At 38.4% G+C, this 144,179-nt stretch overlaps 2 protein-coding genes and 1 long non-coding RNA gene across 10 annotated transcripts; 2 read left to right on the top strand and 1 right to left on the bottom strand.

Moving 5' to 3' along the window:
- Positions 1–58,165: 58,165 nt before the first annotated feature.
- Positions 58,166–90,849, top strand: Pnpt1 (polyribonucleotide nucleotidyltransferase 1). Of its 3 annotated transcripts, none has more exons than XM_034508724.2 (29): positions 58,166–58,364; positions 61,278–61,338; positions 62,058–62,132; positions 62,782–62,887; positions 63,773–63,822; positions 65,300–65,363; positions 65,462–65,509; positions 66,331–66,444; positions 66,593–66,779; positions 67,431–67,482; positions 68,136–68,193; positions 69,407–69,503; positions 69,853–69,955; positions 73,625–73,695; positions 74,443–74,479; positions 74,998–75,064; positions 75,144–75,233; positions 76,566–76,619; positions 81,201–81,307; positions 82,102–82,173; positions 82,260–82,323; positions 82,771–82,854; positions 83,653–83,736; positions 85,037–85,143; positions 85,225–85,280; positions 87,205–87,283; positions 88,043–88,090; positions 89,252–89,425; positions 90,540–90,849. In XM_034508724.2, exons 1-28 carry the CDS (start codon positions 58,195–58,197, stop codon positions 89,408–89,410), a joined length of 2,364 nt encoding a protein of 787 aa, XP_034364615.1. In that variant the 5' UTR covers positions 58,166–58,194; the 3' UTR covers positions 89,411–89,425; positions 90,540–90,849. The 3 variants fall into 3 exon arrangements, with proteins under 3 accessions (XP_034364615.1, XP_076794098.1, XP_034364614.1); XM_076937983.1 differs by lacking the exon at positions 90,540–90,849 and adding an exon at positions 90,022–90,106; XM_034508723.2 differs by lacking the exon at positions 90,540–90,849 and having other exon boundaries at positions 89,252–89,611.
- Positions 82,698–97,709, bottom strand: LOC143443025 (uncharacterized). 2 transcript variants are annotated; one of them, XR_013111699.1, is made up of 3 exons: positions 97,565–97,709; positions 96,993–97,116; positions 82,698–82,827 (listed from the first exon to the last, which is right to left on the bottom strand). It is a non-coding gene; the product is annotated as an uncharacterized LOC143443025 (long non-coding RNA). The 2 variants fall into 2 exon arrangements; XR_013111700.1 differs by lacking the exon at positions 82,698–82,827 and adding an exon at positions 83,893–84,031.
- Ppp4r3b (protein phosphatase 4 regulatory subunit 3B) lies at positions 96,529–141,839 on the top strand. Of its 5 annotated transcripts, none has more exons than XM_034508719.2 (16): positions 96,529–97,613; positions 98,798–98,853; positions 106,902–107,000; positions 111,923–112,546; positions 118,649–118,726; positions 120,039–120,155; positions 120,988–121,104; positions 123,015–123,146; positions 124,239–124,341; positions 125,916–125,957; positions 127,420–127,578; positions 131,275–131,444; positions 133,086–133,225; positions 133,588–133,772; positions 135,749–135,948; positions 141,553–141,839. In XM_034508719.2, exons 1-16 carry the CDS (start codon positions 97,472–97,474, stop codon positions 141,646–141,648), a joined length of 2,460 nt encoding a protein of 819 aa, XP_034364610.1. In that variant the 5' UTR covers positions 96,529–97,471; the 3' UTR covers positions 141,649–141,839. The 5 variants fall into 5 exon arrangements, with proteins under 5 accessions (XP_034364610.1, XP_034364612.1, XP_034364611.1 ...); XM_034508721.2 differs by having other exon boundaries at positions 96,941–97,613; positions 133,609–133,772; XM_034508720.2 differs by having other exon boundaries at positions 97,330–97,613; positions 118,628–118,726; positions 133,609–133,772.
- Positions 141,840–144,179: the final 2,340 nt, after the last annotated feature.

Below are 144,179 nucleotides of genomic sequence, written 5' to 3'. Positions count from 1 at the left end.
AAGAGCACTGAGCAGATCTTGGGTGGCAGCTCTGCCCCCAACCTCCAAGAACCCAGAGGAAGCAGGGATCCCAGGCGCTCTAATTCAGGCAGTATCTTAGGTAAGCAGACAGCAGGGCCCGCCCTAAACAGGGAGTAACTGGGAACCAAAAGGACCCAGGAAGTCACTCCTGGCCCAGAACACTGATCCCTTCCGGTCTGGGCCAGAGCACTGAGCAGATCTTGGGTGGCAGCTCTGCCCCCAACCTCCAAGAACTCAGAGGAAGCAGGGATCCCAGGCGCTCAAACTTGGACAGTGTCTTAGAAACTAGTTCTCAGATCTGAGGCCTGGATCAGACCTCTGCCAGGTCTGCTGTTGTGTGGACCCCGGATTCCACCTGAGACATACTGGAAGGTCCACTCAATCCAGAGCCACAGAAGAACAACTGAACTCAGAGCGTCAGACAACATATCCTGAGATATTCTAGAGGAGACACTGCACCCAGAACAGCAGACACCTAGCTGGACTACTACCTTGGAGGCACCATATCCTGAGGCATCCTAGAGGTACCACTGTAATCAGTGCAGCTGGAAAAGATCACAGAGACATCTGGATCCCTAGGAGATCAGACACAAGCTAGATAACTGGAAAGACAGGCTTCAGTCAGAGACAGCAAGTACAGGCAGCACTAGAGTTAACCAGATGGCAAAAGGCAAGAGCAAGAACATAAGCAACAGAAACCAAAGTTACATGGCATCATCAGAACCCAGCTCCCCCATCAGAGCAAGCCCTGAACACCCCATCACACCAAAAAAGCAGGAATCAGAATTAAAATCACTTCTCATGATGATGATAGAGGGCTTTAAGAAAGACATAAATAACACTCTCAAAGAACTTAAGGAGAGCACTGGTAGACAGATAGAAACCCTTAAAGAGGAAACACAAAAATCCCTTAAGGAATTGCAAGAAAATGCAACCAAATGGGAAAAGGAATTAAACAGAACCATGCAGGATCTAAAAATGGAAGTAGAAACAATAAAGAAATCACAAAGGGACAATACCCTGGAGATAGAAAACCTAAAAAAAAGATCAGGAGTCATAGACACAAGTATCACCAACAGAATACAAGAGATGGAAGAGAGAATCTCATGTGCAGAAGATACCATGGAAAACATTGACACAACTGTCAAAGAAAATGCAAAATACAAAAAGCTACTAACCCAAAATATACAAGAAATCCAAGAAACAATGAGAAGGCCAAACCTAAGGATAATAGGTATAGACGAGGGGGAAAACACCCAACTTAAAGGACCAGTAAATATCCTCAACAAAATTATAGAGGAAAACTTCCCTAACCTAAAGAAAGAGATGTCCTTAAATATACAAGAAGCCTACAGAACTCCAAATAGTTTAGACCAGAAAAGAAATACTTCCTGCCATATAATAGTCAAAACATCAAATGTACAAAACAAAGAAAAAATACTAAAAGCAGTAAGGGAAAAAGGCAAAGTAACATACAAAGGCAGACCTATAAGAATTACACCAGACTTCTCACCAGAGACCATAAAAGCCAGAAGATCCTGGACCGATATCATACAGACCCTAAGAGAACACAAATGCCAGCCCAGACTACTATACCCAGCAAAACTCTCAATCATTATTGATGGAGAAACCAAAATATTCCATGACAAATCCAAATTTACACAGTATCTCATACACAAATCCAGCACTTCAAAGAATAATTGGTGGAAAACTCCAACACAAGGAGGGAAACTACAACCTAGAAAAAGCAAGAAAGTAATCTTCCAAAAACCCCAAAAGAAGATAGTTACACAAACATATCTCCACGGATGTTAGCCCAAAAGCTTGGATTAGCGAAGACTCAACCCGCAGACCACATGAAGCTCATGAAGAAGGAAGACCAAGAGGGGTTGCCTCAGTTCTACTTAGAACAAGAAACAAAAATGCTCAAGGGAGCAAATAGGGAAACAAAACATGGAACAGAAACTGAAGGAGGGAGCATCAGGAGACCATTCCACCTGGGTATTCACCCCATGTACAGCCACCTAAGCTAAACACTGTTGTGGATGGCTGGAAGTGCATAATGTGAGGAACATGATATAGCTGTCTCCTTAGAGGTCTGCCAAAGACTAACACACTCAGAGGACGATGCTCACAGTTAACCACTGATATGATCAGGGTTTTCCCCATGGAGAACTTAGTGAGAGGACTGAAGGAGCAGAAAGGGTTATTGACCCCAGGTGAAAAGCAACAATACCAAACAATCAGAGCCCCCCAGGGTCTAAACCACCAGCCTGGGAACACATAGGGAGGGACCCAAGACTCCAGAGGTATATGTAGGGGAGGATGGCCTTGTCGGACATAGGTGGGAGAGGAGTTTCTTGGTCCCATTAAAAAAAAAATGAACACACAGTGGGGGGGGGGGGAATGTGAGGGCGGGAAGGGGATAGTGAGGGGGGGTAGGTGCGGTCACTGACTCATAGAAGCATGAGGAGGGGGATGGGATAGGAGGTTTCTGGGTGGTGGGAGGAAGTAGGGTAAAGGGATAAAATCTGAAACGTAAATACTACAACCAATTTTAACAAGCGAAAAAAAAAGTAATCAGAACCAACATCTTTAAAAAAAAAAAAAGTCAGCCCCCTGGGGGTGAGAAATTTTTTTTTCTTGATACTAAAACTTGTTCTGAGAATTGTATATTGCAGAATACACAGTCTTGCTGTATCTACTCATCAAGCATACTGAGCAGACCTGCCCAAACCTCCGATGTCCTGGAATTCCATCTGAATTCAGTGAAGACACAGCATCAGAGGCTTATCAACTTACTCTTCCCCCCACCCCTCTTCTAAACTCTCAACGCCCTTAATCAGCTTGAAGAAGTTAAAGAAGAGTCAGCGCCCCTATTCCCTGAGCTTGGGGACTAATGTGGTTAATAATGGTCTGTCTTTCTAGGGAAAAGTAGTGGTTTTGTTGGAACAGGGGGGATTAGCTAGGACTTATTGCATAGCCATAACCTATTGGTAGAAATCTGTATAATTATTATCAAGATGAAGTTATAACTTCTTAAATGGTACAAAATTTACTTTGATTTCAAATTTAAGGTTTTCATTGGTATGAGCCTCTTATTAATATAAAAATGAGATGAATATTGATACTCTCATGGGCATTGTGCCTGTATAACACATTTAGGAATACAATGCCTAGACCCAGCCCTTTTTTAACTTTTTTAACTGATTTGGGACGGTTAACCTATGAGTTGAGGGACTATAGCAAATTCATGGTTTTGAGTTTATTGTTAGGGTGTTTTCCATATTTTATTTAGAAATAGCTGAGAGGAGTGAACAGACAACAGTCCAGGTTACCTTACATGGATAGTTGGTTTTCAAAACATCAGAAGTCCATAGAACTGACACCACAAATATTTATATATTAATGTTCATTTTGATTAGAAACCTGTCTGCTCCTGACAGCTTCCTGTCTTGGATTCTAAGAAGAAATTGAGCATCCTTGGAGATACTCCAGTTGTGCGGTGACAGCCACTAGGCAAGAATTGCCTCTCTCCATCTACAGACAAATTACTGTCCAGAAAAGGACACACATGCAGAATAGTCGACTGATTATATCTGCCTAGACAGAGTAATCAGCCCTTAATAATCCTGCATCACTAAGGTCTGTCAGATGATTCTGGGCCAAAAGGCTGAAGCTTTGATGCTTCAACGTTCAGTAGTATAGGGGCTTTTCAGGTGTTCAGTGGTCTCTATAAATTGGCTAAGTTTTAGAAGCTATGCTTAGAGCTTCCCATAACTTCAGTTAACTCAGTCATTCTGGATTTCTGATGGGGCTGAAGATCTATAGTCTCATAACCAATCCTGGCTATTTACTTTGAGAGAAAATATCTGAGTAGATGGTTTTCAGCTGACATTCATTCTAAAGCCAAAAAGCCAGGATCAAAAGTAAGTGTTTTAGTTAGAAGAGATGGCAGAGGTTCTGGTTAGTCAACAGAATGATGGGCTGGGTATTAGGACTATCTTGTACCTCACTGGTACAATTAGGAATAAGTATGCTCTAATTGTATTTTGAGAGAAAAGTTCTACTTTAACAGGAAGAGTGATATGTAGGAGGAGCTAAGTGGGAAGGAGTACTGAGAGGAAGAGATGGAACAAGGAGAGAAGATGAAGAAGAGGAGAAGCTAGGTGATTCCTCCTTTCCTGTCTCCAAGAGGATGTCCCCACCGTCCCCCAACCTACCAGACCTCCCCACTCCCTGCAGCCTCAAGTCTTACCAAGATTAGGTACATCTTCTCTCAGTGAGGCCAGACCAGGCAGTCCTTTGCTGTATATGTGTCAGGGGCTTCTGTTAGCTAGTCCATGCTGTCTGGTTAGTGGCTTAGTGTCTGAGAGATCTCAAGAGTCCAGATTGGTTGAGACTGATGGTCTCTCTCCTCCTCAGCTTCTTCCAGCCTTTCCCTACTTTGACCACAGGGGTCCCCAGCTTCTATCCATTGGTTGGGTGTAAGTATCTGCATCTGACTTGTTCAGCTGCATGTTGGGCCTCTCATGGGCAGTCATGCTAGGCTCCTGTCTATAAGCACACCATAGATAGCATCAGTAACAACGTCAGGCCTTGGAGCCTCTTCTTGAGCTGGATCCCAATTTGGGCTGGACACTGGACCTCCTTTCCCACAGTCTTCTCCATTATTGTTTCTGCAGTTCTTTTGGACAGGAACAATTCTGGATCAGAGTTTTTGACTGTGGGATGGCAAACCCATCCCTCCACTTGATGCTCTGTCTTTCTACAGGAAGTAGACTCTACAAGTTCCCCCTCCCCACTGTTGGGCATTTCATCTAAGGTCCCTCTCTAAGTCCTGAGTGTCTCTCACCTCCCAGGTCTCTGGTACATTCTAGAGGATCCCACCACCTCCTACCTCCTGAGGTTGCCTGTTTTCATATTTTCTGCTGGGCCTCAGCGCATCACTCTTTCTCCCCACCCCCCAGAAACTGGATCATGTTTCCCGGTTCCCTTCACTGTTCCCCGTTCCACCCAGATCCCTTCCTCCCTGTGCCCCCTGTGATTGCTTTCTTCTCCCTCCAAAGTGGGATTGAGGCATCCTCCTGTGGGCCCTTTGGCTTGTTAACCTTCTTGAGTTCTGTGGATTGTATCTTGTACTTTTTTGGTCAAAATTCACTTATTAGTGAGTATATACCATGCATGTCCTTTTGCATCTGAGTTACCTCACTCAGGATGATATTTTCTAGTTCCATCCATTTGCCTGCAAACCTCATGATGTCCTGGTTCCTATTACCTGAATAGTATTCCATTGTGTAAATGAACCACATTTTCTGTATCCATTCTTCCATTGTGGGACATCTGGGTTGTTTCCAGTTTCTGGCTATCAGAAATAAGGTCGCTATGAACATAGTAGAGCACATGCCCCTGTGGCATGGGGTGGGGCATCTTTTGGGTATATGCCCAAGAGTGGTATAGTTGGGTCTTCAGATCTTCTGAACCTTCCATTCTATTCCATTGATCTACCTGACTGTCTCTGTACCAATACCATGAGGCTTTTATCACTATTGCTCTGTAGTACAATTTGAGGTCAGGGATTCACCCAGATGCTCTTTTATTGGTGAGAATACTTTCCGCTATCCTGGGTTTTTTGTTATGCCAAGATGAATTTGAGAATTGTTCTTTTTATCTCTGTTAAGAATTAAGTTAGAATTTTGTTGGGGACTGCATTGAATTTGTATGTTGCTTTAATAAAAGCAGTATACAGCAAACCAATAACCAACAACAAACTAAATGGAGAGAAACTTGAAGCAATCCCACTAAAATCAGGGACAAGACATGGCTGCCTACCCTCTCCCTATTCAATATAGTTCTTGAAGTTCTAGCCAGAGCAATTAGACAACAAAAGGAGATCAAAGGGATACAAATTGGGAAGGAGGAAATCAAGCTATCACTATTTGCTAATGATATGATAGTATACATAAGTGACCCCAAAACTTCTACCAAAGACCTCCTACAGCTGATAAACAACTTCAGTAAAGTGTCTGGACATAAAATTAACTCAAACAAATCAGTAGTCTTCCTCTACTCAAAAGATAAATGAACTGAGAAAAAAATTAGGGAAATAATACCCTTCATAATATTCACAAATAATATAAAATATCTTGGTGTGACTCTAACCAAGCAAGTGAAAGATCTGTATGACAAGAACGTCAGTCTCTGAAAAAAGAAATTGAAGACCTCAGAAAATGCAAAGATCTCCCATGCTCATGGATCAGCAGGATTAACATAGTAAAAATGGCCTTAAATCTTTTCTTTGATACTTTCCCTGAATCCTGTAAAGCATAATATACTCTGAATAATCTTCAGTGCCCAAATACATAATTTAAGCCTTGCTCAAACACCACATCATGGGTTTGTAATGTCATCTGCTATACTTTGTCATCATGAGTACACAGGAAGAGCAAATCTCAGCTCAATAAAAAGTGATATTTCTATGATGCAGACTCAAGAGGAAATGTGGTAGTCTAAATGAGAGACACCCACCATTGGTTCCTAGTTGGTAGTGCTATGCCAGGAAACATTTGTGAACCCCAAAAGACACCAAAGAGCCATTTTCAGTGTAATCACATTAGTGTCTCTTTACTACAAACTTGAGTTTGGGCTTACTCACTGCTGACCCACAGGACTGTTTGGTGAAGCAGCCCCAAACTCTTCTCAGGACAAGGTTTTATAGGAAATGGAAGTACGGGAGGGAGGTCCAGCCTGGCAAGCCTTTAATTGAATGACTATGTAAGTGGACAGGTGGGTGTTCTGAAATAATACCATACACAATCACGAACAGTCTGAAAATACATCTGAAACAATCAGAATAATCTTTAATTGACTGTTGATAGGAAGTAGCCAAGGACAAGACATGGGGTCCTTCCTGGTACATGGGTACAGCTTGGGTTCTGCTACAGGTCAAGTTCTCAGGCTTTTGCTTCCTTTAAGATGGAGGCCAGTCCCAAGATGGAGTAGGTTTGGCCTCTCAGTAGCACTGTTTCTAAATGCAATGGAACATTTAGAAGGCCTGGCTTCACTGGAGAAAGGGGTGGGCTTTGAAATTTTATAGCTTTACTCCAATTCCTGCCTTCCCTCTGTTTTTATATATTGATGAAAATGTAACCATCCAACTTCCTGATCCTGTTGTGCCAGGAAATGTTTGTGAACTCCCAAAAAGACCACCAAGGAGCTATTTAGATGCAATCACATTAGGGTCTCTATTCAGTCTTGACCTTGGGCCATACTACTGTCTTTCATGCAGGAGAACAGGAGTGGACCCCTAAGCCCAGTTTCAGGCAAATATATATAATGGCAAGAAGAGGGTATCTAGCCTGACGTACATCTGATTGGGGGGCCATTATGGCCTTTAATTGGCTGGTACTAAGAGCCAAACACAAACTTCAGTGTTTTTCTTAATTGGTGGTTGTTAGAAAGTAAAGTGTCAGGGACAGGCTTGTAACCTGAGGGTGTAGATTTGTTGGTGAATAATCTGGAAACTGGTGCTAGATTCAGGTCTTGTTGGGTGGTAACCTGAAAACTGCTGTTAGGTACCGGCCTGTTAGTTAACTCAAGTTCAACCTTAGGTCAGGTTCTCTAAGATGAAGTCTGAACCCAAAAAATATCTGGTCTCTCACTCCTACTATCATGTTGGCCAATATGGACTGTTCTTCTGGAACTGTATTCCAAACTAAACTTCTATGAGTTGCTTTTGGCCATGGTGTGTATTCACAAGAAGTGACCTGAACTACCTGATTAAACCAGGACAAATGAATAGTTGTTGATTGTTTCTTTGGTGGTTTTTTTTTTTTTTATTTTTATATTAGGAAAATTGATCCCAGACACAATTATTACCACACAAGGCATGGCTTAGATTCTGTAAACAGGGGACAATAACTCACTCATTTTCCCAGTTTATCCATAATAGTAGCATATTTTTAAAATAGATTAAATTTTTAAATAAAATTTATCCTGGGGCTGGAGCAAAGCCTCAGTGGTTAGGAGGATGCACTCTTCCAGAAGACCTAAGTTCAGTCCCTGTCACACATACTTTGTGGCTCACAATCACCAGGAACTTCAGTTCTAGAGATGTGACGTCATTCTTCTGGCCACCACTAACATCTCCACACAAACAGCACTTACACAGATACATAAATATACATAAATACAAATAACAAAAATATTTCAATAGAAACTGAAAGTGATTCTCACAAAACATTTTCTTAAAAGCCTTCCAACAGATCCTAATAAGCTAAATATGTAGCATACATCTTTAATTTCAATATTCAAAATACAAAGTCAGGAGGATCTCTATGAATTCGAGGCCAGCCTTGTCTACATAACAAGTTTCAGGACACCCAGGGCTACATAGTGAGACCTCCCCCCTCATCAAAAAGCACCAAAAACCAAAAATACAACAACAACAAAAATCTAATGGTTTGCAAAGGCCAGTACTAACTTTTTCTTAAATAGAGTTTTGAAAAACCCAAGATTGATTTTGTTTTAACTAGTACAGCCAAATGAAAACCCTACCGATCTTCCTTGATAGAAAGCTGCAGAGGAGCAACAGATCACGTGCTTGGCAAGGGTTTGGAAATGCTGATGGTTCAGATTCAAAGGAGCTCAGAGCTGAGTTTTATGCCTAAACAAAACCTCATTAAGCACACAGTGTACTAAGCACAGTGTACCGTACAGCGATAAAATCATCTCTCAGCATATGAGACGTTAGGGCTGGAATGACTCTCAATGTCTTTTATACAGGCATGCAAAGAAGCATGCCTCTGAACTTCCCCCTACTCACAAGGCTGCCATGACCTCCTGTTTGGGCAAGAAGCTGAAAAGACCTTGATCTTGGGGTGGCTATCTGTCCTCCTCATGTTATCTCTTCTATTCTGATGTTTAAAATTTGAAGATACAGCTTGAATAAATAGGATTAGATAGAGAATACTACACATCTAATTCCAAATTCACATGACAGTTATAATTACTAATATCGTTTCTCCAGCCCTGTCTAGCAAGAGAGACTCAGCAGGTACTTCAGACTCATTTGCCAAAGTTTTAGTTGCAAAAGTTTTTTGGATGGAAAGTCTGTATTTAAGTAATAAGTTATATAAGGCAGTGATTGTGTTGAAGAGATGCAATTAAAATTAAAAGTAAAAAAAAAAATCCATCTTTAAAAATTAAAGAAGAGGACAAGCAGAAAGGATGATAAAATCACATAATGAGGAAATCCACAAATCAGGGCCAGGGCATGTCCACAGGGGAATAGGGAGAAAGCAGAAAAGGGATGGGGAGGATATAAACAAAGAGAAATAAAAGACAGAGAGGCAGGAATGAAGGGGGTAATGCAGGACTAGAGTAAATGAGGGACACACACAGGGCAAGAAGAACATACTGATGTCTCTCAAGGTCCCTGTGTTTGGGACAAAATATTGATGGAAATATTAATTGCATAGGATGAAATATATTGAACTATCTTCATATGCTGGAAAAACATAAGTCAAACTTTTAAACTATCAACAATAATTATGCTTTATGAGCATATATGAAAATTTGACAAAGTTGATATAAATGTACTAACATAAAAAATATGTTAACTATTAAGAAGTCCAATAGAGGTAAATGCTCATGAAAAGACACAAGGGCACTGAAAATTCCTCTTAGAGAAAACAAGTACTTTCAAAAAGCCATCACCCTGTGTCAATCATAGTTCACATGTCTCAGCCTTGTGTGACAGGGTCAATATTCACAGGCTTCTAAGGAATATAATAAAATATAATAAGATAGAGTAACTAACACATCAATAGAACAAAACAAGTAAACAAAGGGAAAACGCCCAAGAAAAGATATAAGAAACAGTTATATCTAGAAACTCACTAGTATGAATATAAAGGATCCCATAAACCTCTAAACTGAAAGACATAATATATACACAAAGGACTTGAAACACAAGAAGATAAAAAAAATAAAGAAATAAAGAAATAACAAAACATATAAATAAAATAACAGTTCCATCCACTTTCCTGGGAAGTCCAGGATTTCAATGATTGAATGGGAAGCAATGGTGTGTAGAGAGAAAGGAAACCATACTCAGGATCTATTATATGATAAAAAAAAAAAAAAAAAAAAAAAAAAAGAAGAAGAAGAAACTATTTCCAATTAAAGGAAAAGTAATACTCCATTGTGTGTTACCATATTCTTTACTTATTAATCTGTTGAAGGACATCTAGGTTGTTTTCAATTTCTAGATATAATGAATAGAGCAGTAATGAACATGGCTGAGCGAGTGTCCCTGTGGTGGGATGAGCATCCTTTGGGTACATACCCAAGAGTGATAAAACTGGATCATGAGGTAGAGCAATTCCCAACTTTCTGAGGAACCATCATATTAATATCTATAGTGGCTGTACAAGTTTATGTTCCCACCAGCAATGGATGAATGTTCCCCTTACTCCACATTCTTGCCAGCATGAGCTGTCAATTGTTTTATTGATTTTAGCCATTATTATGAGTGTAAGACAAAATCTCAAAGTAGTTTTGAGTTGCATTACTTTAATTATTAAGGATGTAGGGCATTTCTTTTTAAGTGTTTCTTGGCCATTTGAGTTTCCACTATTAACAATTCTCTGTTTGCATCTGTATCCCATTTTTTAATATTGAATTATTTGTTTTCTGGGATTGAGTCTCTTGACATGTATACATACACACATATACACACACACATACACACACATATATATATTCAATATATATATATATATATATATATATATATATATATATTCAATATGTACTGAATATTATCCCTCTATCAGGTATGGACTTGCTAAAAACACTTTTCCCATTCTGTAGACAGAAGTTTTGTCCTATTAATGGTGTTCTTTGCCTTACAGAAACTTTTAAGTTTCATGAGGTCCATATTAATGTTGATCTTAGTGCCTGTGCTAAAGGTATTCTGGTCAGAAAGTCTTTTCCTGGGCCAGTGAGTTCAAAGCTATTCCTACTTTCTCTTTTATCAGGTTCAGTGTACCTGGTTTTATGTTGAGGTCTTTAGTCCATTTGGAGCTGAGGTTTGTGCAGGGTGGTAGATCTGGATCTGTTTGCATTCTCCCACATGCAGACATCCAGTATGACCAACATCATTTATTGAGGATGCTTGTCTTTTTTTTTTCCAGTGTGTATTTTATCCAGCTTCTTTATCAAAAATTGGGTATCCATAGGTGTGTGAATTTATATCTGGGTCTTCAACTCATTTCCATTAATAGGTGTGTCTGTTTCTATGCCAATGCCATTCCGTTTTTATTATTATAGTTCTGTAGTAAAACTTGAGATGAGGTAAGACAATACCTCCCACAAATTTTTTATCATTCAGGAATGCTTTATATACCCTGGTTTTTTTTTAACTTTTCCATATAAAGTTATGAATTTTCCTTTCAAGATCTGTGAAGAATTGTGTAGGAATTTTGATGGGGATAGCATTGAATCTGTAGATTGCTTTTTATAAGATGGCCATTTTTACTATGTTAATCCTACCAATCCATGAGCATGGGAGATCATTCCATATTCTGATATCTTCTAACTTCAAAGACTTGGAGTTTTTATCACACATGTCTTTCACTTGCTTGGTTATAGTTACCCAAGATATTTTATATTGTTTGAGACTATTGTGAAAGGTGCTGTGTCCCTTATTTATCTCTCAGCCCATTTGTCACTTGTACATAGGAGGGCTACTGTGGGGTTTGTGGGTTAATTTTGAATCTAGCTACTGTGCTGAAAGTTTTTATACCTATAGAGTTTTTAGTGTCCCTCGTGTACACTATCATGCCATGTACAGATAGACACCTGACTGCTTCCTTTCCAGGTGTATCCTCTTGATTATCTTCAGTTGCCTATTGTCCTCCCGGAAATTTAGGTATTGGATAGAATATGTGTGAGGGGAATGGACAGCCTTGTCTTGTTCCTGATTTTAGTGAAATTGTTTTGAGTGTCTCTCCATTTATTCTGACATTGGCTAAGGACTTGTTGCAAACTGATTTTATTACAGTTAGATGTGTTCCTTGTAGCCCTAACCTTTCTAGGACTTTTATCATGAAGGGTGTTGAATTTTTGTCAAAGGCCTCTTCTGCACTAATGAGATGATTTTTTTTTCTTTTTTATTATTATTTCTTTCTTTATTTTTACATTGTAGATTTTTTCCCCTCCTGGTCCATCCTATGACTGTTCCACATCCCATACCTCCTCCTCACCCCCTGTCTCCATGAGGATGTCCCCACCACCCCACCAGACCTCTAAACTCCTGGGGCCTCCAGTCTCTTGAGGATTAGGTGCATCTTCTCTGACTAAACCCAGACCCAGCAGTCCTCTGCTGTATATGTGCTAGGGCCTCAAATCAGCTGATGTATGCTGCCTGGTTGGTGATACAGTGTCTGAGAAATCTCAGGGGTCCAGGTTACTTGAGACTGCTGGTCTTCCTACAGGGTCACCTTCCTCCTCAGCTTCTTTCAGCTTTTCCCTAATTCAACTGCAAGGGCCAAAAGCTTCTGTCCATTGGTTGGTGCAAATATCTTCATCTGACTCTTTCAGCTGCTTGTTGGGTCTTACTGAGGGCAGTCATGAAAGGTCCCTTTTTATAAGAGCTCAATAGCCTCAGTAATAGTGTCCGGCCTTAGGGCCTCCTCTTGAGCTGGATCTGAAAGAGTTAAAAATTTTTAAACCTTCCACAGATGGAGTCAAGAGTGCAGATCAGCTTGTTCTGCGTTCTGGGTCCTAGGAAACTAGCTATCCACAAGACAAAATAGATGATAGATTGAATACAGTTCAGAGCTGGGAGTTCAAGACAGCGTGACCAAGCGCTATGGGTACCAGGAACTAATAAAATCTGACCATAAGATAGATTGAATAGGGTTTGAGCTGAGAGTTCAAGTTAGCGTTCCTGTGCACCCTGGATATCAGGAGAGTTTGAGTTGTGCACCCTGGATACCAGGAGAGTTTGAGTTGGGAGTTCTCAGCGTGCCTGTACATCCTGGATACCAGGAACTTGGCTGATTACGTATAGGCTCTTAGAGAATAGCCTGTTCCTTGTGCCCTGTCACAAACTGAATAATGGGCTGGGACTTTCCACCGGTGCTCTCCAATAGCCCTCCCTTACTCCCCCTGGGTTGTGGTTCCCCACCCCCTTGAGTTGTGGTTTTGGGCTTTAAATTCTCTCTGTCTCCAAAGCCCCCGGGATCAGACCCCATTGCCCCTGCATGGGCTACAGGTCTTGACCTCAGTATACTGATTAAAATATGCCTCTTGCTGATTACATCAAGTTTGGTGTCTTGCAGTTATTGGGGTGGCCGCGAATTCCCGAGGTGAGGTCCTCCATTCGTGGGGGCCTTACAGATCCCATGTTGTTTTCGTCGGCCTCTTCTCCATTTCCATCCCTGCAGTTCTTTCAGACAGGAACAATGATGGGTCAGAGTTTTGACTGTGGTATAGCAACCCCCTCCCTCACTTGATGCCCTGTCTTTCTGCTGGAGATGGGTTCTATAATTTTCCTCTCCCCACTGTAGGGCATTTCATCTAGAGTCTCTCCCTTTGAGTCCTGAAAGTATCTCACCTCCCAGGTCTCTGGTACATTCTGGAGGGTCCCCCCAAACTCCTACCTCCCAAGATTGCCTGTTTCTATTCTTTCTGCTGGCCCTCAAGGCTTCAGTCCTTTACCCCCACCCAATACCAGATCACGTTCCCCTCCCCCCTGACACCCGGTGGGTGCCCCATTCCCTTTCCCTCCCATGTTCCTCACTCCTTCCCCTCTTGTGGTTGCTTACTTCTCCCTCCCAAGTGGGACTGAGGCATCCTCACTTGGGCCTTTCAGCTTATTGACCTTTTTGAGTTCTGTGGTATTAGTGAGTACATGCCATGAATGTCCTTTGGGGTCTGAGTTACCTCACTCAGGATGATATTTTCTAGCTCCATCCATTTGCTTGCAAAACTCAGCATGTTCTCGTTCTTAATAGCTGAGTAGTATTCCGTTGTGTAAATGAACCACATTTTCTGTATCCATTCTTCTGTCGTGGGACATTTGGGTTGTTTCCAGCTTCTGGCTATCCCAAATAAGGCCACTGTGAACATAGTGGAACACGTGACCCTGTGGCACAGTGGGGCATATTTTGGGTATATTCCCAAGAGTGGTATTGCTGGGTCTTCAGGTAGATCTATTTCCAATTTTCTGAGAAAACTCCAGATTTATTTTCAGAGTGGTTGTAAGTTTGCAATCCCATCAGCAATGGAGGAGTGTTTTTCTTTCTCAACATCCTTGCCAGCATGTGCTGTCACCTGAGGTTTTGATCTTAGCCATTCTGATTGGTATAAGGTGGAATCTCGGAGTCATTTTGATTTGCATTTCCATGACCACTAAAAACTTTGAACATTTCTTTAGGTGCTTTTCAGCCATTCGAGATTCCTCTGTTGTAAATTCTCTGTTTAGTTTGTTGCTGACCTTGCCCAAGAAGTTTCAGTGGAGAAGAACTTCAGTGTGTGGCTTAGAGACTGCTTTTGTGGTATTTTGGTGAAGAATGTAGCTAATTTTTGCCCTTGTCTGAAGAGTCTGCCTGAGGCTAAGGTGAAGAGACTCAGATTAATTGCACTGACAAAGGAAGTCTCAGAAACACCCATCATAGACTTTGTTCTCTGGTAAAGTCTCAGGAAGAGCATTTTAAATAAGCATAACAAGCTGAGAAAGGGAAAATATAAAATATATGGCTCAAGTATTGAAGAGGCACCAGAAGTAAAATGGAGCTGAATCCTGTGTTCAAGAATATTAAATTGAATAAGGGGGTGGGACTTTAGGGTAAGATCCTACCCAGCTAAATTTAGAGCTAGGCCTGGTGGCGCACACCTTTAATCCCAGGAGATAAAGCCAAGCAGATCTCTTTGAGTTCATGGCCAGCTTTAGACAGAGCAAGTTATAGATGAAGAAAAGCTTAAATCCAGGTATGGTGGTATACACCATTAATCCCAGAAGACAGGCATACAAATCTCTGAGTTCAAAGTCAATCTACAAAGAAAGATCCAGGACAGCCAAGCTTAGGTAGTGAAGGAGTTGGAAAAGAGGAAGCTAGTGATAATGTCATAGAACAAGGGGGCTGTGTTCCAGCTCTTGCAAACAACAGAACTCAGCAGCTTCAGCCATGTGTCTCTGGCTTTATATTCAAGAGGAGAAGGAAACTAATGGAACAATTGATGCTGGCTAGTTAGAGCTAAGAAATTACCTGTGATTAAGAAGAGACCAGCATCACTGAGGTGAAATCTGGGAAGTGTTTTCTGAGATCACAAAGAGGCTATGTTCCAGAGACAGCCAAGGTTGTACTTTGTGCTGCAGCTATACTTGGTAATGTATAAGAATCACCCAGGTGGTCCTGGTTTTGAAGGCATGAAGTGGTCATGAAGATCACCTGAGGACTGGTGCTGTGAGAGGCCATGGAAGGCCATTGGTGAAGGTGCAGTTGCAGTTGATGTCCCAGAACTGAAGGAGTCATGCAAAGGAGTTGAAGCTTAGCCTAAAGAAAGCCTATGAGAGGCTATTGGTGAAGCTGTAAAGTCTTCATGAAAGGGAGGAACTTCCCCCACTCAAACCTAGGGAATTCACAGCCACTCAATAACTCACAAGACACCGAACTCGATGCAATCAGCAGAGGTATATTTTGATCAGCATGCTGAGGTCAAGACCTGTAACCCACACAGGGGCAGTGGGGTCTGACCCCCGGGCTTTGGAGACAGAGAGAATTTAAAGGCAAAAACCACAAGGAAAAAAACACAACCCAGGAGGAAAACCACAACCCAGGGGAAGTGAGGGGAGTCATTGGAAAGCACCTGTGGAAAGTACCAGTCCATTATTCAGTTTGTGACAGGGTTCAAGGAACAGTCAGGGAGAACATTTTGTATAGGCTATTGTCAAGAGCCTATTTGTAATCAACCATCTATCTTGTGGTCAGCCAAGTTCCTGAAACACAGAGATCATGACCAAGCTGACCTGCATTCTTGGTTCCGCTCAGCCTGCTAGGAGTTTTTGAAAGTTTTTAACCCTTTCAAGGCCTAGTTGCAGCAGAAGACCCTAGTGTATCGGAGATGCCAGTACCATGGGATTATTACCACAAACAGTAGTGGCAGTGAAGTAGATCAATCTGAGCTTAGAGTGCTACAAAGGGCATAGCTAGAGAAGTGATGCCAACCCTTTGGAGAAGCCCAGAAGATCATGTGTAGATCCAAGACATTGGGACAGAAACTGTAACATTGAAGTTGTCTTGGAGACTTTAAAATGTTCAAGATGCCAGAGCCGTGGGTTATCAAAAAAAAAAAAAAACCAAAAAACAAAACAAAACCAAACTGCTAACAGTGAGTGGAGCCAGCCCAGGGGAAAGTTTATTGTAGTCAACAAAGATGAAAAAGAAGTTGGAGATCTGAAGACTGCTTTGACATAAGCCTTGGAGATGCAGAGTTTGGGATTTGCCCAGCTGATTTCCTGTCTTGCTTTGGGAATATTACAGTTAAGTGATTGAATGAGTCTCAGAAGGCACTTTAAACTTTGGACTTTTAACATTGATGAGACTGCTGTAGACTATGGTGACTTTGGAAGCTGGACTAAACTTATTTTGTATTATGGTATGTTTAGGTATGGCCCCCATAGACTCATGTGAACAGGCCTATGGGGGCCAGGGATTAGAATGTGGTGGTATGTATATGCTCGGCCCAGGAGTGGCAGGATTAGAAGGTGTGGCCCTGTTGTTAGTAGGTGTGTCACTGTGGCTGTGGGTTATAAATTTTCCATTCTAGCTGTCTGGAAGTCAGCATTCTGCTAGCAGCCTCCAGAGGAAGATGTAGAATTCTCAGCTCCTCAAGGCAACCCTTATAAAGGACAACATTTAATCGGGGCTGGCTTACAGGTTCAGAGGTTCAGTCCATCAAGGCAGGAGCATGGCAGTGTCCAGGCAGGCATGGTTCAGGAGGAGCTGAGAATTCTACACCCTGATCTGAAGGCAAATAGGAGAAGCATATCTTCCAAGCAGCTAGGAGGAAGGTCTCAAAGCCCACACCCACAGAGACACACTTCCTCCAACAAGGCCACACACATCCCGACAGTGCCACTCCCTATGGGCCAAGCATATTCAAACCACCACAGCCTTGTGTTTTATTGATTTTTCTGTATTGTTTTTATTGTTGTTGTTTCTATTTTATTTATTTTAGCCCTCAGTTTCATTATTTCCTTCACTCGATACCTCTTGGGTGTGATTGCTTATTTTTGTTCTAGACAGTACACTGTTAAGTTGCTAAGTATGATCTCTCTCCAGTTTCTTTATTAAGGCACTCAGTGCTATAAACATTTTTTTTAGTGCTGCTTTCGTTGTGTCCCATAAGGTTACATATGTTGTGTATTTATCTTTATTGAATTCTAGGAAGTCTTTAATTGCTTTCTTATTTCTTTAATCCATGGAGATCTGATAAGATACAAGGGGTTATTTTACTTTTCTTGTAACTGTTGAGACCTGCTTTGTGACTAAGTACATGGTCAATTTTGGGAAAAAGTCCATGTGATACTGAGAAGAAGGCCTATTCTTTTGTGTTTGGGTGAAACATTCTGTAGATATCTGTTAGGTCCATCTGTTGTATAATATTGTTAACTCTAGCATTCTCTTTGTAGTTTTTGTCTAAGTGGCCTGTATATTGGTAAGAGTTGGGTACTGAAGTCTTCTACTATCAGAATATGAGGGTAAACATGTGATTTAAGTTGTATTAATATTTCTTTTACAAGTGTGGGTACCCTTGTATTGGGGGCATAGATGTTAAGAATTGAAATATCATCTTAGTGAATTTTTCTCTTGAGTGTGTAGTATTTTTCCCTATGTCTTCTGGCTAGTTTTGGTTTGAAGTCTATTTTATTAGATATAAAATGGTTACACCAGCTTGTTTCTTAAGAACATTTGTTTGGAATATCTTTTTCTAACCCCTTATTCTGAGGTAGTATCTATCTTTAAAGCTGAGTTGGGTTTCCTTCATGCAGCAGAAGCATGGATCCTGTTTTCTCATCTATTCTGTTAACTTTATCTTTTTCTTGTGGATTGAGGCCACTGACATTGGGCGATATCAATGACCAATGACTGTCCAAAATGCTGTGTGTGTGTGTGTGTGTGTGTGTGTGTGTGTTCCTTCTTTTAATTTGCTTGTTTGGAATTACCTATTCCTTGTGTTTTCTTTGTTATGGTTAACTTCCTTAGGCTGGAGTTGTTCTAGCACCTTCTGTAGGGCTAGATTTCTAGTTAGATATTGCTTCAGGTTTGTTTTATCATGGAATATCTTATATTCTCCATCTATTGTGATAGAAAGTTGCGCTCTATATAGTAGCCTGAGCTGTTATCTGTCGTCTCTTCGAGTCTATATCATGTCTGTTCAGGCCCTTCTGGCTTTTAGAGTCTCTATTGAGAAATTGACTATAATTCTAATAGGTCTGCCTTCATACGTTACTTGGTCTTCTTCCCTTGAAGCTTTTAATATTCTTTCTTTGTACTATACATTAGTGCTTTAATTATTATGTGCCAAGGGGACTTTGTTTTTTGTTCCAGTTCTGTATGTTTCTTGTACCTTTATAGGCATCTTTTTTAGGTCAGGGAAATTCGCTTGTATGTTTTTATTGAAAATATTTTCTAGGCCTTTGAGCTGATTTTTTTCCTTTCTCTATTCTTTCTCTGTTCTATTCATTATTCTTAGGGGTGATGTTGTTTTGTTTTGTTTTGTTTTTTGTTTTTAAGTCTCAGATTTCCCAGGTGTTTTGTGTCAGGAGTTATTTAGATTTAATGTTTTCTTTGACATAGGTAGCTACTTCTTTTTTCTTGCATTTAATGCTTAAGATCTCTTTCATCTCTTATATTCTGTTAGTGAGACTTGCCTCTGAGTTCCTATTTGAGTTCCTAAAAATTTTCTTTCCTGAATTCCCTCATTTTTGGTTTTCTCTATTGATTTTATTTCATGGCTTGAATGGTTTTATTCATTTCCATTTGCTGTTTATGTCGTTGTAGATTTATTATTAAAAGTTTATCCATTTCCTCCTTAAGGACCTCTATCATAGTAATAAAGTGTATTTTTAGGTCTTTGTCTTGTAGTTCAGTTATGTTGCAGTTCTCAGGGCCTACTCTAGTGGGGTTTGGGGGCTATAGTGAAGACATGTTGTCCTGGCTGTTATGAGATTGTATTTTTACCCTGGCATCTAGGCGTCTGAGTTGGAAATAGTTGTAATTTTAGGTGCTGATATGTGTCCGCGTTGGGTTAATATTTCATTCCTTGATTTGTGTTACCTTCTCTGGCTCTTAAGAGGGTGTGGTATTTGTGTTTTGCCTGATGGGGAATACTGGTATCCTGCTAGGTGTGACTACTGGGGTTTCTAAGTAAATAAAATGTGTTTCTTGGTAGCATTGGGAGCTAACACTTGAATGCTGATGAAGAGAAGATCCACAGGGGAGAAGAAGCAGGGTGTTACATTCCTACTAGGTGTTAGACCCCCTATGATTAGGGGCAAAGAGTGAGGAGAGGCCACAACAGGTGGATTCTTAAAGAACTAGAGATGAGACTTGGGATTGGATTTGGAGAAGAGAGAGTGAATATCTGAAGCCAGCCTACCTGCTTTGTTGGATCTCTTGTTTCTCTAGCAGGCATTGCTGGTGGGCTCCCAGGAAATTCCTTCTGGAGTTGGGAACTGGGAAAACAGGATGAGTCTGGAAGAAGGTTGAAGGAGAAGATCAGGTGATCTGTTGGAGATGGGAATGGAGAGGAAGAGGAGGCTGCAGATGATGGTTTGCTACAGAGCTGGATTGGAAACTGAGAAATTGGATGTGGAGGAGAGGAGAGAACAGAGAGCTGATGATCTGCAGTTAACTTACCTCTTCCCTGCCTAGATTACCAAAATGTGAAAATTTTCATGGAGAAGGATATGCTTAGGAAATCAGTTTGAGATGTCAAATTCAAATTCTTAAAATTTAAAGCATCTTAAGGCTGTGTGAGGTGTCCTAGATGCTGATGGCAGTAGCACATTCTATCTGTTCCCATGGGACAGTCAGCTAGGTAAGGCAATGGGCAGAACTAGCTCAATGCTTAACACACACACACACACACACACACACACACACACGTCAGTAAATTTTTGACATGTCATGACTAGCACAAAGGCTAGTCACTCCTAAACCTTCCCCCTGATAGCAAATGCTCCCCTCCAGGACTCCTGAGACTCCTAAACCTTCCCATGTACCCCAGGCCCAATTGGGGAAGTGGCCACTGGCCATTTGCTCAAATTCTTACATGGCTGGTTGGCTTTCTGTCCTGCAGCTCTTACATCCTTCTCTCCCAAGTCATGGTAGTTCTCTCCTTCCTCTCCTCTGGTTCCTAGACCATGAAAATCTCAAGGCCCTGCCCTGTCTTCCTCTACCCAGCCATTGGCTGTATGGCAATTCTTTATTACTAATCAAAGCCAGCTAGGGGCAAGCTTCTTCTAGCCTATATGCAGGACACTATCAACAGGCTTTGAGGGTAACACATCTAGCAAGAGTACACCAGCCACTACACTGGGCACTTAGAACACACTCACTCTGTGAGTTCAAAACCAGGCTGGTCTACATGGAGAGACTATCAGACAAGCCAGATCTACATAATGAGAGCCCTGTTTCAAAAGAAAATCTTTTTTATTTTAAGGTAAAAATTCTGAAAATAAATTTTTATTTAGTTTTTAGAGAATCTTAATAAGCATATTAGCAGCAGTCTGTTGAGAAACAGACCTGATTTATTAGATTTATTAGGACACATTATGATCTAGATAATCCAGCGATGGCTATAGTCACACTGAGAACCTCTGTCTCCTCAGTTCATGAGTCCTTAGTAGTCCTAATCCGATGCTGAAGGCCTAGAGGATTCTTGAAGAGGCATGTTTCATCGATAGTGGAAAGATTAAACTGAAGCTGGATCTCACGTTAGCAACGATCACAGCAGTGGCAGCAGCAACAATAACAACACAGTAGGTGAACATGCTGTCAAGATGTGAATAAGGAACTCAGAAGACAATGCACTCTTGCTTTTAGAGTGTTTTACTTTGTTTCTGTTATGGCTTGTGGTGTTGCTCTCGAAGTCATGTGCAGTTGGTGAGAGTGGAAGTAAAAAAAAAATAAGTAATCAAGGTGCTGTGGGTAATGATAGGGAAGTTGGTTGTGTATTTCATTCTAAATATCCCAAACAATCAGAAAGAATGAAAACAGAAATCCATTCAGATCATCTTATTGGCATGCTTTTTTTAAAAAGTGGAGTCCAGAAAAATAATTCAGAAAGCAAAGTTGGGATCACAGGGTGGACCTTCAGCTCACAGTCCAGCGTACTTCATAATATAGCATGTTGTCACAGAAAGTCAGAGTCCTGTCTGTGTGAGGTATTGCTTGCATGGAAATTAGAGCTCACAGAGTTTTAAATACTTGTTAGGCGCCTGTGATTCTTCCTCTGGTCTTAGCCAAACCTTATTGTAAGAAACAAAAGTAGACAGTACTCTTTTTTAACTATTAAGAGGAATTAGAAGTACCATAGGGATAAATTTAAAATAAAAAGTTACTACAGCAAAAATATCAGAGGATCAGCCTGGGTATTTGGGGAGACTCATGAATACAGCCCTTGATAGGCTGTTCGTGATTCCCCTGTACCCCTCCCTGCACATAGCAGCAGCACTAAGAGGAACCAACAGGCTTTAAAATGAGCACATGAAGTTGTGAGGGAAAAGTGGTGGAGGTATAGGAGGAGCTAGGAAGCAAGGAATGAGGGGTGAATTTGATCAAAATGTACCGTATGTATATATTGACATTGTAAACAATAAAATACAAAATAGCTTGCTCTCTTCCCCTCTTCCCCTTCCCCTTCTGCCCTTTCTCTCCCCATTCCCCTCCCCCTCCTCCACAAGTTCGTGGCCGGCCTCTACTCCTCTTCTCTCTCTCTCTCTCTCTCTCTCTCTCTCTCTCTCTTTCTCTCTCTCTCCTTTCTGTCTCTACCACCCCCTTAACTCCCCTCCCTATGCCCTAAATAAACTCTATTCCATACAAAGGAAAGAAAGAAAAGAAGAAAGAAAGAAAGAAAGAAAGAAAGAAAGAAAGAAAGAAAGAAAGAAAGAGAGAGAAAAATAAAATATAAAATAAATAATAAAAGAAAAAAATTAAAGGAACACAGAATTGTAAACACATGACAGTGCTTGCCTAGCTTGTGTAAGACTCCAGATTCAATCTCTAACATCACAAAACCTAAACATGAAAAAAAGTTGAGAGCAATATATTAAGCCTCCCAGTTATGCCAGGATCTGTTATCTTACACTCTGCCAAGAGCTTACCCATTGTATCTAAATGGTTAGTTAGTAAGGTAGCACTCCTGACTGGCTTTATTCCCTCTTAGTCAGCCTGCATCCCTGGCAGAGATGCTCCAGTCCTGATATCTGTGACATTGTATAGTCTTCTACTTCACATCTGATTGGGTTGTATGGCACAAAATTCATGAAAAGTGATAATGTGTCCATTCCAAGAGTAGATCAAAAAAGGACATTATCACTCCTGCTGTGAACAGCAGGGTGGCACACAGAGAAACCAGATGTTCTGCATAAGGCTACCAAAGCTGACCAATGGAGAGAGTCAAAGGTAAGGATGTGAAGTCCCACAACATCTACCACCAGCTCCTCCAAGGATCATGGGTTTCCCCTGCTACAGACTCACCTTCAAGTAACTGAAATCGTGAGCTATTTTGACTATAATCTCAGGAGGACTCTGACCCTTAACCACACAACTAAGCTGTTCCTGAACTCCCTACCCACAGCCTGTCTGAGATAATAAGTTGGTGTTGTTTAAACCCACCAACAAAAAATAAAAATAGTTATTCTACTTTACTTAAATACTAGCTTCTTAATTTTTAAACTTAATTGAGTTTGAGCAAAGTAAGTTCATTCTAAAATGTTTAAATTAATCTGTTTATTTTCTCACAAAAGTTACCAAAGTCTAGAAAATCTAAATCCCCTGCTAACAAGAAATCATTATTATTAAGCTGTTTTGGAAATGAAAAGTTTAAGTATAGCTTGAAGAGAAGATTAAAATTACAGAAAAAAAAATGTTCACTACTCTCCTACCACATTTTAATCAAATCAGAATACTGGAATTGGTCCTGTATGTTAAATAGCCAAATGAAGCAAACCAATGTATAATGAGGAAAGACATAGAAAACATCTTTCTATACAACTGTGGTACCATGTTTAAAATAACTATTTTCTGTTTTTATTGTCTTCTAACTTAACTGCCATCTGGAAACACACACGCATACACGCATGCATACATACATACATGTGTTTGTGTGTGACACAGAGTATGTATATGAGTCTGTGTGTGTCTGTGTGAAACAAAGTGTGTGTGTGTCTATGTGTGTCTGTGTCTGTGTGTGTCTGTGTATCTGTTTATCTGTGTGAAAGAGAGAAAGTGTGTGTGTGTGTGTGTGTGTGTGTAAGAGAAAGTGTATATGTGTGTGTATCTGTGTGTTTATATGAAAGAGAAAGTGTGTGTGTGTGTGTGTGTGTGTGTGTGTAGTATGTATGTGTGTCTGTGTCTGTGGTGTGTGTGTCTGTGTGTGTGTGTGTCTGTGTGTGTGTGTGTCTATGTGTGTGTGTGTGTGTGTGTGTAGTATGTATGTGTGTCTGTGTCTGTGGTGTGTGTGTCTGTGTGTGTGTGTGTGTGTGTGTGGTATGTATGTGTGTCTGTGGTGTGTGTGTGTGTGTGTGTGTGTGTGTCTGTGTGTGTGTGTCTGTGTGTGTGTGTCTGTGTGTGTGTGTGTGTCTGTAGTATGTATGTGTGTCTGTGTCTGTGGTGTGTGTGTCTGTGTGTGTGTGTGTGTGTGTGTGTGTCTGTGTGTGTGTGTGTGTGTGTCTGTGTGTGTGTGTCTGTTTTGAGTTCCTTCAGTCCCATTGTCTTTCTTTTCTCAGGGCTAGTGATGGAATCCAGGGTCTTGTTCATACTAGGCGGTACCCTGCTGCTGAGCTACATCCCCAGTGTGAGATCATGTCCACTTCGGAGTTGAAAGTGAAAGGTTGTCAGGACTACCATGAAAGCAGCTGTTTCCAATTACATTTATTTTGACAACTGAGAATGAGTAAACAAACCAAAAATGCTTTACCATGTTAACCAATATAGTTTATTAATACTAAATCGTGCAATTAAGATTTACATGAGTGTATAACTTAAGAAATAATTTCAATGGTAAAGAATAATTTTTAAGTTGATGGAAATTTGTTTTTACATGAATTTGGGTATATGATACACACTATTTAGTTTCTTAAACACAAAAATTCCAAAGAAGTGTGCCCAGTCTGTAAGTCAGATATCTACATCTACTCTACATACATCAAAAGAAGTCTCTGGTGTTGTTTGGTTGTTTGGTTGTTTTTACTTTCACTCAAACTCAAAGTATCTGCACCTAGTAGGTAACGTGATCTTGCTGAGACATCCACCATGTTAAGATTTAAGGATGAGTCCAAACACCATATAACTAAATAACAGCATAAAGATTGCCAAAACGTCCTAAATGTTCTCCAGTCTATCAAGGAGATTGCTACCATCAATTTGAAAAGTAAAAAAGAAAATATTAAACTATCAGAACTTCAAGTTTTACTATTTAGACAGAGTAGAAGAAAGGTAAGCAATATAGGTAATACGGGACAAGAACAGAGAGGCGCGGACAAGAGAATTCAAGTTCGAGGACCCAAAAGACCCAGAATACTGCAGCAGAAACAAGGGCCTTCCCCGTCGTACCATTATGAAATGGGCATATTGTTCAATCTTTGTGATTTTTATTTAAACATTTTTTCCAAATTTTCATCCTTTCTTCATAATGAATCTACAGTTGTCTCTGAAACTTTCATTTAGACCTTTTAATGATCACCTGAATTTTCTACTGACACTTCTTAATAAAAACGTAGCTAGAAGCCAAAGGCAATTTACATGTAACTTCCTCCAGAGCACCATAAGGCCTACTGCTCTACCATGGACTATAAGAGTGGGGGCTGTTGGGCTATACAAAGGAAAGGGCAGCTATAGGCATTGGGGAGGCTGAGGCAAGAGAATCAGGAGTTCAAGGCCAATTGCAGCTACACAGTGAGTTGAAGGCCGGCCTAGAATTCGTGAGGCAGAGATCACACAGAGAACAGTGAGTTCAAGGCCAGCCTAGAATGCAAGAGGAAGAGATCACACAGAGAATAAGAGGACAGGTTCAATAAGCCTTGGATCACCTAAAACACCCACAAATTTGTTATAGTCAAAATTTCCTTTGGGCTAAGTAATTAATTCTAATCTAAAAACCTTTCTGTTTCTAAAATATGAACATTATATTCATGCTAATTTTTCTGATTAGCTAACTGTATCAGTCTAACATCAGGTGTAAAGGCATAGCCCAAGGGCATTCATTTTTAGCATATACTGTCAGTTGAAGGAAAGATTCAGAATGTGGGCTACTGCCTAAAAGCAAATCTGTGGTTCAGATCCTTAAGGCTCTGTGGGGGAGACTGTGTCACATGAAACACTTCAGATAGTAGTGAATGCAAAACCACCATTTTCTGTCTTTACACATAGTATCCTAAACACTTTCCATTACCAAAGGGAAACTCACTAGCATATATTACTGTTGAATATTCCAGAAGATAGCAACACATACCACCCCATGTTTGAGAATTGGGGCTGCTTTAAATCTGTTCCCTGCTTTATGCCTTCAGATACTAATTCTGCATGTGCTTGACTTCTCACCTGTGCTGTACTGCAGCAGGCCAGGCAGGAGACATGTGCAGTTGAGACTCTTCATCTCTGAGTTGGGTAGCCAGACCAGAGGCAGGAGAACTGTGAGTAGCCATAATGAAAAGTCACAACGTTCTTTAGTCAAAGTGACAAATGGACTAACATTAGAATCAAAACCAGAGTGCTCACTTTGACAGCACATATACTAAAATAGAATCAAAACCAGATGGTCAGCCTTTTAAACAATTAACTTGCTTTTCCTAAGAATAACACCCTACACCCTGCTTAGCCTTAAATTCTAATACAATTTTTATTTTGAAAAACAAAAACACCCTTCAAGGCAAACATTTCACATGCATGTACACATGCACAAACTGACTTATTTATGAAAGGGAAGGAAGGGGAGGAATTGGGAAAAGAGAGAAATAATTGAGGTTTGTGTAGGCATACTAATTTGAATACACACAGAATTCATCTGTGCTACTCCAGAGAAAAGATGAGACAGGCCAGGCTTGAAAAAACTTCAGGATCGACTAGAGATCACAACTTAGAGTCAGAATCAAGACATCTCTGTCTCCTTCACCCTGCATCTTGAAACCGATAGATCAGAAGCTGGCAGCTGCAAATTAGACATCATAACAGCTGGATGAGGTGACACTTACAAAAGGGCCACCCCAATAGTCAGGAATAAAAAATGCCAGAGGAAAAAACACAAAGAAATCCCTCAGGACAGCATATCTAGTCAGTGGGCGGGCACCAGCCTTGTGTCATACTTGCTGCATACTAGAATTGTTTTTCTTTGAAATAAAAATTGTTTTTTCATCCTAGAAGCTATCTGTTTCTGAGTTTTGATCTATCTTTGATGGGCTATTTCTTAGGAGGTGGGGATGAGACTAATTTCCTGATTTAGAGTTAAAAATATTTCCTAGTAAGAGTCACTATGTCAACGGGAAAATGGCGAATAGTTTCTTCTCCTTACCAGGAACATTTTTTGTTATGTTTTGATTTTGTGTATTTATTTATTTATTTATTTATTTACTTATTTATGAATTTGCTTCTTTATTTATCTGCAGCATCAATTAACCTGAAGGGGCAATCACCCTTCAGTGAGTGTCTCTTGATGGGAGCACAGTGGCAGCCTGTCTTCATTCTGTCACTTTTCAACCCTTCAGTCTACTTAGATTTCTTCCTCCTGATGTTTCAGCAGCCAAAGTTCTGTCATCTTTCTCTTAGACAGCCAGGGGCGGGGCAGGGGGAGGGATAGAGGGAGGGGCAGTGCATGGGTGTGCTATGTGCACAATGTACACACACACACACACTATTTCTGCACAAGAGTGAAGAACTAAGTTTGGCCCTGTTTATATACTTGTACTCACAGAGATGTAATGACCTCCTTCCTGCTGTCACATGACCTGCTACAATTTTCATGTTATATGAAAACTGTGGGGATTTATAAACCACAGAAAAGTGGGAAGTTAGCCCAGAGGCAGGTGGTCAGAAGCCCTGGAAGGCAAGTCCTTGATCAAACAAGAACTAAAATCAGGAGCATAAAGAAGGTTCCTGCAGACAACAAACTGAACTTTTTAACCATAAAGAGAAGTCCAGAAAAGCAAAGTTTTCCTATGTGATTTCTTTCTTTCCCTGGAAAATCATGGTGGAATAAGAGGCAAAGTCAAGGGTAGAAAGGGGGTCCAAATACACTGTAAAAGTGGGGGTTCCTTATGTGAGATTTTTAACATTAAATATCCAGAAAAAAATAGCTTCCATATATAAATTGTGTTCTCCCTTCACTGAACAATGAGCTCACAAAATAAGTGTACAAGAAAATAATTGGAATGTTTTGACTTTAAGCTGCCCTTGTGAGTAGGCAAGTTTCTTCTCTAGACTAAGGAAAAAATGGCATTCAAATACAGTTGATGATACTTTTCTTTTTTTCAAAGTGACTTTGGAGGGATGTGGCTCTGAAAGATCCTTCTGGAAGCTGAATGATTTAAGCTGGCTATTTAAAAAGAATTCCTGGAAACACTAGGTGAGAACTCCCTAAAGCCAGGGTAAGGCTATGTAAGGTACAGGAATGCTGACTTGGCAACCAAGTGTGTCCTGGACATGACTGCTTCCACTGCTCAGTCCGGCAGTGACTGCAAGCAACTCCTCTATAGCCCCAGTGTGTTTCTCTGCTACCAAAATGGAGGTGGTATTAACCTCTTTGATGGGATGGCTATGACAATTAAATTAAGTTATTGTAATTTAACAGGAAATGATGATTGAAATAATAGTTAATAATCACTAAAGTCATTAGCAAGTGTCAGGAATAGTTCACATGTATTCTTAATTTAACATTTGAAGTGACAAGCAATTAGCTATATCTCAGATACCACTGAGTAGGAAAAAGACAGGGCGTGGGGCCACATACAAGTATTCTTACACACTACATGACTTTTTGTCACTCTAACTACTACCGTTCATTATTCAGGAAAACACTCCCTTACAAGCCTGATGGACTTCATTAAGTACTTCTTAACTCAAGAGTCCTTAATTCAATCTCTTAGCACCCCTTATAGCTTTGACAGACAAAACGGGTTTTTTTTTAAAAAGTCAACCAAGTGATTTACATTCATAATACCAAAAAGTCTGTTTGTCTTATTTTATTAAATTTGTTTTCATACATTTGAATAAACTGAGAGTATAGTAAAGTATACCATACTATTCATCATTATCACAAGAAAACTACAGACCAATATCACTTATGAACGCACATGAGAAAAAAAAAAACAAAATACTAGAAAAACAAATCCAGCAACACATAAAAGGAATTATGCACTGTGACCCAGTGGGGTTTACCCTAGGCTTGCAATGTTGTTTAACAGCTGAAAATCAGTGTAATAATCATGAGAGGCCTCCAAGACATGACATGCACCATTGTGTCATTCTAGGAAGAAGCAAATCTGGCAAGCACAATGGGAGGCTCGAGTGGATGTGAGAGCCCGTCATAAAGATGAGTTTGGCTTGTATGCCAGAGAAGGAGGGGGCATGTGTGTCCTTGCTGTAGATTACCGCCTCAGCGGCAAGTCCTGTGAAGTTACAAAGGGAAAGAAATGGCCAAAAGTTAGTCACTAGAACTACAGCAGTTGTCATGAACTTAGTCCGTTACAAAACGCCTAGGCACGAATTCTAGGCAGCCAGCAAGGATGTAGCACGTGAAGCATTGCTCTCTGAGAGGTTTGATTAAATTAGAAGTACTCAGAAGACAATAAAGGACAAAACCATCAGCAGACACTCAGTGCAATCGTTCAGATTCCAATCCAGCGTTATCTGTTATAGTTTTTCTAAGCTGTTGTATGTTAGTGATTTCTTATTTGTAGTCAATTTTAAGAATGGCAACATTTCTCACTTTCCAATATGTGCAAGCAGCTGAATGTCAAACCTACCATACTGAGAGGATTTGAAATGTGCATGCAAATATGAAAGCGTTTTTGCGTTGTGACATTAGCTTAACCGCAACATAGAGTAAATATTATGTTCTTTCCACATCATAAGAGTAAACTAATGGCTCAGAAACAACATGTGGGATCTGACTAAATTAGTGTTACTATGGAAACATGATTTTTTCAATTTCCTGATCCTTAAGGTTGACTTCAACACTGCAGTCAGTGTGCAGTGTTTCCCACTTTGTTGCTATTTTTGAGGACAATAGAAATGCATATTGCAAATCAGTCAGTAAAGGCTCTGTCTGAAACCAGGAAGAGTAGGGAAAACTATATTCTGTCTTTAAAAGTACAGCCATATGTTGTTTCTGGTTCATCCCATAACCCATGTCCTTATTTGGCTTGTCTTTATTTTTCCCAACAGTTTTCTGGCAGATTCACAAACTCCAAATAAATAGAATTTTTCCACTATCTAATTCAGCATTTGGCAGGAAAACTCAATGATGAATCTACTTTAAAAAAAAAAAAGTTTTCTTTTATACATTTCACTCACTCTATTGTCAAGCACATAGACTAAAGCAATAACAGAAATTTACTCTAACAGCTATCTCCACAGTATTTCTCAGGGGTAAGCAAAATGCAGATTAAATCTCAGTATCTGAAACGTCAAACAGGGATAATTAGCTTTCCCACCATGTTCTATGTTGAATACCTTCCACACCATCTGAGGGGAAGTAATGTAACTCTTCTCACTATGAAGATGATATTTCATTGTACTGTAAACCAAGAAAAAGCTCCTCACAATAGAAGATACTGCTAGATGCTCACAGGACCACTTACCCCACGACCTCATCTTTTTAAAACATATTTTCTACCTTTTAAAACAATTTCATATGTGAGTAGTGTATTTACATCATTTCCATCCCCAGAGCCTGTGCTCCCAACTTTCTCTCAAATTCATGAAATCTTTTTAATTATTACTATTATATATGTATATATACATTTATATCTATAAATACAAACTGCTGAGTCCATTAGAGTTGCTTATCTGCATATGTGTTTAGGGCTGACTGCTAGGAATTGGATAACCTATCAGAGGTCTCTATCTCTCTCTCAGCAGCCATTAATTTCCTGTAGCTCTTCATCCAGAAGTGGGAACTTGGGAATTCCCCTCATATATAATGGCATGTCAACTGGCATTGTCATTATGCCAAAACACACTACTAACATAGCACGTAGTCATGTGCTATGGAGGGGAATGGAGCTGGAACAACCTGGAAGCCTCCTCCTTGAGGACAAACCTTCATAGTGTCTACAGAGGCTATGCAAGCTGCCAATGGAGAAAAGCAACCAGTAGTCCAACTCAGCTGCAAAGCCTGTGAACCACAACAATGAATGTTACAAGACATCTCCAAGCATGCCACAGTGACTCTTATATCTTGGGGTTAACCAACATCTACGGAACTGAACTAAAGAACTCTTCAGTAGATGAGAATTCATTCCTATCACTGTATACTTACCTGTGGTTGGTGACCTCATAGAACCTAGAAGAGGATGCACTACTGCTAATTAAACCACTCTAATTTCTAACTGTATTCTAAATACTTGGCCTTATGCTTGTAGATAAATGTAGTTCTCAGCCCTCGTCAGAAAAGCTTCTTTCTGCAGCTGATGGAGACTGTCACAGAAATCCAGTCTTAGTTGGGTTTTATTGCTTTGAAGAGACACGATGTCTAAGGCAACTCTTATAAAGGAAACCATTTAACTGGGTTTGGCTTACAGTTTTATATAGTTAGTTCATTATGCTCATAGTGGGAGACATGAAGATATGCAAGGCAGACATGATTCTGGAGAAGGTGCTAAAAGTTCGACATCTTGACTCACAGGCAGCAGGAGGAAGCTGTGTGCCACACTGGGCGTGGCTTGAGAGTGGAGACCTCAGAGCTCACCCCCACAATGACACACTTCCTTTCCCCCAACAAGGTTACACCTACTCCAAGGCCGCACCTCCTAACAGTGCCACTCCCTGGGCCAAGCATATACAAACCATCACATCCACAATTGGTCAACATACACAGAACAGCTGATGATGGGACGCCCAGCACCAACTGCTACCCCTACAGCATAGCCCTTATATCTAAGGGTCAGGAAACCTCACATAAGGAGTAGAGAGACCATCAGTGTTCATGGATTCAATGCCTGCTGGGAAATCCTGTCTTTTGTATATAACAAGGAAGCTACACCCATGAAATCTACTAAATCTGATCCTCTTTTAAGACATGAATATATCACAAACCACACAAAGTTTTGACCAGTTAATGTGCAGGCTATATAGAATAAAACAAGCAATAATTGAATTATTTCTCCCACTATGTCCAAGAAGGAGTTATAGCTACCAAGAAAAAAAAATGTTTTCTCTGATCATTTTTTCTTCTACTTAAACATAGTCTGTCAGTCTCTACTTACCAACTCTGCTTTCTATTGCAGACCTTTTCAAAAAAAACACCCTAAAAGCTCACCCATCCTCCTTTAGAACAAATGCCAGGAAAGTGACTCACAATGAGCCACTGTTTGTCCCACATAGATGCCTAGAAACAACTTAAAATTCCTGCTTGGAAAGCGGCAAACCCATATTATACCCAGCCCTTCACTGTGGAGTCCGTTAGAATTTCTCTTTCAAGTATTACTTTCAGTTTCTTTGAGGAAACTTGCCCCCAGGGCATTTTTAAAAGAGAATAATGGATTTACACTACCTCTAAATTGAGTTTTTCAAAAAGAGTTTGATCATGTCACTCCCCTACACCAAAACCTCCAACCATCTTTCTCCACTAGCTGCAGGCTAATGCTCCAGAAGGCTCTCCACAGCCTGCTGTCAATTAATGGCTACAACCTCACTTTCTGTCCCTTCTACTCAGATTCTCTCTTCCAGACAAGACAAGGAGAACTTAAAATTCATGTCCAGAGGTATTAGATATAAGCTGTGAATGAGGGAAAAAGTACATTATATTCCAGTCCTTTTCCAATGGGAATTTAACTAGTTTTTGCTGCTGCTGCTGCTCACAATTCCTTACAAGCTGTGTTAAGAGTGGATTTCTTAAATCATTAGACTGGAAAAAAGAAGTTGTATCCTGAACAGATTATGGGGAAGTACAAGGCCTACAGACTCTGGATCTGAGTTTGAATTTGATTTTTGGATCGCCCCCCTTTATAAGGAGACTGTAAATGCATATGAAGTGTTTTGGTAGGACGAAGGCTATATATGCTTGGTGCTAAGTAACCCAATATGGACTTCAGAAGGCCCAACATAGAATCCACCCATTCTGTGGATCACAATGATGTTCAAGCATCAGTAATTCATGATCTATTTTTAGGAGTATTCTAAGTGGTCTGTGTCAGTCCTTGTTACCCTTTAAATACACATTGGCCCAGCAACTTCAGCCTCAGCCACTACTAGTATTTGCTATTTCTCCAGCCACTATGACTTAGACATGGCATACTCAGACAAAGTCTGAAGTACTTCACTCATTGGCTATTTGAAGCCACTATCTTTCTAGACAAAAGTAAGGAATTATATGAGCCAGAAATGCCATCTGGCCTCCAAAATGGTTTTCAAAGACTCCAGCTTTAGTTGCAGATAAATAGATAGATAGATAGATAGATAGATAGATAGATAGATAGATAGATAGACAGATAGACAGATAGACAGATAGATAGATATTGTTATGGTTTGTATATACTCAGCCCAGGGAGTGGCACTATTAGAAGGTGTAGTCCTGTTAGAGTAGGTGTGTCACTGTGGGTGTTGGCTTTAAGACCCTCATCCTAGTAGCCTTTAGATGAAGATGTAGAACTCTTAGCTCCTCCTGCACCATGCCTGCCTGGATGCTGCCAAGTTCCTGCCTTGATGATAATAGACTGAACCTCTGAACCTGTATGCCAGCACCAATTAAGCTTGACCAAAATAGAAATACTGACTTCAGGCCATGGGTAATTTTATCTGCAGTATCTACCGCATCAACACTCAGCAGAGCAGCATTCTTGAAATTCATACAAATATCGTTAAAACTTCCAGAAAGGTGTTAGAATTAGGAGCATGGTGGCCGCCAAAGTGATGGGTGAGACATGCTGATGCCAGGACAAAGAATGGTGCTTGTGGGGCTGTGGGCTGTGAGAAGCAGCTGGGTGCTTGGTCAGGCATGAGCTTGGAACCCCATAACCTTACTGGACAGCAGGAGTTCAGCTCTGCTCCCAGGCCCTGGTTCTTTTCATTTAGCTTCAGCCCTCCAACAACCCCTCCCACAGAGCCGTCTATGGCCAACAGTCATGAGGAACAGTGCCTCAGGCTCTCCCACATGGGGATGAGGTATCTCCAAGCTTTCAGACCAAGCCAATAGGTATTATCTGCTTCCAGACCCTAACCCACCCTGAAACTATATATAAGGGCTCTATTTAGGGGAAGTAAAGTGCTCAAGAATCATCCTGGTGTCTGAGAGTTTCTGTCACAAGAGCTGTAACACTTGGGGAGAGATCTGCTCTCCTGGAACCTGCCTGGGACACCAAGCTGCCTCCTTGCCAGCTAACCAGCTTCTTATTGTCCCAGTCCAGGCCTGGACTCGCTCAGTGCAAAGAGACAGGTGCAGCACCTGGGAGAGACCAGTCAGCCAGCAGCAGCAAGGGAGCAGAGGCAGCAGTGGGGGCAGGCAATCTCCCCTCTTGCTCGCACTCTGTGTTTTTTGGCCCAGACCTCCCGCATCAGGCAGTAGAGACGCAGGCCAGAGGCAGTGCAAAGACAGTAGTGAACCTTCCCTGTTCTCACCCTGTCCCCAGCCAGGAGATCGTCATGGGACACCCTCCAGAACAAGGGACCTACTGGTGCTGACCTGTGAGCTTGCTGAGTCCCCTGACAATGGTGACTGGGAAGCTGTATCAGACATAAGTCGCCGACCCCGCATTGCTTAAGTATACCCCTGATGGGACAAGCTGCCTTACCTCAAGTTTTTTGACCTTGTGGGACAGAGAATCAAAAGAGAAGTTATAATGCCTCTTGTATTGTTATTAAATGTGACCAGTTATTTGGACTCAATCATGGACTGGTGTAGAAATCAATCCAATATTGGAAATAACAGTTTTTATTTTGAAGTCTGGTTCTGGACATTTTCAGAGACATATATAGAAATTAGCTGCAATTCTCTGTGATGTTATGTTAGCAAGAGATAAAGTTGGTGCAGGATCTGGATTTCAAACAGGTGTTAGCACATGTGTTAAGGTTCTTTTAATTGTCAGGTTAAAAATACTTTTGTTTCTTCTACAGTATTTAATGTAAGTTGCATTGATTGTACACCTTCTAATTGTGTTTGTGTTTTGAAATCTGGCATGTCAGTTATGGAGGTCTATCAACCAACTTTTGTTTTAGTGCCTTGAGTATCACAGAACCTTGGTATTCTAAAAAATAGCTTGCAAGTACTGGAAAAAATGAGGCAGGCTTTAAGCAGAAGCAAGAGGATAGTGGGCTTGAGTATTGCTGGTATAACAGCTTTAATTACATTAATTGTTAGCACTACTGCTTCTGCAATTGTTGTGAAACAAAAAGTTAAGACAACTATTTTTGTTAATCATTTAGCAAAAAAATGTTACTAATGTGTTGAATATACAAGAGGATTTAGATAGGCATTTGGAAGAACGGATTGGTGCTCTTTACCCTATTCAAATTACTGGAAGGAGGTTCAGAATTTAAGAGTAAGGAGCCATCTCGAGTGTCGAGCCAAATACCATTGGATTCATGTTAATTCTAAAATTTACATTGGTAGTCATTATAATTAGGAAGAAGTTTAATGACACTTGCAGTGTATTTGGCATAATTCTAACGCCAGCCCCAATTAAATATTGCCCTTTTTAAGTCTTGGATTGGTCATAGTGTCTGTTCACAGCAGTAAAACCCTAACTAAGACAGATACTGACAAGATTAATCTTGACCAATAGAGTAGAAAATACAGTGGTAGCATACAGTCTATCTGTCATCTCTATCTCTCTCTCATCCTTGCTTTAGGAGAAGTCAGGGCTTTGCCGTAAGAAGCAGTATGGGGAGGCCTGTATGACGAAGAACTGAAAGTTTCACCAGAGACACTGAGTTAGTTTAGAAGTGGCTCCTCCAGACCTAGTAGCCATGGCTTGTCTGAGTCATTGAGTACAACCTCAGGAAGATGGGAAACAGAGCCATTTGGCCAAGCCATCCCTAAATAGAGAGTCAGGAAGGGCATATTGGAAGATTTGGAAGGAGGAAAGGGATTTAATAATATATACATTGAAATCTCTGTTGTCACAATATATTGCAAGTTTTTATTGCAATCTAAGTATAAAACTAAAACAAACTTAGGCCAGCAAGATGGCTTATGGTAAAAGTACTGACTCCAAGCCTAACAGCCCAAGTTCAGAGTCCAGGTCCTAGAAGGAGAGACTTTTGTAAGTTGTCTTCTGACCTCCACATATTTAATTTGGCATAAAAAAAAAAAAAAAAAAAAAAAACCCTCAGACAGACAGACACACACACACACACACACACACACACACACACACACACACATTTTTAAAAACCTGAAACCTTGTCTGCTCTACCAGAGGTCACACTGGCTACCTGAAGTCTAGGTAGGCCTCCTGCCTGTGAATTCCTCACTCTCTCTCACTCTCTCAGTGCCCTCTCACCTATCCCCAGGTCCCTTGCCCTGTAGTCACTGTGTCCTAGCCCTCAACTTGGGCAGAGACTCTCTGTGTGACAAGAGGCTATGCAGGCCTCCATAAATCCAGGCAGGCTACTGGCCCACAGTCCCTCACTCACTTGGTGCCCACCACCCTCACTCCCCACCCCAGCCACAGATCACCATGTTCCTGACCCTAACTCAGGTAGAGACATCCCAAATGCCCCATCCCCACCTCTGAATGACAAGAGCCCACACCAGCTCCAGAAGTCTAGCCCCCAACTCATGTGGAGACCCTTTGCCCAAACAACACAAAGACTCGACAACAAAAAGAGAGATTTACAGACTAATTTTCCTTATGAAAATATATGCAAAAACACTCACACATTTATTCCAGAATGCATAAGAAAGAGCAGCCAAGTGATATTAGGATGGTTCCACATATGAAAATCAGTCATTGTAACCCATCACATAAATACAGTGAAAGAAAAAATACATAATTATCTCCTTATATGCCAAAAAATGCCTTTGACAAAACCCAATACCCCTTCATGATAAAGTCATGGAGAGAGTAGGGATACAAAGAACACACCTAAACATAACAGAGACAATATACACCAAACTAGAGCCAACATCCAATGTAACAGAGATAAACTCAAAGTAATACCATTAAAATCAGGAACAAGACAAGGCTGTCCACTCTCCCCAAATTTAGTCAATATAGTACTTGAAGTTCTAGCTAGAACAGTAAGACAAATGAAGAAAATCAAAGGAATACAAATTTGAAAAGAAGAAGTCAAAGTATTGTTATTATTATTTGCAGATGGTATGATAGTATACATAAGTATTCTCTAAAAATTCTACCAAGGAACTCCTACAGCTGATAAACACCTTCAGTGAAGGGCAGAAAACAAGAATAAAAAAAAGCAGTAGCCCTCCTATATACAATGGCAAGTGGGTTATAAAATAAATCAGGGAAACAACACATTTTATAATAGCCACAAATAATATAAAATATCTACGGGTAACTCTAACCAAACAACTGAGAGAGCTGTATGACAAAAACTTCGTTTCTGAAGAAAGAAATTGAAGAAGATATTACAAGATGGAATGATCTCCCATGCTAATGTATTAGTAGAGTGATACTGTAAAAATGACCATCCTACTAAAAGCAATCTACAGACTCAATGCAATCCCCATCAAAAATCCAACACAATTCTTTATAGACCTTGAAAGAACTATACTCAGCTTGATATAGAAAACAATAGGATAGCTAAAACAATAAATGAAATTCTGGAACTATCACCACCCCTAATATCAAGGTATACTACAGAGCTGTAGTAATAAAAACCACATGCTGTTGCCATAAAAAAAAATAGAAACATTGATCAATAGAACTGAATCAAAGTCCCAGACATAAATCCACACATCTATGGGCACTTTTTTTTTTAATAAAGAAGTCAGAAATACACAATGCAAAAAAGAAAAGCATCTTCAACAAATGGTGCTGGTCTAACTGGACGTCTACATGTAGAAGAATGCAAATAAAACCATATTTATCACCCTAAACAAAATTCACAGAGCCTGCATGGGTCTGCACTAGGTCCTCTGCATATGTTATGCTTGTTAGCTTGGTGTTTTTGTGGGACTCCTAGCAGTGGGAGTAGGGGTGACTGACTCTTTTACCTGCTCTTGGGACCCTTTTCCTCTTACTGGGTTGCCTCACCCAGCCTTGATTTGAGGCTTTGTGTCTAGTTTTATTGCATTTTGTTACTCTGTGTTCAGCTAATATCCCCAGAAGGTATGGTCTTTTATGAAAAGAAGCAGGAGGAGTGAGTCTGGGGGAGAGAGTAAGGGGATAGGTATACTGAGAAGAGTGGAGGGAGGAAACTGCAGTTGGGATGTATTGAAAATAAATAAATAAATACATAAATAAATAAATAAATAACCAAAAAAAAAACCTCTAAAATGTCTGCCTGTAAGAAATAAAACGTATTTTCCTGCTTGAAATGTTTACACTCACAAATATTTGTGGTTATTATTCTTTGAAGTGGGAAATGATCTTAGGAACAGAATTTTCAAATGACTCATCAGTCAAGTAATATACGTTTGTAAAACTGTTTTCTGCATATTTATTTGGTCCTTTACTGCGTGAGAATTTTTCCATTCATCATGCTATCCGATGTGTGCAGTTCCCTGGGAGAAAATCACAATAGGTAAAAAAAAATAAAATAAAAATAAATAAAGAGGCTCCTGGAGGGTTAATGACTTGCTGAAGATCACAGAACTAAGTAGCAGAACCACAAAGGTAAAGTGAGCATCTGCTTCCCAGCCCAGCGCCCTCCCTCTCAACAGGTGGTTTCAGGGGAAACAAAACAAACAACAACAACAAAAAAAACCTCTCATCTATTTTCCTGCCACCAACCAGTGAAAATCAGGCATTTTAAATTATACTTTACTATCTGTATTTATTTATTCACTCACTGAAAGATTATGTGTTAATGGCGTACTATGTTTTCATTGTGTACACAGAATGTACATAAGCACATGAGTGAATACACACTACCACCAATAAGAATTCTGTGTAGGGCCTGGGTGTGGCAATATATGCCTTTAATTATAGCGTTCAGGAGGCAGAGGCAAGAGAATTTCTACGACTCTAATATCAACCTTGTCTATAATCAGTTCCAGGCAAGTCAGGATACATAGTGAGACCCTGTCTCATTTTTTTTTAATGCTGTCTAGAATGATTACAGTGGACTAATCATCATAAGACCTTTTCAGAAACATTGTGGATGGCTGGAGACCCTGCCAGACCAAAAGGCATCACACCTATAGAAGTTCCAAAGCAAAAAAGGAAAATTGAACATACTTTGTGATAGTGACTTTGATAAAAAAAAGAGAGAGAGAGAGAGAGAATCTAGCAAAAAATATATTAAAGTCTTACTGATGTTTTCTTCCTGAAAGAGACTGGGACTTTCCCATGTATTTCTTCCCCCAAACCCCAAACTTTCTACAATGAAACATATGAGCTTTGTCATGAGAAATAGTGTGAGACTAGAAAATGTGGCCCAAGACATGGAAGAGTGAGCAGAAAGATTTAAGAGCCAGAGGTTGGGCTATGGGGGAGGGGAGGACACTCAAGCAAACCAGCATCTTCTGGACCTGATAGGACCACTCCACTCACGACCTCACAGCAGCCGCAATGCTTACACAGGGTCAAGCCTGTCAAGATTATACCACGAATGGGGGAGGGGCTGTTCAGGGTTACGGGTGTGGCTCTTGGTAGGCCCATTATGCTCCAAGGGTGGTCCCACACCCATGAGTTCGTGGGCAAGCCAAATTGGACTTGATGGTTTAAAAATAAAAAGAAGGCACAAACTTCGGAAGGAATAAGAAATGGGAGCTGGATAAAGGAGTCAAGATGAGGGGCAGGAGGTGAAAATGTTCAAAATATGTGGTATGTATTGTGGTGGTTTGAATAACAATGGCCTCCACAGGTCCACGGGCAGTGGCACTATTAGGAGGTGTGGCCTCGTTGGAGAAAGTGTATCACTGAGGAGGCTGGCTTTGAGATCAAAAGCTCAAGCTAGGTCTAACATGACATTCACTTCCTGCTGCCTGCAGATCAAGACACAGAACTCTCAGCTCTTTCTCTAGCACCATGTCTGCCTGTGTGCTGCCATGTTTCCCAACATGATGATGAGGGACTCTGAACCTCTGAAACTGTAAGAACCACCAGTTAAATGTTTTCCTTTATAAAGGTTGCCATGGTCGTGGTATCTCTTCATAGCCATAGAAACACTAACTAAGACAGCAACATGAATTAATAAAAATATATCTTTAGAAAGAAAAATGTGATCTAAAAAAGTGCCCTGTATGAAAAAAGAAAGAAAACTAGAACCTTCCAAAAGAGACATCTGGGAGCAGACTATGGAGCGACACCAAACAGAAGAACTCAGTTCTGCTTGCTGATTTGGAAGGGCCCTGGGTTCTCAATGTACAAGCTGTGGGAAAAATAAAATAAAAAGGCTTACTGGAGCTTATTATATGGCAAGTGCTTTCCTCTAGTTTGCTTATAACTGTACTGTAACAGGCAGATTCTGTGACCTCATTTCCACAATTTACTCTCTGCTCCCTTCTCTCACATAGGTTCTATAAGATGGATGTTATAACCCCCACTTTACACATGAAACTTAAAGAGATGTTAAGGCGTTGATCGTGAGAGCCAACAAGTGGGTGACATGGAAGCTAAAGGCAGCTTGCAGGACGCTGTCACCCTAGAAATATAATGGGGACTGTTTATGTTAAAATTCTTCAATAAGGATTGGAAAATGGAAGAAACGTATTCAAGTCTTGGGTATGTGCTATAGTTTTTCTAAGCACTCAACCATGTAATGCCTATGCGTAAATCTTTATTAAAACTGTATTTTAGTAAACTCCAACTTTGCTTCAAAGAAAACAAAAACAATTTGGAAAAATGATTGTGTTTGCATTCTTGCTGCAAACGGGATAGTATTGTGCTGATGTTGTGCAAAGTACAATGTTGTTAAGCATGCGTATGGAGCCAGGAGTTGGGCTGTGTCTGTTAGCAGTCTTGTGTCATTTGAGGAATGGAGGGTATGGAGTGGTGACTGGCTTCAAACTTAGCAGAAGATGATCTTGACGGCATTGAGTTCCCGATCTTCTTGACTTTGTCTCCTAAGCACTGAGACTGTAAGCACCATCACCGTGCTTGGCTCTGATTTCTCTTCCTGAGAACTTTACAAGAAAGGCAGTATTACTATTATCCCCAGTTTGCAGATAAGAAAACTGAGTTTTGTTGGCCAGCAAGTTGGTTCAGTGGGTAAAGTGGCCTGTTGTCAAGCCTGACAGCATGAGTTCAATCCACATGGTGGAAGGAAGAGATCCAGCTCCTACAACTTGTCTTCTGGCGTCCACGCCCCCCACTGTGGCTGTCTTAGGATTTTATTGCTGTGAAGAGATCCATGACTATTATAAAAGAAAACACTTAATTGGGGCTGGCTTACAAGTTTTAGGAGTTTGGCCCATTGTTGTCATAATGGGAAGCAAGGCAGGGTGCAGGCAGACATGGAGCTGAAGGGCCAGAGTGCTTCATCTTGATCTGAAGGTACCCAGGAGGAGACTCTCATCTGTAGGAAGTCAGGAGGAGGGTCTGGATCGCACTGGCCAGAGTTGAGCATATATATGAAACCTCGAAGCCCTGCTTCCACAATGACATACTTCTTCTAACAAGGCTACACCTCCTTCTATAAGGCTACACCTCCTAATAGTGCTACTTCCCATAGGCCAAGCATATTCAAACCACCACAGTGGCATATACCCACACTCACACAAAATAAATAAATGTCTTTATTTTTTAGAAGAAAATTGAGCTACAGCAAGGGAGAGTAACTTGCCCAACACCACACAAGTCTGTTACTAGAAGCAGGTGAGCAGTTGGCACCAGACTCTGACTCCTACCCATCCAGCGGGACTTCACACCTACACTCTTTGACTGTCCTGGTATCTGCTGTCTATAAACTATGTATTTCCAAAGCTCCCTTTGGGTTGGCATCTCTTTTATAACTTATGGGAAATAAGTTTCTTTTGGAAGTTTATGGCAAATAGAAGTTGTACATGGAAATACCAAAACACAAACAGACCAAAAAACTTCTGCTGTTACTATAGTTTACAGTGAATTGTTACATATTTTATTGAAGTCATGAAAATTAGGGCTCAAGCATCCAAACACAAAGAAATGAAGAGAATGAAATGCGAATTACACAGATTTAGCCAGTACATGCCGCATTCATATGTTGGAATATCACACTGTGTCTCATTAATAAATACAGTCCATGTTAACCACAACACATGAAACCATTTAGATATTTTTATTACACACATTTTATGTTTTTTTCCATGAAGAACCCTATCCCTTGACTAGCGTTTGCCTAAGTGTATGAAACTTAGCCTGGAGAAAACCCTGCTTTTGACCAATAAATTAGTTATTAAATGATGAGGAATCAGGGCTAGGAAGATGGGTCCGTAGTTGAGGGCACTTGTTCCCTCTGCAGAGGACCTGACTTCAGTTCCCAGCATCTACATGTTGACTTTTAATCATCTCTGACTCCAGTTCCTAGGAGTCCACTGCCCTCTTCTGCCCTCCATGGGCATCAGGCCTGTATGGGGCACACATACATTTATGCACACAAAGCCATTATACATATAAAATAAAATAATTAATCTTTAACAATTTTATTGATAAACAAACATGGGCTCTCAGGGGCTAAGAGCATGTTCTGCTCTTGGGAAGGACTCGAGTTTGGCTCCTAGCATCCATATGCTGCTCACAACTGCCTGTTATCTCCAGCCCCAGGGAAGAGAAGTCCTCCTTACACTCCTCAAGCACCTTCACTCACTAGTGCACACACACACACACACACAAAATTTTATTTTTTAATTCTTAATAATAAATAAAGCCTTGATTCTGAATATCTTGTGAAAGCCAAGTGACTAGTTTGGTGATTCCCTAGTTGAAGTATAGCCAGAAACACTTAACAAAATTGTTAACATATGGATTTGTAGACCGTGTGCCCAGAACTTTTACTTCATCGGGTCTGGGGCAGAGCCCACACTTACATCTGACAAATTCTCAGGAGCCCTGACGCTGCCGTAGACTGCCATGCTTTGGGAGATTTTAACATGCTCTAACACAAGTCAGAGTGTAGGCACCTAAAACCACTGCTCTCAAATTGAGAGGTCCCCTCATCCTACACCCCCACCCCACCCATAACATGATCCTAGAATAGGTAAATGACAGAGAACATATAACTCAGTCTGCAATAATCAGGGCTGGAGTGATTTACTCACAGACAAAATAATTGATTTGGTAGTAGTGGCAGTTCGAATGTGTCTCTTTCTCTCTGAAGTTGCTGATTACTTTTTAAATTTTTTACATGTCTTTGCTTATCATGTGTGTGGATGTGCATGTAGACGTTAGAGGACACCTTCCGGAAGTAGGTTCTCTTCTTCAACCCTGTGGATTCTAGATACTGAAGTCAGTCAGATTAGCAGGTTTAGCAGTTAGCACCCTATGAGATACCTCACCAGCCCCTAATTACTTCTAACTTGAAAGGAAGCCAGACTGTTAATATTTGGGTTACACTGGTGTGAAATTATCTAATTAAATTCACCTATCAGTATAAAGAATAAAAAAATTCATTCGAGTTACGAAGTCCAAAGACCTGCAGGGGTGAATTAAACAGCGCTCATGCGCCCTCTAGTGGGGATTGAGTGCTTCATTGTTCAAAGGCTACAAAATGCAAACCATCTCACTAAACATGAGATTTGTTAAATGATTCTTTAAGTCTTTATGGGTTCTTTGTGAGTTTCAAAACATAAACTCCAGTCCCACTCATCTCCCCCTTCTCGCACGCCCACGCTGCATGCACCCTTGCAACCTCCCCTCCAACAGAGAAAAAAAAATCTTGTGGAAGCTGCAGTGTGTCACAGTATTCGCTTTTGTCCACAGTTCTCTGCTTGCAAATGCTCATTGCAATGACTCGTTGGTCTGGTTCCAGGACTCTGACTTCTGCTACACTATCAATACTAGAACCTCACCGGGACTCTTCCCGAATAGTGTTGTTGCCCTGTGTCATGAGATCCTATCGTTTTTTGAATCTGTAGGACAGGCCCCTTTATGCACTCCAACAGTTTGTTGTTGAGGCAGATGTTGAGGTGAGTCATTCAAAGCCCTGGATCAGGAGCCACCCCCCAGCCAAGGCCAGCTCTACCCTGCTTCTAAAGTGAGGTGCAGGGCTCTCTGTTCTGAGTGTTGGAGCTAGTGAGGGACAAGGACAGCTCTCACATCTTTTGGAGATGGCAATGGGTGAGGATGAGGAGGGCATCTTTTCCCTTGCCTGCGATGCCTCATAGCAGACAAGTTTCAGGGTCAGTCCTCCTCTTGGGGTCATTCACACTCTTGGGGTCAGCTTAACCTTGTCCACTCTATTCTGTATTCCATGTGAGGTGCAAGATCTGCTCTGCAGAGTGCTGCACCAGGTAAAGTGCAGGGCAAGCTCTCCTGCTTTCATGGCCCTGGGTTCAGCTCTTCCACTCACCACAGGTAGCAAGGGCAAAACGGAGAGGAGCAGCATGTCTCTCCCTTATCCAGGCCATCACACAGAAGACAAGGGACAGGGCTGGCGCTTACATTCATAAGTCCAAGTCGCCCACAACTTCCACAGTGTGCAGGCCCATTCTACAGAGTACTGCAGCTGGCTGGGAGCTCTCCAGCTCTCCTAATCTCATACCCCAAGGGCCAGCTCTCAGCCATCAATATGTCCCCTGGCAGCAGACCAGGGACATCAACCTGGTCTTTGATGGAAATGCACCCCTGCTGTTGCAGGGTCACACAACAAGATGTGGCCAGCTGTAGCAGCACAGACCAGGACCCCACCGTGGGCCAGGTGGCATCACCAGCTGCTCACATCAGTGTGTTTCTCACTACCATTAAGTCTCCTGTTCTGCCTCTATATCTAGAACGTATGAAGAATTACAAAACTTAAATAGCAAAAAAATCATCCAATCAATGAAATGTACTAATGAACTGAATAGAAAGCCTAGAAATTAGAAGCACAAATGGCCAATAAATGATTTCTAAAACTATTCAACATGCTTATAAATTAAAGGAGATTCAAATTAAAAACTACTTCAAGAAACCTCACGGAAATCTCATGTTATTCAACAAGAAAATAAGTGACTCCTGAGGGTGTATAGAAAGAGGAACCCTATTTGCTGCTGGGGGATGGGAAAACATAAACTGGTGCAGCTTTGGAGGCCAGTGTGGGGCTTCCTCAAGAAACTAAAAGAAGAAATACCAAAAGTCCAGAGCCCGTATGAGTTAGCACAGCATTCCAGGCTACAAACCCAGAATAGTCTAAGTCAGTATATCACAGAGATACATTTTTATTGCTGCACTATTTCCCATCTCAAAGGCATGGAAGAAGCACATGAAACAACAGTTTTGTTGCTCTCTTCTGGTGTCCATCCATGCACGTGTGCACAGACATGCATGCAGGCAAAACACTCATACAAATAAGACAGTTCTTTAAATATGATAACTGGAAAGAAGAAAGTGTGTTACTCATATTAGTAATTCTCTGCTTCCTGGCTACAAAAACGTCTCTTGACTACCCCACCATGATGTGTACCTTGTAACTGAAAACCAAAATAAACCCTGTCTCCCTTAAGTCACTTTTGTCAGACTATTTCAATTGCAACAACAGATAAACAAGACAAAGAAAGTGTGGAAATGTTATAGTGTTTGAAATTTGTCTCTTATTTATTAAGTAATTTTTTTAAATTTTATTCTTATTGGATATTTTATTTACATTTCAGATGTGATCCCCTTACCCCATTTCTCCCCCGCCCCACCCAGGAACCCCCCTATCCCATCCCCTCTCCTCCCGATTCTATGAAGATGTGTCCCCACCTACCCCCCACTCCCACCTTTCCATCCTCAAATTCCCCCACACTTGGTGCCCAGCCTTCATGGGACCAAGGATCTCCTCTCCCACCTATGCCCAACAAGGCCATTCTCTCCTACATATACAGCTGGAGCTATGGGTCCCTCCCTATGTGCTCCCAGGCTGGTGGTTTAGACTTTGGGATCTCTGGTTGGTATTGTTGCTCTCCTCATGGAGCCACAAACTCTTTCAGCTCCTTCAGTCTTCTCTCTAACTCCTCCATTGGGAACCCCGTGATCAGTTTGATGGTTAGCTGTGAGCATCTGCCTCTGAATATGTCAGACTCTGGCAAAACTCTAAGGAGATGCTATGTCAGGCTCCTGTCAACATGCACTTCCTGACATCCACATCAGTGTCTACCTTTAGTGACTGCACATGGAATAGATACCCAGGTGGAATGGTCTCCAGACAGCCCCTCCTTCAGTTTCTGTCCCACACTTTGTCTCCAAATTTATTTAAGATGGTTCCATATATCCCGGGCTGGCCTTGAACTCACTAGATCGACAAAGATGACCTTGAAATGTTTTTTTTTTATCTCAAACACTGAATTTATCAATGTGCCGGATTTATGTACTGATGGGAACAGAACCCAGGGCTTTGTGTGTACTAGACAAGCACACTACCAACTGCACTTATCCCTACCCCTTGGTTTTGTTTTGTTTTGTTTTGTTTTGTTTGTTTGTTTGTCTGTGTTTTGTTTTGTTTTGTTTTGTTGAGATGTGGTCTGTCTCAGCTATGTAACCCACACTGGCCTTGATCCACTGATCCACTTCCCAAATTCTGAGGGAAAAAAAAAGGTATGTGTCCACTGTCCACCTCAGTCTTCTGTTTAAAATCTTTAATTTCCTATTTATAAAGGCACCTATTTATTGGCCACTGATGAGGCCAGCTGTCTCAATGGAAGCAGACATGCTGCTATTACATGTCTCAAATAGTCCCTGGGAATCAGGTGGCTGCAGAGGGATTTTTCTTCTTGCTGTTGTTTCCTTTCTTCCTGCCTTACCTTATACAATTTGAATCCCCAATAGAACACTGCTCGTGAATTTACTTTCAGCCAAGTCTCTAAGGCCATGGTCCACTATTCTATACTATTAAATACAGTAATAAAGGTAAGAACCGTGTACTGTAAATACAGTACACCGTATTTACAGATTCATTGTTGAAACTCAAACCATTTCCAATTGTACCTCTTCCTTACAGGGTCAACAGTGTTAATGTGTACAGAATTGAAGGGCTTAAGGGAAGGACACTTTCTTAGCTACCAAAATATGGTTTGTCTTATTTTAGCTTTTTGTTTGTCTGAGATGGAGTCTCACTACGTAACCCAGGTTGGCCTGAAGCTCTTCATCTTCCTATTTCAACATCCTAGTGCCAGTATTCCAAGTATGCAACACCATGCACAATAGCAAAGGGAGTATCTTCAGGGATGGATGGAGGGAGGGAGTGTGAGAGGGAGAGAGAGAGAGAGAGAGAAAGGGTAGGAAGGTAGGTAAGGAGGAAGGGAGGGAGAGAACTCCCCACACAAATTCTTTTAAGTAACTCCAATAAAATCATTTGTTCACCAAGTTGAACTTTGGAGGTATCTCTCCATATTTGACCTGTCATGGCTTTCCTATCTGGGACAAGTTGATATATGTGCTTGTCTTCTCAGTGAGAGTCTTGTTGCACAACTGGGAGAAGGGTTACACATGTGCCCTAACCAGCAAATGAGGTCCTGAGGCTAGAATTCTGGTCATCTCACTTGGCAGCAAGTACCTTTACCTATTAAGCCATATCCCAGCCTATAATGAGCCTTGCTTTTATAAGTGATGTCTATAAATAACCAAAAAGAAGAGTTTTACTTTAAATATAGGCATTTCAGAAAATACCACACAACCTTAGATATCATCTCTTTAAAAGATAACAAGTCACTGGGCCATGGTGGCTCACACCTTTAATCCCAGCACTTGGGAGGCAGAGGCAGGCGGATTTCTGAGTTCGAGGCCAGCCTGGTCTGCAGAGTGAGTTCCAAGACAGCCAGGGCTACACAGAGAAACCCTGTCTCGAAAAACAAAACAAAAGATAACAAGTCACCAGGAGACTAAAGATGAGAATTAAGGGAGAGGGATAAATTTGGCGCCTTTGTACACAGCAGTTCATCCGGGCCAGCAGCTCTACCTGTGAGCTGAGCAGCCTGGTTCATTCATGACCCAGCTACAGTGAGTACAGTTTAACACAAACCTTATGTTACTCCAGGACAACTGAAGTAGGGGTCAGTGTTATCACTTTATACAACCAGCCAAATGCATAGCTTGCTTCCTTCCTGACCATCCTTTGGGTCAAATGTCAAAAAGGAACCAGAGAAAATGGATAGAGGATGATTTCCACATTGTCCCTTGGCAACCTTTGAGGAAAGCCTACCCCAAAAAGCAACTCAAAGACATTCTGTTAAGAAAACAGAACAATTTTAGGGGAGAAGAGAAAATGTTTATGTTATCAGAAATTCCCTCCAGCATCATCAACCCAGAACAACTCCCTATGTCTCCTCCAGAGTTCAGTGCACATTAATTACAACTGTCAAACATAGTTACTATAAGCTGCGACTGTCTGACTCATTTGACTGAGCGTGCAATGTGTGGGGTTGGCAAAGAGGACTTGTGCTCAATTGCTGTTCATTGATGCTGACTTGAAAGAGCTATTTTGTCAAAAAGAACAACCCCACTATCCTAAAAAGCTAACTGGAGGTGAATGTTCAAACAGCAGTGCAATGTTGTTCGTTTCGTTAGAAACCAAAACAAGTTCAAACACTAATTAAAGTCTGTTTGCAGAGGACTCTGGTTATTACAAAGCTGCAAACCGTTCTCTGAGACAGTGCGATGATGGGGCATGAAGGCGTGAGGACTTCAATGAACACAGATGTGTAGGAAAAAGAATGACAACTACTGCTGCCAACAAACCAGTTCAAAAAGTAACAAAGCAACCACCAAAATGCTGATTGACGGCACCACGGCACAGAGAATACTAAGAGGGTCTGTATACTGCATCCAGCTGTTATGAGAAACGAGCCAATCCCCACTTTCTGACCTCGTTCTGATGCTGTTTTATTGAGCTGAGGAAAATTGTCATAGCTAGACACAAAAACAGCCTAAGGAGGTTTAATTACCCTTTCTTCCTTTATCTTTCTTTATCTTCCAAAAAGAATGAGCATCAATAATGATCCAAGAAATGCCATAAACGGTCCTCTGTCTTGAGATGGAGTCATTCAGTTAGCCAAATGAGCAGAGACCCCAAACTGCAGTTTGTTTGGTTCTTGGGGAAGACACAGAGGCTATGCTTTCTATCTAAACAAGAAAGGCTGGGTGACTATTTACAATAAGGAAGTAGTCCTAGCCACTGTAAAGGGCTTCCCTCTAAATGGAAACTGCAGACCAGCAGAAGTATCTAATCATAGCTTTCTTAACGAATCAATTACAATAAGGAAAAGCTGTTTCTGTTCCCCTTTTTATTTTAAATTAAGAATGTAAAATAAAACAAGGAAGCACAATTTTAGATAAATGTTTCCTTTCCACTGACGTGAAGGTGAACAAACTTGTATTAATCCGTCTTCATTACCATAATGATACACCTGAGGCGAGGTAGCCCTATAAAGAAAACTGGATTAATAGACTCACAGTTTTTCAAGCTCAGGGGCATCACACTGACAATGGCTTGGTTCCAGGAAAAGCCCTTCTTATCTACATTATGTCACGGTAGGATACATGTGAGAATGAGCACATCTCACAACAGAAACGCAAAGAGAAGCTAGAGTCCTACAGTCCCTCCCCAAAGCACATCCCCAGCTGAGCTTAAGACCTGTCACTACCTATGGCTTAAGGGCTCCAAACCATCTCCCAATACTGCCAGCCTGAGGGCTAAGCCTCAATGCATGAGACTTTAAGAAACACACAACATCTAAACCAGAGAAGTTCTCTCTCTTGGTTGTTCTGGGCACATATCACTATTCTGGATAATACAACAAAGTGCCTGTTGTGTGCATAATCTTTATGAAATGCCATGCAATTCACATTGTTGCATATGTGCACACTTCCCTGGGTTATTTGTGATTGTTATACACTTTTGAAATGATTCCAGATACTTACATAGTTTTGGAGATGATGTTTTTTGTTTTGGGGTGTAGTCTCTCCTCCCTTTGAGAATACAGCATCTTTTCAGATCCCATATGCGAGAGCCTGTAATGAACTCACTCTCTCTGGGGAATATTATGTCAAATTTTATCAGATTCTCCATATGTGAGTTACTGATCTCAACCACTAGACTTCAAGTACATACAAGGTCAAGAGTTTGCTTAACACTGAGGGCAAGGCTGCACTCTGTCAGCTGTTTCCTGAAGATGGAGAGCATTGTTGAGATGGGCTGCACACTGGGAACATTCTGCTCTGCCTTGGAGCTCTATGGTTCCTGCATCAGCACCAGAAATGCCCAGTAGCACCAAGGAACTTGTGTTGCCTCAGATCTCTAAGAGAGTCAGACTGGCTCCCCTAAAGAATCGCTACCACAAAATCACATCTGAAACACTTGGTTGTTTTGTATTTGAAGCTGTATCTCCTCTTGTAAGGACACTAAGTTTACCACCATTAGGCTCTCACTTAACCCACTCCTGAATTTAGTCACACTTGGAGCTAAGGCTTCAAACTGAATTCACAGGCACAAGGGGCAATTCAGTCCTTTGTTCCCCATAATATTCTCAACCTACATGAGTCCTCTACTATTCATTGTTACTATGGCTTCATCAAAGAGATAAATGAGCAAGTAAAAATTCTCCCAATCAAGTATGTCTGCTTCCCTCAAAAGCTTTTAGAAGAACCTCAAAAGGCACACAGCAATGCTACTGTCTGATGATAGTACGGTTTCTCCAGTAGACTCATTCTTCCAGCCTCTAAAATCACATTCTTTCTAAGTGTTACATACCTCCTCCCCTCTCTCTTACTCTGAGCCACTGTCCTTGTTTTAAATGTCACCAAGAGTGAAACCTTCAAGTTCATCTGCATCTATGATAAATCTCACATTCTCTCCCACCTCTTAGGTGTGAAACAGATTATTAAATGAGGGGTTTTACCAAGATATAAGAATGCAAAGCCTCCAAAATGAAAACAATTATTGACCACTACTTCTAGTCAACTTCAGCTATCAACATGACAGGATCCCAGAATCTGAAGGAATCACATCTATCAGATTGGCTTTTAGGGCTCTTTCTTGATTGATGTAAGAGAACCCAGTCTCCTGCAGGTATTTCATACTGTGGCTTGTGGTATAAGAAAGCGCACGCACACACACACACACACACACACACACACACACACACACACACCAGAGAAGGGGGAGAGGGAAAGAAAGAACAGTGCTTCTCCTCCTCTGTGGTTTCTGCTTCAAGATCCTGCCTTAAGTTCCTGCCCTGACTTTCCTTGATGAAGGAATGTGACCTAGAAACATAGATGAAACAAATCAGTTCCTTTCCAGTGGCTGTTGATCATGGTGTTTTATCACAGCCGCAGGTAGCAGATTAAAATATTGCTCCCAACATTCTATAAAATATAAAGTAGTACAAGGACTCCTTAATAAATGCTTAGCACCCATGCCAGCTAAATGAGAATATTATTGTTTGATAGTGGGAACCCAAGGCAACCGATGGCAAAGGATGAGGAAGATACCAGTGTCTTCCTCCCTAAATTCACTCATTTAGTTATTAAGCCACCGAGTAGTCTTCCGTTGTCATGAGACAGGAGCCATCCCAGGAAAAGAGGTCGCAGAAAGCTGGTGTATACCCCTAGTGCTAGGAGACCCTATCATAAAGTTTAAGTCCATTTTGATATTTGATTGCTGAATGCTTCTGTTGGTGGTGAAATGGCCTTTTCTCAGTGAGCTGGTCTGGCTTGGAACACCCTGTGTATCCCATTCTGGACTCAGACTTGCATAAATCCTCCTGCCTCGGTCTTGTGGGTACTAAGATGACAAGTGAGTATCACCTGCACAGTTTGGGTTGCTGGTTATCTATAAATTTCATTACTCCCTCTTCCCTTTCCCCTGAATTTGGGCATGCTGATATGAAAGTTCACATCCTCCTTCCTTTGGCATCTGTGGGCATCACAGAATTTCTGCTCATGCATGCATAGGACTCTTACATAAGCCCTTACCTAAATTCATAATAAAAATTGCAGACCAATCTCATTTCTCCTTTTAAACTATTTCATATCAGGTTTTGAAAGTCTGTCCTGTTGTCCCCGAAAACCTTACTGTGTAAATAACAAACATTTTCACATCCTCTTAGACATGTAAACCAAACTGGATAACAGTCTGTCTTGATACTTCAACGATGTCATAGCAGGTACATTAAAGAATAGATACTGCTGGGCCAGTGAGATGGCTTTGCCACCAAGGCTGGCTTCCCGAGTGCCTGACTCCTGGAACCCACATTATGGAAGGAGACAGCTGACTCCTGCAAGTTGTCTTCCAACCTCCAAACATGTGCCATGTCATGTGCATGTTCGTGTATGCAGAGAGAGAGAGAGAGGGAGAAAGAGAGAGAGAGAGAGAGAGAGAGAGAGAGAGAGAGATTAAAATAGAAACAATAGAAACTACTTGTGGTAGGTAGCTTTAATGAATATGGCCCCATAGGTTCATAGGAACTAGCACTGTTAGGAGGTATTGCCTTGCTGGAGTAGATGTAGTATCGTTGGAGAAATGTCACTGGGGCAGGCTTTTGGTAGCTAAGAGTTAAAGCAAGAGGATCTCAGCAGTGTGAAACAGTAAAACAAACCATGAGGATCAGAGGCTGTGAAGATCACAAAAGAACATCCAGACAGTGCTCACATTAGGAGACTGCTTGTAATCCCAAAAGACAACTCCTCATTGGCACAGCTAACTTTTGCAAGTCTACTTTAATGACAAACATGAAAACTAGCCAGTATTAGTCAAATAAAAACCCTATTAAGAGCTGGCTCACTGAGTAACAGTGCTTTCTGCACAAGGATGAAAACTTGAATTTGAATATCCAGCACCCATGTAAACATGATCATGGAAGATTGTACCTATAACCCCAGTGTTGTGAGGCAGAGACACGCAGATACTAGGAATTCAAGGGCCAGCCAGCATAGCCAAGATAGTGAGGTTTGGTGAGATTTATCCAGGAAATAAGGTGAGCAGTAATAGAGCAGAATGTCCAACATCTTCCTCTGGCTTCTGCATGCTCATCCACCTGCACACACATATGCATGCACACGAATACATGCCATGCACATGAATACACACACACACACACACACACACACCACTTTCCTCTCTCAACTGCTTCTTTCTCCTGTATTCTAATTCTAAAACAACTGTAAAACTTATAAAGCAGGAAGACTACTCCTATTGAAAACATGGAAAAAATAACATTACATCTCTGATCTGTAGAAAACCTTGCTATTAAGGAGGCAGTCACCCATGATCTGATGGCTTTCTGAGCTCAGCACAAACCAAAGAACTCCTTTTCTCAGTGGGGCTTCACTGTTTCTGTCTGTCTGGAGAGTGTTCCCGAACAGAGGTAGGTGGCCTTAACTTGCCTTGTCTGAAATGTGACTTTGCACAGAGCTCTCTGCAAGGATGCATAACTCAGTACACATGTCCCACCCTGGATTGCCACCTGCATGATAGTTAAGTGCTATAATATAACCAATCAGTCCTTCTTGCTCACTTGATGCCATGACCAGTTAGCACTCTTTACCCATCTATACTTGAAAAAAAAAAAAAAAAAAAAACCCTATGTACCCTATCCCTAAAACAATAAAGCAGATTCATCTGACTACATAGGTCTCTGAAGATCATTCTGCCCCTACTCATGGCCCTCTGAATCCTGATCTCTGCCTCTGGTCCCTTTCTCCCCTCAGCCTAGTGGCCAACAGCCTCTGGGGAGTTCGGGGGAGACACACTGAACTAAGAGGCAAGAGGCCTTAAATTGTGTGAGAGCCCTGGCTTCTGATTGATCCACATTTGATCTGGAAGGGTCATTCTAATCTTTGAGCAGCATTGATAAAGGTGGACAATCTGAACAGTTCCATGAACCCATTAGCTTCTCCTCCATCCCATGTGAAGATATTGTCAAGATCTTATACTCCTGGCCTACAAAAGATAAAAGAAATGGCTTACAATCTATCAGTTATCTAAGCCAGTTACTTGAACGATAGAATTTCAGGGTTCACAGACACAGAGAAGTTTACTAGCACTCAAGTGCCTCTCCATAGAACTGTAATAGCAAGAAACAGTAGAATAATTGGAGAAGTGAGGCAAGCAAATAGGACCACCTAGCAAGAGCTGCAGGGGACAGAGAAATGTAGCCATTGCCACACCATGAAGAATTAAAGCTCTCTTATAGACAATCAGTGGCTACTGAAGAGAGGGATTCACTCTCCTACAGAGATAAGACCCCTTTCAGGTTATCCAATCCCAAGTGGCCAGCCCTAAAGCACATAAACATAACAACACTAATGAACTAAACAGGTTGCATATGTATGTATGTATGTATGTATGTATGATGTACACACACACATATACATATATTTATGTTTAGCAATAATAAAGAAGAGGTCAATAATTTAAGAGGGAGAGGGGACAGAGGAGTTGGAGGGGTAGAAATGGTGTGGATATGGTACTCGTGTTGGGGTTGGTTTGGTACTATTCAAATGCTAAGTACTAGCCCCCAAGATCTGGTTACCTCCAAAGAGCAGATCCTCAAATACACTAAGTAATGCTGTGCAGTCCTTACTCCCCATTTAAAGCTATTGGTTAAAATAAAGTGGTTAAGAGATTCAGGCAGAGACACATTAGCCTGACAGAAGGCTAAATCCCTCTAAGAGAGACCAGGAGCTGACTGGTTATATGTATATTCTTTCTAAATATCATGCACCCTCTCAAGTCTTCACTCTAGCAAAACATCACAAGACAGCGTCCAGAAAAATACCATATTTCATGAGAGATTTCTCTATTTTTCGTTTCTCTATCCTTTGCTTCTTAGGTAAAAAGAAGGGTTAAAAAGAAAAGGGGAGAATATAGGAAGGACTATTATAGCAATTTTATTTTAAAAAGGGGTAGATTATTGAATCTATTCTTAAGTCAAAAAACATTTTATAGCCAATAATGTTACATTGTTATAGGTCTTTATAGATTGATACATATTAAGGTTACATTTTGTTACATTGGTATAGATCTTTGTATATTGATACAAAAATTAATGTTACTTTTATTACAACATACTATGTATACATGTTTTCAACTCTTGAGATATTGTATCTAGATGGTTCTTAGTAATGTATTGTAAGTTCTAGTCCTTTAAAAAGCTGCTGTTACAAGTTGTTCAGAATAATTAAGTAATACAAAGTAATAGGCAATGAAACTTACGGTCATATTAGACAGTAGACTAGTTTATCACAAAATTGTTTCCAAGGTTGAATAGATAGCAAATATCTAGAAACAAAGTTTGCCTATTAACATATACTATAAATAGATGGTCCTCAAACACCTCAGAGACTTATAGAATATGACATTTAAAGTTGTTTGATCAATTTAAGCCTTTTTATTTTTTTGGACATAGAGACAGATCTGCTCTTGGTAGTATCCCCACTTCTACTTCAAAGAAGATGATGAGCGTCAGAAAAACCTCCTTATGGAGTTTGCTTCAAATGCCACTGGGCAAAAACTGCCCTTGCTTCAACTATTGACAGAATGCTGTCTGAAATGGATAAACATAGACACAGGGAAATTGATTGCCAAGCTTTGTAAGGACAAGATAGGCTAGCCCTTCATAATTGCTGCTCCACAGAAAAGTATGTCAAATATTCTGGGCCAGAAGGCTGAATCTCCAATGTTTTAGAAAAATTCTGAGGGACTGTTCAGGCAGCAAACTTTCTCTGTCGTGTCTATAGTTTTGGAAGCTGTTTCCCTGCACTTACTGCATACACAGGTAATATTTATTCCTTCTCAGATCTATGATGGAGTTGAAGACTACATAGTTATAGTCTCACAATTAAGCTTAAGTTGTTTAGCATTTAAGAAGATGTTTTTAGGTCTAAGAAAATATGTTAGGTTAGCAATGCAAGTTATTATAAAAAATGACTTAGGTACAAAACTCTGAATTCATTGTAATAAAATAGATAATAGAATACTTTAACCAAAGTTGCCAAATACAGACAGACTAGACTTTGTTAATGTAAATCTTACTTAATAGTTTTCACAATTATTTCATAATTTTTCTTACTGTGTGTCATTTATTATTGTAAGAGAAAGAACTTTTTATTTAGAAAAAAGGGAAAATGTTGAGGGTGGATCTGGTGCTGCTATGTATTCAAATGCTAAATACAGTCCCCCAGTCACCCTCTTTCCTTCTCTCCTGCTCCTCTCACTCTCAGTCTTCTCCTTCCCTCTCTTCTCCTTCCCCTCCCCATTCTCCCTCTCTCTCTATTCTTTCCTCTCCTTCCTCCCTTCTCACTCTCCCTCTTCATTATTCATTCCTTCTCCCCTCCTCCTCTGTTAGTACGCAAGCCAACAAATACTGCAGCTATTCAATAAATGCTGCAGCCCTTCTGTGTGAGAGGGAGGACTTTAGTTCTGTAAGAATGATTGCATTCAGATCTGCAACAACCCTAAGACGTAGGCTTCATCACTCCTACTATACAGAAAGAAATATAGAAAGCAGCTTGCCTAAATCACAGGGTTTAAAAGCTGACCATGGTAAAATTCTAAACCAGGAAATTTGGTGTCATAACCAGCATTTGTTGTAGTTAAACTACACAATAGCTACCCCCACATTCATAATCAATGTTTCCGCAAATAAATGAATAAACTAGAATGTCAGGCATAGATTATTCTTATACATCTGCCTGGGGAAAGGAGAGGGATCTTATTAAGTGCTGAGGTCTCCAAACTGACACATGAGAGGGTGCATGTGCTAAACATACAAACAGACATGCAAAGATACAGAGGCATGAAAAAAATTGGCACATTGCCAGAGAGTATGTTCAGTTTATTCAGAGTATAAAAGGGGGGCAGGGGTAGAGTTAAGTGTATTGGTAAATTAAAGTTCATAGAAACCAAGTAGAAAACAAAATGTTTATAAACCATGAGAAACAGTTTTATTATAAACTGATTTTAACAAAACAGTTACAGCAAATTGTTTAAAAATTGAGAAGCTACTGACATTTAATCAGAATGAAGACACATTGTATTTGTGATGAAGAAAGCACTGCCTGGCTATAAAGCAATGTTTCTTTCTTTTTTAAAATTTTATTTAAATGTTCACACAGTCTCTGTGGAGATCAGACTTCAACCAGTTGGAGTTGGTTTTCCTCTTCTATCATATGGGTTCTAAGGGCCAAGAGCAGATCATCAGACTTGGTGACAAAGGATGTGCCATCTTGCAGGCCCCAAAGCAGTGTTTCTTAAAGTCAAGCAGGCTGTATTCTTACTGAAGAAAACTCTTGTATGTGTGAGTTTATGATGACACTTGTATTTACAAAGTTAGTTAAGTGTCTGCAAATGTGTAACAAGATGTAGACTCATTATTCTAGCAGTGTTTGGACAGCTATCTATCTCAAAAATAGGAAAAATTAAAAATTAAAATAAATGAATATAATTTTAAACCAAATTATACTTCATTTTGCAATAGTATTATTTTGATGCAGTTTAATTTCTGTCTCTATGCTAACCTAAAACCGACTCACATACACATACTATGGGGAGGGGAAGCTCAGACTTCAATGCTTTTATTTACTTTTGAGTTTATGACTCAAAATTACTATTCTAATTATTTTAGACTGACATTAGGGAGCATAGACTCCATCCCATTTTAATATACCTCTCCAACATTTACAACTGAATGAATGGTAAATTACTCAAGGGGTTCTCAAAAAAAAGAAGTTTTTCTTGTTTTTTGTTGTTTTAATTTGTTTTGCTTTGCTTTGCTTATGTTTGTGTCTAAGTATATGCAAGTTTGCATGTGTGTGGATACACATGTGTGCAGGAGAATGGATGTGTGTGTGCGTGAGTGCGTGCGCGCGCGTGTGTACACGGTAGGAACATGTGGAAGCCAGAGCTTGAAGTAAGGTGTCTTGCTTGCCCGTTCCACTTATTTTTGAAGGTAGGGTCTCTTGCTGAACCTGGGAGCCCTCAGGAAAGTCTAACAAGCCAGGATGACTCATGGATTCATTCTCAACCTCTGAATACAGGTGGCTGCCACTGGGTGCCAGGGAGAACTCTTCCCATACCCTTCCATAGACGCAAACCTAGATCTTTAGGTAAGAACCAAATAATCATGGGTTGTTCAGTATTTATTTAGTGTTGCATGCATTTATTAAGCACGTTGTTCTAAGATTTTCTTTTAAACCGTGATCACACACACACACACACACACACACACAGAGTGGGGAGTATTACTTAAAGGGATTTCTTTAAGTCTATACAACATTTTTAAGGGAGTATTTATTTTTCACTGCTAAGGGCAGGGGGCGGGGGGAAAGCTGACTGAAAACGCATTCTGGTGATTTGACCCTCTCTCGCATCTACGTAGGAAGCCGGCAAGAATTGCTTTCCCGGCAGTTTCCAGGTCCCAAAGAAACGAAACCGCGTCCGGCTCCGCCCACAGGCGGGCTGGCCAATGAGGCGCTGCCCGGGTCGTCCACGCGCTGGTGTCATGGCGGCCTGCAGGCAGTGCTGCTTGAACCTATGGCTCCGACCGCTGGGCTGCGGCCCCCTCCGCCCCCTCGGCCGGCCCGGGCGGGATCGGGCACTCAGCTATTTGCAGGTGCGAGCGCTGTGGAGTGGCACCGGGTCCAGGGCGGTGACTGTGGACCTGGGACACAGGTGAGGAACCGTGTGAGTTCGGTGAGTTCTCACGCGGTGTCTTGTCCAGCCTGCCCTGGTAGCCAAATCCCCCAGGGTAGGAATCCAGCAGCCTGCGTCTCTTTTAACCTCTCTACTCCAAACCTAAGGTCGAGATTTCCTTTTCCGGATTTAAAGTCTGTCTCCCTGGGCCTCCCCCACTCTTTTTCACGCTGGCCGCTGCCATTTGCCTCTTCATCTTCCTCCTAAGCCTGCAGTGAACTTCCTGAGTCCAATTCTTCCTGTGCTCCTGACGTCCTTTCTCTGTATTTTCCGAGACTTCGAGCTCTCTAGTAGGAAACGTACCACTACCATCTCTAGGTAATGCGTTGTCAGCCTGTGCCCCAGCTCCACTGAGAGCTAGAACCGAGGCCAGTGTGAACTGGAGTTGACCCTGTCGTTTTGTTGAATGCTAGTTATAAAATGCACATAGTCCGATTAAACCTTTAGTGAAGGTACAGATACCATCAAACAAAAGGTCAAAAAGGTAAATTCCTCAGTTAACAAGACACACAGCGGGCGGGGAGAGGGGAGGAGAATGAATATTTTAAATAACAATTAAAAACAAAAAAAAAAAAACCCTTTCTCCCCCCCCCCCAAGCTCTACTTTGTGTGGCAGGCTGTGTGGCAGACGGCTGCCCCATCTCCTCCCTTGGCATCTGTTTACTCTTCCCATCACTGCGTTCCGCCTGCTCATTGTATCAGTCTTACGTTCATAGAGTAGGTAGGTATTCAGTCACATGGTTTGGCATATGGAAACTTCAGAACTCTTCCACTTATTCCCAAGTGCCCACTTCCAAACCCCAGAGGCTACCTATGCAGGATGGGTCCTCTATGTATTTGGAGGTATTTTATACAATATAATATTGAAAAATAAATTGTTATGAGGCAAAATGAACAACAACAACAAAACACCATAAATTTAATAGCTTTCTTGGAACAATCAAAATTACATGTACCCCCTTCCCCCCAAAATCTTTCTGCCTTTCTGCATTATCAGAATTCATTGAATAACAATAGATTCACACACTATATCAGTTCTGTTATTGCAATTTTCGAGGTAGATCCAATTTCCTTCGATATAAGCTGGCTGTTGAGACTCATGGTTTCTTTTATGCCACCATCAGTTACTAACTAATACCAACTCTCCAGTTACACATTTTACGTTGCGCTGTAGCCGCCCGAGGCCACAAGTCAACTGGGTACACCTGAAAGGGGGGCTGGGAATTGAAGGGGGAAGGAGGGCGAGAAGAGATGAGGCCAAGACAAAGTTCTCTGATCAAGGCCCCAAGCTTTAATGTTCAGCTCTCAATTTAAAGGGGAAGACCCAACCCACAACCCCTCCTGGTTTCAGATGGGTGGGATAATCCATAGTCGGTTCCAGGTCACTGCCGGAGATGTCTCAAGGCAAGCCCAGGGGCAGTTCTGCTTCTGTGTTCTGGGCAGCCAAGGTGGGTAACTCCACTTAGATCCTATCACTTGACCTTGTTGTAAACAAGGTCTCTCAGGCCTGCTCATGGTGGGGGGAAGGGTACATTGCACAGTAATAATGCCTATGTATTTCTATAAATGTCTGTGCATATTTCTATAAATGCCTATGTCTGTAAGTGTAAACAGTGACTGCAGAAATAAAGATGCCACATAGTTCAAGGAATTGAAAAGACTTCCTGGACTATAGGCGAGGGACTACTGCTAGTGGTCCCATTTGGAGAGCTGCCGGAGGCCCATAGGGCCAAGCCAGAGGGTGGAGCCGAGCTGAAGAGTTGAAGGTCAGAACTGGGTCCAGATGGATGGACATATGAGAATGAAGACCTACAACAATTTGAGGGGCCCATGCCAAACAAGAAGGACCAAATTCAGCTAAAGCCTTAGGGTTAGTCTGCCGATCAGTCCTTTGAAAAACAGCAAGTGATCAAGGGCTTCCTCACTATTGGTGCTGCTAGATGTCCTTCTATGGGGTCCAGGTGAGGGTGTCATTCCATTTATTGGTTGGCTGTGTTTGATAAGTTCTTCTACCCTTTTAATATCTCCATATGTTCACATATATGTTCCCAGTATATTTGATGGGTTTATAGGTCATACCTTTTTACTTTTAGAACTTAGGTATTTATACATCCATGCTTTGTGGGTAGTTCCAGACAGCAGCTGGTGTACACTTGCATGACATACATCTTGCCTCTGTATTTGACCTTTTAATGTCATATCTAAAAAGACATTTTCTAGTCTGAATTTATGGAGATTTGCCCCCAAGAGTTTTCATTTTTTTTCCCTTTGCTCTAAAAGGAATAGTATCTATTTTGAGTTTTTATTTTTGTATGGAGTATGTGGCCATCTCGATACCTTTGACTGAAAAAGACTGGGGTTTTTTTCCACCATTAAATTGTCTTGACACCACTGTTGAGCATGAAAGTCTTTATTGTTATTAAGCTTTTAAGCATTCAAAATGTTATTTACTAGAAGATAGTCTTTATTATTTTTAACTTAGTATACAAAACACTGTTATATATCAGAATATGAAAGTCTTTGTAGTCAACAATCAAGTTTGTATTTTTTCCGGGAAGTGATAGAGGAATTTTACAATTATTTTAACAGGGAAGAGAAGAGTTTGTGTGTTAGGCTTACACAGCCGACAAAGGGAGGAGTGAGTAGTTAGGACCCCGTTCTCTCCCCAGCGTGTGTCCCTGCTCCAGACACATCCTTTACTGTGGTTCCCATCGTCTGTAAGCTGCACTTGAATCTCCTGTGCTTTTGATGGTCACAACTCCTACTTACTTGTGCTTTTTAACCCCTGATGATTGGGAGCCTTTCATTCCTTTCTTATTTTTCTCCAATTATTTTTTCTTAGCAAAGACCTGTACTGGTATCATTTTGTATTAAATTTTTCTTTTTAAACAGAAAATTAGAAATATCCTCTGGGAAACTGGCAAGATTTGCTGATGGCTGTGCTGTGGTACAGGTAGGAAACCAGTGTTTGCTTTAACCATGGTGACCGGGTGTCTTTGTAGCATCATAAGTCATCATTGTGGTATCGGGAACTAGGTCAGACACTATTAAGGGTATTTCTAGTGTCAGAACCATGCTAGACCATCCAAGTCAGTGTTGCGTATATTAAATGACCCTTAAGTTCTCTTCCAGACTGTGAGTGGTATTGTAGTCTGTTAATAAAATCTGTTATGCTTTTCTAGAAAAAATGTTTTCATTATTCTTTTCATTGTAATTCTTGGAAATTTTTCTTTATAGTCTAAATTTCTTCTTAAACATTAAAAATATGATTCAGTTCATTGATGTGACTAAGCTGCTAGACATTTCTTCAGTGAAAACATCAGTGAATATTCTAATACTGACCGTGGTCAGATAGAAAGGATCATGATTGGACTAGTTGTGGTCACGTGAAATAAGAGATCTTTTGTGGAGCCAGGCTTTGTGCAAGCATTTAAACCCAGTGTCCTGGACCTCTATTGCTAAAAGTAAGTAGACTTCTGAGTTTGAGTTCAACATAGTGAACTCCAGGCCAACCAGGGATACATGAGACATTATTGAGAGAGAAAGAGACAGAGACAGAGAGATATCGTTCATTGAATTTATTTGGAGTGGGGATTCATTCAATCACTGTTTACATATTAACGTCTGAGTTCAAGGAAATTTACTAGTATTTTTTTTATATGTTCAATCAAGTCAGGTGATACTGCAGTAATGGTCACAGCAGTCAGCAAAACAAAACCTTCACCTTCCCAGTTCATGCCACTGGTGGTAAGTATTTGCTTATTTAAATGAGCCTCTAGACTAGTATACATGTAGAATTTGCACTACCCTGTTCAAGTGTCTGAAGTTAAAATTAAACTGTCTGAGAAAGGACGGCTTTTAGATGTTGAGGCTGCCTGTTGACTAAGAGAATGACGTGCTTGCTAAGAGTGAGCTTACTTCAGAACATCCAGCTCGACGAGGACAGTGGAGTGCAGGAGTACTTTGCTGTTAAGGAAGCAATTAATTCATTGTTTTTGTGGGCTTTCTTCCAGTTTGGACCTACAACTATATGTTAAGAAGTCATTAGGATTTTTGTGTCTTTCTAATATGATAAGCAGAAGGCAATTATGTCTCACAGAGTTGATGCAAAGAAAGCAGGGGAAAGGGCACTATTTGACTTGGGTAAGGTAAGCCACTGTAGAAAGTCGTGAGACTAGGCAGGCATCTGACTGTTAAGTGAAGGGCTTTTTTTTGATTAGTTGGTCGAAGTACTGTATATACTTTTCTTTCTGTGAGGGTTTTATTATCTACTTGTAGTTTTGAATATGTTGTTAGCAACCTGAGGAAACTTAATACTTATATAGTAGTTCTTGGTATATACTTTGTTACTTAAAAAGGGAATTGTGTTAACCTGAGTTCCTTTTTGCTACTTCAGGTGGACTACAGACAGAAGGCCGCTGCAGCAGGTAGAATCCCCACAAACTACCTTAGAAGAGAGATTGGCTCTTCTGACAAAGAGATTCTTACAAGTCGAGTAATAGGTAAGCTCTTAGCAGAGGTGCTCCCTTTCCCCACTGTGCAGTGCTCACCTCACTTCTCTCTGTTCTGCAGTCTGCTCAGCTACCTTTCATTGCATGACTGTTACCAGATACTATTTACTGTCTATTCCTTCACTCAGTTGTATGCTTTGTGAGAGGGAAAAATTTGTTTTTTCACTGCCAAATCCCAATACCTAGTATAGCCTAGTGAAGAGGCAGTCAGTAAACACCGCTAAATGAATCTATTGAATGTGTGAATCCCATGCCTCTGCCTGTTCTATTGTTTATTCTTTGTGGTTTTTCATTTTTATGTTCAACTTAGTAACTCCTAAAAGCATTGTATTCATCAGCTATTGAAGTATATCTATCATCTTCTATGTTATTTTGGTTTGGTTTGGTTTGGTTTTGGTTTTTGGGGTTTTTTTGTTTTTTGTGAAAGAAGAGGCACATGTGGAGGAGAAAGATGAGGAGGAAGAGGAGGAGGGTGGGGGGTAGGGGTGGTGAAGAAACCCAGAGTTATATAGTACTACCAGCCAATCTTCCAAATCTTTGACATCTGCATGCAAATGTGAAATCATTTGTAGTTTATAGCTTTGTTTATCCAACAATTGCTAGCTTATATATATTTACATGCATTCCTCAGTCACAGTAAACCAAAGAAATATGTTCTTTGTGTCTGCTATTGGTCCTCAGTCTCTTTTCCTTGACTTTGTTTTAGGTAATGGTCTATATTAATGAAAGTATTGATGTTTATCAATGCCTTTTTTAACACCTGGTCTTATTGTTAGTGTCTGTGACATATTCAACAGCTATCTTACTGTTTCAATAGTTTTTGTTCTAAAGTGGCTCTGCCAGGGCCATTTAATATCTTGGTCTTGTTTTTGACAGATCGTTCAATTCGACCTCTCTTTCCAGCTGGCTATTTTTATGATACCCAGGTAAATGCTCCTTTGTTTGTTACCAGATATTATATTTTTTAAGTTATTTAAGTTGTATAATTCTTTCTAGAGAAAGCTTTATAAAGAATTCTGATTGTCTTACGCATTCTATTTTAAGTCATTTTGAAAGGCAGTACTTTGAAAAACCATGTGATAAGTATCATTTCGAGCTGACACCTGAATTATGAATAGGAGTAAGTGACTGTTGGGAACTCTCTAGGAAGTTTGAATGTAAACCTAAAAGAAATAAATAGATAGATAGCCGGGTGGTGGTAGCGCACGCCTTTAATCCCAGCACTTGGGAGGCAGAGGCAGGCGGATTTCTGAGTTCAAGGCCAGCCTGGTCTACAGAGTGAGTTCCAGGATAGCCAGGGCTACACAGAGAAACCCTGTCTCGAAAAACCAAAAGTTCGAGGCCAGCCTGGTCCACAGAGTGAGTTCCAGGACAGCCAGGGCTACACAGAAAAACCCTGTCTCGAAAAAACAAAACAAAACAAAAAGAAAGAAAAAGAAAAACCAGATAGATAGATAGATAGATAGATAGATAGATAGATAGATAAAATAAATAAAAATAAATAGATAGATATACTTCAATAGCTTTAAGAAATAAATGAGTGTACATAAAAGATGGTTGGTGTGATAGTCATAATAGCCAGATTAGGTGTCTGGGCTTTGTAGGTAAAGTTTATAGCCCACGAAGACAATTAACATAACTAATAGTTTTGATTTGGTAAACAAGATCTAAATCTCTATAGTTCAGGCTGGCTTTGAACTCTATGCCTACCCTCGGCTAGCTTCAGACATGTGGCAGTCTGTTTGCCTTTGCTTCCAAGTGCTGAGATTACAGCAGTGAGCCATCATGACCAGCTTGTCACAACTCATTTTTATAACATGTTTATTTCTAGGCCTTGTAACTTCTGTGGTGATCATATGCTTTAGTTAGACATACTTACGTAATCATTTTACTTAACTGCATTAAGTAAGTATACCTTTGAGAGGATATCAGAGCCTCAAGGAAATTGTTCTTTAAGAATTTAGCATAGGTATATCTTTGCAATGTGAACTGATAATAATACAAAAACATAGCTGACATTTATAGGAGTTTTGTAGCATACTGCGTTTTAGTTCTCATGTAAGCCCCTTAGGAAGATGCTATATTTTTTCTCTCTAAAGGTGAAGAAACAGAACTGGGGCTGTAGCTTGATAGTAAAAGCCCTGGGTTCAACAATGCCTGGTAGCCACACATACCATATATCCTTTAAAAATTTTAAAAAAGTGGGGAGGGAGGAGGAAACTGAAGTTTTAAATGCCTAGTGTCAAGGATTTAGTTAAATGATAGCCATCGCCAAGGGATTTGTATATTAGCATATAGGTATAATATTTTAAGCCAAGTTGCCAATTTAAATTATAATCTTGCAACATCAAGGGCCTTTGGTTGTTGTTGTCTAAATGTCAAATTTGTTTCCTTTATTGCCAGGTTCTCTGCAATCTGCTAGCAGTCGATGGCATCAATGACCCTGATGTCCTAGCAGTTAATGGTGGTAAGTCTAACACCAACAAGAGTGATCACTGCTGAATTTGTTTAAACCAATGAAATATTGTAATTTCAGTTTTTTTTTTATTTTTCTCCTTTTTAAAGCTTCTGTAGCCCTCTCCTTATCAGATATCCCTTGGAATGGACCTGTTGGTAAGTTAAAGTGTGATAGTATGAAAGTATTGTTCTTTCAGTATCAATGAACATGTTATTGGTACTGATTTATTACTTGTAACATTTCTTTCAGGCATTTCATCCTTGCTTTGGGTTTTGTTACCAATAACCCTGTTATAATGCCATTTATTTTATAGCTCTAGATTTCTTGCTCCAGTTGTATCTTTTCACTCTTTACAGCAGGGAATTACCAGAGTACATACTCTTTCAAGATAAACATGTTTGTAGCTTATACCTCTTGTAAGTCGCAACCATATAGTCTGCAAATGATTGACGTTTATAATTATGAAGTGCTGCCAGTTGGGTTAAGCACTGAGGGAAAAGGCCATCTGAGTACTGGCAATAGAAAGATTAGAGAGGCTCTTGCTTTTAGCATGGATAAGGGAAAGAGATAGTATTTATTTACAAACAATACTATCATAATGATATAGACAAGGAGCTTAGAAAATGAAGATGCAGAAGGGCAGGTTGTCAGGTAGGGCTTCTCAGAGTAGCCAGTGTGTAAGTGGAACGTTAGTAGGAGGGATGCAAGCATGTGCTTGGGACAGAATAGTCTGGATATAGAGGAGAGCAAGAGCATAATCAAACAGGTGTGCAAGTGGTTGCCCTGAGTGATTCAGAGCATCCCAATGAGCCCACAAAGTAGGGCGGGAGAGGGTATTTGCTGGACCTTAAACATGGGAGAAGTAGAAACTTCATTCTTTTGTTAGAAAGACAGTGATTTGAAACGAGTGTTAGAATAATAAATACTGTGAATGCTGCAAGTTTTAAACGGCTGCCAACATTTTAATGTGTTTTAGGAGCAGTACGAATAGGAATGATCGATGGAGAATGTGTCGTTAACCCAACAAGGAAAGAAATGTCTTCTAGCACTTTAAATTTAGTAGTTGCAGGAGCACCTAAAAGCCAAATTGGTAAATAATTTAAATATATTCATTCTGGATTTTACTTGCAAATTGTACTTTCTTCTTTTGTTATTTGTGTCTTTGTTTTTCATTTAAAAAATACTATATTGGTGAAAGGTTCTAAAACGATAACCTTCCTCTTACTTTCTCTAACTAGTTATGTTGGAAGCCTCTGCAGAAAACATTCTACAACAGGATTTTTGCCATGCAATCAAAGTTGGGGTGAAGTATACACAGCAGATAATTCAGGGCATCCAGCAGTTGGTAAAAGAAATCGGTGTTGCCAAGAGGACACCCCAGAAGATATTCACTCCTTCTGCGGAGATTGTGAAATACGTGCATACGTAAGAACACCTGTACAGATGGGCGTAGTCACTGGTTCCATAGTCACTGGGTTCCAGTTCCTCTAAGGCAATGCACTTGGTATTGCTACACCTGCAGCACTTTCCTGCTTTAAGTCATTACCGTAGCTATCTATCTGATACGTAAAGGAAGGTGAAGGCAGATCACAGCATAAACCCAGTCCAAGATAAACGTTTACATCTTAAATGAAGAGATGTTTGTTGTTTAAAAATCAGATCCTTTATCTCTCCATGTTCAGAGAAAAGAGAATAAAACATGGTATTTGAATATCTAGGAAACTGTTGGATTTCTCATAAAGAAATGGGTTTGAAACAACCCTATACCCAGTGCTTAGATGGTGCCTAGCAATGCTTAGAACAGAGGCACTGAGTAAATATGAGTGAATCTAAGTTGGAATTAAATGAGCAGTGAAGAGGAAGGGGAACAGAGAGCTGACGATTTGCCAGAAAGGTGGAGAGAGATCTGTTCTGTGTAATATTAAGCACATTAGCAGGAACATGCAACAACATTTGATTTTGGTGACGTGCTTATTATTTAATTTGTAGTTCACTGCTATTTAATATGTTTCAGTTAAAAAAAAAACCTTCATAGTTCAAATACTGCTTTGCTAACATTTATTTTATACTTAATAGAATTGCCATGGAGAAACTCTATGCAGTTTTTACAGATTATGAACATGATAAAGTAGGTATACCTTAGGCTTTGTTTTAAGATTACTTTTGTGGTAACTCATACAATTTTCTTTGTGCTATTCCATGGGGGTGGGCAAGTTGGGGGTAGGAGAGATGGGGTTGGCGGGGATAGGGTGAAGAACTTATGGAGGGGGGCACTGGGAAGGGGATAAATAAAAGAATAAAGATTTTAAAAATAAAGATAAATATCACTGTGAAAAACAAACAAATAAATGTCTCTGGCCATACCTGGGGATCTGGCTCCATGGATCTGGCTCCAGCATTCATGAGGCCCTGAGGTAGCACTGCAGGAAATAAATAAATCTCTAACAAAGCACTGAAAAAGCAGTTCTCTTTTGAGAACTCGCACCCACATTTCCATATGTATCTTGCTTTCTTTCCAATACCTTTCTTCTTGTTAACCCTAATCTCGCTTACCTCCAACTGGACTTTTCTTTATAAAGCTAAGTCAGAGCCTACTTGTTTGCTATTCTTTCGTTAATATACACTTTAAGGAAATGTGCAAATATATATTTGAATTAATTGAATCAGGTTTTAATCTTTCAGGAAAGTTATTGCTTTTTCTTTTTACAGTGTGTTATCATGTAACATAGAAAACAGAAATGTGAATGTCATGTTTATACTCCAATGTCAATGCTGTTTTAGGTTTCCAGGGATGAAGCTGTTAATAAGATAAGATTAGATACAGAGGAACATCTAAAGGGTAAATTCTATTTTCATTTTTAAAGATGTTAAAAGAAAGACATAGCTTTGTTTTTTTAAAAAAAAAAAAAAAACATAGATTTGGTTTCAAACCTTGAAAAACTCAGTTATCTCATAATTCCTCAGTTTTATCTTAAATGTTACATTAGATCATGGGGTGACTGTCACATTATCTTCTAGAAGTATAGTTATCACTTTGCTTGAGTAGGCATCTAGAAAATAATGAATGTAAAATGTTTCTTTCTCATTTACATCAGGATCTCATGGTGCTAGTCCTGTAGCCTGTCATTTGAAAAATCTAAAAATACTCTTTAAAATTCTTGAGTCAAAACTGAAAAAGCAGCCAGGCATTGTGACACACACTTAATTCCAACACCCAGGAGGCAGAGGCAGGCGGGTCTATTACTTCTGTGTCAGCCTAGTCTACATTCCAGGATCGCCAGGGTTATGTAGAGAGACCCTGTCTCAAAACTCAAGCATACATCGAAGTGGTTGAGGGTATAGCTCAGTGGTAGAGTGTCTGCCCCCGTGCATGAGACTATGTGCAATCTCCAGTACTAAAAACAAAAAACATTTCAAGAAATTCTTGAGTCTATCATTATAATATATAATTATAATACCAATAATTCCTGGCTTTTGGAGATTAAATTAGTAAATCATATAATCTGTGCCTGGCACACAGTCATCATTCAGCATGATGCTATTGTTGTTAGTAACAATGTCTGGAATTACAAGGGGTAGATTGTCAGAGTAGCTCCACACAATTGCTAAGCAGAGTATCTTTGTATCATTCTTGTAACAACTTGAGTATGAGGAAAGCTTGACTTAAAGTTCTTGTTAATTTTCCAGCAACAGCAAAGTGCCCTCTTGTGGGAAGGTTTATAAGATTTTAAAATAAAAATTCTTTTGCTGCATTTAATGCCGTTACCTGTAATTGTCTCTAAAATAGCTTAGTTTTTTTTTTTTTTTTTCTATCTCTTTTACCAAGAACTTTTTGAACAAGCTTGGAGTTTGATATATTTTTTTAAATAAACAAAAACAAGCCAAATTCTAACAACTGGCTTAAAAGCATTTGATTTATATGCTTTGTCAGAGGACTAAATGTTTGTCTCCTTTGGCTTAACTCCACAATACTTGATTTGATGCTGCTAACACTGGAGAACTTATCTTCCAAAAAGATAAAGCCTTTGTTTTAATTTGCCTCTTTTCTATAGAAAAATTTCCAGAGGCTGACCAATTTGAAATAATAGAATCCTTCAACGTTGTTGCGAAGGAGGTTTTCAGAAGCATTATTTTGAATGAATACAAAAGGTAAATATATCTTCCTGTGGTCGGACTGAAGCATCTGCAAGATGCCCTGAAAGTAGCAGCTTTCTTCAAGGAAGGCACTAGCTTCAGTTGAAGAGTCGGGAGTGGTTTTATCAATGAGCATCTATTGGCAAGAATATGGACTGTGCGGCTCTGGCTGCCTCTCATGATGTATAAATTACACACCTCCAGACATGGATTCAGTGGGACGGAGAGTGGAAACCACGTATTTATATTAGTGTTTTAAGATTCTAACAAGTTACTGTGGGCAGCTGGGGTTTAAAAATTAATGGTAAAGATAACAAGATCTAATTTTTCTGAGTTCACATATGGCTTTATTGCTTTATTCCAGGTGTGATGGACGAGATCTGACTTCACTTAGGAATATAAGTTGTGAGGTAGATATGTTTAGAACACTTCATGGATCAGCACTGTTTCAGAGAGGACAAACACAGGTAGTGAATGTTAAAAAGCTCTTTGTTTAATCAGTTCTGCTCTGCAAATGCTGTAAGTGTGTGTGTGTGTGTGTGTGTGTGTGTGTGTGTGTGTGTGTGTGTGTGTGTGTGTTCCTGTGTTTGAAATCAGTGAATCTCTTGTTGTTTACAGCTATATCTGCCAGAAAAGCTGGCCTGTAAGTTTCTGGTGATTCTGTTGTGTCAACCCCTTTTTTTTTTTTTTTTTTGAGACAGGGTATCACTAATGTGTTGTGTCACTATGTAACTCAAGCTGGTCTGGAACTCATGAGCTGCCTGCCTTTGAGTTCTGAATGCCCAGAGTACCAGCATGCATCACTATACATAGCCTTACTGTGTTTATTAATATAATTTAAATACAGTTAAGACATAATTTAATGCAGTAAAGTATGTACTTTAACATGTGTGGGATTTTTTGTATGTAGCTTTTGTGGCTTTGTTTTTGGAGTCCCACTATGTCGTTCAGGCTGCCCTGGAGCTCTCGTAAGCCCAGGCTAGACTCACTTGTTTTCCTCCTACCTCACTGGCTTGAGTGCACTGTTTAACCTGATTCCTAAGATGTACGATTTGATGTCTTTAAATTTATACACCTGGAAAACATTTGCCATAATTAAAAGAACATCGTATTGGTACAGGAATATAGCTCGGTGCTAGGGACTTTCCTAGCATGTCAGAAGCCATAGGTTCAATCCAGTACCACAAAAAGAAAGCTCACAAACATGATAATAAACCTATAGTCAGCTCCAAAAGTATCCTCATGTCTTTGTAGCTCCTTTTTCCTGATATTTCTCTCTCCAGGAAACAGCTTTTCTTTCTATAAGTTCATTTCATTTTCCAGGACTGTTGGGTATTTTAATTTTTGTTTTAATATTAAAAGCACCATTACTTATTCTCCTTTTTTAGGGTGTATTGTCATTGTTCATCCATTCATGACCCTTGTTTGTTTTCTACATTTCTGCAAACTTGTCATACTCTTTTTCTTTATGTAGATACCTGTTCTGTGGTACTTACGTTGGTTCCAGTATCCATTTGTTCACTTACCTCTATGGATACCCACTGTTTGTGTACAGTATAGTGCTTTATGTCTCTTTTTCTTACATTAAACACTACTTTCTTTTTGTTACATTAATCACTACTTAATTTTTCTAACCTAGTAAGTACAACGTTGTAGCTTGTTGCTCTACTTGTATTTCCCTGCTTCCTAGTGAGAATCTCCGTATGTAATAACCAGTTACTGGGATCACTGTATGAACCACAGCTAGGAAGGGCTGTACACCCTTATTTTCATGTATGTCATTTCACCTAGAATTGTGTGACTTGACGCACTAGTTCAAGACAATTTTTGTCTCTCTGTCCAGATTTCTTGATCAGCATTTGTGTTTAATTTTCCATTTTTAACATTGCTTACAATACTATATCTGCTATTTTGCAATATTTTTTTTTTAGAAATCTTAGATATTAATCCCTTTCAATAACAAACCCTAGTATATACACATGACTTCATCTTTATCTGCATTTGAACTGTATTATATTATATTAGCCTCTGAAATCTTGAGCTCTGGTGTGGTTAGTCTATCTCGCTTTTTTTTTTTTTTTTTTTTTTTTTTTTTTTTTTTTTTTTTGATTGAGCAACAGTCCTTATACCAGAGTCAGAAAGTTCTGATGTGGTTAGTTTATTTATTTTTTTTTTTTTATTGAACATCAGTCGCCGGGCGGTGGTGGTGCACGCCTTTAATCCCAGCACTTGGGAGGCAGAGGCAGGTGGATTTCTGAGTTCGAGGCTAGCCTGGTCTAAAGAGTGAGTTCCAGGACAGCCAAAGGCTATACAGAGAAACCCTGTTTTGAAAAACAAAAATAAAAAAATAAAAAAATAAAAAAAAAATTGAACATTAGTTCTTATTACCAGAGTCAGAAAGGTAGGTACCTATCATTTTCCTTCTATTAGCTTTCTAGTATTAACTGTTAAGTTTGGACAATTAATATATCTTGGAACATATTCCTGTATATGATGTGTATTGAAACTAATTCACTAATCATTTTTCTCACTAATCATTTTTCCCACTAATTTTTGATAACAACTTAAATTGACAGTTTATAAATACATCTTTAAACTATACTCTCTTCATTGTTTTGTGCATTTTTTCTGGGCCAGTATCATTTTCACTAAACCTTCAGGGTGCACCTTAATGTCTATGAAGTATATCTTTGCTATCTACATAACTTTACCCACAAATCTGTTTTAGCTTTTCATGGTACATTGGTCTCTTCATTTGAATGTTAGATGTATGTCAGTTCTTCGTTGGAATTTCACTGAACTAAATAAATTTGTTTGAGAAAGAAATGGTATTTTAACAATTTGAAATCATGCTTACAGTGAATATAGTGTCTCTCACCATTGACTCATTTCCTCGTGTCCTTTCAATGAAGAATAAAAATATATCATTAGATGGTCAGGATATTTTTGTCACCTCTTCTCACAGTCTCTACCTTTTAACTGGAGTGTGTGGTCAATTTATGCTTAATTTAATGACTAAATAGTGTGTGTTGAAGGGACAGTTTCTCTTAGGGTTTTGGGAAGTTTTTTGTTGTTTGTTTTTGAGCACTTAAAGATGATGTGGTATTTTTTTATCTGATAACAAATCGTTAAATCATTCCCTGTATATTATTGTTTTTATGCCAGTGATGTCAGATGTCTTTGGATTTCAGCATACAACTCTGAAAAGGGTGATTTTCTTGGAATATATCATATTTAGAATTTCAAACTTGAATCACAAATATGTCTTTTCATTAAGCCTGAGAATTTTCAGCCATTATTTTTTCAACTTTTCCTCATTCTTCTTTCTTGGAATATGCCAGTCTTTTTCATATTCTCTTAACAGGACCATGTGAATATGTTCCCTTCAGGGTAGGTGACTCCATTTTCCTTTTCTTTCCAAATTCCTCTTCCCTTAATCCCATGCTTAAGATCAAACCCAGACCATATTAGTTAAGTGCTCTGCCAATGAGCTTCCTCTGATCTCTGGATAATTGATATTTCTGTCTTTTTCTAATTATTCATTATTCAGTGTCCTCAGTTATAAATCTGTAGCTGTAAGGAATCTTTTACTTCAGTTGCCGATCTTCTCTTTCATTCTTTGCCTTTCTCTTAAGAATGTTGCCTAGTTGCTACTGATGCTAAACCTTGTGAATGATACAACGTTGAATCTCTAGGCTGTGTTTGAAATACAAAAAGATTAACTTTGTTTTACACAGGAAAGTTTTTGTTTTGTTGTATGAAAATGTGAGGAAGCTTCTTTTGTCAATCTTACTGTAATAACTGCCGTGGGTGGCACTGTAATGTGTATTATATAGTACACTTTTTTTTTTTAAAGAGGTAAGATTATCAGGTATTTTTTGTTTGGGCTGGGATTATAGCTCTGTAGTAAATCACGTGCTTAGTATTCAAGGCCCTTGGTTCAATCCCCAACACACACACACACACACACACACACACTCCAAAACAAAACAAGAAAAAAAAACCAACCAATTACCAAATGAACAGACCAACAAACTACTTATGCAAGTATAATACATATTTCCTTTTGGTTTTAATCTTTATTGTTAGTATTTTAAAGCTTAAAGAATAATTTTTTTCTTTTTTTTTTTTTTAAGGTGCTCTGTACTGTTACATTTGATTCATTAGAATCCAGTATTAAGTCAGACCAAATTATAACAGCTATAAAGTAAGTTACATTTTTGTTATATTTTGTGTTGTTTCACTAAATAGTCTGTGTGTGTGTGTGTGTATTCTGGTACTTTATTCTAGTCTCATCAGTAGCAAACTCTTTAAAGGGCATTGCTATTTTGTTTGTTTGTTCTTTTGAGATAAGGCCTCACTGTGTAGCCTAGGCTAGCCTCAGGTTTACAGAATGCTGGAATTATAGATGTGAGCCATCATAACTGACTTTATTATTACTTGTATAGCACACTACATTTTTCTGTTTACACACTTAGGATTGCAGAGAATGCTTTTCTGTTGGTAAACCATATTTTCTTCTAAATTGTTGGAGGGCAGCCTAGACACATGGGACCCGGCTTCTAAAAAGCAACAACAAAAGACCTTTTTGGGAGGGAAGGAAAATTATTTTCCTCAGTCAGTCTAGAATTCAATTGTAAGTCTCAGCTGTTGGAAGACATCTCTCAGTTTCTCATGGAGCTGCAACAGGAGCATTCCCTAAGTGAGGGATTTGAGACCAACCTGGACAGCATTACAAAGAGACTATCTCAAAAAAAAAAAAAAAAAAAAATTCCCATTCATCCTCTCTTCCTCAAGTTTTGTGTTTCCAAACAATGTATTTTTCTAAAATTATAAAGTTATAATATTTGCATATTATAAATTATAAAAATTATAAAATTATAATAAATCATTTTTAATGTTTTATAGAAGTAAGTTGTATATGTCCTTATAATGTTATTCCTTTTTCTTGTAGTGGGGTAAAAGATAAAAATTTCATGCTGCACTATGAGGTAAGATAAGTTTTCTCCCCAACATTTTTATTGTGAAAATGTTCCAAGATAGCAAAATTAAAAGAACTTGATAGTGGATCTTTTTGTGTCTATTCCCTTAACATTTTATTATGTATCTGTGATATATCAGCCCTAACTCCAGATCCAACACCTTCTGGCTTCCACAGACACATTTACATAGACATACATACAGGCAAAACACTTATACAAATAAAAATAAATAAATTTTTAAGTGAAATAAATTACCATAACCTTTTCTACCCTCTAATCTACTTACACAATATAAATAGCAAATTTTACTAATATGATATATACTTTGTATTTTTTTCAATCACCTACCAAATAAATACATATGTAGATTATAGACAGATGGGCAGGCTGAGGATGGACAGATAGATAATATACTTTTTTTAGAACCAAAGTGGGGTTCTATTGTACTATAATTTGTTTTATTGTTTTGCTAATGTATCTGAGGCCTTCCCATGTCACTAATGTGTGTTTATGTATTTGTTTTCAAGTTTCCTCCTTACGCAACCAATGAAACTGGCAAAGTTACTGGTGTAAATCGAAGAGAACTTGGACATGGTGAGCACAATTCTAAGAGTGTGCTATAGTCTTAGAAAGACTTGGTGCTTTTTGCTTAATGTTTTCTATTCTGATTCAGGTGCTCTTGCTGAGAAAGCATTGTGTCCTGTTATTCCCAAAGATTTTCCTTTTACCATAAGAGTTACATCTGAAGTCCTAGAATCAAATGGTATGATACTACAATATTTCTTTCCTAGTAGAGACTAGATTCCCTGATGCAGTCTTAACTTTTCTAAGGTTATGTTATGTCATGTTTACTACCACAGAGTCTCGAGCCTGCTGTAGGAAAAAATGTTAAGTTGATCTGTTCTCAGCTATTAAGTTATTTTGAAAGCACTCTGAAGCAAGCATTTTTTTCTCTTTGTGCATGTATTATAATACATCTAATTTTGGTTGCTATTTATTTTTTGCAAACAAGCAACAGAGCAAGATAAGCTTGGAGAGAATAGCAGTCAAAACAAATGGATTGATCGAACAATCTCATACCAGTGATAAATAAGTGGACACCAAGAGAGAGACAGAGCTAATAGGTCAATATTAAATAACATAAATGAGTTCATGAGTCAAGACTAGGTTTTGTCACTAAGGCAGAATGGGCACAGACTTCTTCAGTGCCCACAAAGGTGGTCACAAATTTTAAAGCAAAACACTAAAGTTAGCTCAGAATCTAAACTGAAGACTTTTCTGTTCTCCACTAATTAGGACTAGACTTCTGGTCCAATGAGAGCTAGGGTGTCTGTATTTGTACCTTCTGATTAATGCAGCAGAAACATTGCTAGGCCTTCTGAGGGTTTCTTGAGTTCAGAGTCTCTGCAGCAAAACTGCACAATAATATTCTTTGTAATAATAGGAATCCCGTAAATTACTCAGTGGAGAAAATAAACTTACTTCAGAGAAAATACACTTATTTCAATTAATTTAAGTAACTACTTGTTGCCTAGTGGTTACCATATTGTTCTCTGTAGCCTTGTCCTTTGTAACTTAAGAAAGATTGACTTAATGCTTTTATATCTTTATTTATTTGTTTATATATTGGTGTAGGTGTGAGTGCTGGGATTGCAAGTGACAGAAACTTATGTGTACAGACAAACAGAAGGCAGAGGAGAAAATCAAATGTCCTATTCCATCAGTCTTTGCCTTGTTGCTTTGATACAGGGTTTCTCACTGAACCTGGAGCTAGGCTGGCAGCCAGCAAAACACACTGATCCTCCTGCATCTACACCTTGTGACAATTGGGGGTCCATGTGCATTTGGCCACACACCCGGCTTTTTTTAAATGGGTGCTAGGAATTCAAACTCTAGTTCTGATACTTGCATAGCATGTACTCTTACCCACTTAGTCATCTCCCAGCCCATCAAGTGAGTTTACAAAGAAGGAAGACTATGGACTATGTTCAAGTATAATATTTATAAGGAAATAAGCAACACTAGCTCTAAGAAATTAATATATTACAACACAAGTATTTTTTTTTTTTTTTTTTTTTTTTTACTTCCCCAATAGGGTCATCTTCTATGGCATCTGCATGTGGTGGAAGTTTGGCATTAATGGATGCAGGTAAAGAATTACATCTCAAAACTGTTAAGTGTTTTACATATATATTTCATTAGTACAGAATATAAGATTTGTTTAGATTAAATTTAACAAAAGTCAAAATCATAGGCTAGACATAATATAATTACATCAGAAAGATATTATCTGAAGCTCTTATTTTTAGCTAAAAAACCCTGGAAAATTATAACACACTGGAAATTATAAATACTTGCCTAGGTGACCCAATATCCATTCTCGACTTCCAAAACTGGGGACTTCCAGAATTGATTCTAGTCAATAAAGCAGTTTCAATTAGTAAACAAAAGCATTTAGAATCCATGAGAGAGTAACCATGTAGTCTCTGAATCGGTTTATAGTAGCCACTATATTAGAGAAAGTAGCATTCTAAAAGTAGGCACACAATCATATAGGAAGGTATACTGAAAATAGTTTGATGCAACCCTGAGTCTGACACAAAAAGAGAAAGAGTATATTTTAGGTGTTCAAAAACCATTTCTGGTAGTTACAGTGCTATTCAAAAAGAAAGAGAAAAGGCATCCGCAGGTATTACAGAGGACACACAATGATTTCTCTGTTAAGCTTGACCATTTACAACACAAATGTGAAATCTAGAAAGGAGGATAATCCAAAGAGCAAGTGAAACAGTTGTGTGAGTATATTTTAATGTTACATAGAAACAGTAAAACTTAAAACAAGCCAAAACAAAAACTGCTAATGATCTTTTCCCAGTTCTATCAGCAGAGGTACATATATTAAATTTTCTATTGTTTGTCTTCATTCATTCATTTTACCAGTCTTCACTGTGTAATACCTATAAATCAAACACTGATCTAAGTCCTTGGGACATAGTGATGAGCAAAAAAGTCATTTGTCTTCATAGAGGCTGCATTTCTCATCCAAGTCTCATATTTAAAAAGAAAAAAAAGAAGAGCAGCCAAGAATCATGGTTTAATTCCAGCACTCCAGAGACAGAAACAGGCAGATCTCTGAGTTCGAGACTGGCCAAAGTGACTTATATTCTATTTCAGAAGAAAACTGAGAAAAGATTATCTGAAAGGCAAAAGACTTTCTTCCGCCTCAGAGTGTTAGATAGTTCAGACTTGCCTAGAACTCCTGATCCTCTGACTTCTGCTTCCCAAGTAGCTGGGATTACAGGACAAAGACCTGTCTAAGGAAGTCTAAGAGGATTCCAGGTTTAGACTAATGAGTTATACTGCCAGTGGTGATGCACAGACATAAGGTATAGGCAGTTGTTGCTTTTGCAAGACTACACTTTCTATAAACTAGAACTGTCAGACTTCGTAAGACTCTTAAGTAGTTCATGAAAGACAGGTGTAGGGCTGGACACATGTAAGAGCACTGGCTACTCTTAGAAAGGACCTTGATTTGGTTCCCAGTAAATATGTAGTGGCTTATAACCATCTGTAACTCCAGTCCTAGAATATCTTATGCCTTCGAGCCTTCTGGGCACTAGGCCCACATAAATGCAAGCAAAACACCCATACATATACAGTAACTAAATAAAATCTCTTTAAAAGGGAGTGGGGTGGGTGTATTTTAGAATGGAAAGTGACTAGAAAATGGAGCTAGAAGATATTAAAGAGAAATAAATAATGTCTCTAATTCACTTTATTGTTATTTGTGGGGGTGGCTAAATTCCAAATGAGGTGGATGGATACTGTTATCTAGAAATCTATCTTATCAATGTAGGTATCTTTATGTAAATGGTGCAGAAATTTATACTAAATAATAGGTAAGTCATCTATGACTGGTTGAAGAATAAACAAAGGGGACTGGTTAATTTAATCAGTGTATAGGAGAGAGGTACCAGGTAGAATACTTCAAGGATGCTTCATCATCCCTTTCCCTTTCCCTTTCCATAACAACAATGACCTCCCACTATAAAGGATATTAGTGAAAAGGAATAAGGGAAGCTGTAATCCCAACTTCTGGTGGCAAGATAGCGAGTTTGGGACCAGCCAGAGCCACACAGCAAGGCTGTCTCAAAAAGAGAAGAAAGAAAAAGGAAGGTAACTAATGTATTAAGTGATAAAATCTATTCATTTTTTGACAGGGTCTTACTATGTAACCCTGGCTTTCCTTTGGATCAAGCTGGCCTTGATCTCACAGAGATCTGCCTACCTCTGCTCCACTTCTAGAGTGCTGGGATTAAAAGAGTATACCATCATATCCACTAAAGTTTATTTCTCTTAAAAAAAATGAAAAAATATAAACACATGTAAAAATATTGAATTTGATAAGAATTAATATCAAGTACTGTAGAAACGATCAAGAGAAAATATGCAGTCTAGTTCAAAGAGATAAGTGCTTCTATGCCCTAAGCCAGGCCTGCACACTAGTGACACAAATGGAATCTATTTTTTAAAAAAACTTAAAGGTACAAAAATGAATATAAAATACCAGTGAGCAAATTGATAAGTATGTCTGTTACACAATGAAAAATAATAAATTAAGTTGAGGATAACTGAGTTAGAGGCCATGATATTTTTCCTAGTTTAAAGGTTGAATAGTTAGGTTAGGATCAGACATATTGAAAACATGGTTTAGAATTCACATGGACCAAGTAGCCTGTGCAAAATGATGAGTTATAAAATAGCATGGTTATGTTTCTGAATGTATTCAAAGGAACCACTGAAGTGATAAATGAACAAGGCCACTTGAGCAGGGTAAAACATGTTTGTTTTGTTTTACTTCCTCTTTTTTTAAAAAGATTTTATTTTTATTTTTATTTTATTTGTATGTGTGAGTACCTGTACCTATATATACGAACATCACATGCCTGCCTGGTATCCTCAGAAGTCAAAAGAAATAGCTGGATCTCCTGGATCTATTCTTTCAGGTGGTTATTAGCTGCCTGATGTAGATGTTGGGAACTAAACCCAAGTCCTCTACAAGAGCAGCAAATGCTCTTAACCACTGAGCCATTCTTCAACCCTTTCTTTATTCATTTATTTACTTGAGATGGGTTGTTGTTTTGTTTTGCATTTTGAGACAGAATTCCCTTTCGCCTATGATTCCAGAGATAAAAGAAAATCCATCATGGCAGGTAGAAGCGTGGCTGCAGGAACAGGAAGCTGAGAGATCACACGTTCAATGGCAAAAAAAAAGGAAACAAACTGGAAGTGGGGCCCGTCTGTAAACTCTTAAAAGCCTGCCTCCACTGATATATTTCTCCAGCATAGTCTAATCAACTCCCCAAACAGCACCACAAATTGAGGATGATGTTCAAATACTAAGCATATGAGGGACATTCTCATTCTTGCCACCCAATGTCCAAAACATTTTAGGACCCCCAGTTTGGAGCTAGAACCTAATTTTGGTTCCCAGCACCCACTTCTGCATATAACATCAGCTCTGAAGTATTTGATGCCTTCTTCTGGTCCACAGACATAGCACACTCACAATTTAAAAATCTTTTAAAATAACAATCTCCAGCTTGAGGGTATAATGATACAGTGCTTGCTTAGCATGCAGGAGCATTTGCTCTAAGCATCCCATCACCACAGCAGACACAAATATAAAAGCAGGTTATGGAGAACTTAAAGGGTTTTATATTTTATTATTTACTTAACTAGATTCTGTTTTGATAGAGAACTCCAAGAAAGTTTGTCTAAGCAGATCTAGGCCTTGGCCAAGAGATCCAGGTGGAAGGACTAGGCAGTTAAGATACCATTGTAGGAGCTAGTGAGATGGCTCACTCATGCTCATTCAGAGGACCTGGATTTGGTCCCAGTACCCATATAGTGTTTTATAACCATCTGTAACTCTAGTTCCAGAGAATCCATTGCCCTCTTATGGCATCCACATGCAGAGGCAGACACATCTCTATGAGTTCAAGGCCAGCCAGGACTATAAGGGAGATTCTTGGTTTAATTGGTTTGTAGCCATACATGGTAGTACATACCTGTGACCATAGCACTTTGAGAGGCTAAGACAAGAAGATTCTGAGTTTGAGACAACCCAATACCCAGCTACACAGTAAAATCTTATCTCAAAATAACAAGGAAAACATAGATACGTACTTTTTATTATTTATTTATTTATTTGTTATATATATGGGTATTAGAATGCTGTAGGTTTGTTATGACTTAAAAAGGGCAAGATATCAGATAATGTACATAACATGTTTCTCACAAATAAGAATTTAAAGACTATGATTCCATTTGTAGTTGTATACAAAAATTTCCTAGAAAGCTATATTAATAGTTCTCCTATGGGGAGGTGAACTGAAAGGTTCAGGCTTAGAAAATTTGACAAATATAGGGTTAGAAGAAGCAACCAAAGCAGAATAGCAGAGTGTAGATAAGAGTCTGCTCTATTGGGTTTCTGCCAAGTATAGATATTACCTGTTGTTTTACAGGCATTGTTTTTATTTACATTATTTATGATAGGTATTTACATTATTAAAGGATCAAAATGAACTGAAATAGGGCCTTTTCAACTCCATTTGATAATTTAGAGGACACCATCTTATATTAAAATAAAGTCAACAGAATTTCAGCCTGTCTTATGCTACTGCATGCATTATATACAAACCTTTTTTGTTGTTGTTTTTAATTATAGGAGTCCCAATTTCATCTGCTGTTGCAGGTGTAGCAGTGGGATTGGTTACCAAAACCAATCCAGAGAAAGGTGAAATAGAAGACTATCGTTTGCTAACAGATATTCTGGCAAGTATATTCCCAGTTTGAAACACTTTGAAGTATATCTATAAAAGTGCATGCTTAGACCAGGCGTGGTAGCATACACTTTCATTGGCTGAGGCAGAAAAATGACTAGTCCTAGTTTAACTTAGACTGCATAGCAAGTTCCAGGCTAACCTGGGTCATGTGGGGATACCATGTCTGAAAAAAATAAAAAAATTAAAAATAATAATATTAATAATAATAAAGACATATAGAAGACTCAGCCTAGAACAGTGGTTCTCAATTTGTATATCACAGTCTCTTTAGGGGGAGTAAACATCCCTTTTATAGACCATCAGAAGACAAAAGACCATCAGAAAACACAGATTATGATACATAATAGTAGCAAAATTACAGTTATAAAGTAGCAACGAAAATAACTTTATGGGGGATCATCACAACATGAGGAACTGTGTTGAAGGCATTTGGAAGGCTGAGAACCGCTGCATTTCAGGAACAGAGCAGTGTTCATTTCCCCGCTGGCCTTGGATTTTAAAGGCTATGTATTACTATATACTTATCAAGAATGGGTTCCTTAGGGATAATTCTAAATTAATTTTTTATGTATTTTTAGAAACAGGCATGAGCTAAACATAAAGTGATATTTTCAATGACAAGCTTTGTGCGATGGAACAGCAATCAAGCAGCAGAGGTGGCTCTTTGCATTTAACCTTAGAGGATACAGCTTACTTCCAGAGCTAGAATTTGAAATTCTTCTACAGTGACTGGGTGAATTTGTTTTGTTTAAAACTTTACTATAATTTCTTAAATTGTTGAAGGGAATTGAAGATTACAATGGTGACATGGACTTCAAATTAGCCGGTACAAACAAAGGAATAACTGCATTACAGGTATTTTTGAAAACCATCCTGTTTCACGTTTTAAATATTTAAATAATGGCATGAGCTACTATTTATTTTTGGCTGTTCTATATTAGGCTGATATTAAGTTACCTGGAGTACCAATTAAAATTATAATGGAAGCCATCCAACAAGCATCAGGTAAGTCACTGTGCCTTGTTCTTCTCTCATTTCTGTCAAGTCTGTTAATGCCACCTACAATTCCCCCTAAACTTACTAGTCAATATTGCTTTCAAATTTCAGTGTAGCTGACTAACAGAATGTTCACCTGTGATGTATAAGGAATTGGGTTTGCTCCCCAGAACCATTAAAACTGGAAGAGTTGCAGCAATGTAACTTAACATGATCAAGTATTAATTATTGATCACACTGACTACTCAAATGAAAAAATAGTGAAATATTAATTTCTACAAAGTAAGAAACTTTCTGAGTTAGTTTGGAAAAGTGAGTGAGGAATAGAAGTAACTTTTAAGGTGATTGAAATATGAAGAACTTTCACTAGTGAGCTAGAGTTTGGATTATACACCATAGAAACTATTTCAGATCATACTTATTTGATGGAGTTACCAATGTTGCTTTTTCTTCTAGTGGCAAAGAAGGAGATACTGCAGACAATGAGCAAAACGATTTCAAAACCTCGAGCATCTAGAAAAGAAAATGGACCAGTTGTAGGTAAGACATTAAAATTATTGCTGATAGCTTGATAATACTAATATTTAAACATTTACTACTATTTTAAAACATTTTTCTCCTAACAAAATAAACCTATTTAAGTACATTATTGATAAATATTTTCAAAGAAAATTTCTTTTATGATTATTGATTTGTGTGTATGTGTAGGTGAGGCATGCACGTGCCACATTTTGTCTGTTGGTCAGAGTCCAACTTGTGGGAATTGATTAGCTCCTTCTACCATATGAGCCTGGGAATTGAACTTAGGTTATTAGGCTTGGCAGCATATGCCATTTCTGACTTAGCCATCTTACCAGCCCTAGAAAAAAGATTTTAAATATTCTTTCCATAAAAATATGGAAAGTGAGAATAGATATTTACACTATGAATACATGTATCAAAAGTCACAATACAGCCGGGCGGTGGCACACCTTTAATCCCAGCACTTGGGAGGCAGAGGCAGGCAGATTTCTGAGTTGGAGGCCAGCCTGGTCTACAGAGTGAGCTCCAAGACAGCCAGGGCTACACAGAGAAACCCTGTCTCGAAAAAAAAAAAAAAAAAAACAAAACAAAAAAAAAAGTCACAATACAGAAAATTCTGTGTTCTTATATATTATTTTTAAAAAGAATTATATATATATTGCAAGAAAACCAAACTTTAAATTTGAGAACATACTCTTCTACATTTTTCATTAATATTAGTCAAACAAATTTCTCCTAGTTTGTAATGAAAGATTTGTACATATGTTTAGGTTCGTCTATGCCTTTTTTTACCTATTTGTCTGCGTTGTATTTCAGAAACAATAAAGGTTCCACTATCAAAACGAGCAAAATTCATTGGGCCTGGTGGATATAACTTAAAAAAACTCCAGGCTGAGACAGGTAAGAGTTAGCTCTAGTTTGAGGGTATTATTAAATCCAAACCATGTAAGTGTGCTGTTTTATCTCTACTGTGCTATTCCAGAAATAGTATTTGAGAGATAAAAGAAAACAAAGTCCAGAAGAAAAACATAATGTATTTACTATGAGTTTTTTTGTGGGACTGTCTTGTAAGTCCCCAAGTCTTAATCCTCAATCATATTCAAGAAGGACAAAGCAGCATGTGTTGGCATATGCCTGTGATCCAGGTATATTTGGTAGCAGCATGGAGGACAAACATAGCAAGACTCTGCTTCAGCTAAAAGAGAAAGGATAAAAAAAATTCATCATACTTCTTTCACATTTAAAACTGGAAATTCCCAAATAATTTTTAGTTTTTGGGAACACTCGAAGGGGTTACACATTCTTACTTCTACTGCTTTGACTTAGTTTCATTCAGAATCTTTTTGTTTAAAGAATATATACAGAGGCCAGGTGTGGTGGTGCACACCTTTAATCCTAGCATTCAGGGGCAGAGGCAGGTGAATCTTTATGAGTTCAAGGCTAGCCTGAGTTCAAAGACAGCCAAGGTTACATTTATTGAAGACTTTGTCTCAAAAAAAAAAAACAAAAACAAAAACAAAAAAAAACAAAACAACAACAAAGAATATATCCAGAAATATTTATGTTTTGTTTCTTCTAGAAGAATGTTTAGATGGCCTAATACTCATTTTGGACTTGTAAAGGACAACAAGAAGCAGAGTTGCTTTAACCAGTGTTAAGAGTGAGAAACTCACCAGGCAGTGGTGGCACACGCCTGTAATGCACTTGGGAGGCAGAGGCAGGCAGATTTCTGAGTTCGAGGACAGCCTGGTCTACAGAGTGAGTTCTAGGACAGCCAGACCTATACAAAGAAGCCCAGTCTCAAAACCACTGCCCCCCCCCCCCAAAAAAAAAAAAAAACCCAAGATAATGAAAGTATTCTGGTATAATTTCTAGTCATAAAGAGCAAAACAAAAGCCTTAAAAAAAATAGCCTAAAAAATATGGTAGTACATAATTTACTATTATATCCAGAGTCTAGTAAAATGCCAGGTACCTGGCAGCAGAACAGTGTATGCTTCTTGGTGAGCAATTCCCTTCACTAAGGAACAATCATCAAGCATGCAAGCAACCAACCCAGCTGCTTTGAGGTCCCTCCCCTATTCTCATAGTTGCTTTTTAGATTAGTCACCTCTGGTAATGAGATTGCTAATTTTAATGTATTAAGTTACCTCTTTTTTGTCCCTCTCACCCCTCACCATGATGCTGGGATTATTCTAAAGGTGTAACAATTAGTCAGGTTGATGAAGAAACCTTCTCCATATTTGCACCAACACCTACTGCAATGCATGAGGCAAGAGACTTCATTACAGAAATTTGCAGAGATGATGTGAGTATACATCTTATGATAGTTTGCCCCTATTTTTTCTGTTATCCTTATTAGTCTAATGGTTTATTTTATACTTTACAGCAAGAGCAACAATTAGAATTTGGAGCAGTTTATACCGCTACAATAACTGAAATCAGGTAATTCAAGTAAATGATGGGTTCACTTTTAAAAGACTTACTGCAAGCCCAGATTTTCATATTTAGATATATGCCAGTAGCTGTGTGTTTGTGTGTGTGAGAGAGAGAGGGAGGGAGGGAGGGAGGGAGGGAGGGAGGGAGGGAGGGAAGGAGGGAAGGAGGGAAGGAGGGAAGGGAAAGACAGGGGGATGGGGGATATTTGTGTATATGTCAAGGTCTCTAGCCCAGACTGGATTAAAAGTCAGTATGTAGCTGAGAATGACTCTGGCTTTTCTCTTTATTCTTGTGTGTATGGATGTTTTGCATGTATGTCTTCTCACTGTGCAGTGCCTGACGAGGGAAGAGGGTGTTGAACTCTCTGAGAATGGAGTTAGGTGGTTGTGAGCCACCAGGCAGATGCTGGGAATTTAACCCTGAGTTCTCTGGAAGACCAGGAAGTGCACTTAACCACTGAACTGTGCCTCTAGCCTCACCACCTTTTTGTATTTTGTTGTACTCATTATGTTTTGTATATATGGGTGTTTTGCTTACATGTATTTCTTGCGCCACGTGTGTATCTGGTATCTACAGAGGCCTGAAGAAGGCATCAGAGTCCTTTGAACTAGAGTTACAGACCAATGTAAGCAGCCATGTGTGTGTTGAGACTCAAACCCAAGTCCTCTAGAAAAGCAGCAATACTCTTTAATTGCTGAGCCAATCTCTCCAACCATCTCTGAACTTCTGATCCTTCTGCTTCTACCACCTTGACTAGTTTATGTAGTGCTGGGAATCAAACTCTGGGCCTTCAGTATATGAGTATTACACCAACTGAAGCTACATCCCCAGCCTCATGCAATCCTTTATTTTTTAAGCTAAATTTTATTTTCTATGCCACTATGTAGGTTTTCAGTAACATGGTTCTATAATGGGTTTTTCTGCCAGAATGTTTTCCTTAAACCAGTTTCTACCATATTTTATTTTCAAACCACATGTTCTACCACTCTACCATAATTTTCTTGGCAAACAGCCTAAAACATACAGATAGTATTCCCTTTTCATTGTTATTGTTTCTACAGATATTGAAAGTCTTACTACCAGCTGACATTACCTCAGAATACCATTTCTGGGTGGGGTAGAAAGGGAATGGGACAATCTAACACTACAGATGAAAAATAAGCAGTATAGTTGGTTGCTTTCAGGCTAGAGAAAAAAGGAAAAGAACTTTTCCCAGCCATCTGTATATAATTCTGGGTCCAGGAGATCTAATGCCCCTCTGACCTCCACAGGCACTAGGCACATATGTGGTACACAGACATACACATATACGTACATGCAAAACATTCACATGTATAAAAAATCTAAAATAATAAAATTTCATAAATCCCAAAGAAAAACCCAGGTTTTTCTTTTTCTCTGTCCTTCTTGGTCATTTGATTCACAAATATGATTCATAAACATAGGGCATAATTTTCTATTAGAAAAAAAGGATTTGGCCTCAGGATATGTAGCTTATTAGGTCTTATGTATGAGGTCTTGGGTTCAATCCTAAACACTATGAAGACAGGAAAAGGAGGGACAGAGACTAAGAGACAGGGAGAGAGGGATGAGAGAAATATATTTGTTGCATAGTCATAATTTTTATAATCATGAGAACGTATCCTAGAAGCCAGGCAAGGTGGCACATGCCTTTAGTCCCAGCACTCAGGCAGAGGCATATGGGTTTTTTTTTGAGTTTGAGGGCAACCTGGTCTACAGAGTGATTTCAAGGACTATAGAGAGAGACCCTGTCACATAAATAAATAAATAAATAAATAAATAATAAATTATATAATATATAATCTCCAAGAATATGGTCTGGGATTTGTTTGATACTCCTTTAAGATCATAGGTTCTGTTTCTTAGTACACATACTTACTGTTTTAACCAATCTGGTATCTTTTTGTAGAGACACTGGAGTGATGGTAAAACTGTATCCAAACATGACTGCAGTGCTACTTCATAATTCACAACTTGACCAACGAAAGGTAAAAGGAAAGCCTAATTTGTGTGTGTGGTGGATATGCACTGTGTCAGTATGTGTGCATGGAGGTCAGAAGAAAATACCAAGTGTCCTCCTCCGGGACTCCCTACTTTATTCCCTTGAAACTTGATCTCTCATAACCTGCGGTTTGCCATTTCTCATCTAGTCAGGTGGCTAGCAAGCTCCAAAGAACTTCTCTCTCCTCATTCCCCACAGCACTGGTGTCCCAGGCGCATGCTCAACTATCCCTAGCTTTTTATAGATGCTAGGGATGTGAACTCATTTTTGTGTAACAAGTATTCTTATCTTCTCAAGCTATCTTTCCAACCCACAGCTGACTATTTCTAATTGTTAAAAACAATTAATATTGAAATCAACCGAATTGTTGAGAATTGTGTATTCTGCCTATTAATAGTTTCAGTATACGGAATACACATATGCTTTCACTTAGATTCCCCAGCCACTAACATTTGCAGTGGTGAAATCTAAAACAATGAACAGCCCTCTTTATAGGACTATAGTTTGAATATTCACCTATTACAGCTAATGTTTCAGTTATTCACTCTTAACATTGAGTGAGCTGCTTTCCTAGTCCATGTTTATCAATGCACACAAAAGTTATCTACAAGGTTTTGTGTAGCCTTCATTTTCTTCTACTTTGATATTTTCGATTTTACAGAAAAACAAATATAGCTGTTCACTTGGGGAAAGATGTTTACTTCTGTGGTTATTATATATAACTAATATATTAACTTTTTTTCAGATTAAACATCCCACTGCCCTAGGATTAGAGGTTGGCCAAGAAATTCAGGTACCTGTGTTCAATATATCATCTCTAAAGGTGTAAATTGTGCTTCAAGTTCCAATTAGTCTTTTTGAAAGAGTAAACACTTTTAACTTCTATCATAAGTTAGGGTGGCTTAACCAGACTTGCTAAGGACTTAAAATAAGACTCTTTCCCTCAAGATCTCTGTCTCTCTGTCTCTCCCCACCCCCACCCCACCCCCGCCTCAAACATACACACACACAAAGAAAAAACCTTTAGAGCTGTGCAGTCTATCATTTGGTGATAGACTTGATAACATGGTTGAAAGCCTTGTCATCTTTGAGTGGTTGAGCCTTTGTACTTGACATGTTTTTGAACTTACTAAGGGTAATGTTGCTGGGGCCTAGAATTCTGATAATAAAACTGACCTTATCTTGTAATCCTCTATCAGTGAGTAAAAGTTGTTCATAATCTGGTGTGTTGGGTGCACCACATTCTGTTCTGGTTATAACTGAATAACTAAGGCCATAAATTTATTCCCAGTCTGTACTCCTATTCTTTAAGCAGCTTTGGTCAAAGATTAAACCCAATACAGCATCCATCCACATGTTTGTTTTTTACATCAAAGAGGACTTTAAACCTGCTGCACATTTCACCCTTGTTTGCCTTTTCCATAGAAAAATATACTCTAGTATAATAGTCCCTGAGTAGTAGAGAAAGTGTGAGTGATGTAAGCACCCTACCAAATTTGCAGAAATGGGTTTAGAAGGCCCTATATGAATCATAACTGTAACTTTCATCTTACAGTATAGGGACCAAGAGACCATTAAAAGGCCCAGCTAGTTTACCAGAAGACTCGAAGTTTTTGCTGGTTAGTTAGTTGGCTTTGGGTTTTTCTCTTAATAAGATCTTACTATTGCCCAATGGGCCTGGAGTTCATTGTACAGTAGCTCAGGCTATCCCCAAATTCAAGCAAGCTTCCTGACAACAAGTGCTAGGATTACAAGCATATGGAAATATACATGGATTCTTTTTATTTTTTATAAAAGCTACTTAACCAGATTATATTTGTTGAGTGTATCTCTACATAGAACTAAGCTGTGCTTTTATTAGACACATACAAATATTAATTGCTACCTTATTTGGACAACATAAATTTATATCTTTGAAATTACATATCAACTTTAATCTGTTTCTTTAACATAGGTCAAATACTTTGGCCGTGATCCAGCTGATGGAAGAATGAGGCTTTCTCGTAAAGTTCTTCAGTCTCCAGCTACAACTGTTCTCAAAACATTAAATGATAGAAGCAGCATTGTAATGGGAGAGCCTATTTCACAGTCATCATCCAGTTCTTCCCCTTAACTCCTTTTTGAAATGGTATTCAATGGTGATATTCTGCAGAGCAAATTTTAATAGTCCTGTTTACTGTGTAGATTTATATATAATTTAAATATAATTATTTGTATTAAAATGCTTATTTCATGTGCCTTTTTTATCTCAGGAGTAACCTATATTTGTTTATTCTTATTTGGATTATAAATCAATAAATATTTATTATTAAAAGTAAGCTATTTTTATATCTTAGGAAAGATTACCTTTCTGTTCCTGTAATTGTAAACTATTGAAAACTAATAGATCATTTATGCCTTCCCAAAGATCTTTTTTTATCTTTCCTTCTCTTCATACATAGTAACAGCCACTCCCCTTAGTTTCTCTCTGCTCCTCAGCTGTGCTTGCCTACTACTAGTTTCAGAGCAATTATACATTTAATTGGGGGGAGCTAATTTGATTCAGTTTCTAATGATGTCTTTCAAATTGGTCACAAGACCATAAATACAGTGAAATGAATCCTATAAATGGAATTCTTGCTAGAGTAACTTGCTTTTTTAAATTACCTAATATAAAGATTATTGATGTAATATCTAAAAATAACTGATAACTGTCCAATCCATTGCCCTTTTCTTTTGAGACAGGGTCCCTAGAACCCATTAGACCAGGCAGAGGCAGGCCTGGAACTGAAATCCACCTGTCTGACACCACATCAATCAAATGAGTGAGCCACCATATCCAGCTCATTGCTGTAATTTAAAACATGCTAATAGTCCACAAAAAGTAAATACTACATAATTTAGACTATGTTCCTTTTATTAATCTTATAAAAAATATACGTGAATTTTTGATTTGGGGCTGACTTATAAGATATTAAATATGTACTTGTCTAAGCCAAAGATTTTTAAGATAATGTTTATGCTTAAAGTCAGTAAACATTATTTTGTTTAAAACAGCATATTAGAGTTTTGAATTCAGCATATTACATGTTCTGAAATAGTAAAGTAACTGAAAATGAACAATTAAATTATTTCTGTAATTAATATACTGTTATTTAGTAGTAGTGACCACCAGAATCCTTGATTTAAGGGACAGTAACCTTTAATGGTAGAATTTCTAAATTTTAATTTGGTTTTCTTATATTTGCTTTTATTTTTCAAAGGTATGCTAAACTGCTAACAATTTGGAAAAACCAAAGCCAGTTCTTGGAACTCCAGGGGAGTGCCACAGAATTAAACGGACGGCTCACTAACACCAACAATAGAAGCACCATCACTTCTGCTTAAATCAGGAGCCTACCACTCGTGCCAGAGCGTCCGCTCATCTTTATTTAAATCATGAAAGTTTTTCACAATTTCTAAGTATTTAATCTGGGACTATCATATGCCAAGAACTAATTTATAGTCCTTGCAAGTTGCTCCTTTATGACCTTTATTTTGACATATCATAAATTAGTGTTCAATTTTTCTTTACATTTATTTATTTTGTGCACTTACAAACTACTGTGCATGTATAGGAATCAGAATAACTTGGGAGGTGGTTTTCTCCTTCCACTTTGTGGGTTCTAAGAAACAAATTCAGGTCATCAAGCTTACAATAAGCACTTTAACCTGCTGAGTCATCTTCCTGGCTCAAACCATGTGTTTTATGTGACTATTTTCCTTTCCTTCCTGAACATCTTAAACTTCTGGATCTAAGAAGCATGAACATCAGCAGCTGTCTCATTCAACTTAGCCAAACTAAATTCATTCATTCAACACTTACCATGGACTTAGCACTATGACATGTGTAGTATGTCAGCAAGCAGAGCTAAAGTTCTAACATCCTTAGTAAACAAGTATGTAACACATGACACAGTGGCAGATGCTTTCAATTAGAAAAGCATTTGAATAAAGGGTTGGGATGATCTGTCCTAGTTAGGTTTCTATGCTTTGATACCGTCCATGATAAGAAGTTGTTGTTTCAAATGAAATGATACAGAGCCACTTCAATGACTAGATATTTAAAAGGAGACATGAATGAATTAGAGGAAGCAAAATGTAAAGACATTTTGAGAAAGAGAATTTCAGATAGAGGTTTTCACTCCAGAAGCAAAAATAACTCATTTTAGAAACCAATTTTACAATGCTTAGTCTTTTGCTTTGTATTAAGAATATAACAAGTAGAGATTAGCAGGTAATTATTTTCAAAACATTTAATCAGACAAGCATATGCTTAGTTATTTCCAAGGAAAGAGAATCATGAACAGTTTAACAGGCTTTGACAAATGCTTTCTCATGAAAATTGACAAGATGACAGGCAGTAGAAATGGAAAAGAAAATATAAAAGACTCATTGTCAAGGGATAAAAAGCAATGTAAGTTACAGTGAAAATGCATCACAGCCTTGAGTTTCACAGCCAAGTCCCATACCCTACACTTAAGTGACAGCAAGACTTAGTAGTCAACAAAAACTAAAACAGTTCTACCTGATCTTTCAAAAAACTAGGTTGGGTAGAGAAAACTGGGGGGGTGGGGGGGCGTGGCAAAGTGAAACTTTCTAAGCAGTGGAATTTGAATTGCTTCTTACTATAGAAAGGTCAACTAGGTGAGCCTGGCTTTAAGGAATGATGACAAAGGAGAGGGGCAGACTGTTAAGTCGTAGTTGTTTCATAAGCAGATGAAGATAAGATACAGTAAAGCAGTTTAAGAATTAAGAATGAACTTTATTCTACATGTGCTGGGAGTACTGAAAAACACCATATTTCATGATGCCTATAAATAGTTTTAAATTGTGCCTATAAAATTACCATAATTCTGAAGAATTCATAAACTAGAAGATGATGCTAAAAAAAAAGCATAAAATACATAGGTAATTATCATAAAATATAAAATAATAAAAATATTAAGGGGAAAACATATCACCAGTTGCCATAGAAGTGACTTATAAAAATCAATGTATATAATATCATAGTTGGGCAAATATCAGTCAAAAATTAGAAATGGGCTGGAGAGACAGCTCAGCAGTTAGGACTGGGTTCCCAGTACCCACATGGTGGCTTACAGTGGTAGTTTATGGCAACCACCAGTAAACTACAGTTCCAAGGGATCCAACAACCTCTTCTGCCCTCAGCAGGATCCTGAATGCACGTGATATATACACATAAATAAATCTTTTAAGTATTAGAAACATAACACTAAAGGCATGGCTGTCAAAGTCAGGAACAAAACAAACACAATTATTCAATACTTCTGGTGATCTTATCAATGTTATGAAATTAAAAGGGGTATCAGAGAAAAAAAAAAACACTTCCAGATGACCACCTAAACCACTTAACAAAACAAGTAGGATTTACAAGTGAGCACATCAAAGGAAATAGCTGTCTTCTCCAGGAGTCAAAGCTGCTATGTAGAGAGTTCATCTCCACTTTTCTCAGCAAAAGCCATCACCTTTCCAGGCTTTGAAGAACTAAGCCTGCAATGACTTTGTCCTATGTCTGTAGTCTATGCTATAGTTAAATACCTGCTCCCAAAGAGTGCAAGTCAATGAAGTCTATGAAGCCTCTTAACTGAACACTATGAAAATCTAATACCAGGTGTAATCTGACTTCCCAATCCAACAGTCAACATTTAGTTCCTTCGGTGTGTAATCTCCCCAGCAGTGCCCACAGATTTAAACCTAGTTACCATGGTTTCAGAGTGAGAAGAGAAAATCAGCAAGTAGTAAAGGACTTTCAACAGGAAAGAAAAGTGCTTTCTGCAATATCAAAATCACTAAGGGGCTTTCAACTACATTTTTAAGGCTTCAGGTTTTTCCAACCAGAGCCTTGGTTATATAGCCATGACTAGGCTGAGCATTCAGATACCTTTAAATAGCAGTCCATGAATCTTGAATCTTATATCTACCCTTAAAATTCCAAGAAATAAGTTAAGCTTAAGTCTATACCTTGGGTCCTACATTTAATCTCTGAAATATCCTAAATACCTCAATTGCAGTCTCTAATTATTTCCTCCATATTTTTCAGGTGCCTGAAATTTTGCACAGGCATCATGGTTATTGTCAGCAAAAAGAGGCCACATTGTGTCAGAAACTAAGTAAAACTAGTCTGCAAATGCAATCTTACTTCTTGTTTTCTTGCCTTAGTATACCACCTGTGATAGCCATTCTTGGTTGTCTACTTGACTACATCTGGAATTAACTAAAACACAAGCAACTGGATAAGTTCAAGTAAAGCCTGAAGTTAAATGAAAATGGCCGCCATAGGCTTACAGGGAGTGGCATTATTTGAAAATATTAGGACATGTGGCCTTGTTGGAATAGGTATGGCCTTGGAGGAAGTGTGTCACTGGGGGTGGACTTTGGAGTTTCAGAAGCCCAAGCTAGGCCCAGTGGCACATTCTCTCTCCCTGCTGCCTGTGGAACAAGATGTAGAACTCTCAGCTACCTTTCCAGGACCATGCTGCCCGCTTCCTGCCATGATGATAATGGACTGAACTTCTAAGCTGTAAGCCAGCCCCAATGAATGGTTTCCTTCATAAGAGTTGTCATGGTCATAGTGTTTCTTCACAGCAATAAAACCCCAACTAAGACAGTAACCTGAGTACACAGGGATTTTTTTTTTTTCCTTAATGAAATCATTTGAAGTAGGAAGATCACCTTTAATCCAGGCCACACCTTCTGCTGGCAGCCTATGTAAAGGACATGGAAGAAGGAAGTTTGCTCTCTTTGCCAACTTGTTCTGACAAGTCCATTTCTTCATTGGAGCCTACTTCTTCAAGATTCTGCCAAATACATACAGCCTCATAGACTAAACTACTAGATTCTTTCTTGGACCTTCCATTTGTAGACAGCGACTGTTAGACTAGCTGGACCATAGCCTATAAGCCTTTCTAGTAACTCCCATACACGTGTGTGTGTCTGTGTCTGTGTGTGTGTGTGTGTGTGTGTGTGTGTGTGTGTGTGATCTCAAAGAAGTTCTGATCCTCAGAGAAGTGAAAGTGATAACAGTTAGCATATATATACATATGTATTACATACACAGTCTACCAAACTCATATGGCTTAGGGGAGGGTTTTTGGGGTTTTTTTTTGTTTGAGGTTTTTTCCCCCTGCAAAAATAGCTGTATCAAGCAGAAGAGATGGTTCCATGGGTAAATGTGCTTCCACCAAGCCTGACAACTTGACTTTGATTTCCAGGACACATATGGTGAAAGAAGGGAAGTGACTCTTGAAAATTGTCCTCTGACTTCCACACTATGTTGTAGCACAGACCCTCCCTTCACCAAATGAATGTCATTTTTAAAAAGCCTCTATGGCACTGATGAAATATTTCAGCAGTTAAAGAGTTTTGGCAGAGAACTCATCGGGCTGTTTACAATATAACTCCAGTTCTAGAGCCTCCAAAACCTTCTGTACACGCACAAACACACACACATATTCACACAAACACACACACATATTCACACAAACACACACACACACATTCATGCACCACATTCATGCACCACATTCATGCACGTAATGAAAAATCTTTTTTAAAAAGGTGTGGCATTTGTATTGTAATATAAGTATATAAAATATTTATAGTAATATAATCCAGAGATGATACAAATTATTCTGCATGACATTATAGGTTATAAGCAAAACATGCTATTTTATATAAGAGACTTCATCACAGATATTGGGATTGATTTGAGTCCTGGAAACAGTCATGTAAGTCATCAAAAGACAACTATAGTATAGACACATTTGGATATAATAAACGATCTCTAAGGTACAGCATGAAACCTAGTGGAAAAGAAAGAAAATGTTCAAAAATGCTTTAACATTTTTAGATGGTGACAGTAGCATTAAATCAAGTGTACAAGTATATAGGCCACACACCAAGGAACTGCCCCCAACCTAACTAACCTCACATACACAGTGAGAGAGTTCTAGTGAGGAGTGATATAGTCACTGTTTTCTGGAGAAAAACTGAATAGCAGGAAGCAGGCGCTGAAGAGACTTACCTTGCATTGCACAAGTTCTTTGCCTTTTAATTTTTTACATATAAAGGTATTACTTGTAAAGACCAAGGACATCAGGGGCTAATTTGGGCTACAGCCTTTTGGAGTTGTAGTTTCCTTGTAAAAGACTCTTGGGGAAGGTGTGGCTATGGCACAGTGATGTTTCCAGACTACAGCATGAGCTGGACCCTGAGCTGTAGAGCCCTGCTTTAGCCTTCTGCCCCTGCGTCTACAAGTCCATAGGATTAATGGAGCCAAAACACTATCTCTACAGAGAACACTCTGGACACCTAAAATTTCTGTCCTAAAGGCTTCCAGGATCTGTCCGGTGCTCTTGCTAAAGTTCTTTTCTCCTTTAGAGTAGGCAACGAGAAGGATGCTTAGAAATAATCCTTGGGTGTCCTCTAACAGGCTAAAACACTGTGGGCTAAAACACTACGGCCTTTCCAAAACAAGTATTTTCCCCGCTCAAAGTGCATTTTGTCCATGTCAATCACAGAATATCAGGGACTTATGTACAGTGATTCAAGTCCTTTTATCAAAGGCAGAATCCTGTTACATACCATAGGCTGGCCTGGACCTCAAAAAGATGCTCCTGTCTCAGTATTCCCGTGTGCAGTCGTTACAGGCAAAGGGCAGCAGACCAGACTAATTTTCTTGGTCCTTTGTGCATTTTTTTAAAAAAAAAAAGCAATGATAGATCACATTTTGAAATCATAAGACACCCCTTTAAACGTACGGCTGATGAGTTCACACCTAACTAAACTCATCAAAACATAAGCACACTTTGACAAGCATAGTGAGTGATGACTACAACTCCCGAAAGACACCGCGGGACCAACAAGTGCACCTGCCCCATGTTCACCTTTCAGGTTAGAGCCAAGAGTTGGCCGAGATGAAGGACCACCTAAGGGAACGGAGAGGCGGCTGAACTACTACACGGGGAACCACGGCCTTCGGGTGAGCGTCGCGCACTGAGCGACGTTAACTCAACGCCGGGAACCCTTCGATCTTGCGGCACATGAGGCGGAGAGCTCCCCGAGGAGTGTGAGGCTGCCCGCCCGCGCCTGCCTCGTCGCTGCGGCCGGTCTCTCTCCGAGCCTTTTAATGCTCGGGGCCACGAGGCTAACGGAAGAACGCTCTGGCGGGCAACAGGAACTGTCAACGCGTTTGTGGAACATTAAGATCGCCCACTGCTCACCGTGGCCATGGAACACTTTCCCGGCAGAAGCCTCGCAGATTCTATAACGGATTTTAATGGGTGAAGGGGCTCGACCTTCCTTCGTCTTCACGAAAAGACTCAAACACCCCCAACCCCGCCCCCAGCCCTTCTCGGGCTGACAGGATGAGTCCCTACACTTGGCTTCGCCCTAGTCCTGTCCACGCACTCGGACTTCTCAGTCGGGCTCTGTGCTGTTGAGAGCGAGCCCAGAGTTGACAGCCCGCCACATGCCCAACATCCGCCCTACAAATCCGAAAGAACACTTCGGCAACACCATCGCACCGGCAACCCTCTACAGACGCTTTCCCGTGCCGCAGGGAGAAAAGCTCGCGAGACTTCCCCGCCCAACTGAGATTCTCGAGCCAGGAGGCGGAGCCGAAAGAGGAGGAAGTCCCTCCTAGGCCGGCCCACCTCGGCGGCGCACTCCTCGCGAGATCGCCGAGGTCAGCCTCTCCGGAAGCGTGTTCGGAGGTAAAGGTACTGTGCGTTGGACTCGTCGGCCGCCGTAGCCCCTGCTAGGACAGCCCGTACGAACCTGCTGGAAGAGGAAGAGAAAGGCTGAGAGAGTCGGGTTACAAGATGGCGGATCTGTAGTAGTAACCGCGGCGGGCGGCGGCAGCGGGAGAGCGAGCGAGCTCTGGGGAGCAAAGGGAAGGGAGGGTGGTTGTGCGCCGGGGTGGAGGGAGGGGTAACGGAGACCACGAGCGGAGGGCTCTCGGCGGCTCTGGTCAGCCCTTCTCGCGGCCAAACCTTTGGAGCCATGGTAAACTCGGGCCTCTCCGGAGCCGCTGCCACTGCCGCCGCCGCCACCACTACCGGCTCTCAAGAGTGAGGGTACCGGCGAGGTGAGCGAGGAGGTGGCGGCTGGAGCGGTGGGGCCAGTAGCCACCATGTCGGATACACGGCGGCGAGTGAAGGTCTATACCCTGAACGAAGACCGGCAATGGGACGACCGAGGCACCGGGCACGTTTCCTCCACTTACGTAGAGGAGCTCAAAGGGATGTCGCTGCTGGTTCGTGCAGAGTCCGACGGTAAGGGTCTCGTGACGGTGGGGTCGGGGACAGTGCACCGGCTCTGGGCTCCGGTACTGTAGACTCGGATAGCACCGCTAGGGACAGCGCGTTGGTCTTGAGCCTGCCCTTCTTTACGATAAAAACAAACTACTGGGCCTGGATTTACTCTCCGTCAGACGTGAACTCGCAGTTCTCCGCCTCCATCCCTATTAAGGATTTGACTCCTTCCTTACCCGGTTGTTGAGGTTTAGAATGTGATGAGTGGGAAGTCAGTAGAAGACCAGATAGGAATCTCGGACACCCACCCCCGACCCGCTTTAGTTAGCTACAGTCGTGTCGGTTGCACCCGTCTAGTATAAAAGGTTTAGAGAAACTTTTCTGAGGGCCATAAAAACAAGTTTCAGTTGTTCCAATCGCCAGGTGCTGGGGAAAACTAAAACGGACTTTTTCTCAGAGTTAGTACAGACTGTTGCCACGAAACATACAAGCACGTTCGTCTTTAATTTTTGATCCCTTCAAGGCTGCCATTGTAGGGAGTGGAAAAAGTGGGTTCCACAATCTCAGCAAGTTAGAAAACTAAAGCAGACTGTGAGATTGTATTTGTTGATTGCAGAATTCGTAGAAACCATTTTAGTATTATTAAAAAACCGACAGCCATAATAAAGCAGCTACTACCTGTACTCAAGAGCTGCCCAATTGGAGCAACTAATGCATTCAGGTAATAAAAGAGTAGCAATCTTAGATTTATTCTGGGCAAATGTTGTACTAGTACAGAGTCCCTTTTAGTAGTTAGAGGCATTTATTTCCACATTATGGGGGGGGGGGGTTGTTCATTGTCAAAGGAAAGGGATAAATATAATTTGCATGTTAAGTCTCTCCGAGGTCCTTGTAATTTGTTTTGTTAGGAAATGCAGTGAAACACCTTTTGTTAAAGTTTAGTCTTCAAATGGTCAATCAGACTTTAAAAGTTTTAGTTATTTCATAGTCTGAATATTGATTTCACATTTTTCCCCCCTCTAACGGCATATGGAGGAGGTAGGGTGAAATAGTCAAAGTTAAATATGTAGCCTATATTTGGAGAGAAAGTATGATTTAAAATACATTTGTAGCTTCAGATGTTCAGCAGGTGAGGAGACATGAAATGTTTGTTAGATGTGTGCTATTGAAGGTTTTATAATTTGAGACTTTTTTTTTTCTTTCAGGATCTCTACTCTTGGAGTCAAAGATAAATCCAAACACTGCATATCAGAAACAGCAGGCAAGTAGTTGTTTATCTTTAATTTGAAAGACTTCATCTGTGATCCAGGATGTATTTATGTGACAAAGATGGGAATACTTTCCAGACAAGAAAAAAAGTTTGGTAACTAAAATGAGGTACCATATGTATTTCCCTTCAGTGTGAGAGTTTCAAATTGAAAAGTAGTTTTTATATTGGTGATTTAACGTTGTTTTTAATTGAGCCACTATTTGTATTGCAATACAATGTATTCTTTGGTCTTTAAAGTAAGCCAGGTCTCTTCTATATGCTCTACACTAAGCCTTTTGTTCTGAGTCACATTTGAAAGAAATGGCTTAAAAGAAGATTCAGAGTGTTCACTTACTACCATTAAGAAAAGAGTCAGAGAGATGCTTTTAAAGCAAGCAAAGCCTGTGTGTGGTATGAAGTTGGAGCCTTTGACCAAGGAGAAGGAGTTTGTAGTGTACATTCTGCTTTTAATTGTACGTCTATTTTAAAATAATAAATGGGTACTTCATAAATATACATATTGGTAATTATGCAACATTTCCTGTTAATGTTTATTGTCACTTTGGAAAAGGAAATTTGTTTTAGTATTTCTATTTAGTTAACATGAAGATACAGCATTGAGTCATCTTTTCTTATCTGTGAATGTTCGCATTTTTATTATGAAATACTATCAATACTAAATAGTATAGAGAATAATATAATGGACTCCATTATATTATAACACCATCAGATTTAACAGTATTACCATAATATATTTTTTCAACCTTTTGTAATGTTTAACATAGATAGAGGTGAAATCTCCTTTGTATCTATTTCAGTTTGTCTATTCTCTATTCTCCCTATGGTAACCCTATCCTGAAATTGCTGTGTATTCTGTATACATGCTTTTTATACCTTTCCTGCATATGTATGTATTCATAAATAATGTGTAGTATTTGTATGTTTTTAAACTTTTACATTATTGATACCATACTTTACATGTATTCTGAAATTTGCATTTTCACACTTTTTGAAGATTTGCTTATGTTAACATAGGGAGGGTTTTTTTTAATGCTGTATTATATTCTGATGTAGGATACACAACTGTGAGTCATTTGGTTTATTTTGTGTGGATGTGGTGTGATGTGTGTTATGTAAATAAAGTCACTATGACAGGCTTTGGAAGGGAAAGACATTTTAGGTTTGTATTTATAGCATCAAGTCTACTTTTTTTCAAGGTCTGTGAGAATTTGGATGCTATAAACATTTCACAGAAGAAATAAAATTATATCTTGTAAAGCTTATTAATAGTAAAAATATTAATGTAAATTGTTTATGCATGCAGTACATTCTTAGTTCAATATATTTTAGTATTCGACTGGTAGCTTTTTTTCTTGGACAATTTTTATATGTGTTTATCTTTTTGGTGAAGAGTTCAATTAAAACATTTGTCTTGAACATTTGAGTGTTTCTCTGTATCTTAGATATATTTAAGGACATTTAAATAAATGTAATTTCTAATTTAACTAGCCAGATAGTTGCTCTGTGTTTGCATTGACTTTTACAAGATACCTACTTGGGAGTCTTTGTTTGTGAAGAAATAATGGTATTTTGACATTTTTTTCTCCTACCTGTATGAATATAAAATGATGATAAGGACATTTGCTCGTAAGTGTGGGCTCCTGATCACAAGCAGTTTGCTACACATTTAGTTAAAATAACTATTCTTGATGTGGGTAATTGTTTTTCTTAACTACTATTCCCATTGAAAAGACCATATTGTATAGAGGCTTATTTGTAAAACAATACTCCAGCACTTTAAAGATGTATGGTGGTTCTTCAAATACTTTTTTTTGAAGCATACTTTCATGAATAATGTTACTGTCTAAAAAACTAGTTTCAAGCCAGGCAATGGTTGTGCACCCCTTTAATCCCAGGACTCAGGAGGCAGAAGTTAGGTATATAGCCAAGGCTAGACAGAGAATCTCAAAAGAGAAAGGGAAGGAAGGAAAGAAAACTAGTTCCAGATTAATTTGATTTTTTTAAATATACTGTGTAAAACATTAGAGAAAAATATATTTTAAAGATTTATGGCATCTGAAAATGTTTTCTGCAACTAGTCACATCTAAGTTAAAGTTCAGGGCTACATATCTTTATGATATTTCCATACGTAGACTGCACATACACAAGAGGTATGAATAGGGAAAGCATGAAAGAGTACTGAATGGAGCCACCTGTTTTATTTACTTGAAGTTTACTTAAATTGGGAGAACCTTTCTAGTGGAAGTCAGAGCCATTTAAAGTTATGTTAAATTTAATTTCTTTGTAATGTGTACAGTTTTTTCCTATTTTAACCAAAGTCTTACTCAATTCACATTTTTTACTAAGTAGCACAAATTGGAATTCTTGAATACAGCATTATTTTTATGTGTATTAGAATTATCACATTATCAATGTTTGTCAACATTTGAGATTTTAAATAGATTATGCTAGAAAGTTATTTCCAAAATTAAAAGAAATATTAACAGATGGATTTTTAATTTAAAATGTGAGTGAATGGCTTGTTTATAGAATACTATGCCAAATTAAAGTATGTTCAATAAATTCAGAGTAGCTTTAATATTCACAGTTTTGAGTCTGTCTGCTCAGAATACATGGGTTTCTCTCTCCCAAAATATATTAGAATAAGTAAAATTAAGTATCAAATAACTGGATTGTAGAAGGTTATGAGTAATTTACAGTACTTCCCTACCATGTCTGGTACTGAAAGGGGTGATAGATGGAAGTGTACTTTCTTAATACATTTAAGTATTTAAGGAAACACATTGGGAAGAAAAGAAAATGATTATCCAGTACAGCATGAAACAAATACATACAGATTTTTAAGTAACTTAAAGTCGATCCTACCATTCTTGACTAAATCAAAAATCAAAATCATAGGGCTAGAACTTAGCATATTTAACATAGTTATGTTTTCCTGGGTTTAAAAGATAAGTCCTCGCCTCAGTGAAACAATAATAGAATGAAAGGGTAGCTAATGAAAATTGTTTGAGTGAGCCTCGATCGTACTGAAAATGCATGAAAGTATTTCCTGTAGAGGCAGCTAAGGTACAGAAAGATTATAAATGGAAATGCAAAGCAGGAATATTTCAACACAAATATTATCAACAGAAAACTTGTATTCCACAGGTGTGAGCAGTAGAAAATTAGAGACAGGAAAAAGTATTAGAAACTAGGGTTGGTAAAAGAATTTCCTTCTTGGCTGTGGTGGTGGTTGCTGCTGAAATCAATAATAATACACCTGATTCACTTGCCGGGAGTCTGTTTGCAGGTTTTTTTGTTGTTGTTTGTTTTGGGATTTTTTGTTTTGTTTTGTTTTTGTTTAGTTTGAGAGTGGTATACCAAACAAAAATGTGCCATTATAAATTCTTACTGAAGACACAAAATAATGAAAGTGATGCTGCATTTAAGGAAACCAGTATGACAATATCATGAGTACTAGATGAGAGGAGTGTGGGGGAACAAAAAGCTTTGGGTAGGAAACTCTTGTAATAATTGTGATAGAAGAAATGAAAGTCTGGTAAATAGACTTGAAGAACTCTGCTATGTTTTCAAGAAATTGTTAGAGGACATGTTGAATGATGAAACATCAGAGAAGAAATCAGAGGCTGCTGTCCTATTGATTGTTGTGTATTATTACTATTAATACTACTGTCAGCACTGTTACTATGACTGTAACTATTGCTAATTACTGTCTAGTATTTGGGGCCAAGAAAGTGAGAGTTCTTTCCAGAAAGTGCACAAAGTTGAGCAGGCTTACATTCATCTTTTGGTTTGAGGCTTGGTTATCAAAATAAAGCTTACTTTTTAATGTGCAGTGTGTTGGCATGGGTATATCAGAAGTATTTATTGAAGTATCTCCTACCTCTAGTCCATGCGATTTGTATTACTAACAGTCACTCTTATTACCATTTTCTTATTACCATCTTTTTATTTTTGATTGGCTGGGTTTTTTGAAACAGGGTCTCACAATGTAGCTGTGGCAGTCCTGGAACTAGTTATGTAGACTAAGCTGTTCTCAAACTCACAAAGATGGGCCTGCCTCTGCCTCCTAAGTGCTAGAATCAAAGGTGTGGGCCACTCTGCCCATCACCTTCCCATTTTCTTGCAGATCATCATCTTACATTAATGCATATGTAAACAAAAGTGTATAGACTCACTCTCTGTTTCTTTAGCACACATAAAAGCATTCCATATGCTATACTGGGCCTTTTTCTTTTCTTTTTTTTTTTTTTAAACTTAAGCTTGAAAGTAGGTGAAATAAAGTCTTAATATTACACATCTAGACTAGTGGTAAGGTTTGAGTTAGTAAAGCAGATCCACATTTAAGAAACATAAAATGAACTTTTAGCTTCAGCAAGAGACTACCCTCTTAGACAGAGATTAAGAACAAAACTTAAGACAGCATTGTAGAACTGTCCACATTAATTCATTGGCCCAGTACTTAGTAGGGTGTTGTTTATGAGCTGGTCCGACTCTTCTTTAAGGTTGATTGTTTTTTACATTTTAATTTTAGATTAATTAAGTTTGAAATTTTTTTGAAGACATGACTTTTTCTGGGTTTTGTTTGTAGTATCATGGGAAGTGGGTAGGTCATCCGATCAGCACCTTGTACATGCGCTCTGCCATGGACCTACCTCCCAGTCCTCGGAAGAGTTTTTCAATTACCTGACGGGGAGATGCTATGACCACAAAGGTGGTTTTCCCAGATGTGCTGACCCCTGCAGCTTTCCTAATGCAGTAGTGGAGGACTTTGCACTCTCCTCTGAAACAAACAAAAAAATGAAATGATACAAAATACATAACATCAGTCTGTGGGTGCTGGTGAATGCAATAAATGAAAGAGTTTGGGATTAGGGTCACTCTGTAATTGAATTAGGGGGTCGTGAAGGTATTAAAAAGAGACAGATGGGTTTAAATGATTTTTTAATTTATTTTATGTGTATGAATGTTTTGGCTTTATGTATGTCTGGGCATCATGTGTGTCCAGCATCCTCAGAGGCCAGGAGAAGGTGTCCCCGGGCCTGGAGAAGGCGATTGTGAGCTGCCATATTGTTGTTGGGAATTGAACCCTGATCCTCTGAAAGAGCAGCCAGTATAACATCTCTCTAACCCCTAAAAGGATTTTTTTTTAAGATCTTAAAGGTTTTTGCTGTTTTATACAAACACTAGCATGATCTCTTTCATTGGGTAGATGGCCTTGAATAATCCACTCAGAGAAGTTCAGTGTACTACACAGAGAAACTGCTCTAAGGGCAAGCTATAGAAATGATGCCTGAAAGGATAGTTTTCTTAAGTGGATTTCCCCTATATTTTTTAAAATAAAATTTTACTTTGTATTCAAAACAACTTTATTCATTTTGTTAGATTATTATATAGTGAATTTAATGTCTAATTGTATATATGTGTTTTAACTAAAATCTAAACCTTAGTTTCTTTTTTTTTAATTTTTTATTGGATATTTTATTTATATTTCAGATGCCATCCTCTTTCCCCATTTCCCCTCCCTAGAAAACCCCTATCACATCCCCCCTTCTCCTTTTTGCTTTCATTCAATTTTTAAAATGTTAACCAAAGGCTTTATAAGTTTGGTAATGCTCAATAACAAGATGCCCATACAATCAGAAGTGTAACCCAATACCCAACCTAGATATATATCAACTATCTTTGACTGGCAGAGACACTCGAACATCCGCCTCCATACCCCCCTCCCAACACCTAGCTCCTCCTCTTTCTCTCCTTACTCCTCCCACCTTAGCTCCTCCTACATATCACCTTTCCTGTTAAAATAAAACTTTTCTCTTAAAATACAATTAGAGCATAACTATACCAATTTGTGTCAGTAAGGTGCAAGATAGACCTAATACCCAGTCCATCATTTTTAAGCCTTAGTTTCTTATTACAGAGTTTGACAACCTAACTTTTTTTAAAGTAGGGGCAAAATTGAGGGTACTCTGTGAAGAATAAACATTAGGTTATTCTTTCTGCAAATTGGTGATGGGCCACACTTCTAAGCCTCTCCATATAGCACCAATATTTAAATGGCAGGGACTCCCCAACATCCATAGTGTCTTGGCCATGCCATGGTGCAAAATGTATTTAGTCTAACTTCAAAGTCCCTAGACTTTCATAGTCTTAACACTGTTGAAAAGTTCAAAATCTGTTGTGAAACTCAAAGCAGTCTCTTAACTGCAGCTTCCTTTAAAATCAAAAAGCAAGTTACATACTTTGAACATAAAATGGCATAGTATGTATAATGTCGTTCCAAAATGGAGGAATAAGAGCATAGTAAAAAAAATCCTGGACCAAAGCAAAGACTCCAAAGTGCCATGTAGCTTACGTCTGAGGTCAAAGGGATTAAGTGGCTTCACCTCCAGTTTAGCTCTCTGTCTCTCTCTTGGGCTGTTCCCATTCTCTGTGTACAGCTTTCCTTGGCAGTTGTTCCACGTTTCTGGCATTTGGCATCTTCAACATTTGGGAATCTAACACAACTCAGGCTTCACTTCCACAGCTTCATGCAGTGACCTCTCATACTATCTTCCGTACCATCCTCTGAGTCTGTGAGCCCTTGATTAAATGCTTTCTTTTATAAGTTGCCTTGGTTGTCTCTTCATAGCAATGGAAAAGTAACTACGACAGCAGCCTTCCCTTTGTTCAGTGAAGATCAGGCTGTTTATTTGTTTGTTTGGTGGGAGTCTTGGGTATAACAAGTTTCCTAGTGCTTTTTCTTGTCAAACACTATATTTTGTTTTTCTTTTTACCCCACTTACTCTTTTTTTATTGTATTCCTGCATAAGAGTGTTACTAATAACCATGTCACAGAATCAGTGTTAGGATTAGGCTTGAAATCTCAGGAAAAGAAATTAGTCTGTTGTTTTTAATTTAGCCTCAGGCACAGGACAGAAAGCAGCCACCCTCTCACCAAACATCACAAGACCAGTGTCTAGCCCAAGTGTTAATCATTGTTCTCCTCTGAAGCCTCTCGAACCATTCCTCCACTCCACCTGGCTCTCACCATTACTGTCAGGTTTCTATTATGACGGTCTTTAAAGCTCTGCTTATAGTGTCAACTTATTTTTCTAGTCCCTCCTCTGAAATTCTTCAGCATCCTGAAAAATAGTCCTGTGATCGTGTTCTCCAACAGTAGTCCATTCCCTTGTACCAGTATCTGTACTGCTTTCCTGTTTCTGCGATTAAACACCGTGACTTAAGCAACTTACAGAAAGGTTTGTTGGGGCCTACAGTTCCCAGAGTGGTAAGAGTCCATCACTGTTAGAGTGGGGAGTCATGGCAGCAGGGATGCATGGTAAGAACAACACCTGCGAGCTCAAGGCTCATGTTTGTACCACGAACAAAAACAGCGAGAGCAAACTGGGAATGATGCAGGTGCGGCAACTCTGAAAGCCCACCTCCCACGCCCAAAAGGCTGGGTTTCCTAAGCTTTCTGCACACCACCATTAGGCACCAAGTATTCACATGTCAGGGGCCATTCAAAACACCACACATTCACACACAAAATAAAAATCAGCCTTCGTGTGTGTGTGTGTGTGTGTGTGTGTGTGTGTGTGTGCGCGCGCGCGCGCGCGCGCATGTGCGTGTGCATGCACCAAAATAGGGTTAAACCTAGATTTGTCTGAAGTATTTACATGCTTTTAATCAGTTGACGACTAGTTAAAAAGAAAAGGTAGGAAATAGGTTGTCAATGAATGGAACGGCTGACTTTCCAGATAGCAGAAAATAGATGGTTGGAGTATTTGCAATCTTGCTCAAGAAGGATTACCTAGAGTCTGCTAACCTATTTTGCTTCTTTAAAAAATTGTTCACTGTCATCTTAAATATCAAAGTTTCTTACATTGAAAGTATATTACAAAACTTTAAAGGCACAGCAGAATACTTTATAGGTGTGCACTATCAGGTGAATGTACTTTTTAACTGCAAGTTCTCTCTTAACTTTTTGTTTATATTTTATGGATACATCTTTTTCTAGTGTGGTAATGAAGGCTTTTTTTTTTTTTAACAGGATACATTAATTGTTTGGTCAGAAGCTGAAAACTATGATCTGGCTCTAAGTTTTCAAGAAAAAGCTGGCTGTGATGAAATTTGGGAAAAAATTTGCCAAGTAAGTTTTTTTTTTTTAATGTATCTTTATAACTATGATTGTGTACATTATTTTTTTTCACTTTAGAAGAATGTATTAAAAGTATGGAAAGGTAATAGTGTGAGATTTTAACACTCTCTCATGGATATTTATATGTATATTTCTGGGGATGTGACCCAGGTCCTAATTCATACTAAAGAAGTGCTCTGACACTGACCTATATATCCTTAGTCTTGGACTCTATTTATTGCAACTGATTATTTCACTTAAAATTATTAACAACAACATTGTCATAATTTTTAGTGTTTTATGTAAACAAGGCTAAACTCACTGTGGTAGAGTGCTTAGCTAGCGTACAGGAGGCCCTGGGGTCAGCCCCAACACTGATTGAGCCTAGCTTGGGGACAGATACCTATAATCCCAATAAGGAGCCAACGGTCATCCCGAGCGTCACAGGAAGTTTGGTCAGCCTAAGCAATGAAACCTTACCTCGGAGGGGACTAGGGCTTGGGAACTGTGCTGATAGTGTAGAGTTCCTGGATAGCTCCCTCCCAGACAGCAACGCCTGCACGCAGCTGCACCTCACGCTAACAGGGAACATTACTTGCAGTTGATACAGGAGTAGTAAATAGTGCTATTGACTAGATAGAACCCATGCTTTGTTTACAACTGAACTTTTCCTTAATGTCCGTTTACTTTTCTCATGCTGCCACATTGCACCACTCACATCTCCTTGTCTTCGTAGATGTTTTTTGGCTGTGATACTTGATAATTGGAATTTTAAATTGTTTTTCTTTTTTAATGACAGATTAGTTTCAGTGACTACCTAGTACTGGTCTTTATTTCTAATGGGTTAATTTTATTGTTGTTTGGCTATTACTATTCTCACTTGAGCTTTTCTCTTTGATTCTATTTTCTCTGAAATTCTATAATCAAATTTCACTGCGCTGTCAGGCTGGCTTCAAACTCTCTGTGATCCTCATCCTTAGCCTCCCAAAGACTTGGGTTGTATGAACTACTACACTCAGGCTCTTTTAGTGATTGTTAATGGAAATCTGATGATTTTTGTTTGGCTGTTTTTAATTTATGACACATACTTCAAGAAACTGTAGCCAGGTGTACAGATGAAAACCATAGGATCAAGAGTGTGTGGTCATCCCAGTTGTGTGTGTGTATGTGTGTGTGTGTGTGTGTGAGAGAGAGAGAGAGAGAGAGAGACAGACAGAGAGAGAGAGAGACAGACAGAGAGAGAGAGAGACAGAGAGAGAGAATGAATTTGAGACCACCCTAGACTATATATGGCGCTATCTCAAAAACAAAAACAGAGTGAATGCTCCTATTCCCAATGATGTGTAGCCCTTGATCAGTAAAATTTTAGCGGAATGGTTTCTTTTACAAATTCGTATTACATATTGTTACTAAGCATTATTAATATATATTATTAAATAGCAGAACTCTGATATTCAAAAATCCAGTATAGAGTATTCATGTATTCATGCAAAATATACATGGAATAAATTGAAATTGTAACTTGTCTTTAAACCTGTGAATAATTTTTATTTTGTTTCTTTCATGTGTTCCTCTAAAAGGCAGCTGTATTTTTGACATATAAAATTCTCTATAAATTACAATTTCAGACCTAAAAAAATGATCTAAATTGTTTACCTGTGATGTGTTTTCAGCAAACATTTGATATTCTGGTCTTAGTTTACACTTTAATCCATGAAGTGACATTTATCTACATAAAAGCACACTTGAAATATAAAACTGTTAAAATCACTAAATTAATAAAAATAAGAGAATACTATGGAAACATTTATAAAGTTGTTTGGAATATAGGTAATAGCATATAAAAGTAACTTTAAAACAATAAACTTCTAATATTAGAAAGATATATATATGTATATATATATACCTTATTTAGAATTGCAGTGTTGGTTTATGTATGTGTTTCAACATAGATGTGCATAGTAGATAATATTTTTTACTAATCAGCATATTAGAGTATACCTTTCCCACTTCAGCCCTTTCTACTTAATTTATGGTTTGGGAAAAAAAAGTCTGTGTGTGTGTCTGTGTGTGTCTGTGTGTATGTACACACATACACATATATACCTGAGACTTCATATATTTGTACTAATTATTTTAAGTATTTCATTTTTTTTTTTACTTCTGTTTATATGTATTGTATGGGCACACATGTGCCTCAGAAAATGTATGGGGGTTAGAATACAACTTGGCAAGGGTCTTTTCTTTTATAGGTAACAGAGATTGAACTGACATCATCAGACTTGGAAACAAGTGCCTTTCCCTGCTAAGCTATTTTGCTGTCCCTGTCAGAAAATTTTTTACTAAAATTGTGTTTTAATGTTTTTACTCAGATAGTTCTAAAGGTTCACAAGACCACTTTTAGGTACAATAATTGACTGAAAAGATTCAAAAGAACTCAACTGTTACAGTAACTTTTATTCACCTGATATAGTTGTTGTCTCTGATGATTACTGCCTCAGTCTGCTAACTTAAACCTAGTCCTGGAAGCCTCAAACCTCCATATAGTCTTATCTAGGCCTACAATGTTTTCAGGCTCTGAGACTTACTGCCAAATAAGCTCACCCTTTCTTTGGCTTTCTGAACTCTGGCTGGTCAGCTCTGCTGTTTTGGCTCCACTGTTTTCTCTCCAAGCTGATAGATTCAGTCTGGCTTCTCTCTTGGCCTCTGACTTTTTTCTCTATGTGGCCTCAGACTAGCTCTACCAGTCTGTTCTAATCCTCTGGCTCCTTCTCATTCTCTCACTTGTTCTGTCTTCTCCTGTGTCTAGCTTGTTGTCTTTCTGCAGCCTGTTTCTGTAAAACTCTTCCGGTAAAACTGCTTCTTCTCTCCTCTCTGTTTTTCTCTTTTCTGTGGTACTCTCTTAAGTTGCCTTTTTTCTTGTCTGTTCTCCTGAGAGTTGAGTATATCCTATTCTGTCAAGTCTTTCTCTGATTTATCACTTTCTCTGCAACTCAAGTAAGTAGACATCACTTTCAAACATGGGTGCATCCTGTATTCCAGCCAGAGGGATTAAAACTATGTGCTAAGGGCTGGGCCATACCACAACTAAAAACAGACGGGGGGGGGGGGGGAGTGTTGTTTGTTTTGTTTTTTTAGTAAACAACAGTCTTAGGGTTCACAGCATGATCAAATATTGTACAACACTCAAAGCTATTTTGTTTCTAATTACAGTTTACTACTGTAATAACACATACAAATCACCAAATGGGAAGAAGCACACAGGGCAAAAGATCCAAGAGAGTTCTATACTTAAAATTTCAAGTCTCTTTTAAATGACCATATTGACTAAGCATCTACATTTAGAAACAGTAGAAGCAGTGTGAATATGCCTGACATTTGAAGAAGCCAGGTAGAGTGGACATATTAAAACATGGGCCAGTGAGATGGCATTTATCTGCAAGCCTGATGGCCCAAGTTTGACCCCAAAAACCCATGGTGGAAGCAGGGAATCACTTTGATCTATTCACATACACACACTCTATAAAAAATAATTCCATTACTATTTTCCCTTTGGTTTACTGCAATTAGTACCTTACAGTACCTGTTCAGAGCTTTTCCCGATGGCCCTCTTGATTTTAGTTCCTGGAACTCCACATGGTGGAATAGTGTGACTTCACATTGTCGTCTGTCCTCCATGTGTGCACTGCAACATAGACAGACACACACACAGACACACACACACACACACACACACACGTTTGTTTGGTTTTTTTTTTTTTTTTTTTTTTTTTTTTTTTAATCAGCACTATTTAACTTAAAAATTACCCAAGGTAGACTTGGTGGTGCATGCTTTTAATCCAAGGACTCGGGCCAGAGACAAGTGGATCTCTGTGAGTTCAGAGTCAGCCTGGTCTACGAAGTGGGTACAGTACAGCCAAAGCTATTCAGTGAGATTTTGTCTTAAGAAAGAAAGGAAGGAAAAGAAAAAAGGAAAGGAAAAAAAAATTGTTTTAAAAAAAGGTCAGAAATCATAGCACTCATTTTTATTCAGTGCTAAAGAGACAGAGGCAAGTGGATCTCTGAATTCAAGGCTACCCTGGTCTACATTGACATTCCAGGCCAGCTGGACTACAGAGAGAGGCTCTGTCTCAAAAATGAAAGAAAGAAGTTAAACCAGTGCCTGACAGTCTGTCTTACTGAGGCCAGTCATTTTTTTTTTTTAGCATTCTATTTAGTTTAAATTTCCAATATATTTGATTACCAGTGTCTCACAGTTTATGTACATTGAGTCAAGAATATCAGTGTTGTACAATAATATTACAGTATGTGGTAAACAAACCTAAAATGTCAGAGTCAGCAGATTGGTTCCAACTCATTGCTTTGTATGAGGAAATGTCTCAGAACAATGTCACTCAGGGTTATTACTCAGAGTTTCCTTCTGCCAGGTTCTAGAAGCCTTGATAAATAAGGTTTTTGTCCCTTCAGGCATCTGGTATAATTGGGCCAGTGTTATTGCTTTCTCTTAGCCTTAGAGATGCAGCCTTGAGTTTCTTACCACATCGTCGTCTACCCATGCCTTTGCCCTTTGTTATTTCTCCTCTGCATTTTCTTCTCACCACAGTGGGATCACAGACACATGCCCACTGCCGTGTCCTGAATTGTTGGTTCTAGGGCTCCACTTGAGGAGTTAAGGGTCCTCAGGCTTGCAGAGCAAGGACTTTACCAACTGAGTCATTGCCCCAGTCCTGAGAATAGCAATTTCTTAACTAGACTGGCCTTGAATTCCTGATTCTACTGTCTCAGCCTCTCAAGCACTGAGATTACAGGTGAACAACTGTGCTCACTTTTCAAGGTATTTATACTTAAATTCAGTGGTCACTAATTTGTGGTTTGATTTCCAGTGTTAATTTGCTTTGTATTTAAGATAACCAGCTTTACTTGGGTGTTTTTAGGTTCAAGGTAAGGACCCATCAGTAGAAGTCACACAGGACCTCATTGATGAATCAGAAGAAGAACGATTTGAAGAAATGCCAGAAACTAGTCATCTAATTGACCTGCCCACATGTGAACTCAGTAAACTTGAAGAGATTGCTGACTTAGTTACCTCAGTTCTCTCCTCACCTATCCGTAGGGAAAAGCTGGCTCTGGCCTTGGAAAATGAAGGCTATATCAAAAAACTACTACAGCTGTTCCAAGCTTGTGAGAACCTAGAAAACACTGAAGGCTTACACCATCTATATGAAATTATTAGAGGAATCTTATTCCTAAATAAGGCAACTCTTTTTGAGGTAATGTTTTCTGATGAGTGTATCATGGATGTCGTGGGATGCCTTGAATATGATCCTGCTTTGGCCCAGCCAAAAAGACATAGAGAATTCTTGACTAAAACTGCAAAGTTTAAAGAAGTTATACCAATAACAGACTCAGAACTAAGGCAAAAAATACATCAGACTTACAGGGTACAGTACATTCAGGACATCATTTTGCCTACACCATCTGTTTTTGAAGAGAATTTCCTTTCTACTCTTACGTCTTTTATTTTCTTCAACAAAGTTGAAATAGTCAGCATGCTGCAGGTAAGTATTTTTCATAACTGTTTTCAAGTGTTTTGTTCCTAGTAATCAGTTGATAAAGATTTATTGTATTTAAATGTTCTACCAAATGTAGGAAAGCATGACTGACATCGATGTGTGTGTGTGTGTGTGTGTGTGTGTGTGTGTGTGTGTGTGTGTGTTTGTGTTTTAATATAAGGTACTTTTCTATTTTTTAATTACAATTATTATGTATGTGCATGTATACTACACTTCGTGGGTAGGCATGTTGGGACAGCTTTTAAAAGTTCTATCCTTCTAACATGTGGCTTCCAAGGATTGAACTTAGGTCATTAAGCCTAACAATAAGTGCCTTTACCCACTGAGCCACCTCAGTGGCCCTGGGTCTCATGAAACCCAGGCTGACTTGAACTCAAAATGTGTCTTCGAATAACTCCTAATTACTGGGATTATACACATGTACCACCACTCCTGGGCCCTACCTATCAATTTTTCATTATTCTTCAGTAAAGGTGTAAGGAAAGTTAAATACATGTAGGAGGTTATTTTTGTGGTAAATGGGATTTGGTGGTTTTTGTGATTTCTCTGTTGTAGTTTGGCTGGCCTCCCATTTTCCTCTCTTAGCTTCTTGAGCACAATGAGTTCAGTCATGTGACCTACTGTACACCTCAGGATACTATTTTACTTGCAGACAGAAAATCAGTCTCAGGAAATTGGAAATAAAGCCATACTGTAGAGTTAATATAAAGGATGTCAAGAGTCTCAACTATGGCTTTCAGTTGATTGCCTGACTTAAGAAGGGTTTCCAAATCCACAATAGTAAATCACAACTTTTTTTTTATATTTGAAAAATAAGATCTAGAGATGTAGCTGAATGGTAGAGAGTACATGCCTATAATGTGTAAGACCCTGATTCAGTCTCCAGTGCTGCCAAAAATACTTTAAGTTATGTAAACTAATCTATAAATATTTGTAAAATTTTGTGTGTCACTTTACATATTTAAAATATTTATTTGTGAAATCTATGGTGTAAAGCAAAACTTTAAAGAAATTTTGTTTATTTTTGGTTTGGTTTGGTTTGGTTTGGTTTGGTTTGGTTTGGTTTGAAAGTGCAAAGTTGTTGTTAAGGCTGGGTGGGTCTCACTAGTAGCTTTGTCTGCACTGAAATTCACTTTGTAGACATTGAACTCTTAGTGATCCACTTTGAGTGCTGGGATTAAAGGCTTGTGCTACCATACCTAGCCAAGAAATCTGTATTTATTTATGACCCATGAAACTGTTATTAATTATAAACTACCTGCTGTTTTCTAGGATTTACCACTTAATTATCTCTTATATGTATACAATAACACTGAACTCTAGTTCCAATAGTGTAGGAGAAAGAAAAAATTAAGACTGTAGCCAGTTGTCTTTAAATGCTCTTTTCCCCCCTCTAAAATTGATTTTTATTATTTTTAATTGTACCTGTGTTGCACACATGCATGTATGTGTGTGCTGGCACATACATGTGAGTGCTGAATGTTAATCTTCTAAAGCCCACTTCCAAGTCTTCTTTAAAGAAATGTTTAATTAGATACTAGATGTTTCCAGATATTATTATAGTTATGTTGTTTGTATACCTGTATCTTTTTAAAGTGAGTTTTAATATGTTGCATGAGTTAAATAAGGTGATTAAACATATTGTGTCTCATTGAACCAAAATGAGGTGAACAAAAGTACATATAAGTAATAGCCTTGTTAGATTAGTTATCTGAAAAGTAGTTCAAATAAGTTGTGTAAACTTTCTCTCTCCATATGTGTGTGTGTGTATGTGTGTATATATATATATATACACACACATATAAATATGTATATACATGTATGTATAATGAAAATACATTAATGAAATGAAAGTGCATATAAAGCTGCTACAGGGTAAGATCACTTTCAGAACAAGAAGGTTCAAGTTTCTCTTCCTCCCAGGAATGATAGAGGACAACAATCTTAAGTATTTCATATATACATATATAAAAGCACTAGTGCCGTGATCTCAGCATTCCTAAGACTATGCTAAGACTATTCCTCGTGTTGTGGTGACCCTCAGATACAGAATTATTTTTGTTGCTACTTCATAACTAATTTTGCTACTGTTATGAGTCATATATATCTGATATGTGACCTCTGAAAGGATCATTGACACCCCCCCCCCCCAAAGGGGTCAAGAGCCACAGGTTGAGAATCACTGCACTAGTGTGATTATGAGTTCCTAGTATGTATTATAATACCTATTGACCTTCTCTCAGCTCATAATAGGAATATAAGAATTTTCTTTTTCTTTTTCAGTTTTTCAAGACAAGGTTTCTCAATGTAGCCCTGGTTATCCTGAAACTCACTCTGTAGACCAGGCTAACCTTGAACTTAGACAGAGATCTGCCTGTCTCTGCCTCTGAAGTGCTCAGATTAAAGGCATATGCCACCACTGCCCAGCAGATAAGAATTTACTTAACGTGAAATTTTGGGCTATAAATGAAAACCCCCTGGGCCCATATTTGAAAAATATACTTCTAACATATTTCATAAATTAAATTTCTAACAGCCAGTAAAATAAGGTCATTTTGTACAAAGCAGCTACAAGATAAAAGCACTTTCAGAACAGAAAGTTTAAGTTTCTCTTTCTTTCAGAAGTGATAGAGGACAGCAGTCTCAAATGTGACATTTTAACAATTGTCACATGTATTCTCAATGTCCACAGGTAAGAGTTGAACTTAGTGCCAACCCATCAGAATCTCTGGCCTGCACCCCATAGTTTATAGAATGTGAGGTTTCAGCCCTGAGAAATTCCCAACTTTTGATTTTGCTTTCTAGTTAAATATATAAGATATTTAAGTGCCTTTTTAAAAACAGATTTGTGTGGTTTTGTCCTTACATCCAGTGAGTGCTTTAAACCCATTTCATTATGATTTGCTCATTCCTAGATTGACTGATTCTGCTTCTCTTATGCTTCAATTTAAGAACATACACGAAGAACTTTTTATTTTTAAGATGTTACTGTTTTTATACTCATGTGTGTCTGTATATGGGTTTGTGCATATGAGTGTAGTGTTCAGAGACACCAGCATAGGGAGGGTGTAGGATTCCCTTTGTGAGTCACCTGAGGTGGATGGGAGTTAGACTGTTGTCCTCTGCAATTGCAGTATGTGCCCTCCCACCAGTTCCAGCAGTAGATTCTAACTCCATGTCTGCCTCCTATCTCCTGGAATCTAAAATTGGACTGGGCAGCCTCAAAGTAGTGTTTAAAAAACCTAACCACATTTAAAGATAATCGGTTTTTTGTTTTACCTGCTTTTACATTACTATAAAGAAAAGAGTTTGATTTAGACTTCTGTTTTGTTCTAGTTGTGTTTGTGGTGTTAAGGATCAGTCTCACGACTAGACAAACACTCTGAGCTACATCCCAGCCTTCATTTGGAACCGCTTCCCCACATTTATGTCTTATAAAAACAAAAGCTTTTAAGACTTACAGAAAAGAAAATTTTACATGATCTAAAATGATGTTAACGACTTAGAGAAGGAAAGATTTAGGAAAAAGCCTTTTAACCGCAAGCTTTGTCAGTTATATGCTTTCTAATAATGTACCCTGAAACAATGCTTTGTAGCTTAAGAAAATCAGAAAAATTATGTGATAAACTGGAAAAACAGGCAAGGACTCAGCATTCTCCTAGTGAACATACTTGAGATTACATTTATGAATAGTTCTTGCACTTTTGGCTGTCACCTCATAAGTGCTGAGTTGTTTACAAAGAATTTAGGAAGAAGACTGCATTTATTAAGACATTGGAACTTTCCCCTTTGAAAATATTTTGAAAAGTTAAAAATTCCTTAGGAAGAAAGAATGAAAATTTAGTCTAGGAGATGCATGGGAAGAAAACAAATTATAAAGAATGTGAATGGGAGAATACAAACTTAATAGATACTACAATTATATTTTTAGGATTATATTTTAGAAGCCACTTGAAATGCTAGAAATTATATTTCATAAGCTTTTTATCTGAATGTATCAAGCCATAATATATAATGTCTATAAAGAAGCACCATTCTGAGTCAGAATGATTCAAAAACCCTATTTATCTCTTTATACTTTGTCTTTGAGTACTTCCCATTGATGCTTTCTATGGTACTTTCAAGCTACTGGCTTTGTCTTCAGATATGTCTAAATGTTATTTTTAATATAAATATGTATAGTAAATTAATATGGCTGCTGTGTTTCTTTATCCTAGATAGTTCCCAATAACAGCATAGAGACCAAGATTTATTTCCAAGCTTCACCTTAATACCTGGGCAGCTAAATGATCTATCTTAAATCCCCTAAGATAATGTGGCTACCTCCCAGCCAACATGCCCACAGTATTTACATTTAGGGTCTCCTGCTCTCAAGCTGAACTCTCATGAACCAACCTCCTCCTAACCAGTCTGAATCTCCTCCCCTTCCTTCCCCTCTCCCCCCCCCCACCCTCCCCTTCTCTCTCTCCTTCCCCTGGCTGGCAGAAGTCCCACCCTATTCTCTCTTCTGCTTAGCCTTTGGGTAATTAATTTGTATCAACAAGGCAGAGAATAAATGGTAAGAATTGTTTACACAAACTTGAGAGGAGATTCATGACATAGGCATTACAATGCCTTGTCCAGTTGAAAAAAGGGAATCGGCAGAGAAATCAGTATTTGAACAGATATGTCCTCTACCTTATTTCAGAAACAGTTTAAGAGCTCCTTGGTTAATAGATATTTTTAAAGGACAGATTCTTTTTTTTTTTAAGATTTATTTATTTTTTATTTATATGAGTACATTGCAGTTGTCTTCAGACACACACCAAAAGAGGGCATCAGATCCTATGACAGATGGTTGTGAGCCACCATGTGGTTGCTGGGAATTGAACTCAGGACCTCTGGCAGAGCAATCAGTGCTCTTAACCTCTGAGCCATCTCTCCAGCCCTAAAGGACAGATTCCTGAAATACATCTTTTATATCTGGTGATTTAATTTTACTATCTATCAGAAATACTACTATTAGAAGTATTTTAGAACATGTTAAATTAATAGAAATTACATTTCACAGGGAAGGGTTTTGAGAATATAATGAAAGCTTAAAAGCACCGTAATTTCAAGTTTGGTATTTTGGTTTTTTTTTTTTAGCAAATATCTAAAGTGAGTTTCAACATTATATGATTTTACTTCATTTTATTGTGAAAAATATAGGTAAATTGAAGAAAATTACTTGCCTAACTAAAACAAGCACAATTATAATGTAAATATCACTCCTACATTTTAAACATACAAATTTATAGTAAGTCATCAAAATTAATTTTATAATGAAAATTAAAAAGGTGTGTGTACATGTATATAGATATACACACACCTGCATACATACATACACGTACACACACACACACATAAGTACTCAGTGGTACTTACACACTGAAGCTGTAGCTTAGTGGTAGTTTACTTGCCTAGCATGCACAAGACCATGGGTTTGATCCCATGCTCTCTATATTTTTTTAATGAGCACTTAGAGAAATTAACACCTGTCATTAAAAGACATAAATAGACAGATCTGAGTCATTGGAATGCAGTTGCCATAGTGATTTGTCAGTTTATCTTTGACCATGGGTTAAAAGTGCTTCATAAATTCTCACATGTCAAAGACTGTGTACCTGCTGCCATAATCCAGTTCCCTTCTTCCCTTCACTGCTATACTTGTGCCCTGTCGTGTTCTTTTTCTTTTTTCTGGCACTATAAGAGCTGACAGATCCTCAGGTTTATTTGAATTATGTTAAAATTAAATTAAAAGTAAATAAAAATTGAGTTAGAAAAGCCTTCCAAATGAAAAGTAAATGAATTCACTGCCTACCTCTAGAATTCCTGTTGGTCTGGCCTAGTTCTGTGGTGGTATTTCTAGCTAAGCATGTATTAACAGGTAACTGAGGTAGCAGTTCTCAGTTTCAGAAAACTATGCATGTATTCTCACACTTCAGGTTTCATTCTGAAAATGCTTTTGAATTTTGATCTCTTGTTTTCTATACTTTGTGTAAATCATATGCATAATGTAACTATACTTCCTTTGGTGTTTCATAGCGATTATTTCTTCTCATGCAGGAAGATGAGAAGTTTTTGTCTGAAGTTTTTGCACAGTTAACAGATGAGGCCACGGATGATGATAAACGGCGTGAGTTGGTAAGTTCATTGTTCAAAGTTTCTAAAACTTGTTGTTTACATGTTTCAGAAAACTCTTTTGAGTATGTGTTTCATTGTCCCTCCTCAGGGAAATTTGAATACCTTATATCATGACAGATCTACAGATTTTTTTATAGTGGTAGGTATTTACATAATGAAGAAGGAAAATATTTCTAAAATAAAAGAAGGGTAAATCATTAGGTTCCTTAGAAATGTTTCGACTTTTTGATACATTTATAAAGAGGTTTTAGGAGGCATCAAGTTTGTTTTGCTTTTCTTTTAAGAGGTAACTGTATTTTAGAGGTAAAAGTAACAATTACTGTTAACCAGATGTTGCCTTTTTTGAAATGTAATCAAATTGCAGATTTTATAAAGTAATACAAGCTAATTAAAATTAGTGTTGGCCAGGCATGATGGTGCACACCTTGAGTCCCAGCACTTGGGAGGCAGAGGCAATCAGATCTCCGAGTTCAAGGTTAGCTTAATCTACTGAATGAGTTCCAGGACAGGACTACACAAAGAAACACTTTTGTTCTGAAAAAACAAAAATAAATTTTAAAAATTTTAAATTATCTTTGGTAGTTATTGTGTAGGCTGCTAAGTTTTCTGGTTGTAAAATTAGTGTTTTGAAGTAGAGAATCATCTGTTCTTGTCAGTGCTTAAAACTCTGCTGTGCTTTTTGTAGTTCCTTGGTAACCCAGGCACTATTTCTGTAGGATGGTTTTTTATGCAAATGCCTTACATGACATTCTTATATTATGTTTAGAGTAGATCAGTGTTTGACAAATAGAGATAAGTTTACTTTTAATGTGATGCTAGAGTTTTGTTGGTTTGTGAGTGTGTTTATTATACACACATGTAAATATTTGTGTTATGTGTATAAATACAACACATACTTATATTTTACAGTTGGAGTACTAGTGTAGACATGCATGAGTAGAAATCAGAGGACAACTTGTGGGAGTTGACCTCTCTTTCTATCATGTGGGTTCTAGGAATTGAAGCAAATGACTACTCTCTGAGCCATCTGGTCTACCCTGCCCTTTGTTTTTAAAGAGATACAGTTTATCAGCTGTTGTCCAGGTCGGTCTCAAATTACTGATCCTTCCATCTCAGTGCTGGGAATATATATAAGACACTATGCTCAGATTAGCTTTTAATATATTTTTTAAATGTAGATTTTGAGGAACCAGGATATGTGAAAAGATAAGAGCCTTCAGAATGATGAATTCTGTACTCTGGTAGCTAATCTTAGTGTGTGCTTGATTTTACTTTCATGTTTATTGACTTCTCACATTATTTTACTTTACAGGTTAATTTCTTCAAAGAATTTTGTGCATTTTCTCAGACATTGCAACCTCAGAACAGGGATGCTTTTTTCAAAACCTTAGCAAAATTGGGAATTCTTCCAGCTCTTGAAATTGTAATGGTAATTATGGTTTCTTCTGTTGTTTTGAAGCTGTAAGTTTGTCATAGATTCATATTTTGGATGGTAAGATACTTACATAGTGCTAACTTACCATTTACATATTTACATACTTACATAGTGCTAACTTACCATTTAGTCATTGATCTGATACTGAGGCACCACAGGAGTGATTTCAGTTACCAGATGTGTACCATCATTGTTTGTGTTGGTTCTTCAAAGACCAATGTCTTTCCTTGAGTGACACTGTTTCATAGAATTGGGTAAGTTGTCCTCCCTTTTCAGTCCAGTTAGTAGAGTGAGGAATGATTGAACCAAGGGGCCTAAGCTTCCATATGAGAGAAGGCTATAGTTCTCTGATTTCAGTTACATGGGTTTGATTCATACATGTTCATATGAAAATTTAAGTAATAACCTTTAAGTATTCATTTTTAAATGAGTATTTTGTTTCTTCATATATATGTGTATTTACATCAACACATGCTGCATGTGTGCCTGTGCCAGTGGATTACAGGTGTATACATGCACTATATGCAGCTTTATGCTGACGTATGTATAAACTCTGTGTTGGATGGCAAAGCTCATTAAAATCAGTACTGGGCTGTTCCAAATGATAACACTTGGGGGGGGGGGATGGCCAAGGAAGGGAGGGAGGAATATTTTGATTCAGTTCGGTTTCTTAATCTAAAAATTGGGAGGTAATAAATCTGTTTAGAGAAGTAAGATGGATTATAAGTTGAAGTTCATTTTTAATCTAAAAATCTGAGAGGTTATTCATGATTTCAGAGAGGATAACCTCTGTTATCAGTCTCTAACCTGGTTTTCCTGTTACCAGGGCATGGATGACTTGCAAGTCAGATCAGCTGCTACAGATATATTTTCTTATCTGGTAGAGTTTAGTCCATCTATGGTCCGAGAATTTGTGATGCAAGAAGCCCAGCAGAGTGATGATGTGAGTAACGACGCTGCAGATTTTTACCTGTGTTACCATGGAGAAGTGCTTACTGTTGCAAAAAACAAACAAACAAACAAACAAACTTAACCATAATCTTAAATTTCTTAATATAGGACTGATGACTGACATTTTAACCCCTAAGGAAATGTGCAGACCTTGTATAACTAAGAATTTGTTTTTATTTACTCATTTCCTATTTTTAAATAGACTAAAAGTTGAATAATAAAAAAAATGTTCTATCTTCCCACTATAATTTTTTTTTTTTAATTTGCCCTTAAACTATAGCAGAAACAAAGAGAACATTTAGCTGAAGGTGTAGATCTGCCTGCCTCTGCCTCCAGAGTGCTGGGATTTAAGGCATGTGTACAGTGACCAGCTAGGTAAATTATAGTTTTACATGTTTTGTCTTAGTATCTGTTTACATTTTTACTTTCTTTCTTGGTTGTAGCCTATGTTTCTTGGTTGAAGGGGGGAATGTTTGTTTTGTTGTTTTCCTGGTATTTGTTTTAAAGCAGTTACCACTGTAGGGCCAAGAGAAGTCATTAGATCCTTTGAGTCTAGAATTACAAACCATTGTCAGCCACCCAGCCTTGGTGCTGGGAAGCAAACTTGAGCCCTCTGCTTTTGCTTTGAGCCACTTAGCATGTGCACCAGATTAACTCTGAATTCACAGCCCTACCTGCCTCAGCCTCTCAGGTGCTGTGATGCAGACATGTGTCATCATTACTGCTTCAGGTGCTGTGATGCAGACATGTGTCATCATTACTGCTTCAGGTGCTGTGATGCAGACATGTGTCATCATTACTGCTTCTCTCTTTTTACCAAGTTTGGAGTAGTGCTATAATTTAGACAATAAAGCCATCATATTTTGGGTATTGTGTCTCATACCTCAACATTTTGGGGGGCTGAAAAACAGAAGGGTTGTCACAAGTTCAAGACCAGCCTACACTTTCTAACATGGTCTGTAGCTAAGTCTCTGTGAATCCACCCAAAAAAAAAACTTTGTAGAAGTATGTTACTGTGGTGGTTGGTTTTTTGTTTGGTTTGGGGATGTTCGTTTGTTGGAGGGTTCCATCCCCAGAACCCATATGAAAGTGGAAACCAGACATTATCCTTTGACTTCGTGATTCACACACACATACCCCCCACAAACAAAACAAAAAGGCTTCCATACAGGCATACACTACACACAAATAGGCTAAGAATACAAACTTGTATTACAGTAAACCTAGTATTACGTCACTTTATGACACTGTCCTCAGATCTTGTGGAACGTTGTGTGCTGAGTTGCTGCTAGTCATTTTTCTAGAAAGAGTTTTCTGTTGAAAGATTGAAACGGGGCTGGAGAGATGGCTCAGTGGTTAAGAGCACTGACTTCAGAGGTCCTGAGTTCAATTCCCAGCAACCACATGGTGGCTCAAAACCATCTGTAATGGGATCTGATGCCCTCTTCTGCTGTGTCTGAAGACAGCTAGCTACAGTGTACTCACATAAAATAAATAAATCTTTAAAAAAAAAAAAAAAAGATTGAAATGAAAGGTTTTAGGGTCATATGTTCTGTGATATGTTTTGATCAATCTCTTGGTTTATACTGGAGCTAAGACCTAGAATGCTAACAGTAAACAGCCTCTCTCTCTCTCTCTCTCTCTCTCTCTCTCTCTCTCTCTCTCTCTCTCTCTGTATGTGTGTGTCTGTCTGTCTGTCTGTCTCTCTGTCTCTCCGTGTGTGTGTGTGTGTGTGTGTGTGTGTGTGTGTGTTACAATGTTCTAAATATTTTCAGAACATTGGAAAAAGAGGAAAACTTTTAAAAAGCTATTCTATGCTTTGTTTTTCCTGTGCTCTGATTTTATTCTTTCAGTTGGTATGTTTGTCTTATATCAAGGTCTTATGGAAACATTTTCTTTCAGGATATACTTCTTATTAATGTGGTGATTGAACAAATGATCTGTGATACTGACCCTGAGCTAGGAGGTGCTGTTCAGCTAATGGGACTTCTTCGTACTCTAATTGATCCAGAGAACATGTTGGCTACAGCTAATGTAAGAACTCATATTAAGATTAAAAATGTTTTGGCCTAATCCGTCTTAAATAGTTTTAAAATAAGATTTTTAGAAACAGCAAATACTTTGATAAGTATTTGTATTTAAAAAACAATGGTATCTTTATAACAATTAATTTTTACTAAATACAACATTGTTATATGTTTAATTCCTTTTTTCTTGTTAACTTTTCCTTTAGCGGGTAGAGGGTATGCCGTGAGATGTACATGCAGGTTCAAGGATAACTTACAGGCATTAGCTCTGTACTTTGTCTGTCAAACTCAGGCTTGATCATGCTTGGCAGCAAGTGGGGTTTTTTGTTGTTTTTAACCTGCTGAGCCACCTCACTAGCCCAGAAATAGGAATTGGATTAATTTAGGTTTTGTTCCTTGTCTTTGTATGCTAACTAGTTTTAAGAAACTGTGCATAGCAGTGTAAACATACTAATACTGAACTGTATTTTAAGACAGCAGATAGGGTGGCAACTTTATGTTGTTATCACAGTTTTTACTTGGAGACTTGGCAGATTTGAACATTTGGTGTTCTTGCAGAAAAAAGAGTACAGTTCAGTTCCCTGAACCCATGTTAGGCAGTTTACAACCACCAGAGAAACCAGTCAGTCCCCCTTCAGGCCTTTATAGGCATCCGCATACATGTGTACACACACAACAACAACCTGAATAAAAATAAAATCTTAAAATCATGACCCTCACAGCTTTCAAGTCCCCAATGCATTGCTATTAGTTGTGATCACTGTGCTGTTCAAGAGGTTGGTCTCTTCTTTATTACACTTCAGATCTCCAGCATCTTTGAAGAAAAAGTTGTTCTGAATTTCTTTGGGAAAAGGTTCTACTGTTGTGGGCTTCCCCCCCCCCCTTTAATGTCTATCTCCTTTGAGTTATTAGACTTCATATCTGTGGAATTCAGGTAGATGTCTGTGAATCTAAGTTTGCTTCTTTTACTCTAGGTAGTTTGGGATCCTTTCACATTATCTTAAGTACTGTTGTTAGAGTCTGACTCTCACTGTTAACTCTTGAGGATGTCTGTTAAATGCAGAGGTAATAAAGTACTCTTTTAAACATTTTATTTCAGAAAACTGAAAAGAGTGAGTTCTTAAATTTCTTCTACAACCACTGTATGCATGTTCTCACAGCTCCACTTTTGACCAATACGTCAGAAGACAAGCATGAGAAAGGTGAGTTCTCCTGCTTATTTCCTTAGAATGGCCATAAATTATTACATGGGCTTTATATTATAGGAAAGTTATAACTGAAAATTTTAAAGTGTATTATGAAGTCATGGTTGTCCTTGTTTCTGGGTATCTTTGGTAAGAACTATCGGTGCATAATATGTGGGACAGGGTTCTCTTCATATGTGTTTTTTTGTTGTTGTTGTTTCTCCTTAGCTGTGTAGTAGCTAAGGCCAGTCTGGGCTATGAGTCATTGTCTTAAATGTGGTAAGGGGAGTCACTCAAGACAATGTTTATGAAATTAGTAAAACTTTACCTTATTAAGTAACTCTTATTGTTTTGTGATTATATTTCCTAAGGAGTATTTTTATATTTTCATGCTTAGTTCAGGACTGTTACTATATTACTTAGCAAATAAATATAGTGTATAGTATGTAATGGAAAATTGCAGTTAAAATCATTAAAATGAATTTCGATGTAGCAGCTTAATTATTAAAAACCATAAAATTAAGAAAAGGCATATCATATACCAGAAGATTTTTATTGCAGTAAGTTAAAATAATGCATTTTAATGTTCATTTTAACCATTCTACCATACACAAAATATAGCTTAATTCTATTAATAGATATGCATGTACAACCTTTATCAAAACTAACTTAACTTACTTATTTCTGATTTAGAAAAAAAAAGCTAATGAGTTTTCTATTTGCCCCTACAACTTCTCAGTCCCATTGCAGCAGTCTGGAGTTTCTAAGGATACCCAAGAGCTTTGTCTCTTATGCTGGTTTATGTTCTTTTGACACGTGCAGTGTATTGTTTTTCAGTTTTGACTTTGATTTATAGGTATTACTCTAGTTTTAGGATTACTCGTAGTGATGTGTAGGATTTTCAGGTGCTTGACATCTCACTTAGTGTTCTGTGTGTTAGTATTCTTCTTCCTATGTACGTCGTTTCAAGCTTTCTCCCATTGTAAACAGTCATTCCTGCACTTCCCTATACAAGTGAGCTGGCAGGGCTCTAGGAACTAGCCTTTGCCCGGCACATAGTTTTAAGCATAAACAATGTGTTGCTCTAAAGTTTTAAACTTCTAGTATTTTGTGTTTTTTTATTTTCTGATGCAGAAACAAATTCTAATTCTTAAATGTTGAGTAAAAGGAAGCAAAATAATGTGTCCATCTTACCTGTTTGTAATCAAAATTGTTTGTCAGAGTACTTTGACTATTTTTTTACTTTTTTACTTTTTTTCTGGTATTTGTAATGTGCCTCTGGCTGTCCTGGAACTCACTGTGTAGACCAGGCTGGCCTCAAACTCACAGAGACTTGCCTGCATCTGCCACCCAAGGGCTGGGATTAAATGTGTGCACCACTATGCCATGCTCACTGTTACTATATTTTAATAGTCTACCTCAGTAACAAATTCTGTAAAAGGTATATAATATTTGACCAAACAAACTACTCAATAGTTACTATGAAATTAAAAAGAAATTAAAATTGAAGATGTTTGTATACTGTGAAACATTAGGTAAATGTAAGATACTGTTAACCAAGGTAGTTGATTTTAATTTTTTTTTTTTTTAAGATAATATGCTTGGATCTAACAAAACCAACACAATTTGTCCTGGTAAGTATAAATCCAAAATTTAAGAGTATAATGAGGATTTTTTTCTTAATCAGTAAATATTTATGTGGAGACAAGAAAAACATTTTTAACATAAAAATAAAATACAGGCACAGATTTACTTTATAAAGAAGTTCTAACTTTCCAGCTATAAAAGATGAGAAACAGATTGTTTTCTCTGTAAATTTGTCTTTGACACTGTTTTGAGAAATCATTACCTGTAGTTGTTGTATGTTAGATGTAGTTGACTATGATCAGTTAGGATCCACACTTTAGCACACAACTATACTTGTTTATGCGCCTACATCTTTTCCCACCTGTTTGTCTATAGAATATGCATTCAATGTATGGGCCTGATAATATTGAAGCTATTGTGTACCATTGCATTCTTTCTACCAAACTTATCAATGGAAAGAATAGAATCCACTAGGTGAACTTCCACAGGAGAATGCTCAGAATTTTAATTAAAGTGATAGATCACTTTAAAAATGTCTTTTGTCCTCGTCTGGGAAGATGGCTTAGCACATGAAGGTCTGGCGACATATGTATATATGACATATAAGACATATAGGCTTATATGGTATAAGCCTAGCGACATGAGTTCTATCCCCAGAAGCTACGTAAAGGTGGAAAGGAGACTTTTTGTAGAGCTGGAGAGATGGCTCACCAGCCAGTTAAGAACACTGACTGCTCTTCCAGAGGACCCCACTTCAATTCCGAGCTCCCCCATGGCAGTTCGCCACTGTCTATAACTTCAGCCCCACCTTCACACAGATACACATGTAGGCAAAACATTAATGTTATATATATATATATATTTTGTTTGTTTGTTTGTTTGTTTGTTTGTTTTAAATAAAAGACCAGTTCTAATTTTGCCTCTGGTATACTGGCTATTACAGAACTTAGTAGGAACAAGTCAGACTTTTTTCTTTCACTTGATGTAAAATCGGTGTTTGAAGAGTTTTATTTGGTAGAGTAGCTTACGTGTAGATCTGTGTTCTTGTCCCCAGATCCCATAGGGTGGTGGGAGAGAACCCACTCCCAAATACTGTTCTCTGCAACCATGTTTGTACTCATACACACATGCAGAAACAAGTTTAAAAGAAATTCTTATTGAAACATTTCAGGCAAGAGTTTTGAGGCTTATCCTCTGTTGTGCCACATCATGGATTGGCTTGTATTTTGCAGTGATAGCACTAATTAAAGGTGAAGTGCTAGGAAGTGTCAGTGTGAGAAAGGCTTTATTATCACATTTGTAGATTGCTTTTTTTCTTTCTATTATATTTTTTACACAGGAACAGATTTTGAAGAACAGATATTTTGAGAGTGTACATTTTTAAAAATAATACATATTTATGTATATACCCTTTTTAAATGATATAAAATATACTTTTGCTCTAAGATACAGGATATGTTTACTCTTTTTAGATGTATTATATTCTCACAAGATACCTTTCTTTTGTAGATAATTATCAAACAGCACAGCTACTTGCCTTAATTTTAGAGTTACTCACATTTTGTGTGGAACATCACACATACCACATAAAAAACTACATCATGAACAAGGACTTGCTAAGAAGAGTCTTGGTGTTGATGAATTCAAAGCACACTTTTCTGGCCTTGTGTAAGTAACAATTTAAGTAGGCATTTTTGTAAAAGTGGTTTAAGAAATACTTCTGGTAGTGGTAAAAAGCCGGTTACCCATGTGAAGGCAGCAGTTTATTGGCAGCATGTGTGATGTTAATAAGGTGGCTGAGGAACACAGGTGCTTCCGCTTCTGTTACTTAAAGGCAAGAGCGCATGAAGTGGAAGCAGTGGATTCCCACGGGCTTGTTGCTTACATTTAGACTAAGTTGAGTTAACCTAGGTTTTGCTGGCGTACAATACCATTTGCATCCCAGAACTGTTCTGCTATGCTGGAGCTTCAGCAAACTATTGCGCTTTGCATGTGCGTGCATGTGTGCATGTGGTGCCCTCAAACTCATTATGTAGCCAAGGGTAGCCTTGATTTTTTTTTTTTTTTTTTTTAATCTTCCTTCATCCCTGGGACAAGAGATCCAATCTCAAAAGAACAAAACAAACAAGCAAAAACTTAAACAATGTTCACAGCCTGTGTTTTTAATGTTCATTTGTTTATGTCCCTGTACCAATGTACATAAGAATGTTCATATGCACATACAGGTTTTTACTTTGTCTGTATGAAAATTAGAGCATACTAGTACATTTCTCTGCCCTTCAGCACCACTGTAAATTATTTGGTCTTATTTTTTTTCTTTTTAAGGTTAGTTCAATAACATTTTATAGTATGATTTCCACAGATGTTTTACCATTCTCTAAAGCAGAGATTACTGAGTTTTTACTTTTTCACTACTCCAATCTATGCTGTCTAGTACAAGTATGTTTTATATGCTAATGTATTTTGGTAAGATTCATAATAGAATTGGCAGAAAAAAATTTTGTCTTTTTAAAATTTTAACATCTACCTACCTACTAGGTTACTTTCCCTAAAGCTTAAGCACTTGGCATTTTCCCAGCACCCTGTAATGACATACTAATAAATGGAAAAAAAGAAAGAACTTCACTATGAAGTCCCAAGTTAGCTCAGGCTTATATGAACCCCTCTGCCTCAGCCTGGTGCTGGGACCACATATAGTCACTCATTATAATTATAATGAGTGTAATGGCCTCATTATATTATAATGCTCATTTTTAAAGTAATTGTCCAGCGATAAAAACGTGTTGTACTTTTCTTTTTTTCCCCTTATAGGATATTTTCATATATTAATATAATTGGCCTTTTAGTCAATATTTTTGAGACAGTCTCATGTAACCCATCAGAACTCAGATTTGTTATATAGGTCTGCCTTATACTTAAACTTCTTATACTTCTGCCTCCACCCCCAAAATGATGGGATTTAGGTCTGAGTCATCATGTTCATCCTAGTTTGCATTTTTATCTGATGTGTACTACAGGTTTTATTTTTCATAGAACCTTTGTGTACTAAATCTATGTCTTAGGAGGAGGTGTCCCAGTCTTGCTTCCCTTCGTTTATAATATTTTCCATGTAACTTTTAAAAAAAAAATCTTTATTGGAGCTGGAGAATGGCTCAGTTGAGATTTTTAAGAACAAAGACCTGAATTTCATTCCCAGAACCCATGTGCAGGGCTGGTGATATGCACACTTATAATACTACCTCTAGGGAGACAGAAGAGGAGTATCTCTGAGGCTTGTTGACTAGCCAGTCTTTGTGAGCTTCAGGCCAATGAGAGGTCGTGTCTCAAAGAAGGTAGATAACATCTGAGATTGTCCTCCAGATGTTCCCTAAACACCTAACACACACAAACATAACATACCTCTACTGGCACATATACATTTAAAATGCTTCATGAATTTTTACAAATTCAGTTTACCTTTTATTTATTTTGGAGTTATTGTCATGCTTAGGAATCTTTCTGTATTCTAAGATTACACAAATATTCTCTTCAATATTTTCCAGTTTTTTTTATGTTTAATATGTAATATATATGAAATATATTTTAGCATGTAGTATAACATGATAGTCTAGGTAGCTAGATACCTATACTAACACCTTCATTAAATACTTTACCGTAGGATGAAAATGCTATTTTTGCTATGCAGTTAACTAACAAAACACTTGTACTTTATTTCTTTAATATCTATTACTTAATCTCATCAGATGAAATAGTAACTGTTTTTTTTCATTATATATTTCTGTAAAAGATTTGAGTTTGCCCCTAATTTTCATAATTTTCATGGTTATTTATAGCCATTCTTTCATGATAACATAAAATGTATTCAGTTCATCTCATTTGGAATTACATTTATATAATTTTGGAAGGATTTGTGTTCTAGTGATAGGTTTTTCCGTAAACAGCCCTAAATATGATTGTAGATTATACCCATTAATCTCTATATATCCTGATTAGATGAAATTCCAATAGATAATAAGGCTTTGGTGTTTCAAGCTCTCTATCATTATAATAAAGCGAAGCTGTTGTAGCTATAGCGTATAAGTCTTAGGTTCATTTAGCGCAACAGCATGAGTCTTATTCTTCTTAACTTTTCAAATGTGTATGTGCTGTGTCTGCGCATGCTCGCGCGCGTGTGTGTGTGTGTGTGTGTGTGTGTGTGTGTGTGTGACTTGTATACTAGGTTCAGTTTCTTCATTTATGGATTTATAGCCTTAACAATTAAAATGAGAAATATGTAAAATTTGGGAGTCTTGGCTAATGATATCTATAAAAGAAAATAAATTAAGGGGGAAGTTATATTAAAGTATCAACGCATAAAAATAAAGGATTAAAGTTGCAGTGCTTGGTTAATATTGCTAAGTTTTTTAAAACTAGTAAAAGCTAGTTAAAGAAGGAAATGCCTTTTTCTTAAATATTTTAATATATGAAATGCCAAGCTCAGTGCTTAGTTCTTACTCTTGTATTTTTGTTAGCAAATACAATATGATCTACTATGGTTCATATATAATTGATAATAAAGAAATAATATCATAATGTGAAGGAAGTATTGATTCAGAAGTGACGTTTCCAAAGCAAGAGCAGGCCTATGGCTTCCACTGAAACCATTTAAAAGGCTCGGTCTGTTATGTACTGAAAGCTCCTCTGATTGTATTTCAAGGAAACTAAACACCAATATCTGCCTCCATAGAGTACTATCCTAGAAATAGTCCCCAGTTCTAAGCTTCCTCCACTGCAACACTAACTTTGCTCCAAGTATTACTAACAGGAGATTCTATAGATGTTTATCACTGTTTTGTGTGTGCATGATAGTAGAGAATAACTTTGTAGAGTCAGCTCTTTCCTTCCACCTTCATGTGGGTTTTGGATATTGACTTTGGTTACCAAGCCCTTATCCACTGAGCCAAGCCAGTTTTCATTTTTAAACTTTGTTTTCAAAGTCCTCTTGTTTTCTTAATGTGCTATTTTACTTTTTAGTTTAGAAAGATTTAGGTGCTGGAGAGATGGCTCCGTGGCTAAGAGCACTGACTGCTCTTCCAAAGGTCCTGAGTTCAATTCCCAGCAACCACATGGTGGCTCACAACCATCTGTAATGGGATCTGATGCCCTCTTCTGATGTGTCTGAAGTCAGCTACAGTGTACTCACATACATAAATAAAATCTTTAAAAAAAAAAAATGATTTAAACATTGCTTTATGTCAAAATATCTGTAAAATAATTTTAGTAGATTCATTTAATTTTTGTTTTGTTTTGTTTTTCGAGACAGGGTTTTTCTGTGTGGCCTAGTAGATTCATTTAATCTCTTTTTTTTTTTTTTTTTTAAATTAGGTGCTCTTCGCTTTATGAGGCGAATAATTGGCCTTAAGGATGAATTTTATAATCGTTACATCACCAAAGGAAATCTTTTTGAACCAGTTATAAATGCCCTTTTGGATAATGGAACTCGGTACAATCTTTTAAATTCAGCTGTTATTGAATTGTTTGAATTTATAAGAGTGGTAAGTTTATGATTTACTAAGATCTCTTAGTAATCATATGTAAACAAGTAATTTTATATAAAAATAAAATAATTATATGTAATCAAATTGATTTCTTTATTCCTATTTTCCTGAAATTGTGTACTCCGTGTGTATTAGAGTCTATTTCTAATAAACTGAAATTTTAAAAATCACTTACTTTTTTTATTCTTACTTATACATGGTTGATGGTTGGATCATTGTAGTGAATTTGTAGGAGGGTCACTTTTGGGGATCACAAGGATCCTTCTGTGTGGTTGGTAAGCTGTGCCAGATCAGTCCCCAAGCCACTGTTGAAAATTGTAAAGTTCAAGGAGTTTGTAACTCAGATGAGTAATAATAAAAAATGAATACAAAAATTAAATTTTTTTCTTCCATAGAATTTTATACAAGATGCCTAAGCAATAGGATGGAATTTTAAATTTTTAAGTATGAGAGAACTGGGTGGTTAAAAGTAGGCCAACTGCCTTTTATTACAGACAAGGGAACTGAGACAGCAGAAATGATTGAGTAACCTGTTCAAGCCTCAACAGTCAGCCGCACGCTCAGCACTTGCAGCTGTGCCCTAGCATTTTCATACAAATTTTTCTCATAAGACAGGCTGGAGAGAGCAAGCACAAATAATAGAGATAGCTGATTACCGTAGTCAGCAGAACACATTTACCTCTTGTGCATATATAAATACTCAAATCATTTCCTCAAGGAAATGGCCATGTGAAAAGAATGAAAGGAAAACTAAAAACTCATTCTCTCGTTTGTTTCTTACCAGTCAGATTTCTGAGAGTCACCACTTGCCAAGAGTATGGTTTCTGAATAGATGAAGAGGGTAGACATATAGCTTTAGCTTAGACGAGAGGCAGTGTTGGTTACCTCTGTCACTGTCTGTTCTGATGGCTCAGAGCCTTTCATAGGCTTTTTTCTGGACTTAGATGTCTTTTCTTTTAACATTTTGGTAAGATGAATTGGTTCCCACCTCTATCCCAACTCCTTTGATAGAGTTGTCATTTTTTTAATTGATAACTTTAGTACACTAAATCTCCAACCTTAACATGTCTTTGTTCCATGTATAACATCTACTGCCAAAGAACAAAATTACAGGCTTCCAGTTAAGTAGTTTCCACCATTTGTATATACAATGTAATCACAGGAATCTCTTATTATGTATTTAGATAAGACTGTTTTGGCAGCTGTTAAATAGCACATCATTAACATTTACTGAATATATGGGCTTAGTATGTTCTATAATAAGCTTTCAAGGCCTAAATTTTGCCTTTTTGTAAAATGGTAAAATATTCATAGGATTATGATAATTATATATAAAATTATAAAAGTTTTCTTTAAATTTTGAAGTACTGTATAAAGCACTAAGACATAAACTAAATCCATTGCTTTTCAAATGTTCCTTATAGCCCCCTAAAGGGCTCCAGTGAATTGCCTCTCCTTGTTCCAAGTTTTCTGTGGAGTCCTGTCCTGGCTCATGTATAAGGAATCTAGGACATTTATTTTTAGAAGGTGATTTTGAAAAACCTTTTTTGATCAATTTTGGAACTATACAAGTTTTTGTTTTTGTTTTTCTCAACAAGTATTATATTGTTTTATAATATGAATTTTGTGCCTATACAGGAAGATATCAAGTCTCTTACTGCACATATAGTTGAAAACTTTTATAAAGCACTTGAATCGATTGAATATGTTCAGACATTCAAAGGATTGAAGACTAAATATGAACAAGAAAAAGACAGACAAAATCAGAAACTGAACAGGTACTGTTTAAGTGTATTATATTTGTAGCAAGCAAAATTAAGTACAAAATTGTACACAGTTTAGATCTTACCCTGTGAAATTTTCTATATTAGCATAACATAGGTAAACTGTCTTTCTGTCACATCAATTAATATATGACAACTTGATACTGTATGTTAACTTGCATGAAGTCTTAATTTACAACATACAAAAACATTTGAAGATTTCTCTTGCTGCATCTTACATGATGATTGAGATTATTTTGATACGCTGTGCATGCTAAGTTAAACTACATTAGTGCATCTTGGTTAGTCATCCTTCCCAAGAAAGTTTATCTTGTCATGACCTTGTAGTCATTACTCAGCATTGACATTTCTTACAGTGTACCATCTATATTACGTAGTAACCGATTTCGCAGAGATGCAAAAGCCTTGGAGGAGGATGAAGAAATGTGGTTTAATGAAGATGATGATGAAGAAGGAAAGGCAGTCGTAACACCAGTCGAAAAAGCTAAGACTGAAGATGATTTTCCAGATAGTTACGAAAAATTTATGGAGACTAAAAAAGGTACTGATATCCATAATTTTCATATATTACCACCTCTCATTTAATAAAACAATTACACAGCCTGAGTTTGATCCTCTACACCATACACACATACAAACACAAATAAACAATAATAGTAACATTTTACTTATTTGGGAAAGTCTAGACAAGGTTTGTAAAACAAGAAGCACAAGAATTTTTTGCTGAATCATACCCTTTTAAAGTTATTTTGTATGTTCATATTTAAAACGCTTTTTTTGAAACTTGGTGTTCTTTATGCTATTCATTTTGAGTTTAGAAATTTTCAGTTTATAATATTTAAAACAAGGTCTCAATTTGTAGCCTCATTCTAGTCTAGAATTCAGTCACCCAACCTCAGCTTCTCAAATGCTGTGGTTACAGTGTGTGCCACCACACCTGACCACTGTAGAAATGTGTTGATTACTACACTTCTGAACAGATCCAGCCTGACTTTGTTTCTTTGCTAAAATTTCATTGAGGATTTCTATTATAGTTTCTATCATTAAGTAACTGAGAATATAATTTTAGAAGCTTAGAACACTTCACCTCTGATATTTACAACCTGAGCAAAGTGAACTCAAGTAACTTTTCTCTTTGAAACTTCAGCTGTTACTTAAAATTTCATAAAGATAGAGTGGGGTGAAGTTAGGCGTGATGGCAAGCACCTGGAATCCAAGCATTCTTGGGCCGAGGCGGTAGAAGCACTATGAGCGTGAGACCAGGCCATGCTAATGGAAGACCCTGTCTCCAAAAAAGGCAAAACAAACCCAGGCATGGTGGCACCTTCTTGTGACCCAGCACTTAAAGAGGTAAAGGCAAGAAGACTAGAAACTGAAGGTGGTCCTCAGCTACAGACCAAGTTTGGGGCCAGTCCTACTCATGTAGAACTAAGTTACAGCTAGCACCTTTCAAGAGAAATAATCACTATAATTTTATGCCCTAATGATACTGGGCTGCAAATTTGAATATTTAACAGAAATTCATATATTAAAAGGCAAAATTACCTCTTGGATGTATTTTGAATGCGACTTAGGCAGTGGTGGCACACATCTTTAATCCCAGCACTTGGGAGGCAGAGGCAGGCGGATTTCTGAGTTCAAGGCCAGCCTGGTCTACAGAGTGAGTGCCAGGACAGCCAGGGCTACACAGAGAAGCCCTGTCTGGAAACAAACAAACAAACAAAGATAAAAGAAACAAGAATGTGACTTATTCTTCAGGCATTTCTTCTTAGAAACTCATTCAAGTGACTTAGTACATTTTTTTTAGCTATTGTCTCCTAACTCATTTACTATCCATTAGTACCATGAGTACCACTCAAGGCTAATAAAGAGCCTGCTGGTGTTCTAAGGGACATTATTTACTCTGTCTTTGTGTAATAGCTAGCTCTTGAACCCAGGGCCTTGAGCGTGCTTGGCTAGCCCTCTATCCATCACTGAGCTATCTATCCGCATTCCAGAACAGGTCCTGTTTAGAGTTCGTTTTCCTTCAGTCAGTAGAGATGTTGCCCTCAATATTACTATCAAAAGAAACAAAGGCCATGCATCAGTATTGCACCCACTGTTGCCTGCATGCTGTAGGAAATATGTCAAAATAAAATTAACCTTACTTTAAAGGAGTTTGGACACTAAAGGAATCAAGTAAAGGAACTTGGAGTTTTTAGGGAGTAAGCAACTAGGATACTTAAGAGTTGTCTTTAGGTATTTGCAATAGTGACTTGTGAAGGAAGATCTGTAGAGGGGAATTAGCAAACGGAAGACAGTAATAGAAATCAGACTGCTTCTTTCCAAGCAAACACTGAGAACAATCTACTGTAAAATAGTTGGTTCTATTCATTGAAGTTCCTAAGAGTCTGACCAAAAAGAACATGTATTTATCTTACAGCTCTTAGAAAGCAAGCAAAGGCAAAGTTGTATTTTGTCACTTCAATACATGCTTTGGTTTAGCTGTATTTAATGCTCATTTTACTTTTGCTTTAGCAAAAGAAAGTGAAGACAAGGAAAACCTTCCCAAAAGGACATCTTCTGGTGGCTTCAAATTTACTTTCTCCCATTCCCCCAGTGCTAATGGAACAAACAGTACAAACAGTAAGTCTGTAGTGGCTCAGACAACACCAGCAAGTTCTAATGGGTCCTCTTCCAAAGCTACAAATTTGACTACATCAGTGACAGCCACGAAGGTATGTGAAACAACTCCACACAAACTCTTACCTTTTCCATCTGTAAAACTACTCTGTGTGCTGAAGGTGGTTTAGATAGAAGTTTCAAAGACTGAAAAGGTTGTATTATCAGAACCTGACTCCCAATATTGCATGTAAACCTTGAGGTTCACCTTGAATAGTATGGAAATTTTAAGCTAAACATTTTTTTCTTTTGTTAGGACTTTTATTAAAGCACTGTTGGCCATTTTATTTAACTATATGTGAGCCTGTTATTGAAAATTACCAGTTTGTTGGAGTTATAAGCATCATAGCAATGTGAACTTTACATACATCATTTCAGATCTATGTGTAAGTCTATATAGAATGTGCATTTATTATTACCCTATTTCCGAATGCAGATGCTCAATAAAATAGAAACAAATGGATAATTTCTTAACACGCTACCTGTCTAACACCAAAAGTTAGTTTTGTATTTAAGAAATAATTAGGGATATTTCCACTTAATCATGAACAAGGCAAGATGTTGTTGTAACTGCTATTATTTAACCATGATTATAAGATATTGGTTAGCACATTTAGTGAAACAACCAAAATTACTACTATATAATCTCTTACTAGAGAGTAAAAAGTCCTTGCGTGCTTGAAACTACACTTGGTTATAATTTACTCTGTTGCAGAGAGGGGGAAAAAAATCCTGTTTTACATTTAATTTAGTCATTTGTTTTGATCCTTTACTCCTTATGCTGATCATTGAATTTTCATATATATACATACATATATATATATGCATATGTATGTATTTCATATATATACGTGTGTGTGTGTGTGTGTGTGTGTGTGTGAAATTGGCTGGGCATTGGTGGCATATCCCAGCAGTTGACAGTCTGTGCTGCATAGTTAGTCGTCATCTACAAGCGCCTGTCTCAAAATAAGAAAATACATCCCCCATGCTGGGTACAATGACCTGTTTTCTGCAGTTCATGCTGTTCAGGAGGCTGCAAAGCAGAAGTATCAAGAGTCCTGAAGTTCTTAGGAATTTGCTGGAGGGGCTTAGGGGAACAGATTTCAAAAGAAAGTATGAGCTAATTCAATAACAAAAATTCTTTTCAGGGCTAGGAGGATGGCTCAGCAGTTAAGAGCACTGGCTGTTCTTTCATAGGACCCAGGTTCAATTCCTAGGAACCACATGGCAGCTCACAACTGACTATAACTCCAATTCCAGAGTATCTGACACTCTCACACAGACACACATGTAGGCAAACCACCCATGCACATAAAATAAAAATAACTCATTAAAAATTTTTTAAAAGATTATTTTAAAAAAATAATACATATTGGATAACCACATTCAAGAAAGATGTTGGATTTAAAGACCAAAACATAAATATAAAGCTCTCAGAAAACAGGAATATTTACGACCTTGAGTTGGGACGATAGATATAATACCCAAGACATAAGTGATGAAAGAAAAAAACGAGATAGCATGGTGATCAGAAATGACACTAGTATAAAATAAACCACATCATGGGGTCCTGCTTTGCAAATCCTCTAACAAGTGGGGTCCAGAGCATATGAAGGAGTATTACCAGTAATTTCAAACCCCAAAGGACATACATAGACATTTCTCCAAAGAAACTAAATATTATAGTCTAAACAAGCACATTATAAAATGTTTGACATCATTACTTAGACACAAATCAGAACCACAGCAAAGAGCTGAAGAGAAGGTTCCATGGGTGAAGCACTTGCTGTGAAAGCATGGAGATCTTAAGGTCAGAACCCCAGGAACCCACATAAGGGGCTTGCACTTGTACTGCAAGATGGGAGGAGCCATGAGAATCTCCAGAAGTCTCTGACTTAAAGCAAACTAGAATTCGAGGACCAGCAGTCAAGATGGTCCTCTGCTCTCCTTTCCCAGCACTGCGCATGACCCATGACAGACATGCTCATACTCACATCATACAAGGAAGATTGTTTTAAATAACACACTAACAACAGTTCATACCCACTAGAGTGGCTATAACTTTGTTGGACAAATATTGGCTAGGATACAGAGAAATTACAATCCATATTCAATGCTGATGGGGAATTAACATGAAATAGCATTTTTTGAACATCCTGTCTTGTTCATGATTAAGTGGGACTATTAGACTCAGTTCCCACTGCCTTCCAAAGCTAGACACATTAACTATATGACACAGCAAGCAGTTTCCTTCCTATATATACACTCAGGAAAATTGAAACAAGCTGTGCATGGCCAACATTCTAAAGACTGAGATCAGATTGTGAGTTCAAGACCAGCATGGCTTACACATCAATCCTGTCTCAGAGAAACACTGAAAACATACATTGACTAAAAAAGTAGTACATGATTGTTGAAAGCATTATTCATAATAGCAAAAGGGTAGGACCACACAAATGTCCTCCAACTTGTGAATTGGACAGACAATGTTAGTAGGCAGGAAAGGAGTGAGAGTGGCATGTATTATGACTTAGACTAGCATGCCACCGTGGGTGTTAAATGAACTGCCAAGAAGAAATAGCGCCTTCAGTGGCGGGGAGTGGACAGACAGCACGTAGGTCTGTGCTTGCCTGTGCCCTAGAAAGAGGTAGTTATGGGGAAAGGCAGTTAATGGATTAGGGTCTTTTCTGGGGCAGAAGATGAAGATGTTACAGAATTAGGAGGGATACTGTATAATATGACATTAGGAACACTGGATTGTACACTGCAGAGGGTGACTTAACTGTGAATTTAAAGCAATGACTTGCTTTAGACAAAGCAGTTTGTGCTTCATTCGTTCCCACTCACCTCCAGGACCCTACCTCCTCCCACCAGTATCGTCCCTTGGCCTCAGTGTGGTGTTAATCTTATAACTAGTCTATTACATCTAGGAAGTATAGGCTCTGTGTTCTGAGGGAAGGTTTGGGGTTCTAGGAGAGCAGTATCTGTTCAATTTCAACTCTTATTCTTTGCCTTAAGTGCCAGCCTTCTTTTTTTGAAATTCATATCATTCATCATTTCATGATGACAGAGGAATGAGGATTTCCTGGCAGTGGAGAGTTCCATGTCTGGTTTGCCAGCTTGTTTTCTTCTTTTCCTCAGTGTTTCGATATCTTTACTGCCTGCTGTGTTCTGGATAAATCAGTCTCGTTCACATTGCTTTATCCACTAGTATATATTCCATTCTTGTTCTCTTCCAGTTTTCATCTTCTATTTTTCTTCTCGTTTTCCTTAATAGATCTGTATCTTTTCAATTTACTTTTACTTTAGATAATTTAAGGAGACAGTAAAATGTATTATCAGACTTCAAACTGCTTCAGTCACTACAGATTCTTCTATACAGAGCATAACAGCTTTGAAAACTGAAATCAGACAATGGAGTCTATGTCCTAACACTTAAGCCTATTTCTGATTTAGACTTAACATGTATGATTTAGCAAACAAGAATTAGGAATTTTCCAAATATATCCCTTCTTTAGTTCATACACTGTCCTCCTCTGACAGATTACAGTGTTTTGCTCATTCGTTCAGTGTTATTCCAGGTATTTGTTTGCATATGGAGCCACTTGGGTATAAAGGACAAGTTATGAGATTGTATTTGTTTAGCTACTTGAAATACAAAAGGTTTAAAATAAACCTTTAACATGTAGGGCATGCATAAGCTTCATAGAATTGGTTCACAGTGAGTTAGTCCTGAGGATACCTGCCATTTTCTGCAGAGTTCCCAGAGCTTTTGTAGGATTTCAAAAGTGGAGTGTGTTACTCATAAAAAGCCAAACCCTGAGTTACCTCATCCTTATTTTTAAGTACTAGCTTTTAGAAACCATTTCTTGTTTTTATTATCTATCTTCAGCCATTTATTCTTTAAAGGTAGAATGAAAATGTAGTGTATAATGAAATAAAATATATGATGAAATAAATATAGTAAAATAAATTATAATGAAATAAATTCATGTAAAAACTAGAGACTTCTCAGATGATGTAAGAGAAATGAACTAGTTCGTGTTGGACATCTTCCATCTTCCAGGTGCTGTAGGTCCTACTGTTTGAAGGTAGGCAGTGAGGCAGAGTCTTTTTCCTAGTACATTTTGTTACATTGAATTCTGCGGATTCATTAAAACCCCAAGAAACAACAGAGCTGTCCTCAGTAAATGGTTCACAATTTAAGCAATTCCTTTCTGAAATTCAATATCCTATCTTAATCTCAGATATGCTATTTAGAAAAATGGCTTTGAATCCACGACAGGAAGCTGTCAGGAGCAGACAGGTCTCTAATCAAAATGAACATTAATATAGAAGTGTTTGTAACATCAATTCTATGGACTTCTGACATCCATAGTTGGATAACTATGATAGTTGGTTAACTATCCATATAAGGTAACCTGGACTGTTGTCTAAAATATGGAAAACCTCCTAACAATAAACTTAAAGCCCTGAATTTGCTATAGTCCCTTAACTCATAGGCTAACCGTCCCAAATCAGTTAAAAAAGTTAAAGAAGGACTGGGTCTAAGCTTTGTATTCCTAAATTACTCTCATATAATCTGTATAATATCAATATTCATCTCACTTTTATATCAATAAGAAGCTCATACCAATGAAAACCTTAAATTTGAAATCAAAGTAAATTTTTGAGCATCCTTGGAGTTACTCCAGTTGTGTGGTGACAGCCACTAAGGCAAGAATTGCCTCTTTCCATCTACAGACAAATTACTGTCCAGAAAAGGACACACTTGCAGAATAGTCGACTGATTATATCTGTCTAGACAGAGTAATCAGCCCTTAATAATTCTGCAGCACTAAGGTCTGTCAGATGATTCTGGGCCAGAAGGCTGAAGATTTGATGCTCCGTTTGGTAGTATAGGGGCTTTCCAGGTGTTCAGCGGTCTCTATAAATTGGCTAAGTTTTAGAAGCTATGCTTAGTGCTTCCCATAATTTCAGTTAACTCAGTCATTCTGGATTTCTGACGGGATTGAAGACCTATAGTCTCATAGCCAATCCTGGCTATTTACTTTGAGAGAAAAGATCTGAGTGGATGGTTTTCAGCTGACATTCATTCTAAAGCCCAGAAAAAAGCCAGGTTTAAAACTAAGTGTTTTAGTTAGGAGAGATGACAGAGGTTCTGGTTAGTCAACAAAATGGACTGGGTATTAGGACTATCTTGTACCTACCTCACTGGTACAATTAGGAATAATTATGCTTTAATTGTATTTAGAGAGAAAAGTTTTATTTTAACAGGAAGGGTGAAGCTAGGTGATGAGAGAGAGAAAGAGAGAGGCGGGGCATGGAGGCAGATGTTCATGTGTCTCCACCAGTCAAAGATAGTTTATATATCTAGGTTAGGTGTTGGGTTACACTTCTTATTGAGCATTACCAAACTTATAAAATGTATAAAAGCAAAAAGGAAAAGGGGGCATGGGATAGGGGTTTTCTAGGGAGGGGAAATGGGGAAAGGGGGTGGCATCTGAAATGTAAATAAAATATTAAAAGATCTAATAAAAGTAAGCATGCAAAAAAAATGGTTTTGGATATAATATCTTAGTGATATTTGTATCATGCTGTTTTCATGCTAATCTATTTTTTTCTTTATGTATGTTAAAATGTTTTTCATTCTTCAATAGGGAAGTTTGGTTGGTTTGGTGGACTATCCAGATGATGAAGAGGAAGATGAGGAAGAAGAATCATCCCCCAGGAAAAGACCTCGCCTTGGCTCATAGAATACTTGGACTCCCAACACAGGTCTTACTACAATGCTGCAGCTGTGCACTGAGTCGGTCTGAATGGGAAAGCTTTCTTATGGGAATTAACACTCGGAGTAGCGACTCTTGACTGCCAGGTAGGAAAGTGTAGTTATGTAAGAACCAGGTTCCCAAGAACTTCATTCCTAGTAATTAAAGGGTTTGCCTTTGGGGCTGTCCAAAAAAGAAGAATGATAATTAGAACCTAGGTGAAAGCTTCCCAGCAAGGAAAGTCTCAGGTTTGGGGGAAGGATGGTTGATTTAATGCAGGGTTGTTCCCAGGGTCCAACCTAGAGAAAATTGTGAGACTTCAGTACCCAATAACATTGCTTGTATAATGGTGCTGGCCATGTTGTTCTATCAGTTGCCTCTTTTAAAAGACATTTTTATGTAAAACAAATTGAACTGTCATCAGAAATGAAGTTACATTATTGGGACCATTTCTTTAAAGTGTTTGACAGGACATATACCCTAGGTAAGAGCACATACCAATTTCTCTACACCAAGAACTTCTAATACACTGGAAAAGAAAAAAAAAGAGAAAGAAAAAGAAAGGAAAAAAAGCTGGGTTCCAAATGGATAGTATTCTTATAGAACTTTAAAGTCAGCATTTTTAGAAGTAACTGCAGCCACAAAATGCAACATCAATGTTCTGAAATGGTCCTCTTCACCAACTTGGGAGTGGCTAGAACAGGGGTTTTCGGGATAGTCACTTTCTGCTTTCTCAGTAAAGTTATATAAAGACCAACCAAAGGAATGGTGCTGAGTTAAGTGGCACTTTCTGTCTATCTACAAGTCATTCGAGCCTAGAGGTTACTTAAGTATCAGAGTCACATGCAGCCTGGGAAGCTTTTCCACAGACAAGGGGCAATGTGAAAGCTGCTTTTGAAGAGATTTAAAAGCACATTCCATGTACGTAAATGAACTTAAAATAATTGAGGCGAGCTATTAAGAGCTTTTATTTTTAGAACAACAAGTTCATTGTAAATATTTTAATGTTAGATTGCTCATCTATGATCTAAGATCATTGCTGAGATGAGAAAAATGACCTCAAACTACAATTTAATGCATTGAGAAAAAAATCTAAAAATAGTAATTCCAGCTGCAGTCTTTAGATCAGCTCTATAATATGTTATGGGTCCATTTTTCCTGGAATAGCTTAAAAGCAGTTTCCCGTGTTGGAGATTTTGGAGTTAATTTTAATTTTGGCTATTGTTTGGGAAAGATGGGCTGTCTGTGTAGATATGAAGTATAGTTTTTCCATAAAACAGATGTTTATTTTGTATTAAAAATACCACTGTACTTGTTTTACACCATTTGTATACATGTGGTGATATTACTGCTAAACTGTAAAATTCAGGAATTAAAATGTGACCCTATAATTCCATGATTGAGGCTTCTGTTTGTTTTGTTGTAAAATATGTGAACTATTTTTTAGATTGTCCAGTTTACATTGTCTTTTAAAGGCTTATGAAATCCATAAAGATTTGTTATAAGCCAGTAGGTCAGAAAGTCTTAAATGCAAGACTCAACCATATATTAAATATCGCTTACAAGAGGTAAACCTTGAGCAAACCTAACAGCATAAAGCCATTCTCACCTCTAAACAAAGGTGCACGTACAACAAGCCTTCATCTTATATCACAAGTGAACTGGGATACCTTCAACCAACATCAGTAAGTTACTGTATGAGTAGGCATTCTTTCAAGCAAATTTTATGAAGCCTCTACCATCTTAGTGCTTAGAATCTAAGCAGCCCTGACCTATACACTGTTCTGTTAATTCTTTTGTTATATAACTAAAGTACTGTACCATATAAAGACTTCCTTTAATTTTCCTTTCTGAGGAACTTCAAATTTTTAAGACATTATTATGGGAAGTGTTTCTTACAATGGAAATATGAATGTTTTCTTAAAGTCCAAGGGCAACAGTTGTGTAATGCATATGCTCACCCACATGATGAAAGGATCCTTGGAAGGCACAACTAGGAAGATTCCACAGTAGCTGCTGTCCTGAGTGACGACCCTCATGCAGGCTGGGGTGCTTACAGCATTATCTCCAATCAGCTAGTTCAAGCCAGAGCACACATTTGTATGCCTTAGGTCCTAAAAATATCTGTAAACATGTACCTAATAAAAAACTATTTTTAATAAAAAGTTATGTGAAACAGATTCACGTGTCTTAGTCCCTGGTTTTTCTGCAGGTGGAAGGTTGGAACTTAAAAAGTACAATCTTATATTCAAACAATAAGATGGAATTTTAGAAAAATCCCAGTTGAGGCCAACAAGATCACTAAGTGGGTAAAGGAGCTTGTTGCTAAGCCTGATGTGATTTGTGTATAAAGACCAGCGCTCTATGGTAGGTAGCATTTTCTTCAGCAGGTTCAGGGAATCCTGTTGTCCTTATAACAACTTTTATAGAAAAGGTAATAATTTCCTACATTTCTCATATTTATTTTCCAAGTGTCCTGCTTCAAACATAAAACTCTTACCATGTCCAAGATACCACCT

This window comes from Arvicanthis niloticus, chromosome 7 (assembly GCF_011762505.2).
Source record: "Arvicanthis niloticus isolate mArvNil1 chromosome 7, mArvNil1.pat.X, whole genome shotgun sequence".
Lineage (NCBI taxonomy): Eukaryota > Metazoa > Chordata > Mammalia > Rodentia > Muridae > Arvicanthis > Arvicanthis niloticus.
The sequence above is the reverse complement of the archived record's forward strand: the minus strand, read 5'-3'. Positions and strand labels throughout refer to the sequence as shown.

Excerpts from the sequence above, each read along its gene's own strand:
- Pnpt1 (XM_034508724.2), top strand. The coding sequence starts at position 58,195 with ATGGCGGCCTGCAGGCAGTGCTGCTTGAACCTATGGCTCCGACCGCTG. Across the intron at positions 69,956-73,624 it reads TTCAGAGAGGACAAACACAG|GTGCTCTGTACTGTTACATT; the intron begins GTAGTGAATGTT and ends TTTTTTTTTAAG. Across the intron at positions 75,234-76,565 it reads TGAAGTCCTAGAATCAAATG|GGTCATCTTCTATGGCATCT; the intron begins GTATGATACTAC and ends CTTCCCCAATAG.
- Ppp4r3b (XM_034508718.2), top strand. The coding sequence starts at position 97,472 with ATGTCGGATACACGGCGGCGAGTGAAGGTCTATACCCTGAACGAAGAC. Across the intron at positions 118,727-120,038 it reads ATGATAAACGGCGTGAGTTG|GTTAATTTCTTCAAAGAATT; the intron begins GTAAGTTCATTG and ends TTTACTTTACAG. Across the intron at positions 124,342-125,915 it reads AGAAGACAAGCATGAGAAAG|ATAATATGCTTGGATCTAAC; the intron begins GTGAGTTCTCCT and ends TTTTTTTTTAAG.